The sequence below is a fragment of the Vigna unguiculata genome, chromosome 3 (assembly GCF_004118075.2).
Source record: "Vigna unguiculata cultivar IT97K-499-35 chromosome 3, ASM411807v1, whole genome shotgun sequence".
In the NCBI taxonomy this organism is placed as follows: domain Eukaryota; kingdom Viridiplantae; phylum Streptophyta; class Magnoliopsida; order Fabales; family Fabaceae; genus Vigna; species Vigna unguiculata.
This window is the reverse complement of record NC_040281.1, coordinates 42,214,341-42,357,413: the sequence shown is the minus strand read 5'-3', so window position 1 is coordinate 42,357,413 and position 143,073 is coordinate 42,214,341. Positions and strand designations below refer to the sequence as shown.

At 31.1% G+C, this 143,073-nt stretch overlaps 15 protein-coding genes, 1 long non-coding RNA gene and 1 other non-coding gene across 18 annotated transcripts in view; 10 read left to right on the top strand and 7 right to left on the bottom strand.

Moving 5' to 3' along the window:
• LOC114176432 (oligopeptide transporter 7-like) overlaps positions 1–12,129 on the bottom strand; it is a 12,758-nt gene extending 629 nt beyond the window's left edge. The window contains exons 1-6 of the mRNA XM_028061475.1: positions 12,030–12,129; positions 11,325–11,910; positions 1,301–1,870; positions 955–1,213; positions 545–727; positions 1–236 (exon numbers count right to left, since the gene is read on the bottom strand). The exon at positions 1–236 is cut by the window's left edge and continues 629 nt beyond it. Of these exons, the coding sequence (XP_027917276.1) occupies positions 1–236; positions 545–727; positions 955–1,213; positions 1,301–1,870; positions 11,325–11,910; positions 12,030–12,063 (1,868 nt within the window). The 5' untranslated portion in view covers positions 12,064–12,129. The remainder of the gene's footprint in view (positions 237–544; positions 728–954; positions 1,214–1,300; positions 1,871–11,324; positions 11,911–12,029) is intronic.
• An 8,703-nt stretch (positions 12,130–20,832) lies between these two features.
• Positions 20,833–24,787, bottom strand: LOC114178117. The gene is made up of 9 exons (XM_028063834.1): positions 24,587–24,787; positions 24,354–24,498; positions 24,122–24,212; positions 23,421–23,618; positions 23,065–23,294; positions 22,843–22,974; positions 21,979–22,046; positions 21,814–21,875; positions 20,833–21,279 (listed from the first exon to the last, which is right to left on the bottom strand). The coding sequence occupies exons 1-9, from the start codon at positions 24,703–24,705 to the stop codon at positions 21,146–21,148; spliced, it is 1,179 nt and encodes a 392-aa protein (XP_027919635.1). The 5' UTR covers positions 24,706–24,787; the 3' UTR covers positions 20,833–21,145.
• Positions 24,788–27,110: 2,323 nt separating this feature from the next.
• On the top strand, positions 27,111–29,093 carry LOC114178118 (thiosulfate sulfurtransferase 18). Its single transcript, XM_028063835.1, has 6 exons — positions 27,111–27,341; positions 27,535–27,615; positions 27,729–27,808; positions 27,913–27,983; positions 28,386–28,439; positions 28,706–29,093. Exons 1-6 carry the CDS (start codon positions 27,319–27,321, stop codon positions 28,859–28,861), a joined length of 465 nt encoding a protein of 154 aa, XP_027919636.1. The 5' UTR covers positions 27,111–27,318; the 3' UTR covers positions 28,862–29,093.
• Positions 29,094–40,428: 11,335 nt separating this feature from the next.
• On the top strand, positions 40,429–44,689 carry LOC114179315 (26S proteasome non-ATPase regulatory subunit 4 homolog). The gene is made up of 10 exons (XM_028065608.1): positions 40,429–40,650; positions 40,785–40,898; positions 41,090–41,195; positions 41,424–41,538; positions 41,630–41,839; positions 42,046–42,358; positions 43,222–43,345; positions 43,645–43,748; positions 43,940–44,008; positions 44,396–44,689. The coding sequence occupies exons 1-10, from the start codon at positions 40,639–40,641 to the stop codon at positions 44,444–44,446; spliced, it is 1,218 nt and encodes a 405-aa protein (XP_027921409.1). The 5' UTR covers positions 40,429–40,638; the 3' UTR covers positions 44,447–44,689.
• A 1,864-nt stretch (positions 44,690–46,553) lies between these two features.
• LOC114176349 (alpha-mannosidase-like) lies at positions 46,554–55,980 on the top strand. The gene is made up of 28 exons (XM_028061369.1): positions 46,554–46,892; positions 47,142–47,225; positions 47,327–47,415; positions 47,598–47,772; positions 49,205–49,417; positions 49,512–49,583; positions 49,755–49,868; positions 49,973–50,073; positions 50,164–50,257; positions 50,365–50,532; positions 50,637–50,726; positions 50,975–51,040; positions 51,117–51,173; positions 51,255–51,474; positions 52,154–52,287; positions 52,620–52,685; positions 52,774–52,833; positions 53,070–53,141; positions 53,663–53,710; positions 53,827–53,946; positions 54,036–54,101; positions 54,308–54,420; positions 54,503–54,593; positions 54,802–54,912; positions 54,995–55,090; positions 55,170–55,217; positions 55,365–55,433; positions 55,594–55,980. Exons 1-28 carry the CDS (start codon positions 46,680–46,682, stop codon positions 55,780–55,782), a joined length of 3,039 nt encoding a protein of 1,012 aa, XP_027917170.1. The 5' UTR covers positions 46,554–46,679; the 3' UTR covers positions 55,783–55,980.
• Positions 55,981–58,491: 2,511 nt separating this feature from the next.
• Positions 58,492–60,672, top strand: LOC114177484 (protein EARLY-RESPONSIVE TO DEHYDRATION 7, chloroplastic). Its single transcript, XM_028062853.1, has 4 exons — positions 58,492–59,642; positions 59,732–59,898; positions 59,971–60,055; positions 60,126–60,672. The coding sequence occupies exons 1-4, from the start codon at positions 58,714–58,716 to the stop codon at positions 60,313–60,315; spliced, it is 1,371 nt and encodes a 456-aa protein (XP_027918654.1). The 5' UTR covers positions 58,492–58,713; the 3' UTR covers positions 60,316–60,672.
• A 9,110-nt stretch (positions 60,673–69,782) lies between these two features.
• LOC114179023 (histidine kinase 1-like) lies at positions 69,783–75,660 on the top strand. Its single transcript, XM_028065210.1, has 13 exons — positions 69,783–69,974; positions 70,141–70,374; positions 70,464–71,255; positions 71,437–71,684; positions 71,910–72,069; positions 72,221–72,347; positions 72,449–72,538; positions 72,915–73,109; positions 73,228–73,297; positions 73,522–73,564; positions 73,672–73,812; positions 73,888–75,030; positions 75,109–75,660. The coding sequence occupies exons 1-13, from the start codon at positions 69,783–69,785 to the stop codon at positions 75,322–75,324; spliced, it is 3,651 nt and encodes a 1,216-aa protein (XP_027921011.1). The 3' UTR covers positions 75,325–75,660.
• A 1,021-nt stretch (positions 75,661–76,681) lies between these two features.
• LOC114178850 (proteasome subunit alpha type-7) lies at positions 76,682–79,829 on the top strand. The gene is made up of 3 exons (XM_028064972.1): positions 76,682–76,979; positions 77,103–77,517; positions 79,380–79,829. The coding sequence occupies exons 1-3, from the start codon at positions 76,807–76,809 to the stop codon at positions 79,539–79,541; spliced, it is 750 nt and encodes a 249-aa protein (XP_027920773.1). The 5' UTR covers positions 76,682–76,806; the 3' UTR covers positions 79,542–79,829.
• A 5,608-nt stretch (positions 79,830–85,437) lies between these two features.
• On the bottom strand, positions 85,438–85,511 carry TRNAI-AAU. Its single transcript has one exon. It is a non-coding gene; the product is annotated as a tRNA-Ile (tRNA).
• Positions 85,512–85,524: 13 nt separating this feature from the next.
• On the top strand, positions 85,525–87,650 carry LOC114176753. Its single transcript, XM_028061894.1, has 3 exons — positions 85,525–85,670; positions 86,939–87,052; positions 87,244–87,650. The coding sequence occupies exons 1-3, from the start codon at positions 85,644–85,646 to the stop codon at positions 87,373–87,375; spliced, it is 273 nt and encodes a 90-aa protein (XP_027917695.1). The 5' UTR covers positions 85,525–85,643; the 3' UTR covers positions 87,376–87,650.
• A 1,817-nt stretch (positions 87,651–89,467) lies between these two features.
• On the top strand, positions 89,468–91,822 carry LOC114176290 (protein POLLENLESS 3-LIKE 2). Its single transcript, XM_028061274.1, has 4 exons — positions 89,468–89,802; positions 89,917–90,129; positions 90,373–90,528; positions 90,631–91,822. Exons 1-4 carry the CDS (start codon positions 89,635–89,637, stop codon positions 91,582–91,584), a joined length of 1,491 nt encoding a protein of 496 aa, XP_027917075.1. The 5' UTR covers positions 89,468–89,634; the 3' UTR covers positions 91,585–91,822.
• Positions 91,823–98,717: 6,895 nt separating this feature from the next.
• Positions 98,718–103,704, bottom strand: LOC114179544 (cell cycle checkpoint protein RAD17). The gene is made up of 12 exons (XM_028065916.1): positions 103,283–103,704; positions 103,084–103,141; positions 102,338–102,423; positions 102,207–102,254; positions 101,704–101,760; positions 101,367–101,469; positions 100,806–101,116; positions 100,364–100,718; positions 100,105–100,230; positions 99,771–99,969; positions 99,639–99,696; positions 98,718–99,326 (listed from the first exon to the last, which is right to left on the bottom strand). The coding sequence occupies exons 1-12, from the start codon at positions 103,457–103,459 to the stop codon at positions 99,090–99,092; spliced, it is 1,815 nt and encodes a 604-aa protein (XP_027921717.1). The 5' UTR covers positions 103,460–103,704; the 3' UTR covers positions 98,718–99,089.
• Positions 103,705–107,267: 3,563 nt separating this feature from the next.
• On the bottom strand, positions 107,268–109,973 carry LOC114176239. Its single transcript, XR_003602981.1, has 2 exons — positions 108,837–109,973; positions 107,268–107,496 (listed from the first exon to the last, which is right to left on the bottom strand). It is a non-coding gene; the product is annotated as an uncharacterized LOC114176239 (long non-coding RNA).
• A 2,306-nt stretch (positions 109,974–112,279) lies between these two features.
• LOC114176238 (rac-like GTP-binding protein ARAC6) lies at positions 112,280–114,517 on the bottom strand. 2 transcript variants are annotated; one of them, XM_028061207.1, is made up of 9 exons: positions 114,426–114,517; positions 114,205–114,306; positions 114,001–114,123; positions 113,803–113,890; positions 113,620–113,729; positions 113,395–113,458; positions 112,867–112,931; positions 112,703–112,768; positions 112,280–112,610 (listed from the first exon to the last, which is right to left on the bottom strand). In XM_028061207.1, exons 3-9 carry the CDS (start codon positions 114,097–114,099, stop codon positions 112,509–112,511), a joined length of 594 nt encoding a protein of 197 aa, XP_027917008.1. In that variant the 5' UTR covers positions 114,100–114,123; positions 114,205–114,306; positions 114,426–114,517; the 3' UTR covers positions 112,280–112,508. The 2 variants fall into 2 exon arrangements, with proteins under 2 accessions (XP_027917008.1, XP_027917009.1); XM_028061208.1 differs by having other exon boundaries at positions 114,234–114,306.
• Positions 114,518–128,481: 13,964 nt separating this feature from the next.
• On the top strand, positions 128,482–130,077 carry LOC114175459 (GDSL esterase/lipase EXL3-like). The gene is made up of 5 exons (XM_028060217.1): positions 128,482–128,845; positions 128,926–129,056; positions 129,160–129,393; positions 129,514–129,769; positions 129,884–130,077. Exons 1-5 carry the CDS (start codon positions 128,482–128,484, stop codon positions 130,075–130,077), a joined length of 1,179 nt encoding a protein of 392 aa, XP_027916018.1.
• A 5,310-nt stretch (positions 130,078–135,387) lies between these two features.
• On the top strand, positions 135,388–137,177 carry LOC114179877 (GDSL esterase/lipase EXL3-like). The gene is made up of 5 exons (XM_028066363.1): positions 135,388–135,719; positions 135,856–135,986; positions 136,085–136,318; positions 136,450–136,705; positions 136,829–137,177. Exons 1-5 carry the CDS (start codon positions 135,446–135,448, stop codon positions 137,020–137,022), a joined length of 1,089 nt encoding a protein of 362 aa, XP_027922164.1. The 5' UTR covers positions 135,388–135,445; the 3' UTR covers positions 137,023–137,177.
• Positions 137,178–141,047: 3,870 nt separating this feature from the next.
• Positions 141,048–143,073, bottom strand: part of LOC114176485 (F-box protein At4g35930) — a 2,725-nt gene continuing 699 nt past the window's right edge. Inside the window, exons 3-5 of the mRNA XM_028061536.1 lie at positions 141,993–142,067; positions 141,781–141,890; positions 141,048–141,675 (exon numbers count right to left, since the gene is read on the bottom strand). Coding sequence (XP_027917337.1) covers positions 141,414–141,675; positions 141,781–141,890; positions 141,993–142,067 — 447 coding nt within the window. The 3' untranslated portion in view covers positions 141,048–141,413. The remainder of the gene's footprint in view (positions 141,676–141,780; positions 141,891–141,992; positions 142,068–143,073) is intronic.

Sequence of the window (143,073 nt, the reverse complement as noted above, 5' to 3'; positions counted from 1 at the left end):
ATTGCTCCAGCCAAGAAAAACCAGTTAATAGCCGAGTAGTGTCCAAGGTCTCCGAAAATTCTACGAGGCCCTATCAAACCCCATATCACAGATGCGTCATAGAACACATGATCACTGGGACAAGTCCAAGGACTTCCTGCTGGAAGCAATTCTCGTTCGCATATGTTTGGAACAGTGTTCATCAGCCACCATGCTGTTAGTAAATGCACCACTGCGGATATTAAGGTGCCCAGTACCTACAGAAGCAAGTAATTAAGGGGATTCTTATGATTCATAATTTGCTAATAAGTTAAATTTGAAGAAAACTTCATCTTGTAAACTGAATACTGAAACCGTTATGTATCCTTTCACTGTCAAAATTGTTATGATTATATCTATACGTTTTTTGAGTATTAGGACTTAAGAGGATCGAATAGAATCAAAGTTTGAAGTAAAACCGAAAATCATAGTCGCATTAAGAACAAAAACCATAATTAATCTTAAAAACAATAACTTCTGTTTGTTTTTTCTCTGTTTTTGATAAGGGAGGAGTAAGTGGGCAAACCTGTGCCAAGAACATTTCTCTAGGAGGGATCTTCATGTAATGGCCAAGCTTAAAATCTTGTAAGAAGAAAATCGCTTGCTTCATGCTCACATTACCATACACTTTAAACAACATGCTGGCAACAGGATATCCTGGGTAGACGTATCCAATTATGTACTCTGTTATTATATTCAAAGCTGGTGCCTTCACCACAAGGAAAATCAGTTTTTCTTAGCCCATGTGATTGATAACGAAGGAACAAAAATCAAACTATTTAATTCAGTCACACCAATACAACAGTTAAACTGACAGTATAATGTAAACCACTTGGCTAAACCTGAAGCAGAGAAAAAGTATACAATTGGGTGTGGCATCAATTTAATGTTGTACACAAATTTTACCATTACCAAGAATTTTATTAACTTGTGTACCTGATTTGTTGTGGCTCTAATTACTCCAATGGGAAGAGTAAATGACATGGCAACAACACAGGCTAACACCACACCCCACCATGGTAGTTGGAGTTCATTGTTGAAATATTCACATACAGATACAGTTGCCACAATGTTGAACAGAAGAATGCAAAGAAACCACCATTCAGGAACTTGTTTGTAGTTCTTTCTCATGATCTTCGTGTGTATGTCTATCTTATTCTCTTGGAATGCAGACTTACTCAGTCGCAACATTTCACTGCAGTGACAACAATTCAACTACAGCGACACATTAAAACTTTCAATGGAATAAACTAGAAATAGCTTGCTTGATTGATTATTATACCTCCCATGGAAGAGTGTGACATGAACGAGAGTTGCAGAAAGAGAAGCAAAACCAATGCCATAGGACATAGCAAACATGGTGCTGAGATAAAGAGGACCCTCACGCTCATAAGCCTCCATGTCAAGGTGAAAGTTGGAGTCTATTATAGCTGAGATGTTGTACTTTTGACCACTGGACATGAATAGGTCATCGGAAAATATGGGGAATCTTCTTGCGTTGTAAAGGTTTGTGGAATAAGCAAAGGGCACGATGACATATACGAAAATGGCAAAACCAGCAGCAACGTTAGCCGTAGCAAACCATGGACTGGCCAAAGGGCTACCAAGATATGAACATATACTTGACCAGTCAAAACCAACAGCACCAACTCCAAGACCATGCAAGCCTGAACCTAACTGGTGTGCTATCACGGACGAGGGAAACATCCAGCAAATCCACGAAATCGATGTTAACATAGGGAACAAGTAACCAGGAAAAACATAATACGCAAAACTGCAAAGAAATGCTGCGAGGAAAAACTGATTCCGAGTTAACCCTCCCTTTTTTCTCTCCTCTTTCTCATGCAGCGCCCTGAAATAAATTGAATGCATGCATGAGTTGTAATTGTTAGAATTAATTGACGAATTAATTCTATTAGTGACTCATTTGAAATATTATGATGGGCCCAATTGTGATTTAATAAAATATAAAGACTTATTGGTTATTATTATGGGAAGTGATAATAAAATAAAATAAAGATAAAGATAAAATAAAAACCAACTTGATGGACGTTGGTATAAAAAGGAATTGGGGTTCTGTCTCTGACCATAAGGTTCTTTTCACTGTAACCCATCAAGTACGTGTGAGAAGAGAAAGAAAGGCAAAGAGATAGATTGGGAAACGGTGGTTGAAGAGCACACAAGATTATAAATTGAAGAACGCATATTCACAGGATCTCTCATGAATCAAGGTTACTGCTCTATTATGATTTATCGTGTGAGAATTATAAATCTTAAAGATCCTTAATTAAGTTTTACATGTGGTATCAGAACTTGATTGTAGGATTTATGATTCTCCTATTATGTGATGTTTCTCTTTATGATGTTTTCTCCTAATTTAATTTTATGAATGATGATATTGCTATTAAAATATTGTATCCACTGCTGCCATTTATCAGTATGCGTGCTTTACTGTGTGTGCTTTACTGTAATGGTTTTTATCTTTTTTTGGCATTGAATAAAAGAAAAAAAAAACCCTGTTACGTATGAAAGTGGCTGTTACTGAAAGTGTTATCTTTCATTGATTGAAATGCTGTGTGAACGTGTACGAGTTGGTTTTTTTTTTTTATGTGGATTGCAAACCGCTGATTGCAAGCTTTCATGAGGTGTGCGGTTGTGAATTTAAAAGATATTTTCACTTTTACGTTTTGAGTTTTGAAATCCTATTAAGTTAATTGAATTTGAGAGCAATATTTTTATTGGTTTATGTTACCAATAAAATAAATATTAATTATTTTATTTATATAAATAATTAATAATTTTATTTTAATTTGCAATAATATTTATGTTTGTTATTGTTAAATTAAAATTAATGAGGATGTTATATAAAGTCTATAGCAATTAAATGTTTATTTATTTATTTGAAATTAAGTATGATAAATTTTGTTAGTCACCAAAGTGGCCAAAATTTTAAAGTTTATATGATTTCAAATTATTAATGTTTTTTATTTTAATTACCCATAGTATGGATGCTAAATTATGAATAATTAAATTTATGGGTTAATTAAAATTCATTAATTATAAGACATTTAAGGATCGCCCAAAGGTTGATTAATTGTTCTCATAATTAATGAACATGATTGTAGATAATTTTGTATGCGTCACTAGTTTTATTTATATACCCAAAGGTAGTAGGTGATTCTAGTTGATGCATATTTTAATTATCAATAATGTTATAATGTGATTAGCATCATTATGTTTATGTTTGTGTATTAGTGGATCTCCCAAAGGAGAACATTAGTATGCATAGAATGATTGTTTATATCTGAATCTGTTTTTACGTTTAGTTTTATGACTCAAAGCATTAATGTTAGGCATGTGTTAATTGTAGTCTCTATTCCGGTATCTTTTCACGCGCTTGCTTTGTCTGTTCCAGTCTTTAATGGGTTGAATTTCCCTGACTGGAGTGAGCAAGTCCAATTTCACTTAGGTGTGTTGGATCTTGATCTAGCTCTTCTAGTTGAAAAGCCGGCTGCTATCACGGATGCTAGTAGCAATGAAGAGAAAGCCCATTACAAAGCCTGGGTAAGATCAAACAGACTTAGCTTAATGTTTATGAGAATGAGCATAACAAGTAATATAAAGTCAGCTCTTCCCAAAACTGATGACGCAAAAGAATTTATGAAATTTGTGGAAGAGCGCTCCCAAAGAAAGAATGCAAAGATTAGTAAAGAATGAAATCCTTCCGGATTTAGATTTTACTGATCTGAATGTGTGTGTGGACTGTATTAAAGGCAAACAAACTAAACACACAAAGAAAGGAGCCACGAGAAGCACTCAGCTTCTTGACATCATACACACCGATATATGTGGTCCGTTTGATGTAAATTCTTTCAATAAAGAGAAGTACTTCATCACCTTTATTGATGATTTTTCGCGTTATGGACATGTCTATTTACTGCATGAGAAATCTCAGTCAGTAAATGCCTTGGAAGTTTATATAAATGAAGTGGAAAGGCAATTAGACAGAAAGGTGAAAATCGTAAGGTCTGATAGAGGTGGTGAGTATTATGGAAGATATGATGAAAGTGGACAACACCCTGGTCCGTTTGCTAAGTTCCTTGAGAAACGTGGTATTTGTGCTCAATACACAATACCAGGCACACCACAACAAAATGGTGTATCAGAAAGGCGTAATCGAACCTTAATGGATATGGTTAGGAGTATGTTAAGTAATTCATGTTTACCCGTATCATTGTGGATGTATGCTTTAAAGACTGTCATGTATTTGTTGAACAGGGTTCCTAGTAAAGCTGTTCAAAAGACTCCTTTTGAGTTATGGACGAATAGGAAACCCAGTTTGAGACACCTGCATGTTTGGGGTTGTCAGGCAGAAGTAAGAATATACAATCCGCAAGAAAAGAAACTGGATGAAAGAACAATCAGTGGATTTTTCATTGGTTATCCAGAAAAATCAAAGGGGTATATGTTTTACTGTCCTACCCATAGTATAAGAATCGTTGAAACTGGAAATGCTCGGTTCATTGAAAATGGCGAAACCAGTGGGAGTGAAGCTTCACGAAATGTGGAGATTAAGGAAGTTAGAGTACAAGTTCCTATAACTAGTACTTCTTTATCAAGAGTTGTTGTTCCACATGTTGTAGAAACTCACAACAATGAAGAAGAACAACAAATTAATGATCCCGAGGTTAACAATGAACCGATAATAGAACAACCACAAGAAATAGTATTAAGAAGATCTCACAGAGATAGAAAGTCTGCTATTTCGAATGATTATGTGGTTTATCTACAAGAGTCAGAAAATGACTTAAGTATTGATAATGATCCAATTTCTTTTTCAGAAGCCATTAATGGTGATAATTCTGATAAGTGGTTAGATGCCATGAAAGATGAGCTTAAATCAATGGCACATAATGACGTACGGGACCTTGTGGAATTGCCAGAAGGATGCAAGAGAGTTGGGTGTAAATGGGTCTTTAAGACTAAGCGTGACTCTCAAGGCAATATTGAACGTTACAAGGCCCGTCTTGTTGCCAAAGGTTTTACTCAGAAAGATGGCATTGACTATAAGGAAACATTTTCACCTGTTTCTAAGAAAGATTCTTTTAGAATTATCATGGCATTAGTAGCTCATTATGATCTTGAGTTGCATCAAATGGATGTTAAAACTGCTTTTCTGAATGGGGATTTAGAAGAGGATGTCTATATGGACCAACCGGTGGGGTTCGCTGAAGAAGGAAAGGAGCACATGGTGTGTAAACTTAAGAGATCGATATATGGACTTAAACAAGCTTCTCGACCATGGTATCTTAAGTTCAATGATACTATTGTGTCTTTTGGATTTAAGGAAAACACCGTTGATCGGTGTATATATCTGAAGGTCAGTGGGAGTAAGTTTATATTTCTGATTCTGTATGTTGATGATATCTTGCTTGCGACGAATGATCTTGGTCTATTAAGTGAGACTAAGAAGTTTCTCTCTAATAACTTTGAAATGAAAGATATGGGTGAGGCATACTATGTGATAGGAATAGAAATATTCCGTGACAGATCACAAGGATTGTTAGGTTTGTCTCAGAATGCATATATTAATAAAGTTTTAGAGAGATTCAGAATGGATAAATGTTCAGCATCTCCTGTTCCAATACAGAAAGGAGACAAGTTTAGTCTCATGCAATGTCCAAAGAATGATTTGGAACGGAAACAGATGGAAAATATCCCTTATGCATCTGTTGTTGGGAGTTTGATGTATGCTCAAACCTGTACGAGGCCAGATATTAGCTTTGCAGTTGGTATGCTTGGTAGATACCAAAGTAATCCAGGTCTGGAGCATTGGAAAGCTGCAAAGAAAGTTTTAAGATACCTACAAGGAACAAAGAATCACATGCTTACTTATAGAAAATCTGATCACCTTGAGGTGATAGGTTATACAGATTCAGACTTTGCCGGCTGCGTGGATACAAGAAAGTCTACATTTGGTTATGTGTATCTTTTAGCCGGAGGAGCGATTTCATGGAAAAGTGCGAAGCAGTCTGTCAGTGCTGCATCCACCATGGAAGCTGAATTTGTGGCATGCTTTGAGGCCACAGTTCAGGCTAATTGGTTGCGGAACTTTATTTCAGGACTTGGAGTAGTCGACAGTATTTCCAAGCCGCTGAAAATTTATTGTGATAATTCCGCAGCAGTCTTCTTTTCTAAAAACGACAAGTATTCTAAAGGTGCTAAACATATGGAGTTGAAATACTTTGCCGTTAAAGAAGAAGTTCAGAAACGTAAAGTGTCAATAGAACATATTAGCACAGATCTTATGATTGTTGACCCTTTAACAAAAGGGTTACCGCCCAAATTGTATGCTGGTCATGTAAAGAATATGGGCATTATGTCTACTAGTGAATGTTAAATGTTGAATGTTAATGTTTTTTAATGTTGATGTGACACTTTGAGCTCCCTAATGTATAAATTTCTGAAATCTGTGTTTTCTTCTTTATGTTTATGCATGCAAATTATGATGAAGAAAACAAATTATGTTATGTTATTGTTTTGTAAAATGACATTATGTTTGAACCCATTATGGACTTCTCGTTTTTAAGGTCATATTAAGGAGAAGGGGATGATATAGTAGTACATGGAAGGGATCATGTCGATCAAATGATGTGTGACCGCCATGACTCTTATTATTTCTGTATCTTTAATTATGAATAATGATGAAACCAATTTATGCAAGGTCTTTTATTGCGCATTATGTTTATGTATTAAATCACATATTGTTATGACATCATATGAGTCAAGTGGGAGAATGTTAGAATTAATTGACGAATTAATTCTATTAGTGACTCATTTGAAATATTATGATGGGCCCAATTGTGATTTAATAAAATATAAAGACTTATTGGTTATTATTATGGGAAGTGATAATAAAATAAAATAAAGATAAAGATAAAATAAAAACCAACTTGATGGACGTTGGTATAAAAAGGAATTGGGGTTCTGTCTCTGACCATAAGGTTCTTTTCACTGTAACCCATCAAGTACGTGTGAGAAGAGAAAGAAAGGCAAAGAGATAGATTGGGAAACGGTGGTTGAAGAGCACACAAGATTATAAATTGAAGAACGCATATTCACAGGATCTCTCATGAATCAAGGTTAGTGCTCTATTATGATTTATCGTGTGAGAATTATAAATCTTAAAGATCCTTAATTAAGTTTTACAGTAATATTATTACGCAACCTGGAATTCATATAGTCATGTTCATATAGTTGTTCTTCTTCATAATTAACTAAATCAAGATTACATCAAATGGTAGAAAGCTTAAGCTCAAGCAGCAGCTACAAGGACGTGCTAGGTGACTCGAAGTCTATATAAAAATGAGGTAGACTCATAGAAACTAGTTACTGCATGTTATCACTTAACATGCTGAAGCACAAGATAAAAACAAAACTTAAATTTACAAGAACTTCTCATTAGTAGCAACAAGGATTTTGGAAAACTTTTTAGGGGTGTGGCTGAATAAACAACTTAATTAAGTATTTTATTCAATAAAATTAGCATAAAAAAGTTTGTGATAATAATTTTGATTATAAAAAAACTACTTTAATGAATTTCGCTAAGAGGCATATGGAAATAAATAAGAATTTCACAAGTTTAAATAAGTTGTGTAAAAAGTTATTCTAAGTGCATAATTCAGTTAAGTAATATATTCAGTATTTTATAAATAAGATGATCATATATAATTGTTTATTTATTTTTAATATACCATGAAAAATAATTTTATATTTTAATTTTTTATCTATAAAATATCATTAAAAAATAATTGTATGTAGATTTTACTTTATATATAGTTATATATTTTTGTAATTTTATAAATAAAGAATAATGAACAAATATATTAATGTATGATAAATAAAATTAAGTTATATCAGTTTAAAGTGTATAAAAAAATAACAATCAATGTTATATATTATAATTTTAACATATTATATCATTAGTAATTCTTAAAAGTATAAAACATATTTATTATTTTTTAAGGTAAAATGTATTTATGATATCTTAGAAAATAAATTATCTTAAAATCTTCAAAATTATATATGAAAAATAAATTATAAGGATATAAGTAAATTATAGTTTTTTTTTTAAATATTGATTGAAAATTTGAGAGTATAATAGTCCAAGAAGAAAACCCTTGACAATGCCATCTTGGCTCAAGAGGCTAGCAAATTCAAAAGCAAAGGGGTTTTTGCTATCAAAGTGGATTTATAAAACAGTAGTTATGATATTTAATAACTTAATTAACGGAAGATTTTGTACATCTTTCTGGTAGGTTTGGAGAACATCCTGGGATTATGTTTTATATGTGATAATGTGAAGTGTGTTCTTCAAAATTGAAGAATAAGTGTTTAGTTCAAGCAATTTGATGGAGCTAATAAGAGTTATGGGGAGTACTTGGTACATACTCATGTTATCACAGCAATATTGGAGAATGGATCCATAAGGAATGACTTACTTTATTTTCCAGACTCATTTAGTGAATTCTTTTACAAGTTATATAACAATTTCATAATTTTTTTATTGTATTTGTGTTTACTAATTTTCATATTTATTAATATGTTTATTATTACTACTATTACAAATGCGAATTGTTTGTGTTGATTAAAGTATTCTTTTAATCCAGTAGTTTGATTTATTTTACTTTCCTGCATAAAAATAAAATAAATATAAGTATTTTAAAAAATTCAACTACCTGAAAAATTCTTTGATATATCTTAATTATTTAACATTTTTAACATTAAACTAATTATAACTCACGGTAATGACTGACAAATATTAAAAAACTGATAGAAGTTTAAAATTAAAAATATTTACAGGAACGATAAATAAATAAAGTTATATTAGCAAAGACTAAAATATATTTAAAATTATTTAAAATCATCTACAGTTAAATAATCGTACTTCGTTGTCTAAATTGATAGTTATAGATAGAAGGGTTAAATATGTTTTTGGTTCCTTCACTTTTAGTTAATTTTGGAATTAGTTAATTTCGAAATTTTAAATCAATTTAGTCATTCATTTATCGAAATACGTGGATTTAGTTCTTTTAATCAAATTTTGTTAGATTTATTACGCATTTCAGGATTGTATTTGAGTTGTTTATACTGTTTGACACATTTTTGCTTTAATATTAAGTCAAATACTATTATGAGATGCACTTGATATGTCAAATAAACTTAACAAAATTTTATTAAAAGGACTAAATCCATGTATTTCGAGAGATGAAGGACTAAATTGGTCCAAAGTTTCAAGATTGACTAATTCAAAAATTCACTTAAAGTTTTGAGATCAAAAACATATTTGAGAATTTGATAAATACATGTATTATAAATTTAAGCATAATATAATTTAGGTTTAATTAGTCGGATATACCTACTTTAGTTCAGATATATTATTTCGGTACCCGCTTTTAAAAAGTGTCAATCGAGTCCCAACTTTTGAAAAAGTATCTCAATTAGATCCCTTCTAGAAAAAAAAAATATTAACGTTGTTAACTTTATTCATGAATTTTACCACTCGATTTTAATATAAACATCAATACATAATAATGATGTTAATGATTTTTTTTCTAAAAGGGACATAATTGATATATTTTTTCAAACTTTAAGACTAAATTGACACGCATGTACCAAATTGACACATCCAAATAAAAGTAGGTATCATCCTACTAATTAAATTTATAATTTATAACACAATTTTTTTGTGTATACAAACTATCTTAAAAATCAAAACACATCCTAAAGAAAAAAAAATGAATAAAGATGATAATCTATGGGATGGATATAAACAAATAAATAAATACTAGTAGGTAAATGGAGAAAGTAGCTGTGGCGAAGAAGTGTCTTCTTTACCGTTGATCTTTTTAATTTTGATCTAATGGCCAATTCTTTTTCTTTTATTCTTCTTGTTTGTTCTTGTTTTTTTCTTTTTTTTAAGAGTTCATAATGGCGGTGCCTTTTTCCATTTTTAGAAACTAAAATAAGTATTGGTTGTTCAATAACTAGATTAACGTATCAGTTATCCAAATAGAAAGGTGAAGTATTTTTCACACCATGTGTTTGTCCGTTTGGTTTAGGAGATTAGAGAAAAGAAGAAAAAGAAGAAAAAAAATCAGTGATTAGATCAAATTTAGTAATGATAAACTATGTTGTCCGAATAAATGTTTTCAAAAAGGATTGAAATTTTATAATTTTACTAAAATAACTGGATCGTTTAAAATTAAAAAGTTTTAAATTTCATCGTAAGAATCTGAAATTTTTTATATTTTCAAATTCATATTTTGTTCTTACTATTTTTCTTTCTGTGTTTCATTTTGTTTTTGAACCGACATTGTTATTTTTTTATGCATGATGTCACTCAAGGTTTTTTACTGATGTTAATTTAATAAGAATTACTTTGTGATCTAAGTTGTTAGGACTTTTTTTATTATTATTATTTCTTATATAATATTATCAATGTTTATTAGGGATGTGAATTAAATTTTCTTCAATTGATATTTATCCTGATTTTTTTTGTCAAAATTATTGTAACATTTTTTTATCATGGAAAAATTATCATTTTTATCAATAGTTTATCAAAAATATTTTATAATGTTAACTTTAAACTTTCAATCAATATTAATCAGAATTGTTTTTGCTATTAATATCAATGTAGAAGTTTTTAGGTGGACAATAATAAAAAAAGTTGACAGAAAATTTTAAACTATCAGAACCGTGAAAACTGTTTTACTTCAATGAAAAAAATTGTTAATAGATTGTTAAAAATAATTGTTAAAAACCTCTACAAACTTTACTTAAAATAGATTGTTAATATTAATTCCACTTCAGGCGATTTTGTACCACTTTCAGTATTGGCGCGTATCGCAGAGACTGTTCTTAATACAATTAGGTGGGTTCTTAGGATTTGTTATCAGACAAGGGCATCAGCCTTTATGAAAAGTCTTCCATTATTAGGAATGAATGAAGGTGAATTTAAAATACGTTGAATTTGATTTAAATCTATTTTTAATATAATATAAAAATTATGAATTAGATTCTATTTTAAGAAAAATTAAATATATATTGGTTTATTATTTCATTTAAGTCACGATCAGATCATTTATTAATTTATTAATGTTCACTTCTATTTTTGTGAAATATATAAAAAGTGATAAAGTTAAATTAAACTTAAAATATAATTCTTAGCAATGTTTTTGTTAATTCTATTAGATTATGCATTATGCAGTAACATTAAGTTGAAAATGAAGTAATGAGTACGGTACCTGAAGAGCGAGACCTGCACAAGGTTCTGAGGCCACCACATAGTAGCGGGCTCCACGAGGTAGCGTCGGAATATACCGGCCCAACCAAAGCCCAAAACCTGCGACGTTATAACCACCAGTAACGCCGCTAAAACCGTTAACTCCTTACGGTAGAACACTTTAACAGCGCTAACGAAATGAATGGCGTAGACGCTAGCGGCTCCCGAACTTGCGAAGATAGTGATAAGCACGTGCTCCTTCACGTTGAACTTCCCTGGGTTCAGTGTGAACTCCCACTTCGTCCCCTTCATGAACACGCGCTTTGTCACCGCCGCCGCCATCAGGTGTCCCGCCGGCACCACCGCTATCTGCGCCGAAATCGCCGTCACAGACAGTGGCTCTCTCCGGAACCCGAAAAACTGGTTTAGGAAGGAGAGAAGCACGCACGCCAGGGTTCCCAAAATCCATGTCCGGAAAGTGAAGGAAGGAAGCGACGGATCGTCGGTCACCGCAACCGTTAGCGCCACCTGCTCTACCGGAGAATTCTCGACGGCCGGCGAGTTCTCCGCCTCGGAGATGGCGTCATTGTTCTGATGAGGCCTTTTAACTGAAAAGTGAGTCAAAGAATATAAGAATTAGAAGGGAAAGCGATAACTAATCGGTTGTTTGGATCTCTTAATGAAGAAATAACGAAAAAGTACGTTTGAAGAATTAGAGAAAACGAACTTAGAGGGGCATTAATTTCAGGATCATTAGCCATGTTGCTGGAGTATGTTTCTCATTCGTTTAAGCTAAATCGCGCGCACGTCACATGATTCACATTTTCGTCTCCACTTTTTTTATAACAATAAAAAAAATTAAAATATAAATAAAAGGTAATTACTAAAATGAAAAAAATATTAAAATAAAATTTGGAAAGAATTTATGTAAGATTTCAACATTATATATCCTACCAAAAAATTAATAACGGTGAATTGCATGAACCACATATAAATTAAATTAATGTGGTTCAGCTGTCATTTGATGATGAGACTTGTCCTTTATCCCATATAAACCCTCGTATTTGGTCGTGTTTTTCGGCAACGTTCATTGATTGAATCAGAAGCTTTGTCTTTTTTCTAATACAATAGGGAAAATAAGAGCCAGAGAATCATGTGAAAAACATATTTTTCAAAACTGGTTATTTATTTCTTTTCCAAAATTTGACTAAACAAAGGTAGCGAGTAGAAGTAATAGTAGCAGTCTCACAACATTGGTTTACGATGACCTTTTATACCTAAGAGAGATTAGAAAAAGGTGACACAATTAAAATAAATAATATGTAATAAAAACTCAATTGTAAGAAAAATAGTATAAAATATTTTAAGAATAAGAGTATACAAAAAACTCACGTACGTATTAGTGTTTGTGTTGTCCTCTAAATAAATTTAGAGTTTTCTACTTTGAGAATCTGCAAATTATTAAATGCATTGTATATTGTGAACGAAAAGTCTAAACATAATTAAAGCAAAATACTAATAGTAATTATATGATATTGTTTGTAATCTTTTTATTATTATTATTTTAATATATATGATGTTTTAGAATTCTATTTTTTATACTATACCAAATTTCTACTTCCGTCATTTCTACGAAAATCATGTTTCACATTATTTTTTAAATTATTTATTCTCTCGTTTTTTCACTGAACGCATCATATAATTTTGGTCATTCAAACACGATATATAATTTGGGTCCTCAAACACACTATATAATGATTATCCTGATGAGAAAAACAATTTATCCCTCAAAAACAAATTACATATGTCAACTAAAAGAATTGCCTTCGTGTACACCCACAAGGAGTAGAGATGGTAAATAAACCCGTCCCCGTGAGTATTGTCCGAACCCGTCCCCGTTTTGACGGGGAATCTCCGCATTGACTGGGTATGGGTATGGGTATGGGGAATCCCCGACTTTTTCAGTTGGGTATGGGGATGGGTATGGGGATGTACATATACCCGCCATAATACCCGTCCCCGCCATATCTCCATTCTCGTTTAAATTATTAAAATATTCACAATTAATCAAGTAACCCATATATATATATATATATATATATATATATATATATATATATATATATATATATATATATATATATATATATATATATATATATATATATATATATATATATATATATATATATATATATATATATATATATATATATATATATATATATATTTCTATTTTTTTTTCTTTTAATTATTTCATTTGTCATAAACTCATTCTCATCTCCAATATATTTTTTATCTTATCATAACCTTTATGTAATTATGTTAAAATGATGTATGTTAATAAAAAAAATCATGTCTCACATTTGAATATTTATATTATTTTTTAATATTTTTATTTATTATAAATTTTCCTTTCACATGAGAATGTTTATACTCTCAATTTAAGGTAATATAAAAAAAATTCTTTACTTATTATTATTATTATTAATTTTTGTTTAATTTGAAGAACTCTTTTGTTTCATTAAAATAACTTTCGTTATTTTTCAACCATTAAGTATATATGTTGATATTTGAAAAGTTTTCTTAGTTCTCTAAGATATTTTTCGTCTTATCATACCTTAGTTAAACATTTAATTTCCTTTGTGTGATTTTTTTCGATAGTCTCTCAAATTATTTCTAAAACACACATTTGTTACTTTTTTAATATTTTTATTTATTATTTTTATTTTCATCATGTAGAATAATATTTCGATATATTCTATCTAATTATTTTTTATTTTATAACTCATTATTAATCATAATGTAATTTTTTCACTTTAAATTCTGTTTGAAGTGGTTAAAATTATATATATATATATATATATATATATATATATATAATGATATTTAGGAATAGTATATGATAATTCACTACAAGAAAAACATGAAATGGTGACTGATTTAGTCAGTAACCCATATCAGTCACTATTTTTCGTCATTGGTGGTAGTAGTTGATTTATTGTCTGAATCAATGACTAAATTAGTGACTGATTCAATGATCGAATCGGTACTTGATTTAGTGACCAATTTAATTACTAATTTATTTGTAATTTAATGACAAATTTTTTTGTCACTAATGATATTTCTATTTATTTTTAACCACTTCAAACATAATTTAATAATTAGTTCTCTAAGGTTTTTTTCATTTTATCATACCTTAATTATACATTTGATTTCCTTTGTGCGATTCCTTTCGATAGTCTCTCAAATTATTTCTAAAACACACATTTGTTAGTTTTTTAATATTTTTATTTATTGTTTATTTTCATCATGTAGAATAATATTTCGATATATTCTATCTAATTATTTGTTATTTTATAACTCACTATTAATCATACTGTAATTTTTTTCACTTTAATTGTATAAATAACTTTTATTTACTACAATATAAAAATTTAATGTAATTTCTATGAATATTTTTTTGTAACTATCCAATATATATTGAAGTTCAAAAGATACAAAATCTATGTCAAAATTTTATTATTATGTTTATTATTTGTTCTTTGTGTCATTTTGATCAAGTGATGTATTATAACTTTTATTAGTGTATAAAAAAGAGATTCATTGTAATTTAAAAAATTGAAGTAAACAAACATTTAAAATATATTTTAATTTGAATATTTGTTTTCCTTTTATTATTTGTTCTTTGTGTCATTTTGATCAAGTGATATATTATAACTTTTATTAGTGTATAAAAAAGAGATTCATTAGAATTTAAAAAATTGAAGTAAATAAACATTTAAAATATATTTTAATTTGAATATTTGTTTTCCTTTTATATTTTTTTGAAATATTTTTTAATTTTATCAACTAAGTTCATCAATGTTGTAGTTTGCAAATTTAATAAATGTTTTGGTTCACATGAAATTTTATTTGGTATTCTAATATAAAATGTAAACAATTATAATTTATTTTAAGGTATTTGGCATCGAAGAAAATCCTCCTAATATTGAATATTTCATAATATTATGTTTTTTCACCGTAATTTTTTTTCTTTTATAAAAATTAATATTGAAGTAGTTAGAACACGGGTACGGGTATGGGTACGAGATTATACCCGTTACCCGGTGGGGATGGGGATGGGAAAAAAGTTTGATACCCGTTGGGTTTGGGTTTAGGTATGGGGATGGGGATAAATTTTTTATGCGGGGATGGGTATGGGATAGCGAAACCCGTCCCCGCCCCGCCCGTTGCCATCCCTAACAAGGAGAATATCTCATTTACGAAGAGTAAGGTATTAAAAGAAATAATATAAAATCTATATGAATTTAAAACGCTCATAAAATCTTACCAGACATGATTACCATTTATAAAGACTATTTCTTAATAGATATTAAGACATAGGTAAAGTTTGAGAAGTCTAAGCCTAATTCAATTTAAGATGAGTTTTGAGTTATTTATTTATTATAATTTTATGATATATTTAATTATATAATTGAATATACAATGAAATTATATATATATATATATATATATATATATATATATATATATATATATATATAAAGAAAAATGAAGTGCAAACCTTAATATATTGAGTTGGTTTTAAAATTTGAATCAGCTTTAAATGATGTTAATATAATGGTAGAGTCATTAAGAGTTTGTTATAATTAATATTAGTTGGACCTATCCTAACATCCATTTTTATATCTTTATATACTTTTATGTTTGATGTTCTTATTATGAACATTCTATCCCATGTCTTTAATATTAGATATGTATTAAAAATTTTACATCAACCTGTGAAATTACTAAATTATAGTATATAAATTGACACAAACTTTTATTATTATACATATTCTGAAAAATTAAGTTATGATTGAATTTCATTGCCTTGACATATAACAAGTAGAAATGACAAATAAATTTATTTACGTGGGTATTGTCCAAATCCGTTTCCGATTTGATAGAAAATCTCTGTATTGACTGGATATGGAGAATCTCCGATTTTTTTTAATTGGGTATGAGGATGTACATATTCAACCATCCTCGTCCCCATACCTAGCCATAATACTTGTTTCCGTCATATCTATTAGAGCTGTCAAAATGGGTAACCCGGCCCGACCCGGCTCAACCTACCACGGATTGATGATTTAGTGAGTCAACCCAACTCAGCTCACTTTATAACGAGCCAAAAAAATTCGAATCCAGCCCGACCCACCACAGGTTGACGGGTTAAACGGGTTGCCTCACAGGTTCACTTAATTAAAAAAAATACAATTTTTTTATTTAATTTTCAGTCAAAACTAAATTATAATTCTAATTAAAATCTAAATGAACTTTAATAAAATTAAAATACAAACCAAAACAACAAAATACAAATTATTTATGTGTTGCCTAAAAACACAACCTAACATTACCCAAATGTAAAGCCCAACTTAATAAAAAATACTTGTGAGATCCTTTTATCTGCGTGTTGGTGAGCCAATCCGGCTCACCACGGGTTCAACCCGGATGAGTCAGGTCTAGATAAGTCGGGTCAGAAATCAACCCATATTGAAATTTGCAAAATAATTTCAACCTAACCCAACCCGAACCCGTGGTGAGCCAGGTTGACTCGCGAGATTCCAACCCATTTTGACAGCTCTAATATCCATGTTCTCTTTAAATTATTAAAATATTCACAATTAATGAATAACCATATATATTACTATAGACTTTCTATTTTTTTATTTCTTCTAATTTTGGTTTGTCATGAATTTCATTCCCATATCTCCAATATATTTTTCATCTTATCATAACCTTTATGCAATTATTTATGTTCAAATGATGTATGTCAATTAAATATTTTTTTATGTCTCAAATTTGAATATTTCTATTCTTTTGTTATATTCTTATTTATTATATATTTTCCTTTCACATGAGAATGTTTAACCCTATCGATTTAAATGTTTAATAGCATAAACCTTTCATTTACTAAGTAATATAAAAAATTTGTCTTCTTTACTCTATTATTATTAATTTTTGTTTCGTTTCAATAACTCATTGGTCGCTAAAATAATTTTTGTTATTTCTTAACCATTGACTATGTTTATATTTGAAAAGTTTTTGTACTTAGATATTTTTTATCTTATCATACCCTTAGTTATACATTTATTTTCCTTTGTGTGATTTCATTCAATAGTCTGTCAAATTATTTCTACAACACACATTTGATCTTTTTTTAATATTTTTATTTATTGTTTATTTTTATAATGTAGAATATTATTTTGATATATTTTATATAATTATATTTTATTTTCTAACTTATTATCCATCATACTGTACTTTTGTCACTATAATTGTATAAATAAATTTTATTTACTATGATAAAAAATTTAATGTAATTGTCATGATTTTTTTTATCACCATCCAATATATATTAAAGTTCAAAAGATACAAAATTTATGTTAAAATTTTATTATTATTAGTTTAATATTTCTTTTTTGCATGATTTTGGTCAAATGATGTATTATAACTTTTATTAGTGTATAAAGAAGAGATTCATCATAACTTAGAAAATTGAAGTAAAAAAATATTTAAAATATATTTTAATTTGAATATTTAATTTCCTTTTATATTTTTTCAAAAATATTTTTAAAATTTTATCAACTAGGTTCCATTAATGTTTGCAAATTAATAAATATTTTGGTTCTCATGAAGTTTTATTTGGTATTTTAATTTCAAATGTATACAATAATAATTTCTTTTTAAATATTTGATATAAAATTTTTCTCTTAATATTGAATATTTGATGATATTATATTTTTTACCTAAATTTTTTTATTAGTTTATAAAAATTAATTAATTAATATTAAAACATTAAAAAAATAGGTACGAGTATGAGAATATATCTGTTATCGATGGAAATGGAGATGAAATTAAAGTTGGGTATGTGATAATGAAATTTGTTCCCATCCCCGTTCCATCCCTAACAGCAAGTCCTCAAGAAGTGTTACTCTTCATGTCTTATAAATTTTAAAGATTATAATTAGATAATAAAAAACATTTGATAATGTGTGAGACAAAATTAGCTTACTGATTATTAATCTTGGACACCTTTTATTATGGTCCATGTGTTAGGTTCAAACTAGTACTCAGACTTTCTTTTTTGGCATTCACTTTTTAATTTTATTGACGTGAATAGACTATCAATTTTTTTTAAACTAGTTTCTTTTACTGTTTAAATACTCTCTTTTTTTGCGATAAACTAAATTCCCATCATATTTTTTCTTTTGAGGTTTTTTGTTGTTGGAATTCTGTTTTTTTTTTTCGGGTAGCAATAACCTAAATAGTTTATTTAGGCTAAAATATCATAAAATTGATCATAATTAGTTACAAATCATAAGAAGTTTTAGAAAAGAATTTGAATTCTCTCACATTTGAAAAACTAATTGTGTATCTTTAATTATAAAAATATTTTAGAAATCACTCTCTAATTAATATATTCTCATTATAAAAACATCTAATTAAGTTTTCATTCACAAAAAGTCACTCAGTGTTAAATCACAATTGTAAGTATATCTTTCACTATATAACCTTTCTCTTGATTACATATAGAGATGTAAAAATGAATTTCAATCTGTGAGCCAATCCGATTCACCATGGGTTTGAACTGAGTTGGGTTGAGAAAAAGTTAGTTTTTTTTAAAAGTGGGTTGAACTCAACCTGACTCACTTAATCCATGGGTTAAACGGGTTCGAGCTGAGTTGAGAGTGAGTTGACCCACTTAACCCATTAATATTTTTTTACATTTTTTAAATTTTTTTAATAATTATTTACTACCCCTAATTATATAGGTTCACAATCTCATATTTTTAAATGCTATAATATTTCTCAATAATATTTGAATAGTTTGAATGTTTAATTAATTTGATTGTCAAATTATATACGTTGATACTTTAATCTTCAACTATAATCTTTATAGTAAATTACTCAAACAAGTGTCTTATAAACAAAATTTTCTAAATTAACATGACAAAAATGTGTATTTTTTTATTTATATTTTGTTGAATAACATGACAGAAATGTGTAATATTAGTCATGTTTTCTTGGACGATATGAACACTTTCTTGGAAATAATTCATCATAGATTGGTGGTGAGTATGATGAAGACATTGGTTCTTAATTTTACTTTGATTGTTATCTTATGGGTTGCTTAAAAAATTATTTAAATATTTGAATACTTAGAAATAAATACATAAATATTTTTTTATATGGGTTAGTGAGCTAACCCACTTAACTCACCAACCCTTAGCTCACCAGCCCGTGATGAGTTAAGTCAGGTTGCAAAATTTTTGACTCACCATAAAATTAGTCGGGTTGGATTCACTCATTTTTAACTCGACTCATGGTGAGCCAACTCGTGTGAGCCGAGTTAGCTCACTTTCACATGTCTTACAATATTACTCACTTAGTTGATTAGTCATTTACATTAAACCCAATAAGAAAATAAGTACTCATGTGATTTAAAAGTGTCGATCAAGCCAAACAAATCATATGATTTTTCACGAAACTATGGTACCTTAAATCCAAAACAATATTAGGCACATATTGTCTTAATGATACCAAGCTTCAACATGGTCATGTCTTAGCTCTAATTTTAGTGTTAATTAATTACCGACACAATGATCATACTAACATCAATCTTCAGTAGTTTCACATTTAGTATACGCTTACAAACGTATCATAATGAACATTACATAATCGTTTCTCACTGGGTTACAAGTTGTTACAACTGATAATAATATCACAACAATACTATTGTAGTCGCAATTATGATCATGAATAGCAATTTAAAACCATGTAAGGAAACTTTAATCAGTATTGATCAAAGATGCAACCTCTTAATCAAAAAGGATTTGATTGAACTTTAATCATAAATACTTCTACTTTGAACCTCACCAATAGAGAGAAACCGCAGCGGAAGATAACTGTGAGTGGAAGAGGCGAAACTTTCAAAGAAAATGCCAAGGGGAAAAACGGGTATTTCAAACTTTTTGTGGGGGTGGAGTTAGCACTTATGGAAGTGCAAGATGCAAAAGCCCAATAAGAAGCTCATAAGAGATTAATCTCTGAACTCTTAAGTTTCTAGGAGAAATAATCAAACCTAAATATATTAAAATTAATTTTGATAAAACTCTAATCTAATAATAGTAAAACCTTGAGGACACAATGTGAGTTGTGTTACAGTTGAACCCGTATAAATTTGATACAATTTTTTTACCATTCTATTTTCCTTAATTATTTAAATTGAATTTACTTCTACTTGCACTTACTCTAATATTGTTTAGACCAATTCAATTTTTTGAAAATCTATTAGGAAAAATTTGTTTTGTAGAAAAATAAAATAAAATAAAATTCAGTTCATCCCTCTCTTCAATTTTATTGACCATTTGGATAAAAAATAGTTTAGTATGCTACGTCTCAATACTCCTTAACAAGCCTTTTAGATAGATAATGCAAGATATTGCACCCTTACATGACAAATTTTCCACTGAAAAATGTGATAAAAGAAACAAATAATTTCCATCAGTTCTCCATTATAAATGAAATGAACAAGAAAGGAAATAGGCTAAGTGTAAGTACTTTCTATTGTTAATATTACAACTCAACTACTCAAACCTCCCTAGCTGTTTAAAGAAATTATCTAACATGTCTAAAATGGAAACAAATTGACTTTGGTAACATATCTTTTGCATGTCAAACGCTATGGTTACTGATTCATATTTCCATTTGGAGAACTATTTGTAAGGATACCTTTAACAAGAAAAAAATTCATCAATCCTTGCATTTAAAATGAATATTTTCTAACTTAGAATGTCAAATGACTAATTTTGTGAACTTCGCTATAAAGAGGCCACTGGTTCGTGATGTCAAAGGGTCAAATCGCCATGTTTTTGGTATGCATCCACCTTTGCAAGGCCAATTTCTGGCAGCATCTATCTCTGTCAGCTCTGTAGATTGAAATAAGAATGCAAAAACATAGAGGAACACATAACTCAACTGCCAAAACATGAAGCAATACCGTGAATACAAAAAATATTTCTGATATCCAGAAGCATCCTAACTTAAACAGTACTAACTAGTACCTATCCTGCATAAACTTTTGCAAGTTAACCGTGTCCACCGAAATAAGAAATATATCGCAAAAGATCAAGCAGACCAGTTGATAATTTTGTAAAACTATGACAACATTCGAGCAGAAAATTTTCCCACCACAAAAGTAGCAGGTTGGGTGAAAGAGGATTTAAAGGCTTCAGGATAGAGGCAATATGTGCACGCATCTAAGAATGGGGAATGTCTACAAGAGAAGCACACAACATTTGACAAGAAACAAGCATAGTACAAAAGCTAACCATATTACTGAAATGGATGTGATTAGATGAAAATGGATACCACGAAATAATAAACATGGACCAGTGGAAGTACTCGATGATACATACATAATTTTCACCAACTGGAAATAATTTGAAGGGTGAAGATCATACCAGCAGTTCTATTTTCCTTCAAGAATTGTTCCACCACATCTTCATTCTGAGCAACAGTCAAGCTAATCGACAAGGTATTTTGTCAGTAAAATTAGCAAATGATATGGCACCTGTGTGCTGATTGTATTAAAAAGAGCCGAAGAAATTACAAAGTAATCAGGTTACCTGCAAGTGCTGTAGACAAGGGAACCTCCTGCTTTTAGCAGTCTGAAACCATTGGTGAGAAGATTAAGCTGCGGCCAAACACAAAAGGTATGTTCGTTAAACTAAGGTGAAATCTAAGACTAACGGCATTCATGTTTGAATTATGCCAAACATGGCAATAGAAACAATCTACAATATCTTCTTCACATACTTTTGGGTTAAATATGGCAAACAAATTTAAATTAGTGTCAATGCAACTGAAATAATACCAGTTTGCAATCACATTACTGAAAATGAGACATGTCCTATTTACAAGTTCCAACTTAAATAAAATCCGTATACTCTTGTTATAATATGCTTTGATGGATTGATGCTCATACAGTCGTTGACATACAATGTTTATGGAGTAACATAATAAGATCATAATTGGTAGGCCTTCTTAATGAAGGCTTTCTTCTTATTTTATTAGTTTTGCATAAGTAAACATTCCTTGTTATCTCTGATTCACTACTATATTCTATAAGGTCTAAAGGTAGCATTGCAGACTTAGCTAGTTTAATCATCTTAATCACCCGAACTCTTCCTCAACAATTTAGTTATGTACCCACAGAGATTTTCACAAATGTTTTAGGCATTACGTAGAGCATACTCTAAAGAGTGCCTCAGTTTATGATTGGCGTGCCAATACCCCTTAGGCTTTCTATCAAAAAGGGAAAACATTCAAAGCTAATGCCTGACACTAACACAGTAAATAATCCTGCACTGGTTTAATGATGGGAGTGTGTTAGAATATGTGTGAGAGAGAAAGTTTAATGATGATTGTTCCAGTAACTATTCTATGGTAGAGAATATGTAGTAATGGCTCAAGAGAATAAAGCCATTTGCCTGAAGAGCATGTAAGTCGTCAGTCCTCTCAGCATCTAACACACGGCGTTGAAGAGTTCTCCAACCCCAATGTTCAAACTTTTGAATATGTTTAATTGAACCATCATGAGTGCACTCTGCATCCACAAGGACCTGCATCAAATCCCAACAGATAATAAAATATTCAGGGTTGCTGAAAGCAAAGAATTATGCAAGATAAATTCAAAATGAAGTATAAGTTACCTTGTCATAGCCATGGTTTGCAAGCTCATCGTCAGATAAAGTCTTAAATAATTCTCCTTTAGTAAGACCAACAACCCCAGAACGATGTCCATAATAAATGAGTTCAGGAGGCTGAGAGCTAGACATCAATTGTGGAGAACCAGTTTTGGCAGCTCTTTTCCTTTCTTTCCATGGTCTTCTAGATGTCCACTCCTTGAACACATCCACTCTTTCTTCCGATCCAGACTCACCTGTTTGATACTTGATAGAAAGAAAACATTTCAAAAACAAGCAACACTGAATAATAAATATAATATAAAATTTAATTTATTGCGTTCCAGGATGAACCATCTCTATAACAACTAAACTTCAATTACATGATTCACAGTCAGAACGGGATCTGGTAGGAATAACTGAAAATGATGTTCCATCAGCAACAAAAAGCCGGCATTGATCCCCAAGCATGTACTTTTGCAGCATCGTCCTACATGCGGCCAAACGATGCCTTGCAGCATCTACTCCTGTCGCAGAGCCCGAATCACCAAGAAGGTCCAATATCATACAAAGTTTAGCACCTGAAAATAAAATTGTTACAAATACAATTATGATCAATATTGAATCGTTTCTCTAGGAAACTGATCAATTACATTCAATGTTGCTCTTTCAACTAAAAACAGAATCCTGCTAAGAAACAAGCACGTAAAAGCATCATTGAAACATAGCCATTCATCCATTTTCTTCCCGAAATAAAGCAATCTTAATCTCAAAATCATTCAGTTTTGCAACAGTACGAAGAAGAGAATACTCCCTCTAGTCTCATATAGAAAAAGGAAAAATAAACTCATGCTAATTAAGAAAGATAGTTAGCATCCTTCAATTGTATCAATCTCATTTAAAAACAAAACTTTTTAGCCGCATCACACTTCCTTGGAACTTCACATCAAAAACACAACAAGAGAGTCATTGACACAACAAAACCTCCATTGAATGAAGGGTATTTTGAGATTGGTAAAAACAGTTAACATTTGCTTATATTTGAGACTTATAAACACAAGCAAGTAAAGAAAGAAACATCTACCAGGAGCAGCACACAGGTCGAGGACATGATCTCCGGGTGACACTTCTAAAGCCATAACCGCAGCTCCAGAAGCAGCATCAATTCCATATATCTGATTCAGAGGAAATCCAACAACAGCCAAGTTTTAAACAAAAAGACATTCACAAACTTTGCTTCTCAAAAATTACATTTTGCATTAAAATTTACTTGACTGTTGTATGAAGAGCCAAAGCAAGATTCCTTGATCAGTTACCTTTCCTTCTCGGTATGCCCTAGAGCCAGCAATTTGAACGTGCGGTGGAAGAGAGAAAAAGCCCGGTAACCACTCTAGTTTTTCGAGGTTGCACTTAACCTCTGCTTCAACCTCTTCAATACATGCTTCACAACCAGGTTTTAACCTTCCAAGACAAAATATAAATAGGAAAAAAAGTGTGAAATTGAAAGGCAGAAATGAAGTAGGGGTAGAAAGGGTGGAATTGGAATTACCGAATGTATCTTGGGGTGGAATCGATTGCAGTGTAAAGGGAAGGATCAAGCCCATTGGCCTCCAGGAAGTGAAGGAAAGCCTCTGGCAGTGGCGCCATTGCAGCGTTTTCTCCTTCCATCCAAACCTCAATTCGGGTTCAACTACATATTTTGGTGGGTTGCGGTAACAACCAATATTAGGAAAATCAAATTAATGTTTCTTCTCTTAGGTTTTGTTTCCAATGTTGTTAACTCAGTTATAGTTATCATTGTTTGTGTTAAAAAAAAAGATATCATTCTTTTTTTTCACAAAAATATTCTTTTAATTTTGTTTTTGCTCTTCTTTATTTTAAATTTCAAAAACATCAATTTTAAAGTTCTAGACAAACATAGTTAATATTTTCTATTTTAAAATATTTAATTATATTATATTATAAATAACAATTAATTTAAATAGTTCATTTCCTTTTAATTGTCATTATAATAGTTTTAACTTATAAAAAATATTTGATATGATATAAAAATATTGGATATGATAAACTCCCTAAGGAATCTCTAATCTCCAAATGTTTAAATAATTTTAGTTTATAAAAAAATTTGCAAATTGGAAATTGTTTTGCACATTATCAAACACAATTTTAATGCTTTAATTTCTCAAACTCGGTAGGATATTTTTAATATTTTAAGAATGAGAATTAAGGATGAGAGAAAAAAATACAAATATTTAAATCTAACAAGATAAGGTTGGATAGGTAAGGGTTGAGTTTAGTTTAAACGAGAAGACAAGTTGAATTAGGTTACATTAAAATTAAGCTAGACTAAATTTTGATTATATGTTAAATTTAATTTTAAGTCAGATAAAGTTTGATTAAGATAAACTTAAATCAATCTAAGTCAAGTCATCTTAGGCTTAAGTCAAATTTAGTCAAATTAAATTAAAGTTAGATCAAAATAGGTTCAAATCAAGTTAAATCATACTAAGTGTCCAAATCAAATATAGAAGTGAGAATTTGTTGTTATTTGACACCTTTGTGTAGTTCCCTCTTGATTAATCTCCAATGCATCATATGTGTGCATGCCTGCGTGCAAATGTGCATCCTGATGTGTGTGATGTTATTTTACTTTTTTGATATTATTCATGCACTGTAAAAATTTTCGTAACTATACATGTATTTTTACCAAAGGAAATAATTCTCCTGTAAACCAAACTTATTGATGAATTTTACAAAAATATTTTAAAATTTAAATTATCGACATATATTTTCATTAATAATAAATCTATTGATAAATTATAATTTATATTATCAATAAATATTTGTATCGGTCATGTATTTCACAATCCATATAAAACTTTCATCAAAAATAAATTTGTAACACTCTTATGTTACTAATCTTAACTCATTATGAAATTTCTTATTTTATACTTGAATTTTTCACCATTTGTATTTTCTCATTACTTTTTTTCATAAGGGTTATAAGGTTATAATCATTAAGAGATTGTAATCGGCATATATATGACATAAGTTTTATACATATAAGACATTTGACATCACTTTAACCCAAAATTTTAAGACAATGGTGTTATGAGTTTTTATTCTTATATAATGTTTAACTTTGTCTATTCTATCAAATGTGAGACTTTTGACTCACACTTAAACTATTTATAATAATTTCCCCTAAAGGGTGAGTCCCTTGTTTTTACTTTCATAGTCATTGAAAGATTCTGGTCCGCATATATATAACATAAGTCTTACACATATAAAATCTTTGACACCACTTTAATCCTAAAACCTTAAGATAATAGTGTTATGGGTCTTTATTTTTATATAATGTTTAACTTTATTTATTTTATTTAATGTGAAACTTTTGACTCACACTTGAATTATTTTCGACGGGTATTTCACAATCGATATAAAACCTTCATCAAAAATAAATTTGTAACATTCTCATGTTACTAATTTAAACTCATTATGGAATTTCTCATTTTACACTTGAATTTTTCATCATTTGTATTTTGTATCATTCAAGTTCTTGATTTTCATTCGACTTATTTATTTTATTATTTTAAATTTAACGTTTTACAATAAATAATTTTACGTAAACATAATTTTCAAAATATACCAATACTCCATAAAAGAAAATTAAAACTAAATTATAAAATTCAAATTTAAAAATCAATAGCCGGAGAATCCGAGAAGGAACCAAATTCAAAGTTCAGAGTTCAGCATCGTGAATCTTAAATTGTGACTTGAAGAAGAAAATAAGTGTAGTTACTTAATTTTTTAAAAATATATTACATCCGAAAAAAAAAAATCACAATTTGTGGGAATTATTGTAAATTTTTTAATGCGTAAATATTTTTGAATTATGTTTAAATTCTATAAATAAAAGATTGAGTTAATTAGTTTATCTTGAAAGGAATGGGAAGCATGGTAAAATGGAATCCGACACACCCTGCTACTAATCTGACGCGTCACCCAATTCAATCACTTTTCTATTTTCTTTTTTATTTTATATATTCAATTCAATCTCTTTCACTAAAACCTATCCATCCACTAGTGTTGGAAACTTTACATTATCAAACACAATATCAGTTGTTGTATCATAAAACCATTGTCGGTCCAGATACACAACATAACCACCACAAATCACAAATCTTCTCCCTCCATTTTTTCACTTTTCTTCCTTACCCTATAAATATCACCTCTTTCAACAACCACACGCTACCAATTCAACAACACCCACTTCCCCTCATGGGTTCTATTGGAATCAAAAGGTTTGTTTCAGAATCACCACTCTCTTCAACATTTCCCTTCGTTTTTACTTTCCTAATACATAGTTTCAGAGTCACTGAATGACTTTATCATTATTATTAATGATTTTTAATTATTATCAACAAATTGTGTGTGGTTGTCTTTCTTCCCTTCTGGATTACAATATCTGTCCTTTTTTGTTTTGGCCTTCTGAAGCTCGGGATCCGAGGTTGTCACCATTGATGTTCATGCAACCAAGGGTTTGATCCAGACCGGTCATGTTTATCTCGATGTCAGGTAATAAAAAGCTCTGTTTTTTTCTTTTCTTTTTATTTGTTGGTTGAAAATCAATTACTGAAATTAATTTCTGGGTTTATGCATAAATCGTGTTTATTTTTTGTAATTAATAGGACGGTGGAAGAGTTTCAGAAAGGGCATGTGGATGCTGAGAAGATCATTAACATTCCGTACATGTTTAATACACCAGAAGGTAAAACATTTGTTACTTTTGGGGATATGAATGTTCTTTGTTTAGTGGTAATTGAAAATGAATTCTATAATTAGAATGCGAAATCTTGTGATTTTGGAGAACAGGTAGGGTGAAGAACCAGGAGTTTCTGAAGGAGGTTTTATCAGCGTGCAAGAAAGAAGATCGCATCATCGTGGTAACTTTCTTCTTCGATGCTTAATAAAAAATTGAGTTTAATTATTATCCTTTTCATGCTTAAACTTGTTTTATATCTACGTTTACTACCATATTTAAATTTGATTAGTCAAAGATTTTGAAATTAGTTTCATTCATTTATCACTTTTAATCAATCTCTGATACATACTTTTTTAAGTAAACTATATTTTTAATTTATTAATAACTAGTTTTAATAAACAAGAAATTAAAAATACAGTTCATGATTATTTTTTTTGAATGACTATTTAATAACATGAAAAATTACTAGTATATGTTAACGGCACGATATATACTATCAGTAAAATAATTAGTTAAACGCATTCATAATGCAAAATTACGTTAACATTTTTTTTTGTGGGTATAAAATGAATTTGGATTACAGGGTTGTCAAAGTGGAGTGCGATCTGTGTATGCAACTAGTGATCTTCTGACAGAAGTAAGTATTAGTAAACTTCACAAGTTTCTGATCCATGTTATTTTTCATTCGTTTGCTTTATGTTCCATGTTTTTGTTCTAAGTTGTCGAGTTTTAATTGTTAGGAAAATGATTTTTTAATAATTAAATTTTGATTATTTTTTTTATAATATGATGTAACATTTTTTAAATAGTTTTTATTTTCTTATAATTATCAAAATTATTTGTTAGAATATTATTGTTTTTTATCATAATACTAACTTTTATTAATTTAACGTGATTTTACAGGGTTTTAAGGATGTGACCAACATGGGAGGAGGATATCTTGATTGGGTTAAAAATCAATTTCCAGTGAAAACACCTTCGGATTTGGTTAAAGATGAAGTTCCAAAGAAAGTACCTTTGGATTTGGTTAAAAACGAATTGCCATTAAAAACACCATAATTAAACTAAATTAAAAAAAAAAAAGAGGCCTTTCATGAGTTACACGAACATTGATCATTCTGAATGGTTCGCAATACAAGGATATGTATTATTAGTATTACCTTATCTTTGTTAATCACTACTTTAAGCTTGTTCAGTAAGAAGACAAATAAGGAAACCAATGTATTGTATCCATGAAGTGATAACATTGATCAAAATATTGTTTATTTACTTCTTTCATTTTATCTGATTATTCTTTTATTATATAAAGTTGCAAGCAAAAGTACTTAGGTACGATACCCACGTTTCTAGCTAGAGCATTTAGAATTTATTCAATTTACTCATAGTTTGAGCTATATTTTATACGTTCTAGTTAGTTATTCTGTTATTCTTCTAAAATTTGTATCTATTTCAAGTATATTTTTATGATTTTCTCTTAACATTCTTAAAATTGTTCCATAAATTATATTTGTCATGGGATAATCGAGTTAAAGAAAGTCAAAGAAAGTTATAATTCTAATTATTAAAATCAATACCAAATATATTATGTCAATGATATTATTTTAAAATTCTTGATATTTTGTTGATATTGTGTAATCATTATTATCAATTATTTTCTATATTATTTATTAGTATTCAATGATGACTTTATTAAAGAGATTATGATTATGTTGTAACACAACACCTGCAATACGAATGTACAAAAATGCACGGCAATATTCCTTAGGCATGAGCAAAATATCCTAACTCGTCCGAAACCATTCTACTCGAATAGAAAAACATGTGTGCGGGTCGGTTTGTATGGATCGGGTTAAATCGAATAAAATTTTTCGGGTCCAGATGGATTTACATGGTCGGGTTCAATATTTAATTCTTAAAACCATGGATACCCGCCCCGCCCCATATATTTAATATAAAATGAAAACTTTCATTTCAAACCCTAATTTTCTACCGCTTCACTTCTCTTCCTCATTTTCTGCCGCTTCACTTCTCTTCCTCAGACAAAAATCATTCACTGTCATGATACTTCCATCTCCAAATCAGTGATCTTCCTCTGGCTTCCCTCGCCTCCACGCAGTTTATCTCTTCCCTCTCTCTAAGCATCAAATATCTTCTTCATCCATTCGATCAAAACCCTTATGTTTGGGGAAGACGACGTTCAGATTTGTCCCAAACCACAACGCGATTTCACTGGAGCAGATCTACAATGCGAGCCATTGCGAGTCATTGCGAGCCACCACGAGTCATAAAAATGGTTGTTGGTTGTTGTTTTGAAGGAAGATGTAAATTTGATATCAAAGGACGGAACAACTCGTACCTCTGTTTCTTTGTTGTCTGTTTTGTTGTAGGTTTATTCTGGGAGTCTCAAGTTTCATTGTTGTTCTTTTTTTTTTGGAGCTTCAAGCTTCAGATTTGTTTTTTTTGGTAGTTTTCATTTTTGTTCTAGTTGTTCTTTGAAATTTGTAACGTGTTTCTGTCAAACTTTTGTTGTAGATTTAGTCATAATTTTTTTTTATTAATTTGATTTAACCCCATCAACCCACCCGAATGAATCCGTCTAAATAAATCCATATTCGTATTAAACTGATGTATTAACCGGTCAGAATGGATATTTAAATTTAAAATATCGGTTACGTCGGATGGGGCAGGTTGGATCTGAATCTGATCCAACCCGACCCCTGCTCACCCCTAATATTCCTTTCCTCCATTTTATCTTTCTTGGTTTCAAAGCTCTTAAGCTTGAAGGCTCTCGATCCAATGATGTCTTCTGCAGTCAACACAAATCATAAAAATGACCTACCCACAACTGTTTCTGTATAGTTGAACATAAATAACTATCTCCTATGGAAGTCACTAGACTAGTTCTTCCATTGATAAGAGGTTACAAACTTAATGGCTACATACTATGAATACAAGAATGTCCAAAACCGTTTGTCACTAGTGACAAGTGACAAAACTCAAAAAACCAATTCTGACTATGAAAAGTGGATTGCACAAGATCAAGCTCTCCTAGCGTGGCTAAGAAATTTAATGGCCATTGATATTGCAACATAGTTGTTGCATTGTGAAACCTCCAAGGAACTTTGGGATGAAACTCAAAGCCTAGCAGGTGCACACACAAAATAAACCACAATCTACCTTAAGTTAAAACTTCACAACACTCGCAAAGGAGAAATGAAGATGGATCAATATCTTATCAAAATGAAGAACTTTGCTGATAAATTAATGTTCGCAGGATCACCAATCTCCAACTCATATTTGATTATTCAAATGCTGAATGGACTGGATGTTGATTACAATCCGGTGGTGGTCAAATTAACTGATCAAATCAACCTTAGTTGGGTTGATCTACAAACCCAATTATTGGCTTTTGAAAGCAGAATAGAACAGTTGAACAATTTCAATAATCTTTCAATGAATACTTCAGCAAACCTTGCAACCAAAACTGATTTTAGAAGCAACAAACCAGGGACACAAGGTAATTGGAGGGGCTCTAACTTTAGAGGAGGTAAAGGAAGAGGTAGATCTAAACCAATATGTCAAGTATGTAACAAGATCGAACACATAGCAGTGAATTGCTTTTATCGTTATGATAAGTCATACACAAGTTCAAATCATAATGCTGAAAATAACAAGAGAGAAAATCATAGTGCTTTCATAGCCTCCCTCTACCACAATCATGGTTATGAATCATACTTTGGTACTTTGATAGTGGAGCTCGCAATCATGTGACCCATCAAAATGAAAAACTTCAAGATCTCAATGAAAACAATGGTACGACTTCTTCACTCTTAATTGGAAATGGTGAAATATTTAAAATATTGGCCTCGGGCACAACCAAATTGAATAACCTCAACTTGCATAATGTTTTATATGTTACAAAAATAACAAAAAATTTGTTGAGTGTATCTATGCTAACTATCGACAATAATGCCCTTGTTGAATTTTATGCAAACTACTGTTATATGAAGGACAAATTGGCAGGGAAAATATTACTAAGAGGGAAACTTAGAGATGGATTATACCAACTTTCAAGTGTCAACTCCCAAGTCAATAAAGATTCATGTGTCTACATATTGCTAAAGGAGAATTGGCATAAAAAGCTTGGACACCCCAACAATAAAGTCTTAGAAAAGGTGCTGAAGAATTGCAATGTCAAGACATCATCACGTGATCAATTTTCATTTTGTGAAGTTTGTCAATTTGGAAAACTTCACTTGTTACCATTTAAATCCTCTTCCTTTCATGCTAAGGAACCTTTAAAATTGATTCAAAATTATGTATGGGGACCTGCCCCAATTTTATCTCCTTCTAATTTTAAGTATTATGTTCTTTTCATTGATGATTACAACATGTTTACTCAGATTTTTTCTTTTAAAAAAAACAGAAACAATACAAACAATACATGCTTTCACTCAACTCAAAAGTCTGGTTGAAAACTAATTTAAAAAGAAGATAAAAGCTCTTCAATGTGACGTGGAGGTGAGTTTAAACTTGTCCAAATAATTGCCATTGAATTGGGAATTCAATTTAGAATGTCTTGCCCGTATACCTCTCAACAAAATGGTAGAGCTGAAAGGAAACATAGACATGTGACTGAACTAGGACTCACTTTTGGCACATGCTAAAATGCCTTTACATTACTGGTAGGAAGTTTTCTCTACCTTAGTTAATCTCATCAACATATTGCCTTCATTAGTTAACCCAAATGAAAGTCCTTTTTCATTGTTATTTGGAAAGAAACCTGATTATGATGCTCTAAAGTCGTTTGGTTGTGTCTGTTATCCTTGCCTCAAACCATACAATCAACACAAACTTCAATTCCACACTACAATGTGTATTCTTGGGATACAACAAATCTCACAAGGGTTATAAGTGCCTAAACTCTCATGGCACAATTTTCATCTCAAGACATGTGGTCTTTAATGAGAATCACTTTCTTCCTTTCCATGATGACTTTCGTGACACAAAAAATTCATTAAAAACACTGACAGGAACAATCCCTATTGTTCTTCCTTCTTATACTGCAAGTACCACTACAAGCCCACATAGTTGAATAAACTCACTGGGAGGTGAATCATCAAGAAGGTGACTTAGTTTTCAATGAAGAGCAACAAACTCTCGGTGACTTAGCTATCAATGATGATCAACCAACGCTCAATGACTTTATTCATGCAGGTGAGGGAACCTCACATGTAAATAAAACACTAGAAGAAAAAAACCAACAAACTCAGCAAGACAACACACACTGGATGCAAACCAGAAGCAAGATAGGGATCTACAAGCCAAGACTTCCCTATATAGGGTTGTCAGAAACAAACACAGAAGACAAGAAACCAGAAAATGTTAATGAAGCTCTACTCAGTCCAAAATGGAAAGCAACCATGGATGCATAATTTAGAGCTCTAACAATTAATCATACTTGGACTTTGGTACCATTTCAGGGGCAGAATAACATCATAGACTCCAATTGGGTCTTTAAAACTAAATACAAGGCAGATGACTCAATTGAACGAAGGAAAGCAAGATTGATTGCCAAAGATTTTCAACAAACTGCGGGTCTCGATTATGATGAAACCTTCAATCCAGTAGTCAAATCCAACACAATAAGAATTATTCTATCCATTGCAATACATTTAAATTGGGAGGTTAGGCAATTAGACATAAGTAATGCATTCTTGAATGGCAGTCTCAAAGAAAATGTGTTCATGCATCAACCTGAAGGATATACAAATTCAACCAAGCCTGGCCACAAATGCAAATTAAACAAGGCAATTTACAAACTGAAGCAAGCCCCAAGGGATTGGTATGACAAGTTGAAAGATACTTTATTGAGATAGGGCTTTCAAAACACCAAGAGTGATTCATCACTGTTTGTTCTCAGAGGAAATGATCATATCATACTCCTTCTCATATATGTTGATGACATAATAATTACAAGGAGCAACAATAAGTATTTAGATACTTTCATTATTCAATTAAACATTTCTTTCTCTCTCAAAGACCTTGGCCTTCTACACCACTTATTGGGAATTAAAGTACATAGAGATGTTAGTGGAATGTACCTTAAACAAACAAAGTACATTAGAGATTTACTGAAGAAGTTTAATATGAAAAAAGCTTCATCTTGTCCTACACCAATGGTAACAAGGAAACAATTCACTGCTAAAGGATAACTTATTGATAACCCTACACTATACAGATAGACTATAGGTGCATTACAATATTTGACCAATACTCAACTAGACATAACATTTTCTGTCAACAAACTCAACCAATATATGAGTTCCCTAACCATGGATCACTAGCAAGGAATAAAGAAAATATTGACACAACAAATTTTTGTCTTCATATCAAATCCTCAACCGATCTTGATATAGCTGTATTCTCTGATGCATATTGGGCCACTAACATAGATGATAGGACATCCATAGTAGGACAATGTGTTTTCCTTGGAGAGACATTAATCTCATGGGCCTAAAGAAAATAAAAAGTGGTGTTACGAACAAGTACTGAGTCAGAGTACAGAGTTTTAGATGACCTAGCAGTAGAAGTAACTTGGATCATATCACTTTTAGATGAGTTGAAATTTCCTATGCCTAGAAAATCAATTTTGTGGTGTGATAACTTGAGTGCTAAGGCACTAACATCCAATCCAGTGATGCATGCTCGGTCTAAACATATTGAGATAGATGTTCACTACATTCATGATCAAATGCTTCAAAATCAAGTCACAATAACCTATGTGTCCACAACATATCAAGTTGCAGATTGTTTAACCAAATCTCTCATACACGTAAGGTTCAACATTTTGAGAGATAAATTTGGAATGACTGAGTCACCTTAGTTGTCTAAGAGAGAGTTAGAGAAAATTGTGATTTTAATTATTATAATCAATACCAGATATATTATATATATTATGTCAATAATATTATTCCAATATCCCTGATATTTTCGTGTATCAGTTCTCATGTGTGTAGTCATCATTATCAATTATTTCCTTTATTATTTATTGTATTGAATGATGACTTTATTAAAGAGACCATGATTGTTACATTTTTTTTTCTTTATCATTCTCGGTGTTGAATAGAATAAAAATTACAAATATTATTTTTTATTTATCTATTAACAATTCCGAATTTTAATCTTCATTATTTTTTTTTTGAAATGAAAGTTTAATTACACTTTCCCTTTAATATGAAATGTTTATAATTTTAATTCTCTAAATTCATGTGTGTAATTTTTATTCTTCAATTTTTTTTCGAACCTACTTACAATTTTTACAAATTAAATTGATTTTATTTTTGTATTCAAAATTTATCAACCGAAAGATCAAATGTTACCTAATATGAAATTAACCTACAAGTATCTAAGATAAATAAACTCACATAAATTAATCTTATTTAAATTCATCCAAAAAAAGAAATGTCCAACTTTTTAAATCGGGAATAATAATGAAGATTAGTATGTACATGTTAATTTAAAGGTTTAATGTTTTGGATCCTAATAAATTTATAAATTTTTGTAGTCTATCAGATTTCTCAAAATTTTAACAATTGAGTTCTTATTTTTAATTTATTTTATTGGTAGTTATCTTGTCCTGTCACTATACTTATATATCGTTACATAATACATAGTCGTAAACTATCACAATACAAAAATATCTCAAGAATTATATTTATCTAAAATTATTCTTAAAGCTAATAAAAATATAAATTTATATATAAAATTAAAAAATTATGAAATCATAAAATTACAAATTTATAAAATTTTATATTTCATAATTTTATAAATTTATTAATTTTTTTAATTTTTTAATTTTTAATTTTATAAATTTATAATTTTTATTAACTTTAAAAATAAATTTAGATAAATACAACAGTAAAATACATTATATTGTTATTTAGTTAAATGATTGAAAGTTTTTTATACACAAGATCCACAAAAGAGATCAGTGTAAAACATACTTGTACCTATGTGGGGGAAGAGATATTATAAATTATATATTTCAAACTTTTAGATAAAATAAAATTTAGAAGGAAGACATGGAAAACATATAATAAACACACTTAATACAATTTCGAATACGAAAACTAGTAGAAGGACAAGACCACATGAAAAGCAATTAAAGACTAAAGAAATAAAGTTATGTGAAAATTGTCTTCTTGATGGGACAGTGGTTCTACTACTAATTAGATTCTTTTCACTTATCATATATGACATATTTTCTTGTATCCTCCTAGTTAGAGTGAACATAGACACAACAATTAATTAATTGACATTTCAGTAGTTATTTGATATTCTATCTTAAAATTTATACAATCATGTTTAGGGATGTCAACGGAGCGAGTAAGGTATGGGTAGTAGTTCCTCCGTATCTTACCTGCTTGATAAATATTCGTCCCGTATTCATACTCATATTCGTCGAGTATCCATTATGCGGGTACTTGTCTATTTTTTTCATATTCGCGGGTATCCACATGTATCCGCAGATATTTACAAAAATATTTTAAAAAATAAATATTTAATCATAATTAGTGTTTGGATCAACAAGTCTCCTTTTCTCGATTGATTATTGAAAAACAAACAAATAAAAAATCACTGACAATTTATATTGTAATTTATTTTTGAATAAAATATTAAATAAATTACTAACTTCATCAATGTCCATCTCTTGCAACATTGTCTAAAATTTCATATTGTCCAATTTTAATCTAGAAGAGCCTGAAAACATAACAAGTTCATTAAAAATTTATAACAATCACTTAATTAAAATATCTAAATACAAGTATTAATTTCATTTCCTTCCATGTTGGTCCATAACCAGTATTGGAGACACATCAATGCCTCCACAATATCTAGAAGTAATTTATGTAAGGCCCATTAATTTTTGGTTCCCTTTTCTGCCCTAAAGTGAAGGGCTGTCCTACAGCAGTTAGGCCTAGAGGTTGGCCCATAGGTTAAATGCCAAATTCGTGTTGCCCTAATCCCCATTATTTGTCTCATTTTCAAAAACAGACCTAGAGCTGTGCCGTCATACTCCGCTGCCGTAAGGAGCTCTACTAGGGTTATGTTTTCTCGATCGAACAACGCTCAACTCCGTTTCCGTGTTCTGCGTAAGTCTCCTTCCAACCCTGCTCGTGGTTATGCTACTATTTCGCTGGATAACCATTTTCCCATGTCTCTCATCTTTTTCCAGCACCTTGAGTCGCTCTTGGTTTTGTTGTTCACCAGTGCTTAAGATCGAGGTCTCGTGCTAGTCTTTTCCAGGTAAGGGAAGCTAGGACTCTCGGTTGCTGGTGTTTTCCGCAATTTTGTTGATTATTTCATGTCTGTATTGGTTGGTGGTCGTTATGCCCGATTAGGATTAATTTAAGCATGTTTTGGTTTGTGGTTTTGGCTGCTGTACGCGAAAACAGTGGCAGGTGCTGGTTTTCTCGCTCAAACGAGCTAATCTCGCCTAGGCGAGATTATCAGAGGCTCGCCCAGGTTTTTGTCTCTCGAACTGTCGCCTAGGCGACTTGCGTTCTTTTTGAGCGAGGAGTGCTCTCGCCTAGGCGAGAAGGGGCTCGCCTGAGCGAGACCCCGCAAAGCCTCCTGTTCCTTCGTCGCACCCTCGCCTAGGCGAGCTGGGATTCGCCTGAGCGAGAGGATCCCTCTCGCCTGAGCGAGCCCTGTTAGCTTGGGCGAGGCAGCGGGCAGGTTTTGATGTGGTTGTTAAATGGTTCATTGGTGTGTGGCTTGCTTATCTGACCCAAATGCTTTACTGGAAGGGTTGTGTGATGATGGCATGATTAATGTGTACATTTGAAATGGAAATGGCATGTGGTTGATGGAATATGAATGAGAAAACGTGAGTTGCATGATTTGTTGATTATACATGATATGTATGTTTGAGAAATTATTGATTGTGGGTGAAACATGTTTAAAGTATGGGTAGGGCATAATTCCATGACTCTTGTAGTGAGAGATCTTGGTGGCGCCTCACCAGTTGGACGTAATTCCATGGACCCTTAAGGGGAGTCCCTGGTGGTGCCTCGACGAAAAGGACGTAATTCCACGGGGGGTCGTGGTGGTGCCTCAAGGCCATGGCGTAATTCCACGGAGGCCACGTGGTGGTGCTTCCTGTAAGGATATAATTCCGTGAAGGCCTCGCGGTGACGCCTCATTTGTTGGGCATAATTCCACTGTCACGTGGTGGTGCCTCAGATATGGATCCGGATAGTCAAGTCTTATAGTTTTGAAAGGGGGTTTGATATATCATGTGTGGGTTCCCGTCATTTATGCCCGATTCTATGATTGAATGATAATTATTATAATGTATGAATCTTGTGCACTAGCTTACCTTTTTGCTTGTTTGTATGGTTGTGTGTGTGGTCTTCCCCCTATGCAATGATCATCAATTCTATTGATGTGAGCAAATGTGAGAAACCGAGGCAGTGGTAATAGCGATGGAGACGCTACAGCGTGATGGTCATGGACGGGTATGGGCTCACTATGGAGCCCTCAGCTGAAGAAGCTATTGTCTAGATTTACTTTTCTGTACAAGAACCAGTCTTGTTGTGTTTCATGTTATTTTGGGTTTAGGCAATGTTGTGCCACCTTCTTTTGTTATGGATACGTTGGGGTCCTGGGTACGCCATACTCCGTCTTTCCGCACTCTCTGAATATTTAATATATGTGGCGTTTATTTAAATTGATTTTTATATATTTAATTGAGACGTTACAATTTACTCTGTTGTGGGATAAGAATCCGATCACCATTATTGAATGAAGACTCAATGTTTTTTACTAATATATATATATATATATATATATATAAGGGTATTTTTCTGAATTAAAGTTTAGCAGCTACGTGTATCCACGGGTACGGATACTATGATACCCGTACTCGCCCCGTTAATATGCGGGTATCAAAAATATCCATACCCGCGGGTAGCAGATATCTATTTTTAATATCCATTTCCTACCCGTTGCGGGTTTTATCTGCAGATACCTGCGGATACGGATTTTTTTGACATCCCTAATCATGTTGTCTTCTTTTTATATTTGACATTAAAAAAAATCCATTTTAACATTATATTTGTAATAATTTTATATTTTTTTTCTGTGATATTTTATTTTTATAAAAAAAAATTTAATATTTCGGACAATATAAAAACTAGTGAGAATATTTCCATCACCAAAAAAATTAATAATAAAATAAAAATATTATACTTGACAATGGTAAAGATGAAAATAAGTATAAATTTTTATTTAAAGAACAATAAATAATATATTCTAATCCTACCTCCACACTTTTTTCATCTCTTTTCTCGTTTTAAATAACTTTTAAATTTCATAACCTTTTTACTAATTTTCTTATAGTTTCAAGGTATTTTAAGATTTCAATTTATAATAAATAATTTATTAATTAAATTATTAGATTGATTATTTTTTATGAGTTTAAAATTTAATTAGTAGATAACATTAATTTAAATATAATATATAATCATATATGATTGTTAATTTTTTAATTTTATATTAAAGAAATATATTTATGAGATATAAGTGAGTGTAATATATAGATTTCATAAAATTAAATTGAACTTATAAAATAATGTCATTATTTATAATGAGCATGTAGAATATGTAATTATATTTTATTACAGTAATTTATTCTTTTATCTCTTTTTAAAACTATTTTAATTCACATGGTTTATTGATTTCTAACAAGTTACATAAAAAAATAAATAATTATGAATAATAATAAATATGAAAATAGTATTACTTTAAGATATACTTTCTCATTCATGAAAACCATTTTGATAATTTTTAATTGTAATTTTTGATTTAAGAATTATTAATCATATTTATTTGCAGTAATTATATAATATTGATCAATTATAAATCATATTTTTGTCATAAACATAAAAGTAAATAATATCCCGTCACATATAGATAATAATCTTTCTTCCATTACATTTTATGTTTTCTTATGTAAATTTAGTTGGCAATGTTAATGTATAATAATCTTAGTGTCATTTTTTAAAGTAATTACAGTTACACTTTTCTAGTTTGTCTGATACTTTCTTCCAATTAAACTTTTTTTAATTCGCATATTTAATTTTATAGTTTGTGTCTTGTATTTATATATATATATATATATATATATATATATATATATACTTATAATTTAATAAATTAATTTAACAAATCTCAATAACTACTTTTCAATTTATAACTAATAATATGTCAACAAAATTTTCAACTAAGATAGTCAAACGTAATAGATGTGAAAAACTTTTCGTTTATAGAAATATCAAAGAAACTAAATCTCCACATTTCATGTAATTTGTTACCATGTATTTTCTCTATTTTTATATTTATAAATACGTCAACTTTCGTTGATATATTTTTATTCCTCATAAAACATTTACTCATCATATAAATTAATAACATATAATTACAAATAATTAATGTTATTATATTTTTATTAATAATAAAAGGTAGAGTTTGTTATTTTAAACATCATGGGTGAATTCTTCACTAAAAGTTTACATATTTATGAAATTGGATTTAATTAATTTTTCCTTGAAAGAGCTTGAGCTAGTACAGTTTTTCACCTTCATTTCCCCGTTACGTGGCAATCGAATTTTGCTTGGAAAGAATCGAGGGTTATATTATTACGGTCACATACCAAGAGCAACAACCTCTTCTGCAAGTAAACTTGAGTTCCTTTCTTTTTCGTACGATACATTACTCCCTCTCTCATTTTTTCTGCACAAATTCCATTTTTAGCTTCTGAATCTCCAACGATGGTGCTTGAGGTAAATCCCTTTCCCCCTTCGTATGAATTTCAATGTTGTCATTACTATCCGTTTAATCTTATCAATTAGGGTTTCTTCATTCGATCGTGTTTTTATTACTAATTGCAATTCCTTTTCTGTGTTCGAAATAATAGGCCACCATGATCTGTATTGACAATTCGGAATGGATGCGTAATGGAGATTACGCTCCTTCTCGATTTCAAGCCCAAGCGGACGCCGTCAATCTTATTTGCGGTGCCAAAACCCAGGTGTGAAGTCAAACCCGTTTGTCGTTGTTTAAGACTGCTACTATCTGTGACTGCTAATCTCAGTAGAAAAATAAAATGGGTCAAATATTGTCGTGTTTCAGAATAGGACTTTAAGAATTATTTTCAGGTTTTGGAAATTGCGGTAGGGTTCAATTTGTGCTGATATTTTTTTTTTTCTTTTGCTAATTTAGTCTAATCCAGAAAATACGGTGGGAGTTCTCACAATGGCAGGGAAGGGCGTTCGTGTCTTGGTCACCCCTACCAGTGATTTGGGCAAGATCTTAGCTTGCATGCATGGTCAGTGTTTGTTTTTTGAAGTATTTGGATTAAGTGACATTTGAATTTGGCATGTTATAGGATGGTGTGTGTAATTTCTGTGATATAGAGGTGCCTGTTATTTCAACTGATGTGTATGGAACCTATTTCGGAAAATATCGAACGCAATGCTCTGACATGTTATTATGATTTAATTATTCTGTTGACGTAAGAGTTTATGTTTTCCTTGTTTTTCGTGTCCTGCTTTAGGACTAGAAATAGGTGGTGAGATGAACCTAGCTGCGGGCATTCAGGTGGCACAATTGGCTCTTAAGCATAGGCAGAACAAGAAGCAGCAGCAAAGGATTATTGTCTTTGCTGGAAGGTGTGATTAATTGTTTCTTCTGTGTTATTTTAAGTCGTTTTGTCTGTTGCTGACTATATTCTCTCTAATTATATAATTGAATGCTTTTTAGTCCCGTTAAACATGAGAAGAAAATGTTGGAGATGATTGGTAGAAAATTGAAAAAGAACAGTGTAGCACTTGACATTGTCAATTTTGGCGAAGAAGATGAAGGAAAGAATGAGAAGTTAGAAGCACTTCTCTCCGCTGTTAACAATAATGATACCAGTCACATCGTCCATGTTCCATCTGGTCCGAATGCTCTTTCTGATGTACTAATAAGGTTGGTTGGGTTTATTTCTTTATTTCCTTTTTTCCCAGCTTTCCCATTTGAACTGAATTCCCACTTGAGTAATCGAGAAGTTATTGATTTAAGTACCCGTACTACTTCTTTTCAATTCTACCCATTTTCTTCTGGTTCTGATAGAATAGTTTGTATTGTGGACTCTTGGGCATTTTCTTTGTTTCAACATTGGACTCTTGTGGCAGTACTCCTATTTTTACTGGTGATGGGGAAGGTGGAAGTGGTTTTGCAGCAGCTGCCGCAGCTGCTGCAGCAGGCGGTGTATCTGGATTTGAGTTTGGTGTTGATCCGAACTTGGACCCTGAACTAGCTCTCGCTTTAAGAGTTTCAATGGAAGAAGAGAGAGCTAGACAGGAAGCAGCTGCCAAAAAAGCTGCAGAGGATGCTTCCAAACAGGAGAAAGGTGATGAGCAGAAGGCTAGTCCACAGGATACAACTATGACCGAGGGTGCTAGTGCAGGAGCTTCTGAAGCCAATAATAAGAAAACGGATTTGACGGTTGGTGCAATTTGTTGTTTTAGCCATGTTTCTTACTTGTTTTGTCATTTGCTTATTTGAATTATAAAATTAATTATGTAATTCATTTAAGTAGTTTGTAGGACTATCTGCTATAATTGTTTTGTCCAATAGTGTTTATTTTTCATTACCAGTATGTACATGGTTTGACTCTTTTAAAGGCTGTTATTCGAGCTAAAGTATCCTTAGTTCTACAGGATAGTTTTCCTTTTTGTTAGGTGGTGTAATTGAAACTTAAAAAAAGAAAATTGAGTCCGGGAGCTAGTTGCTAACTGAGAGTCTAAAGCATACCTTTGCCGTTGTTCAGTGCTAGTGACTTAAGTGTGACTGTGTCTGGGTTCTAGATGATCACTCAAGTGAATTTAATCAGAGAAAATGTACTCCATAGCATCATCATTGCTCAATTGATAATCGTAGCATCTTGTTTTGGCATCTTATAATGTATTATAATTATGTCCACTTTTACCATCTTTAGTATTATATTGTTTTCCCTTTACCATGTTTTCCACTGAGTATCTAGAAACATAATCTTTGTAAGCATTTTTTTTTAAACTAAAGCAGCTCTTTTGGATTCTATCATTACATTCTAACTGTTATGATGAGTACTGTCAGTTTGGGTAACTTGTGTCTAGCAACATGTTGCTTTTCTAGTTGCATTTCAACTTGATTAGCAACAAATCTGTTTAGCGAGCTGGTGTGAGTATGTTCTTGTCCTCTACCCCAAATAATTTGCTTCTGCTTGCTTTGTTTTGGATCAGTTCTCTTGTTTTGTTTTCATTCTTCCCACAAATGAGTGTCCTATAACAGTATGTGATATGCATGAGCTGATGTTCAATTGAAAACAGGACGATGAGAATGCTCTACTACAGCAGGCTCTTGCAATGTCAATGGACGATCCTGCAATTAGCCATGATGTGAGAGATACAGATATGTCTGAGGCAGCTGCTGATGATCCTGAGCTGGCTCTAGGTGAGTTTTACGCTTAATCGTTCTGTATTTAAACATGGGCGGGTATTTTCTCATTATGTTGATTGATGATTGATTTGATTCTGGAACTGAGAAAAAACGTTTCAGGGTCTGGCTATTTTTTCTCCGTCTGTTTTTTGAGGTGTCAATGATTTGACTTGTTTAATCATGTGTAATCATATTCTCTCTTTTTTCTTAATGACAACTCGTTCTGGTTATGGAGTACCTTTGCATCTGATAGAATTTACAGGAAAGCTTTAGTAGTTGTCCTGATCACATCGAGTTCTTGTCTTCTATTGTAGCTCTCCAATTGTCAGTAGAAGATAGCTCAAAGGACTCGGCAAGCCAGTCTGACGTCAGTAAATTATTAGCAGATCAGTCCTTTGTATCTTCTATCCTTGCATCGGTATGTCTATAGATCCTGAAAATTTCCATCTTGTTCTTTTAATGCTTGTTTGATTTGGCGTCAATCAAAACTGGACTTGCAATCATTGAAGCTAAAGTAAAAAGCCTCCATATCTTTTTAACTGATACGATTCAAAAATATCAGAAACTGACATACCATAAATGTATTAATAAAATGATTTGCTTCTGCAGCTTCCCGGGGTTGACCCAAATGACCCATCGGTCAAAGATTTACTGGCTTCTATGCAAAATCAGTCTGAGGTAGGTTTTCTTCTATGAAGAATAATCTGTATTCTCCTTTGTCCTTTATGGTGGGAAAATTTATTCATGTTCGACGGGCAAATTTGGTCATTATAACTTTGATCAATATTTGTTTGCTCGAAATTGTATGTTTTTCCCTGCAACCATTTAGATGAAGAGAAGGGTGAACGTGGTTAAAAAATGCCGATTTAAATACAACAGTTTCCAATAAATGGCAAAATTTATACGTGCAGGTGGAAATATAATATTTAGTTGACAAAATATAATTTTATACGAGTGATATATGAACACCTTTATGCTCAGTACTACAAATAACTAATTAAAATTCCAGACAGTTTTGGTACATTCCTGTATTAATAACAATTTATTGATTGTGCTGTCTATCAGCCTCAGCAGAAAAACGAAGACAAGCCACCAAATGAAGAGGAGAAAAAGTAATACTGATCGAGTCTCTTCGCTGTTTTATTTCTGTTCCTCTGGTGGCTTATAATAGCATGTTGGAAAGTGATTTTACTTGGGTGTTATTACCCTGCTGATTGAAACGGATGTATCTCGATTTAATACGGATGATTGAGTAGAGCATATCAGAAGAAAAAAAAATATTGTCAATGAGGGTATGAATCGATCACATGGTTTTATTAAGGAATACTTCATCATTTTAAAACATTGCAGAATCTAGTACATGGTTTCCTTTCCTTTTCCTTATCTGCATGTATTTATTTTAGTTCGAAAGTTTATGCCTAATGCTGAAACGTGGCATTTCCTAGTTCAACGCATAACCCATCCATATGAAAAAATTATTATAAAATTTACTTCTCTGTCAATGTTGTCCAATCATCGACAGCTGAACGGATTGGGCAGGTGAATTTGTATGTTAAGTGACTTGAATACCAAGCAAAAAGGATTGTATAAATTTGATCGATTTCCATTTGTATACGCTGCTCAGTTCTGCACTAGTTTTAGTTATACATTAAATAATTACTCAGCGGCTTGTGTTTAGTCATTATCTGTAATTCTTATGTGAATTTGGTTCACTGGGTTTTACGATTGACAAGGAATGTATTCGAGCAACCAATCTCTGGAGTTGGGCCCAGTGGTGTGAAGTTGTGTAAACTGAAAAAGGGTAAAACAACCATGAGAAGGAATTAGTCATCTAAATATGTATTCTTGATTGAATGGGTTTCATAAGTAAACAATCTTTCATTATTAATTTAACAAAATGTAAATGATGAAATGAAAAAAAAAAACACTCTTGAAATCACTTTAACTTGGACAGGAAATTTTACAGTTTTTCAGGAAATTTAAATATGTTCCTTTAAATTACTTCCATTTTAAGTTGTTTAATCTTTTAAATGTTCAGACAATATTAAATTTTAATTGTCTTGTTTGAATGAAGTATTCTAAATTGAAATTACTATCAAGTAATAAATTTACTACTTTAACTTTACATTAATCAAAATTAACTATTGCAAACTGCAACTGAAAAATAGTCCCGAAAAATCATGATAAACATCAATTGAGTACTGGATTATATTGATAGATAAATAATTTTAATAATGTGAAAGAAAAACTAATTTATATCAATATGGAGTAAAAAACTTTGATTTACCCCAACTAAAATTAGTCTCTTTAGCCGTGTCTAAAAAAAGAAGAAAAGCTTAGTTGACACTCATTGAAAGATAATCATGTCAATGTTGAGAAAACTTTGATTATTGTTAATTAGGAAATAACTTAACTTGTCTTCTAATAGATAATTGTAAAAAATAAAATAATCTTAAATGACATCAATTGAAAATAATATATGATGATGTTAATACAAAAATTGGGTTTAGAATATGGTTGAAGTTGGCAAAAAAATCTAACTTATTATTTTAGCTTAAAAATAACATTGATTTGTATGACACAGACTAACTTTAGTGATAACTATATGTAAAAAAGCTTTGCAATATAAAATTTTATGTCAATGATGAAGCCTTGACCTTAACAGACAATGATCTGCATTGAGCCAAAAATAATAAAGCATAATTCAAAATTTATTAGTTTTAGGTTAAATTAAAATGATCTAATTGTAATTATTCTTATAAATTAATTCAAAATTTCTGTCCTAATAAAGAATTTTATCATAATATTTTAGTTTTTTTAAACACAACTTAACCTTCTAAATACTTCTCATCTAAATCCAAGATAGACGTAATTTTACCTCTTTTATCTCGAGTACATCAGCTACTAGTTTGTAATTGACAATAAACTGAGTAAAGTTTTGAAGTGCACCCAGTAAAGCACGTGGGTTAGACCAATTGAATATTGTTTTGCTGAACCCAGATCATATCTAAAGAAACAATGTCTGCAACCGTGAAGGAAACACCCAAAATTATAATCTGTAGGAACCGATGTGAAGCCCGTGACAAAGTTAGAGTCGTGCTACACAGTGAAGATAAAATAAAAGTCTAGAAAGTTGTGAAATTCAAATTTTCAAATACGTCTGATAGATAAGTTAAGGAGATAGAAATTAATTAATGACCTAAATTCCATTTCATAGTTTCCAGGGCCGGCATTCTTAGTCATGGACCAATCATTACTTTATTTGTTGGGTCCATTGAGCTTTCTTATATCCTTTCTCTTTAGTATCACTTCAATGCCATAATCCTCACCAAAGTTTTGGACTCTGAAAATGGGAACCACTTTAGCTGCAAAAACTCTCTCTGCTTTTCTATGGCTTTTCTTCTATGCCACACTCGTTTCTTCCAAATACATCAGGTACAATACCGGCGCTACTATTGTGCCAGGAAAATTGAACGTTCACCTGGTTCCACACTCCCATGATGATGTTGGTTGGCTCAAAACCGTTGATCAGTACTATGTTGGATCAAACAACAGTATCCAGGTTAGAATCATAACATTCATTCGTGTTCGTTTTTAGCTATGGGAAATGTGAGTCTAAGTCTCATAGAGTAAGAAGTAAGTATGAGAAATTTAAGTGGAGTACAGAAAAATCATAAATTCATTATTTTAAAATTTTGAGTCAAGAGTGTGTCAATTGTACGATCGTTGGACTCATGTTTGGTTTCCGGTGATCCTATATCTATATATAATTCTCCACTTTTTGGACTTCACAGTATGTTTGATGAAACAGGGGGCATGTGTTGAGAATGTGCTGGATTCGGTGGTTGTGTCTCTTCAGAAAGACCCAAATAGAAAGTTTGTGTTTGTCGAAATGGTAAAACGAAAAATGTATCATAATATTCCATTTGTTGTCAATTGGACATAACATAATACTAGGTTTGGTTTGATCTGGTAAATGGTGATAAATGTTATTAGGCCTTTTTCCATCGATGGTGGGTGGAACAAAGTCCAGAAACACAAGAAGAAGTGAGAAAGCTTGTGGATGCGGGGCAGTTAGAAATCATGTTCGTGCCACATTTATCTGCTTTATTTTTATCGCATTCGTCTTTCTAAAAACTGGAGCTTTTTTGTTTTTTTTTTTTGTGGGGACCAGCGCACGTGTGTTTTTTAGTGTGAGTGAGAGATAAAGATTAGGGAATCTTGTTGCATGCTGCAGATGTGTGTTTTGACGTGTTTTTGTCGGCAGAAACGGTGGTTGGTGCATGCACGATGAAGCTGCAACGCATTACATAGACATGATTGATCAAACCACTTTGGGCCATCGATTTATCAAGGATGAGTTTAACAAGACTCCCACCGTTGGATGGCAGATTGATCCATTTGGACACTCTGCTGTGCAGGCTTACCTCCTTGGAGCTGAGGTACCAACATTTCCAATTCATTCATTTTTCGTTTTTCTTGTTTTCATTCTACGAGGCTGGCCGAAGAAACAAACACAAGACAATGGTGGTTCTTAATAGTTTCACAATCTCCATCGAAGTATATAAATAAATATAAATATCATTTTAAAAGTTTATTTTATAAAATTAAATTAAACTTAAAGTCCTTTCAACAATCATCGTAAAATTAACTTTAGTAAATGTTTTTTTCTTGAGTTTTGAAACTTTACTTTAACTTATTTAAATTTAAAATTACTATATTTAATTAAGTTTTAAATATCTTATAAATTTAAATAACTTTAATAATTTTTTATAAAATAAATTTTGTTTTCATATAAATATTTTGTGATAGTTAATGGAATGACATCACAGGTGCTTTTTTGCTTTTTTTCATTTCTAACATAGTGAACAACTCCTTCTTGAGTAACTCTTTTCTTCTTTAATCTCATGCGATCTATTAATCAAGTCACCCTTTTCCTTTAAAAAAGCAAGTTTAACGACTGAATTGGAAAAAAATTAGAAGGGAAGACATAAAATAATAGACAAATTAGAGATAAAAAGATAAAAATAATAATTATGTATTCTTTTTACGATAAAATCAAATAATAAAATACTTAGATGAAAAGAAAAATATTTTAAACATTGCATAAAATGATTCTTTTAATAACAAAAAACATTAAATTTATAAATTGGTTTAAATTTAAATAAGCCTCTTGTTTTTATTATTATTGAATGCGCACTGCATTATTTTTATTTACTGTTATTATTAGAAGGGTGTATATTAAGTTGGCATTTGGTTGGCTGCTTTATATTGAGAAAATAAAACCAAAAGCCAGGCTACATCTAAACCATTTTAGTTTTTGAATAATAATTATGTCATGATAGTTTTCTTTTACAAAATTTTAATTGATTATTATTGTAGAAAGATATCAACAATATTGAATTTTACTTTTACCTTTTGATGATTTTATCGAACAAAATTAGTTTTTTAATGAATTATACTATTAAAAATTTAAAATATTTGATGATTTTATTTAGTTATTGTAAACTATGGATGCTAAATATTGATTTTACATGGATAAAATTTATTGTAACTAAATATATTTGAATATATAAATTATATTTTAAATTTATAATAAATAATTACAATTTCCTTAAAAAGTTATTTCAATTATTTAAAAAAGAATTTAGAAAGAAGTAAAAAGTACAATGAAAATAAAATGTATAAGTTAGTTGTTGTAATATATTGGAACTTCTTATCATCTTGTTCATGTTCTTCTCCCATGATTTATAATGTGTATGGATACTTTGAGTTTTATCTAAAATGAACTGTGCTTCCACATGAATTGCATAATTGTGACTACTAATAAATGAAAAAAAAAATTAATCAATTTTACTTTGCCATTGCATGCAGCTTGGGTTTGATTCTGTACATTTTGCAAGAATTGATTATCAAGACAGGGCTAAGCGCAAAGCTGATAAGTCTCTTGAAGTTGTTTGGCGTGCCTCCAAAACATTTGGTTCTTCTGCTCAGATTTTTGCCAATGCTTTCCCTGTTCATTATAGTGCTCCAAATGGTTTCAACTTTGAAGTCAATAATGTTGATGTTAATGTTGTTCCAGTGCAGGTTCCAACACTAAACAAGCTAAAATGCTGATGCTATTTTGCACTTTTTGATATGCATATGCCTTATATATTTAACTTCATTTTTACACATGCAGGATGATCCTCTTCTTTTTGACTACAACGTTGAACAACGTGTCCAAGACTTTATTGAAGCTGCTATTACCCAAGTAATCTCATTCCATCCCAGAATTTTGTCACTAGAGTGGCAATTTCCCTATAGTGATTAATGAGTGTATCATTGTAGTGGGAATGAGGAAGTCACAAATTTTGAATATGACTCTTGAAACTGAGAGGTTCTCATTTCATATAACAATTAGCTTTGCTTGTGGTTAATTTAGGCAAATGTGACGAGGACAAACCATATAATGTGGACAATGGGTGATGATTTCCAGTACCAATATGCAGAGACTTGGTTCAAGCAAATGGATAAATTAATTCACTATGTTAATAAGGTGATGAATCATAATACATCGCAGCTATTGATTTTTATACATGTACTGTTTGATCATATTACGCTGAGAGAAAATGCATGCTTCCCTGTGTTTTAAATCTTCAGGATGGTAGAGTAAACGCTTTGTATTCCACTCCATCTATTTACACCAATGCCAAAAATGCTGCTAATCAAACTTGGCCTCTGAAAACTGATGATTACTTCCCGTAAGGATATACATGCTATTGTTTTGTTTGCAAACTAGCTTATTATCTCAACCACTGTTGCACATTCCTGATTATTTCTTATGTATATAGGTATGCTGATAGTGCTAATGCTTATTGGACTGGCTATTTCACCAGTCGCCCAGCCTTAAAGCGATATGTTAGATTGGCAAGTGGATACTATTTGGTATAATACTTCTTTGTACTAAACAAAATAAAATTGGATGGATTTTTTTCTTGTTTGCTCCCAAGTGTTCTAGTTAAATACAAGACATTGCTACAATTTTGATGCAGGCTACGCGTCAACTTGAATTTTTTGCTGGAAAGCAATCAGCTAAATACAGTACTTTTGGTCTTGGAGATGCTCTAGGAATTGCACAACACCATGATGCTGTCAGTGGCACTGCCAAACAGCATACAACCAATGACTATGCCAAACGACTGGCTATTGGAGTCTCTGAGGTCAGGATTAGATATTGTCTAAATTTTAAATTTGACCATATATTTTGTGTCCTGGATTCGTTTATATCGTTAAAGTTTCTAAAGAAAACAATGTTTTGTTATAGGCTGAAGCAGTTGTTAGTTCTTCCTTGGCTTGTATTACTAGTAAGAAATCAAATGGTCAATGTTCAGCACCTGCATCGGCTTTTGCCCAGGTAAAGTTTCAATTTCAAAGAAAAAACAATGTTTCTCTATGCTTGATATTTGTTACTCTTTTCCAAATGTCTTGCCAAAAAAAATGTCCAAGACATTTCTGTCAATGGTCCAGGCTTTCAGCTAAAGATAGATATATCTACAAGACTTGTTTACCATGATATGTTTATTTTGTATACGTAGATTATGTAGTTTGCCATATTCTTGATTCTTTAATTTTTTTTTTCATTACTGTTTGATCTGTTGGCAGTGTCAATTGTTAAATATCAGTTACTGCCCTCCTACAGAAGATAACATTCCAGACGCCAAGAGTTTGGTAACATTTTCTTAAGCTTTGATAATGAGTTCTGGTTAAATTCTGTCTATCATATGTTAATAATAATTATTTCCAGGTAGCTGTGGTGTATAATCCACTTGGATGGAAACGTACTGATATTGTCAAAATACCAGTGAGTACATGTCATTTACTTGCAAAATCATAATACATATGGATTCCTATTTTACTCTAAAGGTGGCATTATTTGCATCAGGTTAATGATGCTAATCTTGTTGTCCAAGACTCACTGGGCAATAATATCGAAGTACAATATGTAGATGTGGATGATGTTACAACAAATTTAAGAAATTTCTATGTAAAGGCTTATTTGGGGGTGTCACCAAAACAAGCCCCAAAGTACTGGCTTCTGTTTCAGGCGTCAGTACCTCCACTTGGATGGAGCACGTACTTCATTTCTAAAGCAACGGGAACAGGTACACTTCCACTTTTCTCCCATTTTCTAAGTGCACTAACCATTTATTTTTCCTTTTTGACACACTATTTTACCATCTGAGTCGTGGCTCAGTGGTAAAGGTTGCCTTGTGCCTCCGTATAAGGTTTGCCTTGTGACCACACCATTTATCACTCAAGGTACCACTAATTGTTGTGCTTTGGATCACCCATTAACACCATATGGACCTGATATGTTCAAATGCATTTGGTGAAACATAAGTCATGCATGTTTGACAACCTCTGGAAAGGCATTGCATTAGTTAGGAAAGAGGGAACGTTAAAGGGCAATTTTTCTTTCTTTGTGTTGGACTAATTGTCTGTTGGGCCTAATTTTAGTGTAAAAATATATGAGGTTCTGTTGAGAAGTCTATGTCTATATCCAAGATCCATTTGGATAAGTGCATCACAAGCTCCATTCAAAAACTCCAGTTTTTAGTTTAATTGTCGTGCTGAAAAGTATTTATGATATATTAACCAATTAAAACTCGTTTTTAGTTTAACTTTTGAGATAATTATCATAAAAGCTGACAACACTACCTACATGGATATTAGTTATTAGATGCTAGCATAACAAACCTTTACGCTGCTAGCTAGTGCATTCTAATTAAATTTATTAGTTTTTAGTACTAAGCATGCTTTTTTGTTGTTTCAATTTAAAAGGGTCCAGAACAAAAAACCTATCTAACCTCGGCAGTCAGAGAGGTGACACCATTGTCATTGGGCCCGGAGATTTAAAGATGTCCTTTTCCTCAACCTCTGGACAACTCAAAAGGATGTATAATTCTAGAACTGGAGTACGTATTTTGCAAAATTCATACAGCGCAGTAGTTCCCACTCATTGAACTTCAAATTGTCATATTCCATGATCATTTATTTATTTATTTTGACACATAATCACCATTTATTCAACAGAAGTTCCTGCTCATGACCATTTATTGTTATGCTATATTTTTTGTATTCTTGACAATATATTCTATTGAATTCATATGAATAAAAGTAATGTGTAGCAATAGTATGTTCAAGGCATATTTTCTCACTTATATTTTAGTTTTATTGATTTCATATTCTGACATATTTCTAAGGGTGTGATGGAGAGAGTATTTCACTATCTTAAAATTTTTCCCAGGTTGATATACCTATTCAGCAAAGCTATCTCTATTATGGATCTAGTGAGGGTGATAGTGATCCTCAGGTGTGTGATTTATTTGCACATATAACTCATTCCAATAACAAATTAAATTAGTACGATGTATGCGTCAATGATGTGATTTCTTCCACAGGCGTCTGGTGCATATATATTCCGGCCTAATGGATCCCCTCCAACTATCATTTCAAGATCAGTAAGTTCTTTCCATGAATCTAGTAACATCTGAGATTAGTTTTATATAAAATAGAATTATTTATATGAACTCTAAATGGACAACGAGATATTCACAAAAAGTTCTAACAAAGTATCATGGTTTTCTATTTTCTAGTAGTCTTACAACATGCCTTTCAATTTCTTTCTAAGATTCTTATATATCTAATACTACATCTATAGTCTCTATATTTGCTTTTTGATTTATTTGATGTGCAGGTGCCCACCAAGGTAATCCGCGGACCACTAGTTGATGAAGTTCATCAGAAATTCAGCTCTTGGATTTATCAGGTCAGTACCTCAGCAGAATTATTAAGTCAGGGATGCAAAAAGTATTTTGCATTCAGAGTCCTTTAAAGATTATGCTTTTTGTTTAACTTATATCGTCTAGTCCCATATATTCTATGTTGTAATAAATTTATGAATTTCAAGATACAACAGTGAAGGCTGAGTATTAGTGTTTCTTGGCTTCGTTTTTATTGAGGCAATTAAGTGATACACAATCTAGATCTTTAAGGGAGTGAATGCATTCAGGCAGGGACCTTATCACATTATCTTGATTGATGACATTTATAACTAATTTTAGACTGTAATTTTGAGTTATTCAATAATCAATGACTACAAATTGGTAGAAGGAAAAGAAAAAGCGTTATAGTGGAAAAGTTGCAGCTCATTTCTTTACTTTCAGATCATTAAGTTATAGATTTTGACAGATGTCCAATTGACTGTAAATGATACTTGAATTGAATATTTGAATGCCTCTGCTTTGTCTTGAATAACCTTTTCCTTCTATTTGTTTGTTTACTTTTTAGGTTACTAGGCTTTACAAAGACAAAGACCATGCTGAAGTCGAATTCACTGTAAGTTGGATTGTCTGGTCTTATGAAGCTTATGTTAATTGGCCTAACATGGATTCCGTAGGCTGGAGTTGAGAAATAGCAAATAATAAGGTTCTGACCTGAGTTTATTTATGAAGATTGGTCCAATTCCTACTGATGATGGAGTTGGAAAAGAGGTGGTCACACGAATGACAGCAAATATGGCCACAAACAAGGAGTTTTATACTGATTCCAACGGCAGAGATTTTCTCAAACGAGTAATTTTATACATTTTTTTCTTTCTTTATAATGAAATACTCTAGATCTAGGGAAAAATTGCAATATGACCCTTAAAACTGTCATGCAGGTTCGAGATCATAGGGATGATTGGCCCCTTCAAGTAACTCAACCAGTTGCAGGAAACTATTACCCAGTAAAATTCTTTAACACTTAATTTCATTAGGATTTCAGGTTTTAATTGTAGATAATGTCAGGGAATGTAAGACTGGAAAATTAAATAGAAGAACTTGAGAGAGAGGGAGTGGCATATGTTAGTTCTATTGCTCCAAAGTTGATAGGTTTCTACAATGTTGATAAAATTTATATAAAACCATTCTATTTGTTTTTTTCTCTGTCCAGCTTAATCTTGGAATTTATACCAAGGATAAGAAATCTGAGTTCTCAGTCTTAGTTGATCGTGCCACTGGTGGGGCTAGCATCAAAGATGGTGAGGTGGAATTGATGCTTCACAGGTATTAAATCTGTCTTTTAGTCTAAATCAGTAGTATTTTACTGCAAACAAAATATATATTCACATAATTTTTACCACTCAAGGCGTATTCTTCACGATGATGGTCGAGGAGTTGGGGAAGCACTCGATGAACAAGTTTGCGTGAACAATAACAAAACATGTGAAGGACTAACAGTATGGCAATCTCATTAATTGATTTATATTTCTTAGCATCCTCTTTATTAATGGATTGAGTGGCAAATTCAGTTTTCTTTTGTGAAAGACGTGAATTGAAACACTCTCTTTCACCAACTTGGTAGAAAAGCTAGAAAGTTGAAATTGACTATGTTTTCCTTTCTTCTATCTATATAAAGTATATCTCTTTCTTTTCCTGTCATATCAGGTCAGAGGAAATTATTATATCAGCATAGACAAACTTGGAGCTGGTGCACGCTGGCGCCGTACAACTGGTCAAGAAATCTATTCGCCATTCTTATTGGCTTTTACACATGAGGTATGATATGACAGTTGCATGCACTTATGAATTTATGATCATCAACATATTAATGATATCTTATGGGGTGTTTACTGATCAGAACTCGGAAAGTTGGAAGTCCTCACATTGGACCAAAGGAACAATCATGGACCCAAATTACAGCTTGCCCCCGAATGTTGCTCTGATAACTCTTGAGGTAGAACAAATGCTGAGGATATCTGTAACTGTAACACTTTTGACTATCTCTCTCTCTTCTAACCAAATTTCTTTTGCAGGAGTTGGATGGTGGAGTTGTGCTTCTCCGTTTGGCACATCTCTATGAGGTTAGTCTATACAAGATATTTATCACATATAACTTCAGATGAACCGAGCCAAATTGATAAATACATGTTTTAGTGTAATTCAGTTTGGTTATGTAATACTGTAATATCTCTCAGTTTTAACTAATATCATGTTTTCGCTGTGATTAGGCAAGTGAAGATGCTGAGTATTCAACTCTAACCAAAGTAGAACTGAAGAAGCTGTTTGCCAAGAAAACGGTACATAGATATTCTTTCACCCTTAAGAAAAAGGGTTTTCCTATTTTTCTTGTCTTTTTGATGCACATAGTTTTTTAGATTAGCATATAATTTGGATTGCTTTTGTGCTATAAAACTTTGTCTTTCTAGTTGTAACGGGTGATGGTGTTTTATTATGCAGATAAAGGAGTTGAAAGAGGTAAGTTTATCAGCTAACCAAGAGAAGTCAGAAATAAAGAGAATGACATGGAAGGTTGAAGGAGACAATGGAGAAGAACCTCAAGGACTTAAGGGTGGCCCTGTCAGAAATCCTAATTTCGTTGTTGAGCTTGGCCCCATGGAAATACGAACTTTCCTATTGAAACTTTAAAATACCTCAAGTCATCATTGATGATTTTATTTGAAGAAATAAACATTGAAATAGTTCTGTCAGTGAAGTAAACATGTTTGATGTTTTTATCTTTTATCTTCAATTTCTAATTGCAAAAGGTTAACCAAATCCCATATTTTATCTCCTTTTTCGTAAAGTATCTGTAACATATCAAATATTTGGATAGTAAATTTTGAAATGAAAAGTGTGTTTATCTCGAAATTATATATAAATTTTACATTCAGGAGTTGGTACCTTATTATCTTTATTATCCATGAAAGTTAATCTTACTTTCTCAAGTTTTTGTACGGTGTGAAATGAGTCATATTATCAAGTAATTGATGCATTAATATACTGTATAGACAGTAGTGAGTCAGGAGCACTTCAATATTATTATTATTATTCTAATTTTACGTCTAAGGACTAAAAAATATTTAATCATAAATATTATTATATAAATAAGAAAATTAATCTTAAGATAAATTGATGAAGTACAGTCGCAGACTTCCTTATCATGGCGAGTTGTTTGTTAGGATTTGTTTAACATATTTTAGAGAAGTCAATTTTGGGTTGGCTATTATTCTAGCTCTCTTATTAAATGTCTTTCAATGTTTTCTTTTTTACGATTTTGATATTTCTTATTCTATACACTTTATTTGACATGGAGAGCCTACCAAGGTAATGGACCCCTACTTGATGAAGTTCATTAGAAATTTTGGGGATTGGATTTGCCAGGTTGTTAGAACATTAGTAAAATATTTTTATATATTTTATGTATTATTTTTCTCTTGTGCAAGTCAAACATATTTTATCTTGTGATAAAACACATCATCAATTCAAATAAACACATTCTCATGCAATCATACTCCACCATAAAGAGTATCACTTGGAATCAAGTTGTCCCAATAATTTGTACTTGAAATCAAATTATCTCAAGAATTTTCACTTGGAATCAAACCATCCCAAGAATTTTCACTTGGAATCAAACTATTTCAAGAATTTTCACTTGGAATCAAACCATCCTAAGAATTTCCATTTGAAATTAAACCATTCAAAGAATTTTTACTTGGAATTAAATCATCCCAAGAATTTCCACTTCAAATTAAGTCATCCCAAGAATTTTCATGCAACCTGCATCAATGCTAATGCTAACCAATGTCTGTGTATAATTACCACCTTGCATAAATATTAGCCAATGTTCGCGCATAAACACCACACATCCTTCATCAAAATCATGCCACAACCCATGATGCAAAACCACCAAACGTTGCGAAAAAAGGCCACAGATCAAGCGTTCACACTATGCAGCCACCGTGTCGTCTGACTCCCTCGCCGGAGACGCAACACCTGTCAGCGTAGCACCTTCTTGACTCTTGTCAAAACAAATTTGTAAACCGCAAAGCACTTCCTTCACGCACATGCCGCAAAACATGACTCACATAGATCAAATCTCCATCCTAGATCACTCACTGGGCCATGCAAGCACCAATTGTGACATCCTTCACAAATCCAAGAGCATCTCGCCACACGCAAACTCTACTACAAATCCAACATGACTCACAGTTCTTGCACCTCCAAGAACCCAGCTGCAGATTCACCACGTCAACACAACACTGACAATGATCCTTCCATCAAAATTCTCATAGCAACTTCAGCAACCAAGGATGATTCTCCAACAACAAAAAATTAATCTTTTCTGATATGGAAGATCAAACTATGCTGCAACCACAGAACATACTAAGAAAAATCCTATCAAACCATAACTCTGATACCACTATTGGGAAAACCACATCATCAATTAAGAACATTGCCGTTTTTATCCCAAGAATCACTCTATTAATAGAGAAATAAGATTAATCTAGAGAACACAAGAATCAAGAATATAACGTTGAAACTCCAGATACGGAGAAATACCACAATCACATAGAATAATCATTATGTACAAATTTGTACAACACACAGTAAACACTCTCAACTCTTTGACCCCAAGTACACCACACCCTTCAGAGCAAAAAGTTAGCTACACTCTGTTACAATAGAATAAGAAAAGTCAAACACTAGCTCAAAATGTATTTAACTTGGGGCAAAGAACATCATGGACTTAGAGCCGATTATATAATCACTAATACTCACCCTCTTGGTTATCCTAAACGATATGAGATTTTTTAAGATATGTTATTTTCATCTGTCCAACATAAACGAATACGTACATTTCTTTGGATTATGCTGATAAATGTCATTGATTTAATATAGAAAATTTTGGTCATTGTCCGGGAAGAAATAACTGCAGTGGAAAAAGTTGAAACTTATAAGCAAAACACATTTAAGTTCATTTTAAGTTATAAACTATAATATTTGCAAAAGTTGTTGTATTCATAGTCTGAATAAATACATTAATGCCTTTGCTCGGTCATGGAAAAACCTATCTTGCTATTTATTTAGGTTTCTTTCTAGGCTTTACACAATACAAAGACCTTGCTGAAATTGAATCGAATGTAAGTTGCATTGTGAGGTTTCAGGAAAACAAATATGTATTAGAAATTTAAGTGTAAAAATTAAACTAAAAAGGGTGTAAAATATTAATAATCAATCGTTCAGTCATTTGAAATATTAATGAAGAAATTTCGAAATTTTTAGTTATAATATATTTAATTCTGAACAAATTTTTAGTTATAATTTTTATTAAAAAAATATGATCAATTACTTACTAAAGAAAAATAACAGTGACTTAGCGGAGTCAGAAAAACAAAACAAAACAAGTTCCTCAGCGACATCTGACGCGGGAAATTTCCGCTGCAGTTAACAAATCATTTCGCTGAGCGCCACGTGTCGTTTCACCGCTGTCAGTTTGTTTTCCGTTTCTGATCCAAATCCACACAACGGTAACGACCTTGGAAGTTGGAAGTTGGAAGTTTGAAACTCCGTTCATCAATGGCATCTGAAAACCCTAACCAGAAAAACTCCCTCTATCCGCAGGTAATAGTCGATGTAAAGCCCGAACCATGTTCTTCCAACCCTTCCTCCAATCTCTACCCCAAAATCGACAAGGTCGAAAACCTCCTCCCGAACGACTTCAGCCCCTCCGCCCCGCCGCTCGCCGCCGAGGAGGTTCTGATCAAGGTCCCCGGCGCCATCCTCCACCTCATCGACAAGGAATGCAGCGTGGAGCTGGCCTGCGGCGACCTCAAAATCATCTGCCTCCGCCAGGGACCGAATGCAGTCGGCTATTATGCAAATGTGGGCGATATACAGTGGCCGATGGCAAAAGACGAGGCGGCGGTAAAGGTGGACGACTCGCACTACTTCTTCTCCCTCCACATGCCGGCGGAATCGAAATCAGATTCCTCCAGTGATGAGGAGGAAAAAAGAGGAATATTTCGCCTCCGCCGGAGCCGGACGAAGAAACTCAAGGACTCCGTTCCCAGCGTGATGAGCTACGGCTTAACGATAGCGTTGAGGGGGCAGGAGGATTTGCTGAAGGAGTTGGATAAGGTGCTTCAGGAATGCAGTGCTTTCTCGGTGCAGAAGGTGTCGGAGGAGGCGAAGAAGGAGGGGGAGGCGTTGGATGCGTCGGTGGCGAGGGAGGTATCGCCGGCGGATCTGCAGACGGAGGAGAAGAGGGAGATGATGGAGGAGAAGTGTGCGGCGTATTGGACCACGCTGGCTCCTAATGTAGAGGATTACAGTGGAACTGCTGCGAGACTTATTGCGGCTGGTTCTGGACAACTGGTGAAGGGGATTTTGTGGTGTGGGGATGTGACGGTGGAACGGTTGCGGTGGGGGAATGAGATCATGAAGACAAGGATGGCTCCGGGTACACAGGAAGAGATTAATCCCGAAACCATGAAGCGGATCCAAAGGTCACCACTGTGTTCTTAATCAATCTTTCAATGGGTGTGCTACTCTGTTTGAACATGAACATTGAAATAAATAACTGATTTTTATATAGGGTTAAGAGAATGACCGAAATGACAGAGAGTGTAGCAAATGGGGTCCTCACTGGGGTTGTGAAGGTCTCTGGATATTTCACTAGTTCACTGGCAAATTCAAAAGCTGGAAAGAAAATTTTCAGCCTTCTACCTGGCGAAGTCGTGCTTGCATCATTGGATGGATTCAGTATGTCACTTATCCTAAACGAGAGTATCCATCTTCTTTGCAAAGCATTTGATAGATTTGTTTTGTGAATAGGCAAAGTGTGCGATGCTGTTGAAGTAGCAGGAAAAAGTGTGATGACAACGTCAAACACTGTTACAACGGAGCTTGTGAGTCACAGGTAAAGTGTGTGTGATAATAAAAAATAGGTATTGAAGAAAGTATGAGTATGAATTTGATGATTGTTGCAGATATGGAGATGAAGCTGCAAAGGCAACAAGTGAAGGATTGGGTGCTGCTGGTCATGCTGTGGGAACTGCTTGGGCTGCATTTAAGCTTCGACAGGCTTTGAATCCTAAGAGTGTTATAAAACCTACCGCACTCAGCAGATCTGCGGCTCAAGCTGCTGCCGCTGAACTTAACAGTAAAATGGCCAAGTGATTTCTCCCGTTAGTTCTTCAATTAAGCTTTGCCCAGGGCTCATTCATAACAACTATCGATTACCACTGAATTTTATTTTATTTTAGTTTTCTCCTAATCTTCTTTTGAATTTTTAATTCTGATTTATAGGCTTGTGATACCGGATTTATGAGTTCTATCTGTTCACTTATCCTTCCTAGTACTCTTATTATGTGACTAATGTCTTTTTTCGATGAACGATGAACTGCTGTCATACTTTCGTCTACCATCAACCAGTGAAAGTGTAAATTACTAGAATTGGATTAGCAGTTTGCAACATGTCATAATAATGCAAACTTTATTGTCTTCATTGTATTTAGAAAAGCAGCATGTCATAAACACAGACTTTATTATCTTCATTGTACTTAAAGCAAGAGAAAGTGATAAATTTTATGGGATATTTCTTTTTCTTGTTGATTGATAGAGTGGTATCAGAATTTCAGACTTTGTTCACAGCCCAAGTTGCAGAATAAGATAAGATTTATTTTTGTGCTTAAAATTGCAACAAGCAGTTCCCTCCACTTCAGGAGTAAGAAGAAAAAAATTGCAATAAATTTTGACATTTTGATTCTATTCCAGTCTATTTCCTTTTCCTTCCACTAAATTTATACTCATAGGGTAAATGAAGATATCGAATACTTACTTTAAGAAGAATACAATGATGTAAAACGTTTGTGAACATGTAGAAAAAGGCGAAAAAATAAATGTTCTATTATGAGTTACTTGAAGATTGGGAGCTTTACCGAGTCAGCAATCGCGTTAAGTGTTTTCACTTTATAATTAGATAGTGATGTCTTTAATTATCGAAGTAGTCAAAAGGGAATAAAAGAAGGCATGCATACCATTTGGTCCAAATTCCAATCAATACAAGTTTTTCTTGATTTGGTGCTCAAGGTAAGCGTGTAGAATAAGATGAGTGATTCATTGAACACACTAGTAGTTTTGTTAGATAATGTAAATTTTAGGGCTTTAATTATAACTGTTTTATAAAGTGTATATTATTTTCGGTGTGTACCCGGTAAATTAGTGTGACTTACTAGTTTTGATAAAATATAAAAATTGACAAAACTGATGATGTGTTCACTTAAACGGATTTATTATTAGGAGGAATTAGAGAAGCATTAGTGTGACTTACTAGTTTTGATAAAATATAAAAATTGACAAAACTGATGATGTGTTCACTTGAACGGATTTATTATTAGGAGGAATTAGATAAGCATGATTTGAGGATGAGTTACATGTTTCTTTCTAAGCATTTGAGAGAGAGGGAAAAGAAGGAATAGGAAGATTTCCTAATTTTTGTATCTCTCATTGTTACATATGATTTGAGAAAAATTATCATTATGTCATCGATTCATTTTTTCTTTTCACATGTTAATTTACTAATAATGTTGTATAATTATGATAATAATATGACTTTTAAAATTGTCTTAAAACAATAATAAATATCCAAAATTTCTAAATTGTATTCTTATTATTATTATTATTATTTTATTAAAATATAATTTTTAATTTATTCATTTAAATATTTTTATAAAATAAATATAACATTTAAATATAATTTTAGATTATTTTCGGTATATCAAAGACAATTTGATAATCTTGTTTTTCTTTTAATTAAATTTAATTTTTAATCTATTACATCAATCAAATCATTCATAAATTTTACTCTTAAGTTTAGTCGCTTTCACTTCCAAATCCTTAAAATAAAAAACACAAGCCTCACTTTCTAAACCAGTCAAATTTATTTTCTCCTTCTCTTTCAAATCAATCCTAACAAGTGAACATATCTAAAGTAATTTTAGTCTGCGCCTGAAGATAGAAAAAATAAAATATTCTTTTGTATGTTTTGAACTGAGAATGCAAAGCTTTACATTGAAATTATTGAAAAAATTGACCCCAGAAACTAATTTTACCTTTTAATAATACTTAAAAATATAATTAACAAAAAATATGAATATAGTAAGGGTAAATACTTTGTCAATGACCCCTTTTTGGTTCAATTATCTCATTATGAAGCTTAATTAATTAATATTAAGATAAGTAGGGGGTTACGTGAGTGGTGTATATCATTTAGTTGATGATGACACTTCCTAATTTTTCTTTTGGGTGCAAAAGGGACCAGATGTGCCCATTATTGGACTATCACCTCTTCTCATTAATATGTAACATCCAAAACAAAACTTGTAAGTTTATAAATTTAAATTTATTTCTTTCAAAGCAAAATAAATATTTTAAAAACTATAAATATAAATATTTAGACAACATAGCTACATATGTTTTTTTTATGTCTCTAATCTTATTTATAACATCATTTTGAATTCAACATATTTATAAAAATACATACAACTTATAATTAATTTTCTCACTGCAACCTACATTATTAACATGATCTACTTATATTGTTCAAACTATATTTGTTTCAATTTAATTATGTAAAGCACTATAAACTTGTCAAAGAATAACATAGCATCTTAAAACCAATTTCAAATATCTCATAAATCAAACTAACATCAATAACTCAATCCAAACTAACATATATTATCAAATCAAAAAAGAAATAATTAAACCGAATACATCATTGATCAATTATAATGCACAATTAATTTTCTTTATAGATAATCCTTTATAATAATACCTATTCAAGTTTCAATTTAACAATAATAATATCAAAATTAAATGCATAAGTGTTTTATTCTAAAATTTTATCTCACTAAGTTTCATCATTAGTAAATCTCTTGTATTAATTCTTATTCAAGAAATTGCTCTAAAAATTTAGGAAAACTGTAATTTGCTACACAATTTACAAATTAAATGTATCACACGATCTAAAGTCAGTGAAATTTTATTTATTTGACTCAAATTTCACTTGCAAACGCATGAATTGCACCCAACAATAAAAATAAGAAAAAAAACATATATAAAAAAAACTTATTCAACCAAAATTTAATAAGATCATATATTGTTCTATAATATATTATCTAACAATTTGTGTGTTAAGATAAAAACAAAAAACAAAACAACTTGATAAAGAAAAATTAAAAGTTTAGTATTTTAAAAATAAATTATTTTAAGTAATACAAAATAAATTTATTTTACATTAACCTCTGTAACTTTTAAATATATTTATTATTCGTTTAACCTAAACTATAAAATGTTCTTTACATAAAGATGTTTCACTTACATGAATCCAAATTTCACCAATATTTTTCTTACACATTTTGATCGAAATATATATTTTATTAGTAGATAAGTGTGTTCGACATCGTTAGAACTTGGATTCTATGCTAATTTTTTTTGTTAAAATTTCGACATTTTAAAATATATTAAAAAAATATTTAAAATATCAATACAGTATATTTTTAATACAACACAAAAATAATCAATTCAGAATCTGGAATTGCACTCATGCTTTTAAAGTATGTCAAACTAAATTTCTGTCTGGTTATCGACTCTTGAGATTGTATCGAATCAAATGTTTAATATTTAGGACTTGCTCACCTACTTGGAAGAAAACCATGTTTCCTTAGTTATATATATTTTATAACCTTCATCATACTGTGTCATATATTAGTCCTGCTTATAATAATTAGTGCTGAAAATCTAACCAGCTTTTTTTTTTTTTTATAAAACTTATTGATTACTTTTATTTATATAAAAATAATGTTAATTTTAATGTGGTCGCATCATCGTAGGAATTCGAACTCATCATCCTAAATGAGTTAAAACAATAGTTGACAATTGATTTTGAATAAACTAAATTACAATTTTGGTCAACTTTAATTTTTTGATTTGAAGTTTGAATTCACATTTTTTTTAAAAAAAAATGAGGATTTTTATTTAATTTTTAATTTTAAGTATATTTATTTTTATAAATTAATTATTTTTTTATGGTATATTAAATTAATATATAGGGTTTAATTAAATCATGATAAAATATATTTTAAGATTGTAAAAATTTAAACTTTTTAAAACATGAGAAACAAGATAAAAAAAATAGAAAATAATATCATAGATAAAATTTATAATTTAACCTTAAAAAGTAAACATTTAAGGTGAATGTATAATTTTAAATAGAGGATAAGCATGCCTTAACTATCTTGATCAAAAGTCAAAACCATTGTCCAACTCTTATGGATATGATGAACTGTTTTTGCAATTATAAACCCTCTTGTGTCATATGACAGCCCCACAACCATATAATAAATTAAAAAAATAGAAATATTATTGGGGTTAAATTGAACTACTACCACTACTATAATTAGCTGAATTAATTGCTTGAAAAAGAAAAAATTAGCAACCTGTACATAATTGTCATCTTTGATAGTATTAACAGTTTTCTCATAGTCAGAGATTATTAAATTTCTAGAAATGAGGAGCTTTAATGACCATTAGTTATTTTCCATCACACTTGTTAGATTAAAATAAATATATTTTAATGTTATTAGATTTTTTTTTTCAAAAATTTGTTTTATTTTTTAAGAAACCTTAAAAATTTTAAAATGTTTATTTTGTATAAAAAATATTATTTAAAAATTTCAAAATATATTTTTATCTTTATAAAATATATAATATGAATTTATAATATAATTAATCAATAGAAATAATTATTCTAGTGATCAATATAAAATTAATTAATTATACTTTAATCAATGTAGTTTTCCATAAGACACTCCTTAGTATTTTTTCTAGATAAAATTCAAATTTTATCATTCTATTCTAAATAGTGGTCAGAGTGAGATATTAAACTGATCAGGATGAAATTATACAAAATCTAAAAATGAAAAAGCTTACACAGCTATTTTATACATAAAAGATGTATCAAATATTTAAAATAATTGTATAATTATTTTTATATTCATTGCAATCGCAAAACAATTTTACTGTGATAATGAGAAATAATCTCCATCACTATTATTGACACCCCTCCTATGGCCTATAAATATAAAAACTTACTCTAACAACCAATTATTCTAAGACTCTAAAAATAAAGTCCATATAAAATGTACAATGCTTTACTATTCGATAATAACATAATAATGTAAATAAGTTTTATAATATTGTCAAATAACCATATAATTGTTTATTATTTAAAAAATTTCTAATACGTTCTCTCAAGATAAAAGATTGAATATTTTTTTACGTGAAATTTGATATTTATAAGTACTTTATCATGAATAATTATAATATTGGATGATACAATAATTTAATAATTTAAATAAATTTATATTTAAGAGAAAAATAAATTTTAAGTTTAACCCAATCTCATAAAATTAATTAAAAAAATTATGTTTAGATATCACCTTATCTTTTATCAATGTGAAATTTCTAACCTCTCTCACACTAAACATTTACATTTCGAATATAAGACTAAATATTAATAAGTGATGCAATAAGACTTTGATATCATGTGTCTAATAGACCTAACAAACAATAAATATTCCGATAACCAACAATAAAATAGGTTGACCAAATAGCAAATTTTATTAAGATAAACTTTAATTCACAATTATAATACAATATTAAAAGTTAGATTTTTGAAAATTGATCTCTAAGATAAGATTAACATATCTTAAAAATTACTTATAAATATAATATAATGTAATTTGACATATTTTTTCTAATCGACGTAAAATTATTAACAAAAGGTGAAAAATATTATTCGTTATTTCACTGCTGGTGAACAAAATAAAATTGAATTCCCTGTAACCCTCATACCTAAAATTTGCACCTCACACTGGACCTTAGGAATGTAATTCCTTCATGCCCCCAAACAATTGGTATCTGCATTCAAAAGAAGGAATAGAAGTTCAAAATTTGATTTGAATGTGACACCTTTGTCCACACCCTTAGTGATCAAAGATTTTGCATATCTTTCATTTGCTTGCTGCCTTACTCCCAATATGTTTGTGTATCAATAATAGTAAATTATAAACTGTTACAGCACCATAATTTGCAGCCATGGAATTTCAGTGGTCGACACAGTCAACTTGGAAAAATGCCTTCACTATGTCTACATGTCATTGTCCTAACTTCCAACTATTCTATCAAGTGCCCACAACTTAATTTGTCTCTTTTGTAAAATACAGAAGAAGGACCCAACTTGAGAACCACATTATCACAATCAGGGTACTGTTTCAGGGAACAAAGAATTGCAAGTAGAAGAGCTTTGAGCATGTAAAAAATTAAAATGTGCACACAACTTGTTTGTAGTATAATCCCAATGGTATTTGTGTATGATCTTCATGATTTGGTTCTTGATATCTTCTCCTTTTGACTATGCAATGGAAATGGAATACTATGGAGGGTGTCATCAAGCAGTTCAGTTTTCTCCCACTATACACCATTATAGAGCTTAACCCTCATCTTAGTTAGTGCTTCAATTCATATTATATTGTACGAACACTGCAAAAAGGGTTTCTATGGAATAGTGAGTTGGAGCACAAAGGGTTTGTGTTCTAGAGGACTCAATTTCTGGTTTCTGTTCCCTCATTGTATCACCTAAAAATTCTTCTTGTGGTTATCTCATGTCATTTTTATATTTTGTGATGAGAATTACATCATGTTTTGGTTACCAGCTACCACCGATTAGCACAAAAAAAAAAAAACATAATACACATGTTTGCTTTTCTTGCTTGACATTATCCTTTGCGATGAGGGTGTTTATCAGATTTTAGGAATTACACCTGACGTATTTTGAAGCTACATTTCAGGTCATTCAAAGTTCTTTTAATAATAATAAAAATATAATTTAAAGAAAATAATATTTGTCATATCAAGGTTTAAGAATTTGTCAACTAATGATCACTTAACATACATGTCGAAAAGAATAACAATATGAAAATTTTATTGAAATCAAAACTGATAAAGTTTTATCTATAAAGTTATAGAAACCATGAAGTTATTTAAGCATAGAAGAAGACAAGTGTGTTTTCCTATATGACCAGATTAAATGTGAAGAAAATTCATAATATTTAAATAGCATTACAAATATTTGGAAGCTACATCTATGTATCTATATGGATTTCTCTCGTTTGGTGTCCATATTTTTGTTCAATTTTATTTGTAAGTGATTTTTAAAATTTTTTTTATTTAACTATTTTTTAATTTAATTATTTTTAAATTAAATAAATAAAAATCATCCATAAAATAAATAAAAATTATCAACATTTGAATTGAAAAAGTCATATTAACTTTAATATTATGGTATTAAAGTTACGACAGTCTGATTCTTGAGTGATAACACTTGAATATAAGATGTATGCCAACTAAAAAAAAACAGAGAGTATTACATACACAATAATTGTGAGGCATATTGACATTAAACTCTCAATAACTTTTTCCTAACATTTTGTTGAAGATATAGTAGTATCAAGAAAATGAAAACTTTTGTGCTTTGGCTATTATGTGGTTTTGCTCCTTTCCTTTTATTTTTTTACCATAATTTATGCTTTGAATAGGCAACACATTAGGCTAGTAGAATTGTAGTTGTTGTTCTGATTTTTGTGTTTTATTTGTGCACCCAAAAGCTTCTATTGTAAAACCACTCACACATACACATCCAAAAGCATGTGTTAAAAGACCAACCAACCATAAGTCACTTCTTCTTGCAGACCAAATTTAAATTGAATGAATAAAATAAACATTCATTTAAGATATATTGTGCTACTTACTTTATGATGCAAAAAATAATTTGGTATGAATGTTTTTTCTCCGTTCAAGTTTGTATAAAAAATGTATTCTCAGTTTTCCCAACAACAGTAAAAGTGGAGCAGAAGAATAATGTAGGATTAGAAATAGAAAAGAAAAAATAATTGGGATTCGTTGACCCTTACATTAGTTCCCGGCGAAAGGTTCATGATTGAAGAGAAAAGAGAGGGTGGGCACCACTGCACCCGATTCATGGTATCCAAACCCAGACACGACACGAGTATGTTCCTCGGCCATGGTTCTTCCCTTTGTTCCCCAGTAATGTAATGTAATGGCCACATTTATGGTTCAAATTATGCCAACAGTCCAATTGGGCCAAGCCTTAGGAAGTGGCAAATGTGGCATAAATATGGATAAGGAAAGCATAAGGAATAAACAAATCACATCCTCTCTTTCACTTTTACTCACACTACCACGACATGGAAGTACAATTAGCATAATTCAAAGGACCAATCATCTTTCAACAACACATAATTCATACTTTTCATTTCTTTTTCTTATTACATTTTATTATGCATATTTTGTTCCAATAATATAATTTTAGTCCTTCTAATTAAAGTATCTTATTTTATTTTATATATAGTAGATAAAATTGTTAGATTAAGAACTGAACTTTAAACCTAATTTAATCTTATAAAAATGATATGTAAGGTGAGATTTATTATAAACTCGTTTTATCTCTAGTCGATATGTGATCTCTAACACACGTTATTCGATATATATATATATATATATATATATATATATATATATATATATATATATATATATATATATATATATATCTCAAATAGTGAGACTATACATTAATGAATGGTAATGACCGAATAAGTTCAATAAAGAATAAATCTTCTTGTATGATAAGTTTAACAAACAATAAATCTTGTGATAAGGGTAGTACAATAGGTTCAATAAACAACAAATCTATCTAAGATAGACTTTGAATGACTTTAATATCATATTAAGAAATAGACTACAACTCTAACTCAACTCAACAAAATTGACTCGTAAAATAAAATTTGCATCTATTTATATAATATAACTTATATTATTTTTGTTCAATGTGAGATTTTCAACTATATAAATTAGCAATTAGCCTTTGAAACCATTTGTGACATGGATGAAGACTAAAACTTCCACTAAAATGGTATGCCACTTACAAAGTTAATGAATAAAAATTTGTTTTTTGAATAGTTATTTTAGAAGTTTTATTGGACATGATTTGTTCATTACATAATTATGTAAATTTTTGTACACTACTGATAATACATAAAAATTAAACTTTAATTTATTATGGAAACTAACTAGTTGTTTGTCCGATTTGAGGAAACTAAGGGAAAGAAAAATAAGTAAAAGGTTTCGATCCAAATTTTTTTGAATAGCTTAAGCCAACCTCACAAGTAAATTAAATTTTGTATCTCCTTTATAATAGATAGTATTAAAGAAGTGTTAAAAGGGTGACAAGACTTCCACCTAGGAGGGTCTAGGAAGGATAGATGTACGCAATCTTAGCCTAGATAGGTTGAGGACTTAAATAAATTGCGAAGTGTTATCCAATCAAAGTTCGTGAAAAAGCTATTCCCTTCTCAACCAAGCACACACCACAGTTTAATTGAAGTGCTACTTTATATGCTCATAGTTGCTTCAAGTAACATAACAGTGATTTCATGTGACCCAACACAAACAAACACCAAAGCTCTTCTGAAACTTCTGTATGGTCACCTGGTTCAAGGTAACCAATGGCTGCCAAGTGCAGACACGTTTTTGATAGATTACAGAGTTTGAGTTTTTGCACTTACTGGAAAAAAAACACCACGCCAACAGGCAGACGAATTTTCCACAGGGATGTGGAAAAGGAAGAATTCCAGTACGCCAGCACTCAATGTCTCTCATCCTACTACAGTGTCTTTGTGGTTCGTTTAGCAATCATGGTAAGTTACTTTTTCTCTTTATGAATACGATTTTGGTCTCTGATTGAGTGTTGTAGCTGCAGTTACAACATGGTTGATGTGCAGATTAAAAGATTTGACCCTTTGTGTTACTATGCTTGATCTCAGAATTTGTTGGACTAAGCTATTATTATCTTGCTTTGTGCAGGCCATGCTAGCCATCTTGATTGGTCTTCTCACTTTCCTCACATGGCATTTCACAAAGATTTATACAACAAAATCTCTTAACAGTTTGGCTTACGACCTGCGTTATGAACTTCTGCAACGCCCCATCTTGAGGATGTGGAACATTCTGAATTCTACTTCTGAAATTACTACTGCTCAGGTTAGGCTGTCGCAGTATGTGATCAGAAGCCACACCACTCAAGCAGACCAAGTTGAGGTTGAGTTACCTGTTCATTTTTTTTTTTCCATTGTTTATACTTCTGCTATGCTGTTCTTATGTTTGATTCTATTTTCAATTCTTGCCAGATGTATGACGCGATGAGAGCTGTGACTTGGGCACTGTTTGCCAGTAAAAAAGCTCTGAATTCGATAACTGTCAAATACAAGAATGGATTTGTCCAAGCATTCCACAGAGACCTGAAGGAAAACAACACCTTTTACATATATTCTGATCTTACAAATTACTCCATGGCTGGCCACAATGAGATCAATTCGCTTTCATCGAACGAAGCTTGGAATGACAAAGACATTCACGGAAACAAGTCTGCAATTTGGTATCGGGAACCGCTTGATCCTGTCAGCGGAGAGAAGATTGGAAAAGTGATGCCAATTGCACCAGAAGACTCGATCAATATAGCAGGAATCTCCCAAGTACCCGATGGTGTAGCTTCATGGCATGTTGCTGTTAGCAAGTTTACAGATTCACCATTGCTTTCTGCGGCATTGCCAGTTTGGGACTCTTCAAATAAAAGCATTGTTGCAGTTGTGGGTGTCACAACTGCACTTTATAGCGTGGGGCAGCTCATGAAAGAGCTGGTTGAGTTGCACAGTGGTCACATGTATTTGACCTCCCAAGAGGGTTACTTACTTGCAACTTCCACAAATGCACCTCTACTGTCAAATTCTACAAAGCCTCCCAAGCTTATGATGGCTGTTGACTGTGAAAATGAAGTCATAAGAGAGGGAGCTCGGTGGCTACAGAAAACCTATGGCAACAATTTCCCTCAAAGTCATGAACTTCATGTGGAGAATGTCAAGCTAGGTCCCCAGCAATATTACATCGACTCATTCTTCCTTAACCTCAAGAGACTTCCTCTGGTACATTTAAAGAAGCTGCACGTGTTCTTTTTATCTGATCTTATGTGTAACATTTGTTGTGAGATCTTACAATGATCCATTGATGATCAAGTACTGCAATTTCTGCTAAATATAGATTCAACGAAATTTTTCTGCTGCTATTTACTTTAGTACTGTTTTGACTGACTTGAAATTTGTGCAGGTGGGTGTAATCATCATACCTAGAAAGCATATCATGGGGCAGGCAGATGAAAGAGCCTTCAAAACATTGGTTATTCTGATATCTGCATCATTGTGTATTATTGTCATTGGATGTGTTTGCATTTTGATACTGACAAATGGAGTATCAAAGGAAATGAAACTAAGAGCAGAACTGATCAGCCACCTGGAAGCAAGAAGGAAGGCAGAGGCATCAAGCAACTATAAAAGTCAATTTCTTGCAAATATGAGGTTGGTTTTTCCGAGAACACGTATATAAGTAAACAAGACAGTATAAATACCCTGTACACAAGCTACTCTAAACAAAAACATGTTCATTTCCATGAAAGAGAATTAGTAACATGCCTGTGACCCAGATTACTAGTGTGTGCCATTTGGTTCACATGTATGACAAAATCCTTCCTTTTTGTGTGTTCACAAATGTGCTTAAATAGCTTTTTCTTGGGTGCATTACAGTCATGAATTGAGGACACCAATGGCAGCAGTAATCGGGTTACTCGACATTCTTATATCCGATGACCGTCTCACAAATGAGCAATGTGCAACAGTTACTCAAATAAGAAAATGTTCAACTGCCCTGCTTCGTCTACTTAATAACATCTTGGACCTAAGCAAGGTATGAGCTGCTAATAACAACCCTTTTGTTCAAGAACGTTTATTCCACACTAACATCAATTACTGAAATGGATTCTAATGCAAAATTCTCTTACCATTGCTGCAAAGCTGCAATCTTTCAAGAAAGACTTCTAATATTTTATAGAAAATAGGTGGAATCTGGAAAATTGGTCCTAGAAGATGCAGAATTTGATTTGGGGCGTGAACTTGAAGGGCTTGTAGATATGTTTTCTGTGCAGTGCATTAACCACAATGTAGAGACTGTTCTAGACTTGTCTGGTATGTGTCTTGTTTCTCTGATTAAGAGTTTAATTTTACTGAAAAGCATGAGATAAGAAATCATCACAAGAAGTGTCTGATGCATGGTTAATTTGCTGCAGATGATATGCCAAAGCTAGTTGGAGGTGATTCTGCTAGGGTAGTTCAAATTTTTGCGAATTTGATCAACAACTCGATTAAGTTTACTCTATGTAAGTCAAACTTTTTTCTTGTATAAAGTTTCAAAACAGTAGTGGTTGTAGAAAAGAAAACTTGTGTTCATATCATCATTGTAAGATTGAATTATGCAAGGAAAAGAAATTGTTTTATTGATTACGATCACATCTAGTACATTCCTACCACATCTGTTTGTAACGTTCGAACTGTCTAAAACAAGAAAATAAAAAATATGCCAATCAACATGGAGACATTCAAAATATTTTTATCCTAATAATCAGCTATTTGCAACCATCACTCATTAACATGTTTCTAAGAATTTCAGAGATTTAACAAATGGTTCAATTACTATGTATCAACGAAGTACTGAAACTCATAAGACTAATATTAACTCTTTCAAATGAATTACAGCCGGTCACATTATTCTGAGAGGATGGTGTGAAAACCCAAATGCTTGCAGTGATGATACAAATTTTCCACTAGAGCAGAAGAAATCACGGTGTTCACGGAAGAACAGAGCAAAACAACATGAAAACCATGCACAGAGGACTTCCAACAGAGATAACAAAATAGTACTTTGGTTTGAAGTTGATGACACAGGCTGTGGTATGTTTCAAAAACTTGACTGGAAAAACAGTGGTGAAAACCATCGCTTTTGTGTGGCAAAAGAAATATGTTTGACATGTATATGGCTATCTTATATTCACATGCATCCCCTTCATAGGTATTGATCCAAGTAAATGGGAATCCGTGTTTGAAAGCTTTGAGCAAGCTGATCCATCAACTACTAGACTGTAAGTGACTTGAAATTTTAACAAAGACAACATATAAATGTGCTAAAACTTACATTTTAGCTATCATATTAGCATGGCCTCATTATCTCAGTCATATGAGATTGCTATTGAACTCTCAAATTAATTTGAACACATATACAGCAATAATTGATGACTTGAACCCAACCACTTTTAAATGTTATGCACTGAAAATTCAATAGTTCTGAAACCTTTACTCGTTTCAGGCATGGAGGCACGGGTCTTGGTCTTTGCATTGTCAGAACCTTGGTGAGTAAGACCTTAATATGTAAACCTCCACTCGAGCCAAGAAGAACTTTATTTTTAGGGAAAGTTGCGTACATTTTCATTTTATCTCTATTAATCTGTGGTGGTAGGTTAACAAGATGGGTGGAGAAATCAAGGTTGTGAAAAAGGATGGCCCAGGAACACTGATGCGATTATACTTGCGTCTGAGTGCACCCCTGGATGCCACAGAACAACATTGTCAAGTAGATTTTGCTAACAAAGGCTTAGTGGTGAGTAGAATCAACTTGGCTTTGAGTGACTACAAAGATAATAAGCAGGACATGAAATAAAATGTGTCAGTGCAGGTACTTCTTGCACTACATGGCAGTATGGGTAGATCTGTTACATCTAAGTGGTTACAGAAAAATGGGGTAGTGTCTATGGAGGCATCAGAATGGAATGGATTAACACAAATTCTTAGGGTACTCTTTCATGCTAGAAGTTCAGCTCATAATAATGGTTTCGATGCAAATTATTCGGTGCATGAAAATTTAAAGTCGAAACTGCTGAGCATACAGGAAATGAGGAACCCAGTTTTTGTGATTGCTGTTGACATTGAACTACTTGACTTGAGCACAGATATATGGAAGGAACAACTCAATTTCCTTCACAGATACTTTGGGAGAGCGAAATTCGTGTGGATACTAAATCATGACTCCTCCAATACCATAAAGATGGAGCTTTGCAGGAAAGGACATACACTGACAGTGAACAAACCCCTCTACAAAACAAAAATGCTTCATATTTTGGAAACCATTACAAAGGAAAGAAGTGATGAGCTACAAAAGAAAAACATGACTACTCCAAGAGCTACAGTGAAAGAGGGTTATTTGCATGAGAGTCTTGAGATTGATTACACTCAATGTGATGTTGCAAGCTCAGATGGTTCTGACATTTCTGAAACGGGAGGTTCTAATCCTGTTCGTGAAAGTGGGGATAAACAAAGAGAGAAGGAAGTGAGATCTGAATCATCATCACAACACAAGATAAATAACTTAGCTGGATTAGCAAATGGATATAAGGAAGATAATAATCCTTGGAAGGAAGAGTTGTGTGAGAGCAGCCTCAACTCTAACAATGTCACACCAAAATCATCCTCCACTAAACAACCACTAGGCACTGAAGGTGAAGATTCTGAATATGGAGAAACAAGAAGTGGCAGTAGCTCGAGCAGAACGGTGAGTGGAAAAAAATCTCTTGAAGGGCTGAGGATATTGCTTGCAGAAGATACACCAGTGATTCAAAGGGTTGCAACCATAATGCTTGAGAAAATGGGAGCCATTGTTGTAGCTGTAGGTGATGGACAACAAGCAGTGGATGCTCTGAATGGCATGCCTGGTGTTGAAGATTGTAGAAGGGAGTCTATCATGAAAGAAAGAAACACAAGATCATCTCAAACTGAGATTCTCAGTAGCCCACCATATGACTTGATCCTAATGGATTGTCAGGTAAAATTTGTTGCAATTTCATAATCTATTTCAACTTTTCATGTTCCAATTCCTTCTCTTGTGTGTAAAATATAACAGATGCCAAAGATGGATGGGTATGAGGCAACAAAAGCAATCAGGAAATCAGAAGTGGGAACTGGTTTGCACATTCCAATTGTTGCTCTTACAGCTCATGCAATGTCATGTGATGAAGCCAAGTGCTTGGAGGTTGGCATGGATGCTTATTTAACAAAGCCAATTGACTTCAAACTGATGGAGTCCACCATTCTTTCACTCACAAGAAGAACATTCTGACTTTTGTTTGATGCTGTAACGAAGCTAATAAAGGCTTGTCTTAAACATCGAGAATCATGGCATAACATAAGAATTCCAGAAACGTAATCCAATTTTCCTGAATTAACTAATTTGTACAGCAAAGGACTGAGACTTGTTACTCTTTCTTTCTTTAACCATACAGAGAAGGCCAAATTCTATGACAATGTGACAGCATTTTGTACAAGAAAGAACATTTTGTCTGTATATTACCTTATCTGTTTACCTATTTCTTTTATATATGAAAGCTCAACTATGAGCTTTGAAGTATGCAATCAACATAAAATTTGGTTAATCATCAATTTTTCATTGGTTTCACATTTTAGTTAAATTCTGATTTTCTCCTTATTTAGCCGCGTGTGCTCTTAGATTTGTCATCTCTACCATTTTGCCACCTGTTGGGACCAGCTATTGGCTGATAATGTACAAGATTTTAACAGAGATTTAAGCAGTCATTATATGTACCACATTCTATTTCTACACACAATAATTTTCTTAGATTTAGTCTTCGAGAACTTATTGTCATTTTCATTTGTCTAACTTAGATGGAATAATCATATTTTCATTTGTCTTTTAAAGATGTTGAAAATAGTTAGACAACCTTTCATATTGGAAGTGTCAAATTTTGAAAAAACTGCTACTAAAAGAATAGTTGATTTGTTTTTTGGAGAACAAAAAGATATTTTGGTTACATAAAAATAGCTAATGAATATATCTTACACTTTGTCAAGAGTTAGCATAACTTGGTTGATTGGTGAAGAAGATTAGGACACAATTTTCATGGTTGAGATAAACTATAAAAAGTTGTGTTTCTCTTTGTCTTGTGACTCTTTAAGAAGCTTTCATATATATTTAGACTAAAAGTTTTATAAGTGCAAAAAAAATTATAAACACTATTTAACCATTCACCTTCTACTATTTTTCACTAATAAAGTGATATTTGAGTTCGTAACGAATTATATTTGAAGAATATAAATAGTGCAGATATGTTTCTAAACCTCTTGATAGTTTGAAACGAGAGGGGAAAAGATAATAAAAAAATATTGGATATCTTTGTTGTAGAAGGAGCATATAATGTATTTATCCTCATCTATTATTACACTTATTTTCTGTGGATTTTGATATTGTTTAGTAATAGCATTATTACGTTTTGTATGAATAGAATATGTTTACGTTGTGTGTGATAAAAAGTAGTGTGGTATGAAAAAGTTCATTAAAATATTGGATGGTGAGTTAGCAAAACCGTGGTGGGACTAGTAAAGTAGGTGATGTGGTTCCATGGCCAGGCCCAATGTCAGCCCAACACGTTACTACTCTACTTGTTGCCTAAGCAGCTGCACTTTGTTCGATTTCGTGTTCTTTACTCTCTTCACCAAAGCAAAAAGCTTGAATAGAGAGGCACGGAGAGAACTACAAATCCCAACCCAGAAGTAAAACTAAGTAGCAAACACAAAGCACGGCAAAATGGCGAGGTACGATCGAGCAATCACGGTGTTCTCCCCCGACGGCCACCTCTTCCAGGTCGAGTACGCCCTCGAAGCCGTCCGCAAAGGTAACGCCGCCGTCGGCGTCCGAGGTACCGACAACGTCGTCCTCGGCGTCGAGAAGAAATCCACTGCCAAACTCCAAGACTCCAGGTTCCCTTCCAATTCCCCTTTTCTTTCAGATCCCTTTCCCTTCGATTAGGGATCACCGAGACAACGACGTCGTTTCAAACTAGACTTGACTTACTTCCTAATTGACTCTGTGTCGTTTCGCAGGACGGTGAGGAAGATTGTGAATCTCGATGATCACATTGCGCTTGCCTGCGCGGGGCTGAAGGCCGACGCACGTGTGCTCATAAACCGGGCACGTGTGGAGTGTCAGAGTCACAGGCTCACCGTCGAGGATCCCGTTACTGTTGAGTATATCACCCGTTACATCGCGGGGCTTCAGCAGAAGTACACGCAGAGTGGTGGTGTGCGACCGTTTGGGCTTTCCACCCTCATTGTTGGGTTTGATCCCTACACTGGCGCCCCTTCACTGTACCAAACGGACCCTTCTGGCACGTTTTCCGCGTGGAAGGCGAACGCCACCGGCCGAAACTCGAATTCGATTCGGGAGTTTCTGGAGAAGAATTACAAGGAGACCTCTGGGCAGGAGACTGTCAAATTGGCTATTCGTGCATTGCTTGAAGTGAGTTTCATTTTGGCTTTTTGTTTGTTAATGAATACCTGCCTTCCTGATTTTGTTGTTTGTCTAGAAACTTTTGCCTTGCATTTTGCTTGTTCAGCCTTTGGAATGGTCTACCCTGATGTGTTCTCTTTGCTTCTACCTTTTTATTGGAATCATAACATACGAATTTTTAACCTTATGTTCAATTCCATTGTATTTTTTAAAATGTATCGAAACAGAACAAAATCAATATGCTATGCTCTATCTTGTTCAAACCTTTCTATCAAAAGCTATCTAGTTGTCTTGAGTTTGATATGCCTTCTAATGTATTGGGCAGTTGAGTTGAAGTAACATTTTCACTAGATTAGACTGGATGTTCACACATAGACTTTGTCTCTCTTTTTGATTCTTGATGTATACCCAGCTTCATTCTAAAAATCAATAGCTAATATAGTCATAGGAGTTGTTATGTAACGCATATATAGCACTATTCTTTTGGAATATTTATCGTTGAGTAAGATTAAAAGACGAATCTTATGCACTGATTGATGTTTTATAGTTGTAAACATAAACCATGTTTTAGCATGTGACTCATTCTTACCTAAACTTTGTTGATACATGTCTGTAAGCTATCTGGTACATTATTAATACTTTATGCAAATAAGTATATCATTCAACCTCAACTTGAACCATCAAATTCATTTTAATTCACTAAAATAACACTTTTGTGGAATTTCATGATAACTTCTCAGATATCTAATATAATAGTTTATATCTTTCAGATTCTTTTTGCATTGATCTATTACAATGACCTTCTGTAATTGTGTGTAGGAATGTAAGCCAAACCAATATATGAATATATGAAAAACAAGACGACTTTTTAATACATTTATGTGGTACTTGTTCCACTTAGTTGAAAAGCTTTTCGTTTGAAAATTTGAGTATAAAATAAAAGATGAGAGCTAGGGCAGACAGTTGGAAGGAATGAGGATATTATTGTACTTAAGATGCACTTTTTCTTCCGTCTTACGAATTGTTTTTGCATAGAGGCTAGCTAACTTCATCTTAACTGATAAGTAAAATTATTAGGACACTAGTATATGTCATTTAGATCAGTTCTAGATGTTCTAGGATAGTCTGCAACCTAAAGTGAAGCTTATGTTGCTGTATTTCACAATACTTGGCACTTAATTCTCTTATTGTTTTCCGCAGAATTACAATTTAGGTATTTCTAGTAAAATATTTATTGTTTGGGAACAATCAACCAAATAAATGGTTAAAAATGTTGTAAGATTGGTTAATGGTATAACCATATATTGCTTCAATGAGCACTTAACTAATTAATTTTACTTAAATTGAAAAAAAAATCTTGGAATTTCCATGTGTTTATTGTTTTTGTATTTTTTGTGCCCTAGGCCCAGAATTCTTGACTAGTCCTATTTTTGGTTAGTGTTTTGCATACTTGGGAAAGGGATTGGGGCAATATTTTCCCATTGAAGACTGACGTTTTCAGTGCTGCAGACTGGTTCTTTTTTATTAGAGTTTTTTTTATTATTGAAGTAAATGTACATCTATGCATGACTAGTTTGCATTCAAAGCCTTTATGTACGATGTGTGTCTTTTGCCACTTAAAATGCAAAATTTTGGGCTGCGTAACATAATGATTTCCACACAAATATTGTCAGAGCAAGTTGATAAATCTGAGAGTAGTAAATTGGCCTGTTCAATCGAACTCTGAAATAGATCGAGTAGTTCTGCCTATTCCAGTTGCATATTTACAGAGTATTAGTGTTATTACTATCTTTTAATAGTTTTTTATGCATTCGGAACATGGTTTTTTGCGCTTCACTTTGTGATTTTTATTTGACATGGTATGTGATTAGGTTGTTGAGAGTGGAGGGAAGAATATAGAAGTTGCTGTGATGACTAAGGAGAATGGTCTGCGTCAACTGGAGGAAGCTGAAATTGATGCCATCGTTGCTGAGATCGAAGCAGAGAAAGCAGCTGCTGAGGCTGCGAAGAAAGCCCCTCCGAAGGAGACATGATTTTCTATTTAGTTTGTTACGCAGTGTTCTTGCTAGGTTGTGGCTGTACTCGCTGGAGCTAAAATTGATGACATTGTGTCTGAGATTGAAACAGAGAAAACGGTTGTTGAGGCTGCAAATACCATTTCTAAGGAGAAGACAAGATTTATGTTACTTTTGTTTAACTCGTGAACTGTTCTTGCTAGATGTTGGCCTAACTTAAAATTGAATTCTTTGCTGTTTTTGGGTACTGCCATATGATATAGTATTGGTCAAATTAATTGCATGCTATTATTATTCAAGTTCAAATTGAGTCGGGTGATACACCATGATCCACAACATTTTCATTGGCAAGAACTCGTGCTTTATACTAGTCAATACGACAATATTCAGGCAATATATGTCCATTGTGTAAAAGAAAGAAAGTGTATTTCCATCTCCAAAAGAAATTTTAATGACGTGAAATGGAAATAGTTGTGTTATTAGAGTCTGGTTAAATCATGTGAATTGTTATATCTATATATATATATATATATATATATATATATTCTGTAGTATTGGAAGTAATGCGTTGAAAACATCTATCAACTGTACCTAGTTGTCACGTAGGTCATAGAACAAAATGCGGTAATTTTCTTGTGTGAGTGGGAGTGTATGTTTTTAATTGTTTGGTTTATTATGAAATTTAATCAAATTTTTAATATATTTTTTATTTTATCGTAATTTTATTATGCTCAAATGAGGTATGTTAATTAAAAAAAATTTATGTTCCATATTTGAATATTTATATTTTTTATATGTTTATTTAGTGTATATTTTTCTTTTTTCATATGAGAATGTTTAACTCTCTCAGTTTAAGTGGTTAATAGTATAAACATTTCATTTATTAAGTAATATAAAAAAATTATCTTTTACTCTATTAATTTTTGTTTTGTTTGAAAAAATCTTGTGTTAATAAAACTATTTTGTTAGTTCTCAACTATTATATTTAAAAAGTTTTCTTAGATTTTTAAAGTATTCCTAATCTTTTCATTATACATTTATTTTTCATTGTGCAATTTTATTTAATAGTCTCTTAAATTGTTTCTAAGACACACATTTGATAATTTTTTAATATTTTTATTTGTTGTTTATTTTCCTAACTCATTATCAGTTATATTGTAATTTTGTCAGTATAATTGTATAAATAAATTTTATTTACTATAATATAAAAATTTAATGTAATTGTCATATTTTTTTATCATATCCAACATATATATAAGTTCGAAAGATACAAGATCTATGTTAAAATTTTATTATTACTAGTTTAATATTTGTTTTTTGCATGATTTTAATCAAGTGATGTATTATAATTTGTATTAGTGCATAAAGAATAGATTCATTAGAATTTAAAAAATTGAAGTAAACAAATATTTAAAATATATTTTAATTTGAATATTTGTTTTCCTTTTATATTTTTTTTAAAATATTTTAAAATTTTATAACTAGATTCCATTAATGTTTGCAAATTTAATAAATGTTTTGGTTCTAATAAAATTTTATTTAGTATTCTAATTTGAAATGTATAAATTATATTTTTTTTATATAAATATTTGATATCATAGAAACAATCATCCTTTTAATATAGAAAATTTGATAATATTATGTTTCATTTACCGTAATTATTTATTTATTTTATAAAAATTAATTAATTAGTATTGAAACAAAAAAAAAAGGTATGAGTATGAGTATGAAAATATACACATTATCTGGTGGAGATGTGGATGTAACAAAAGTTTTAAACCCGTTGGATTTGGGTATGAAAATGAAGATGAATATTTTTTATGGAGATGGAGATTGGATAATGAAACACGTTCTCACCTCGCCCGTTGTCATCTATATGCACAACAGATTATTTCTCTCATTAGTTACATTTGTTGTAGGTAACATTTGCTCCTCGTTTATTTGAGAAATTAATGGACCGTAACATTTAAATAAAATTTTCTTCTGTAACAAAATTTAGGATATTCTCACATTATGTTTACGTGAGATTTCACTAATATTTCTAAAGTTACAAGAACATGACATTTAAATCCACTATAAACTTGCGTCAACAAACAAAGAACATGCTACTTCTCTATCAAACCTTTTTAAAGGTTAAGGCATTATACCACCATCATATACTTATTTAGTTTTATCCTCATCGTTGAAAACATCTTCATTATATACTAATCCATTCTAATAGAATGATTAAAGGCTTACCTTAGTAAAAAGAAAATTGTTCTGTGGAATACTCTAACATGTTATTAATTTCTACATCAAATTTAGAATATAAACTAAATTTATGCATGTACCATGATTTAATATTATTGTTCAACCACTCATAAGTAACAATATTTAATATTTTGTTGACTTAATACTTAATTTGGTCATCTAATTTTATTCAAATTTTCAAAAAGACCTATAACTTTTTATTTATTCAATTTAGTCCTTCAATCTTTTAAAAATGTTTAGTTTGGTCTTTTTCGTTAAATTTACATTAACACTGTGTCCGTACAGTGTCACATGTCATGCTACTATCACATGACAGTACTTGTTTTCGTTTTCAGATTAGTCTTCTTATTTATAATTTTGATTTAAGTTGGTCATTTCTTCTTTTCAAATAAAGCAATTTGGTTCCTCTCCAATTTGAGACTAAATTAGTAATTAAATTTAATTACAACTTATATATACATGTTAAATTTAAAATATATATCAAATCACTCCACCTAAATATTCAATTTTTTTTTACATTTTTACATCAAAAAACTCCTATTTAAACTTATAATATTTTAAAAATATTAAAATGTAAATTTAAAGTGACAGTTGTAATTTTTAAATGTTTAATGTGACAAATATTTTTAATGTGAAGTGTCACTTTATATTTACATTTTTAATATTTTTAAAATATTATAAGTTTAAATAGGAGTTTTTTTTATGTAAAAATGTAAAAAAAAATGAATATTTAGACTAACAAAAATTAGTAAATTGAATATTTTAAAAAAGTTGAAGGAATAAATTGAACAAATAAAAAATTAAAAATCTATTTTAAAAATTGAATAAAATTAGATGATCAAATTAGGTTTAAACATTTTATTTGCTATCTTCTCTTCAAACGGTTGTACATATGTAGCCCCTAAAACTCTCATAAATTTTATCTTCACGGAATATTTTTTTAAAATCGTAATAAAGATGACACAAACAAAATTTTTTTAATCTCTTCCAGCATCATTGTTGAAAGTATGGACTAATCCCTATCATTATAGTGAACAAACATCAATTTTAACGAAGTGGATTAAAAATAGTAAACTAGCATAAGCAAGTGGGTTCTTAAAAAATCAGCTTCAACTTTCTTTATTTTAAGTCTATATAACAACTATTGTTATTGGAAAATGTAAGAACTTTTTTATTCATTTTGTTGTTGCATTTTGGTTCTCAAAACTCTTGGATAACTATGATTGGACACGTAAGTCTTCAATTTTCTCCAACCTTAACCATTTGAACTTTTTGAGCATTTTCTCTTTAAACAACTTTATTAAAATCTTAGGTTCACACGTTCTTCATTATCTACATCAAAATCATAATGTAGCTTATCAATATTACAACTTTTTTTCTAGCTCAAGCATTAGAACTCTAAGATCCAATTAAACTTCTTTGTTTTCTATTTTCCTTTTCTTTTCCTCCTTTGGTTAATTTAGTTATGGTTGTTTGAGTTGTAATTTTTTTTTTTCGTTTAGGGACTATTTTTTCTCCAGTTGTCTTTGCAACAACAATTTAATTTCCCCAAAATAACCAACCATGTGCAAGTCCTTTTATTCAATGTCATCGAAATGGACATTGTGAACCAATTCCAACTTTTGATTAGCATCACCCTTAATAACATTTAGAAAATATATCTCAACTTCAATATTATCATGTTTTTATTTTATTTATTTTTATATCTTATTTTTATTTTATTTTTGGATTTTGTTTAATATTTTAAGTTTTATTAAATAAAAGTGAAAAAATAGATGTCTGAATTATATTTTACAAATAAAAGGAAATATCAGATATTTGAGAAGATTATTAACGAGATTAGTGAAATATTGGATAGTCAAAGATTATCGACCGTATCAAATATCCAAGAAATTGGTTACTCAAACTACATGTTAGAATAATTGAAAAATAATTTTAAAATATGTATTAAATATCCAAAAAGTTGGTTACTTAAATTACATATCAGAATAATTGAAGAATAATTCAAAGATATGAAATCTCCAAAGATGAAAAGATATATATCAAGAATTATCTCTTACCATTTATTCAAGTACTAACATCAAATCTAAAGGTCCAGCCAATTATGTTATGAAAGTCTATAAATTTATGATTTGACATAGGTCAAACAAACACTGGGAGAGAAAAAAAAAACTTGATATCTCTACACTTCAAAGATAGAAGTAGTATGAAGGATGGAGACATTCAATTTCAATAGCATGCCTATGAGTAGATAATTCCCTCATCCACGGTAATGCATTCTTAATCCTCTATGAATCTCATTAATTAGTATAATTATTTTCCATGACTCTTATGAATATTGTGTTCTATTCTTGCTTTAATTGCATGATAATTATTGATTATTCATTGCATATTTGTGGGTATCTAATCATTGGATATCATATTAGAACTTAGATTAGAATAGACAACTAATTGATTGTCTATTTAGACATAAAGTACATAATTGATCATTCATAATATCATAATTTTGATCATTAATGTGAACTCTTAATAAAGAAAAAAGAATATTATTTGATGTTTTTACTTTAAATTAGATCATGAAACTCAATCTCAATGAAACTAAATCCCAAAGAAAAAATAATATTATTTGATATTTTTCTTCATCAAAGTCTTTGTTTTCATTGTATAAGTTCCTTTTAACCTTTACAATGTAATTATGAATTTATTTTATTATCTCAACCTAGATATTTTGTTATTCTCACATTGTTAGTAACTAATCAATTAATTTCAACTATATTTTATTATCCAAACATTTGTACCATTAACAAATATAGTGAGGCTATCAAATTGTTCATTTATCTCTTTCTACCACAATTTAACCTTGTAAATATCTTCGTATTTCAAATTTTTATGAATTCAATAACTTCAAAATATCTCCATGGGCTAATGTCTATGTATGACATGAATTTCACCTCTTATAATAGAATGATGAATAATTTATCCAATATCTAAGAGAGTAGATTTTAAATCTGAATTACATTCCTATATAATAAAACTCTCTCTCATATTATATAACCCAAAACCTAAGGACTGAATAAATATAAAAAAAATGAAAACCTTAATTCACTCAATTCCACCATCATCAAGAACTAAAAAAAAAACAAAAAATATGGATAAAAAAGGTAAAACAAAATTGAATACCCTTATCTATCCCAGCCCATCAACTTTAATGAAAATGAGAAACAACAGTGAACAATCAATAAAATAAAGATCTTTTAGTACACAAGTGTGTTGTTATCTTTTCTTCATCATTTTAACGATTTCACATAATTGCCTCCTTTGTGTATATTGAGTTCAAAATTCTACATTTTTCCATTTAAATTTTTAATAGAGTGATGTATATAAAAGTTTGAATGTAAGCTATATTTAAGATTTTGCAAAATTATATTCCTTTTATACTGTCTTTTTTTAATTGTTTAAAAATGATCATACCAATATTTTTTGATATATCATACTTTAACAAGGAAGTTACTTGAATTTATTAACATTGAAAATAATTAGAGTTTCTGTATTTACTGTACTCATAATGTGACTGCTCACTCGTTTTTACCCATAATACTAAATATCAAAAACATTGGCCCATATAGTAAAAAAATAAAAAGAACATTTAAACAAAACAATTTAGTGGCCTATGCAGGTCTCGAACCTGCGACCTTCGCGTTATTAGCACGACGTTCTAACCAACTGAGCTAATAGGCCAGTTATTGTTATTATTTTGCCATTTACATATCTATAGATAGATCTACGCAGAACAACGCTTTGTCCCCTCAGTGCCTTCAATCAAACTCGCGAGAAGGGAGGATCGGGCACTTCGTCAGATTGACATACACCATGAAAGAAACGAAAGAAGATAACGAGGTAATTTCCTTTCTCCAATAAAGTTACCTTTTATTTTTTTTTTCTGCTCTAAATCGTTTTTGTCACCACGCTCCCAAATAATTTTCTCCCATCTTCCAAACCCTTTGATAAAAATCTGTAAAGTTTCACCTTTCGATGTTAAAAGGAGCTTGTTGGTGTCATCAAGTTTGTTTTTTTTATTATTGTTGTTTTCATTTGTTTATTGTTCTTGTATCCTCGTACTGTTTAACGCACGGGTTACATCTCTGTTTAATGTTGAAATCTGCTTGGAAAGTCTCTACTTGGGCCAGATTCTATTGATTTATGTGAAAAAGTTGTAGCTTTCATCCCTTTGCTCACAGATAAATCATCACTATGTGAGGATTTTGCTATTTTGCTTTGAAAATTTAAGTTGATGCATTTTAGTAACAAGGTACAAAATCCTGTTATCTTTACCTGGGTAAAATTCCATCGACTAGAAGATCCAAAAACAACTTAGGATTTTCAAACGTGTGTCGGGGGGAGATTCAATGTAAAACAGCATCATGTGTATGATAGGGTTTTGCTTGAATTATGTGATATTTAAGGTTAGGATTCAATTCAGGTTATTATAGACTCATATTTAAGGTTATGGATTCAATTCAGGTTATTATAGACTCAAATTTGAAGGCAGATCAACTTGTGGTATTATTTTCAAAAGGTTTTGCACTTTTAGGAATTAGTGGTGCTCCCTGTTGAAAGACAAATTGAGGTCATTTTTGTTTGGTTGTTCTGATTAAGATTTGCATTGCTTTCTCATTTCATATTTGATGATTCTATTCATGTGAAGAAATCCATACACCTTGTCTGTAACTACACCCAATGGTCACTTAGAGACTTATCAAAAGTTCAGTGACTGTTACTGATTGGAATTTTGTGTTTGACGGATGGGTTCTTCTATTGTCTTAACTGACTTCCTCAACATGCGCATAGGCAGGACAATACACTTATCTAGCCATCAATGATATGTGATACATGGTTCTTTGTTCATTGTGTATTTATAGTTGTCATACACAATGAATCAGAGACACAGTGAGGATAGTGGTTTGATTTCACATCTTTCATACAATATCTTGTTTTAACATTGGTTTCTTAAATTCAATTTTGTCTGCAGTTGAGTGATTTAGACAAAACATCATTTTTGTTTCCTTCCGATGGAACTTAGATTTGTCCCTAAATGTAGATAGGATTATGTATATACTCATGTTCTCCAAATCATTTATTTGAAAAAAAAGTGAACTTTATTTCAGACAGAAGATAATAAGCAAGCTTCTGCTGATGTGCTGTTTCATTATTCAAGATTTGCTCTGGCATGTATTGGATGCAAGATTCGACCATTCAATTTAAGACTTCATCTGATGAAGGTAGAAGAACATATTTATGTTATTTTCTCATTTACATGTTTTGTCATAACATATTTATGTTATTTTCTCAGTTATATTACATGTTTTGTCATACGGCAGCATGTAGATGCATCCTTTTGTTATTTGCCTTATTTTTGTTTGATCCATACTTTTTATATAACCTTTTATGGGCATCACACAACATTTTTCAGGAGATATCGGGTATGCCTTCTTCTCTAAATAGGGAATCACCACAGAATGCAGCATCTCCTGATCCAATGGGTGAGTCATCAAGCACAGGAACAGCAAGACTTGACAGAGGAGACAGTTTCCGTGCACTATGACCATGTTTTTGTTTGGGTTGTGTGGCATCTGGTGTCTAGATTAAATCACTCTCTTCTCCCATCCCATATATTATGATTATGATGCTATACTCATCTATGCAATGGCTATAGATTATCAAGTTCACTCATTTCAACTTCATGTTTGCTGTAGTATGGTTTAAATTTAGTTACTTTAGTCAGTAATTGTCGTTTTAAGTGATTCTACTTTATTGTAGTTTGTATCTTTGCACCAAAATATCTATCAATAAGTAGATGCATGTCTTCACTCCATGTAAGCTTATCTTGTTGAATTTATTCTTTCATATATATATATATATATATATATATATATATATATATATATATATCTTTCTGCAAGATATAAACCTTATTTTTGGGAGGATTAGACCAGTCTTAATTGAGCATTGAAGATGAAATATGACTTTAGTGATATTTTGGGAGAAAGAGCATCATTGAATTTTATAAGTTTGAATTCAGACTGTGATTAATATGAAGAATGAGACTGTTAAGATATGCTTTTGATTTTTTTTAAAATTTATGGAAGTATCTTTTAGTTTTTTCAATTTTTTTCCAAGTTTTATGCCTTTTTGAATTTTGAAATATGTATTTAATAATCAAGCATTTTAGATAGTCATTATGTAGGAGAAGACAAAAATGGTTTAGATGATTTTGCACTGGATTGCTAGAGTATAACATGATAAATCATTTTTTTTAATATGCATCTGTGAACGATATGATAAACAATATTTATACCTATTTTAGTTTAAAAATGGATAAGTTTATTTATTCTTTTAACATAATGGTACTTATCTTTAATCAAGTTTATAAATAAATATTTTTCTTTTTTATATTTCTAACAAGTGATATCCATTTTCTATATTTTGAATAAAGAGATTTTTTATTTATTTATTTAAAAATAGCATATTAATAAAATCACAAACAAAAATTAAATTTTATAATATAGAAATTAAAAGGTTATCAATGAAAAAAATGAATGGTTTAATTATTATGTATTAACAATATAAAAAGTATCCTTTTTATAAATCACTTTCTAATAAAATATGAAAAGGTAGATTTTTTTGAAATAATTTTTGATATAGAATAAATAAATAAATAGTTATAAAATATTTCTATTAAACCTTTTAGCTTATTAGTATATTTATGGGCTTTAATGCAAATATAAATAAAATAAATATATATATAAGTCTTTCTTTAGTAGGAAGTTAATGAGTATTTTTAAACTAGAGAAAAAAGAAGTATATTTTTATGAATGATTGTGATTGTATCTATTAATTAAGTAGTTCAAGTTTTAATTCTTTAATAATGAAATAACCCCATTAAAGAAAAATATATCATAAAAAAAATCTACAAAATTTTAAAGTTCCATTTATTTATTTATTACAAATTCTACGTGTATATTAAAATTATAAAACTTATTTAAAAGAAAAAATGAATAAAACTTTTTATTAGCCCAGCTAATTTAATTTGTATACCTGAATTATATGTGTGTTTTTAATTAAATATTTATGTTATATTATTGTCAATATTAATTATATATATATATATATATATATATATATATATATATATATATATATATATATATATATAAAATTGTACTATTTCGCGCAGAGTTTAGTTTGTATTACATGTTGGGATAGAAATACAGACAACTAAGTAGTTTTTAGTTACACATAGACATAACAATGTGATGTCTTTTTCTATTTTTGCCTTATTAATGTTGCCCTGAGCTATGATTTGTTTCGTTATTATTCTTAACCTTGAATACTAGAAAATTTTAAAATTGATTTTTTAAATTATAAAAGGCCTAAAAAATTAGGGTCAAAATTACATAAACTAAAACTAAAAAGTATATCTGATCCTATCTTATACATAGTATCAGGGGATATTATTTCTTTTCTTACATCTGGTAGTAAGAAATAGTTTAAAAGAGAGAGAGAATAAAGTTGAATTTAATAAATGGGATGTATAAATAGAAAAACCCCAATTTCACCCTAAGTAACGGCTACTTCTCCCAATCTCTCAACGGCTACTTTTTTTTCAGAAATTTAAAACGGTCACATTCTTCCCCACAGCACATCCTTCCCTTATTTCTTTCAATCTTCTTCTTCAATCTTCTTCGCTTTCACCGTAGCTTCTCTTTACTCTTTCAAAGCACTGTCCGATTTGTTCTTCTCTTGCAGAAGAAACATCGGATCCACAAAGTTTCAAACTTCTATTATCATTTCTCACATCACAATGCAAGACATGTGGAATGTTCCTCCGGGTTTCAGACCCTCCAAATCTGCACCTTCTTCTCCTGCGAAGCCTCTCGGAGCAGTTCTCAGAACGCGCTCTGAGTCCTTCCATATCACTCATAAGGTCCCAGTTGGCGACACTCCTTATGTCAGAGCAAAAAATGTTCAGGTAACTTTTTTTGTTGTTGCAATGTACATGGTCCGTCCATTCCCTTCTGGGTTTTCTTTTTTGTTTTGTTCAAGTGTTGAAAAGCTTTTTTTTTTTTTCTTTTGTGGGTTTCAGTTGGTGGATAAGGATCCGGAGAAAGCAATTCCGCTGTTTTGGGCAGCCATTAATGCGGGAGATAGAGTGGACAGTGCTTTGAAAGATATGGCTATTGTCATGAAGCAGCAAAATCGGGCTGGAGAAGCCATTGAAGCCATTAAATCTCTTCGAAGTAGATGTTCCGATCAAGCCCAAGAATCTCTTGATAACATCCTCTTGGATCTTTACAAGGTAAGTCACCCTAACCGACCAAGTTTTATGTTCTTTTGTTGTAAAAGCTTTTAATTGGATTGTCATGTGTATAATATATTTGACTGGTTGGTTAAGTTGCTGTCATTTTCATCAAATTTGTGTTTAGTAATCCAGCTTGTCTATAGAAACTATTATGAATAGAAATACTTATGCATCACTTAGAAACTAATACTTATATGACTATCAATACTGAACAACAAAATTTTCACTTTGTCTTAACAGAGATGTGGAAGACTTGATGACCAAATAGCCCTCTTGAAGCACAAGTTGTACTTAATTCAACAAGGGTTGGCATTCAATGGTAAGCGCACAAAGACAGCAAGATCTCAAGGGAAGAAGTTTCAAGTTTCTGTGGAACAAGAAGCCACGAGATTGCTGGTAAGAATAGTTTTCACTTGTGTCTTTTCGGTGATGGACTTATGGAAAGAATAGAATAGAATTTGTACTTTATGGAACTGAATTGGACTTGTTTCAATGTAGGGAAACTTGGGATGGGCACTGATGCAGCAGAACAACTACATTGAAGCAGAAGAGGCTTATCGCCGGGCGCTATCTATTGCTCCTGACAACAATAAGATGTGCAATCTGGGCATTTGTTTGATGAAGCAAGGAAGAATTGGTGAGGCAAAAGAGACACTGTACCGTGTAAAGCCTGCAGTTATGGATGGCCCTAGAGGCTCAGATTCTCACTTGAAAGCCTATGAAAGGGCACAGCAGATGCTGAAAGACCTTGAATCTGAGATGATGAATAAGGGAGTTGATAGGATTGAACAAAGCAGGCTCTTTGAGGCCTTTTTAGGTTCTTCATCAATATGGCAACCCCAGCCTTGCAAGGACCACCACACAACCTTGCCAGCAGCAACAAATTCAGCCAGAATTCAAGATGATTTTGCTGATGAGAACATCAACTCCAACATAATCACCAAAAATCACACAGCACTGCCACCCCCTAAAGCTACCACTACTAGTTCTACCAACAAACAAAGTGTTACCATGTTGGGGAACTCACTGAATGTTGCAGCTCCACCCTTCTATGCATCAAAATCCATGCTGAGAGAACCATTTGAGAACCAATTCTCTGAGACCCTTAAGAGAACAAGGTCTGGAAAAGCTGCAGGATCCATGAGAATAGTTAGTGATGTGAAGGACAGCAGCAGCAGCAACAGCAGCAACAAGTTGCAAGTGGAATTAGAGGTGTCAGTGCCAGAGAACAAAACAAGAAGGCTGTCATCAGAGGATGGTGAGAAGAACAAGTTAACAGATCTGTTACCTGATGATGATGACTTTGAAGAGGCCATTCTTGCTGCAATTTTGGGACCCTCCAATGATAATAAAGCTACTACTGAGACAAGCAGAATTTTGCAGAGGAATAACAATGACAAGAGGCTTAAGGTTTTTAAGGATATCACGCTATCTCTGAGTCCTAGAGCCTGAAGTGAAAAAATTTTTAGTCTAATGAATAATGAATCAACATAGTGTTTTTAGGTTGGAGATGATCTTGCTCTCCACTTGTTGTTTAACTTCATCATCCATCTTTCTGTAGAGGGATAGGAATAGCTTCATGACTTTCGGCATGGAATCATTTCTTACTATCTGTTTATTTGTTTAATTGCCTTGTAAACAAGGCACATCATTGACTTAATAAATTTATATCACTTTTCCATTCGTAAAAGGTTATTTCTGTTTTTTTTTTTCTGCCTTCAATGATCCACTTGTGATTTTGCAACATGGGATCCATATATTCTAGGTGCTATATAATTTTACTAGACTTTAAAATGTATTGAAAAGCGTTAAGTAATATAAGTAATAGGAAAACGATTATTTGACAAACAAAATTTGACAAACTTTTTAACAAAGCTGAGCTGGCTGTCACATTTAAGTAGTTCTAATTTTTTATTTTATTTTAATAAAATTTTTCACGCTAGGAAAGGAAGAAATACTTTGCCCAATTGCCTTTCCTTAATTTTGCTTTTTAACTTTCACGCTCCACTCTCTCTCTCTCGCGCGCGCTTCTTCCAAATTTTCTAAGTTCTTTCTATGCTTCTCTTCCATACTCGTTCCTATAAAGTTGTTTTATGTTTCTCTCGCATTGGTTCTCGATAGAGTTTGATGTGTTGTTTTATGGATTGTGCTTTTGATTTCTGTTTGGAAGATATTATTGATAACTTTTCCTTTTTCTTCGTACTCTTTTTTTTTAGGTTTTTCTACGAAGTACTGTTTTTGGACCTGTCTTTGGTCCTCTATGTATACTTTGTTAAACTCCTTAAAAAGACAAAAACAAACCAGTTAAATGAGAATCCCCTTGTTAGTCATCCAAATATGGTAGCTCAAGTCCTGGGGTGTGGGTTTCCTTGTGATATGCAATTAAAATGATGTGAAAAAAAAAACTCCAAAATATTTCCAATAAATATGTACTAAACACATTGTAATTAAGTGGCAAACACAATTAGAATTTTTGCATAATAAATTAAACAGATTCCAGATTCATATTGACAATATATTTTACATTGTATTTGAGGTGGGTGACAAGTCCATGTGGAATCTAACAAAGGTTGTGAGGTGTGGGTTTCCCCTATGATGTGAAATTAACATCATGTGCAAGAAAAACTCTAAAATATTTCCAATAACTATGTACCAAAAATGTATAATTAAGTGGCAAACACAATTATAGTTTTTGCAAGACAAGTTAAACATATTCATATTGAAAATATAATTCACACTGAATTTGAAGTGGGTGACAAGTCCATGTGGAATTCAACAAAGTTGTCGGGTGTGGGTTTCCCCATGATGTGAAACTAAAATCATGTACAAAAAAATTCCAAAATATTTCCAACAACTATGTACCAAACACATTGTAATTAAGGGACAAACACAATTAGAGTTTTTGCACAACAAGTTAAACAGATTTATATTGACAATATATTTCACAATGTATTTGAGGTGAGAGACAAGTCCATGTGGAATCCAATAAAGGTTGTGGGTTTTCCCATGATTTAAATTAAAATCACGTGCAAAAAAAAAAACACCAAAATATTTCCAATGATTATGTATCAAAAATGTTATAATTAAGTGGCAAACACAGTTATAGTTTTTGCACAACAAGTTAAACATATTGATATTGAAAATATAGTTAACACTCTATGTTTGATACCTAATACTTGGGAAAATAGTTAATATATATGTTTTAAATTAATTTTTTCCCAATTGCATGAGTCCAAGCCTACACATTTTCTAAATATCATTCAAGTTTGACCTTGTAAAAGTTGTTCATAAGGTATCCAAGGTAGTTAACCACTTATTTATTATAATTATGAAAAAAACAGTATTACATTTGCCAGATAATTACTCTATGTTTGGTACCTAATACTTTGGAAAATATATTTGGAACTTTGTTTTTGGAACACATTTGATTGTTTCTTTTTTAATTAGTTCATGTCAACTTAAAAAAACTACCACATAATTATTTGTCATTATTCATCTTGATTTGGTTAACCCTATGTGCTAAAACTTGTATTGTGTTTGCCACTTAATGACAAAGTGTATGGTACTTAAAAAGAGAAAATATTTTCTAGTGTTTTTTCCACATCATTTCTATTTCACAACATGGAAAAAAACACAAACCCACTAAATTTTTATAAACCCCCAAGGACATGTGGTCCAAGTCAAATACACTTTGAAATAAAATGTTCATCTTGATATGGTTAACCTTGTGTGTAAACATTTGTATTGCGTTTGCCATTTAATGATAATGTGTATGTTACTTAAAAATTGGAAATATTTTCTAGTGTTTTTTCCACATGATTTGTATTTCACAACGTGGGGAAACACAAAAACCCACTAAATTTTTATAAACCTCCATGTACATGTGACCCAGGTCAATTACACTTTGAAATAAATTTTTCATCTTGATTTGATTAACCTTATGCGCCAAAACTTGTGTTGCGTTTGCCACTTAATGTCAATGTGTATGTTACTTAAATATTCGAAATATTTTCAAGTGTTTTTTCTACATCATTTGTATTTCTCATAATGGGGAATCCACAACCCATTAAATTTATATAAACCCACATGGACATGTGACTCAGCTAAAGTACAGTTTGAAATAAATTGTGCATCTTCATTTGGGTAATCTTGTGTGCAAAAACTTGTACTGCATTTGCCGATTAATGACAAAGTGTATGGTACTTAAAAATTAGAAATATTTTCAAGTGTTTTCCACATCATTTGTATTTCACAGCATGAGAAAACACACAACCCACTGATTGTTTTATAAACCCCTATGGACATATGACCCAGGTCAAATACACTAAAATAATGTGTATAAGGAAACGCACATCATAATTCTCCATCATATGCAAAGGACTCAACTCCCTTTTATGCACAAACAAAAGAAGCATCATAAATAGAACCTTTAGATTGGTTATATATATGGATTAGACAATTTAAGACTAATTTGGAACTTGACAATTTAAGATTAAATAACTTAAATTAAGAAAAAAACTATGTATCATCACAACACTTCAAACCTACGTATAATTCTACTCCTCTAAGGATTAAATAAATATATTAAGGGCTTTAGTTAATAACTCTAAATTCAATAACTACATATAATTAGACAAATTTAAGGAAATCCATGAATATTTAAACTACACATAGTCCACGAGATAAGGATTACACTTACTTAGAATCTTAAGTACATTATTCTTTTAAGAATTATGATTTCATTTATTAGATGCCAAACATTATTTATGGTACAGTAAAATGTACTCACATTGTTTTGATCAACTTATTATATCATTTCCTCAAACATATGTACATTCTTAATATGAAATTCTTCATAAGCCTTTTCAAGCTCATCTTGAGTGATATAGTCGCTTCCACTTCTATCAAAAAATGAAAAAGTTGCACCTAAATGATCTTCTCTGTAAACCTTTTTTAAATGCAATGTTGCAACAATCAATTCTCTATAGTCAATTGTAAAATGTTATCAACATCAACCTGCAATGAAAAACACAATTGGGAGATGAATTATAAGAATATGGTACTAAAAATGTGTGACATCATGTATGTGCAAAGGCGACAAATTTTTATTCAAATAATTCAACTAAAAAGTAAAAAACACCTCCAATATTTGCTATCAGAGCTGGTGTAGAAGAAATAATATCAAATAATCAAATTACAAAGTTCAGGATTTGGAGGATATCATTTTCACAATAAAATATAAAATATTGATATTTCTTGAACTTGTAAGCACAAACAATTAAGCATGTTTAAATAAATGGTCAAAGATGAGAAGAGACTAGTACTCTTGGGTTTCTTGGATCCTCAAGCCATGAAGGAAACATTTCCCATGTAACTATAGGTATGGCTGTGAATAAAGCAACAAGAATTACAAAAGCAAAATCTCAAAAGGATCACCAAATCGAAGGGGTTGAAGATTACCAAAATAAAGACTAGAGGACTTTCAATTATAACAACAACAAAAAAGACATAGGAACCTAATCCAATTTTTCAACACTTAAGGAATCAGCAAATCATGCAAAAAAAAAAATTTGTAACCTAACGCCATCCAAGCCTATTGTCTCATAATTATTATTGTCTCAACATCACCATCTACGAAAAAGAATGATTACTTTCCCTAAATTAGAAATCAAAACCCAAATACCAAAAAAAAATCCCTAAAACTACAAAATAAAATAAATTCAATAATACAAAGCACGTGAAAATGGGGGGACGAAAACAGGGATGCAAACACAGAGGCTTCGAATAAAATTCTAAACCCAGAAAAAAGAATAACAGGATCTCAAAAAAAAAAAAAACAAAATACAAGAAGAAGGAAAACTAACCTACGATGTCGTCGAACTCCAACACTGGAACAACGAAAGCAATGCAAATGAAGGCGGAAACAGTGAGGACGAAAGCCATGTACAAATAAGAACACACCAAACCCTTAATATGGAAGTAACCTTCTGAGAGAAGGATTGAGACAAACGTCTGCCGCGAAGGATTATGGAGGAGAAGCAGCGAGACACCGAAGAGAGCTTGAAGGAGGGAATGGTGACACAAAAGAACAGCTATAGAAGCTTTGAAAACGAAAGTTAGGGAAGAAAGTTTGACAGTATTTATCCCTTCTCAAAGCCAGAACGAAAAATTATCTACAAATAAAAATAAATAAAACAATGACATATAAAAGCCAGCTCAACTTTGTCAAAACTTTGTCAAATTTTGTTTGTCAAAGAATCGTTTTCCTAAGTAATAACACCTTGTCTCTTGTCCACAAATTAGTTAAAATTAAAAATAAAATTTCTAAAAATGTTACGAGAAAATATTATTTGGTAAAATTTAAAAAAAATTAAGACATCTTAATTCTTTTTTAAATTTATATAATATCTCTACCATATACATGAATAAAAACTATATGAATAAAAGAAAATTGCAATCACTCATTCATCTATCTTTTATACACACAACAAGAAACACTCACATAAAGATAAAATAGAAAAATAAATTACCTCCTTCAGAAAAAAAAAAAGTAGCATAAGAACAAATATGTTACGAGAAAAAAATATGAATTTCTTTTAATACATTAGCCTCACTACAAAAGAAAGAAATAAAATACAAAAAACAGGAGGAGGCTAGGCCAACTCATGCAAGAAAAGACATAACCTCTAATCAACTAATAAAAGAGGTATTACTAGAAATCACAAAAGAAAACTTAAAAAAAAACAAAAAACAAAAAACATTCTTAGCTACGTGCTTGAAGTGTTACTCTTGCTTCTATTACTGGAAAAAAGAGATCGTAAGAGGTATTATTCTCTCTTTTTTAGCTTCTATCATAAGATGTACCTTATCAGTAAATATTTCCTTACAACCATCTTTCACTTTTGTTTTGCTTCAGTGTCATCATTGCATTTTGTATGTGAATTATAAGCATTGGCCACATTCTTGTCATAAGTTAAATTCCACAAGTTAGTTACTTTTCTAATTCTTTTATGGAGATGAGTTGCCACTATTGATGATTGATGAGGGTGATTCAATATCCAAAACAATTTTAAACATGCTTCATGCATGAAGTTGGAATGCCAAGATCTACGTCTACATATTTAATATCACATCAATAATATATAGCATACTTTTGTACCATAGTTTCCTTAAGTCCTTTTCAAGTTTCAAATTTGTTTCCAAAAGATAATTTTTAAAGGCTTTTTTTGTAATTTCCTTGATAAATTGTGACCATTCTTCTACTTTATTTTATTTTATTTTTTCAAAATAATTTTAATTGTCGTGTTGTGATAATGACGAATTTGATAAAAAAAAATCGTATGAAACGAACATGTAGAGAGAGTTGAAAGCTCATTCCTCACAATAATTAATTATTTTTTAATATTGAATCATCCTATATATAGATGTGTCAATTTCATTCGTGATTTATGGGTTAGCCAAACTCCCTCCTAAATAAGTTCTCTTTTTTTAATATCCCACCAAATGAGAGGTCCAGCAATGCTTCAATATGCTCTTCAAGTGAGAGTCAAGACCAAAGTGAGAATTGTCTCAAACAACACGTTAAACAACTCCTAAATACAAGAAATTTAGTTTGGATCAAAGGTCTAATCAAATCAATTCAGACTAAAGATTCATTTGGGTCAATAGGATCAAGTTGTAGGTCAAGATAAGTTGGCCCAAGCCAAATGTTGGGATAAGTCAGTTCAGACTAAAGATCAGGATAACTCAATTTGGATCGAAGGTTAAGATAAATCTATCAAGGTCAAAAGTCAAGTTCAGTAAGCCCCGAAAGTTCGTGCCAAGTTGACATGCATGAAAGTCGTGATAAGTCAACGCAAGCTTAAGATTGTGATGAGTAGTCAGCTGGATTGAAAGTTAAATCAAGTCAACTTAAGCCGAAGGTTGAAAACCAAGACTGAATCCGTCATAATCAAAGATCGAAATAAATCAATCCATAAAGATCGTGATAAGTCAAATCGAACCAAAGGTCGATACCAGTCAAATCAAAGGTCAAGACTAATTAGCCCAGACCAAAATAATTTAAATTATTAAGGTTTCTTTCATTTTATCAACTTATTACATATTAGGAAATATTTTCCAACTACCTCGTTAGATGAGCAAAACCTCAGTTAGAGAAATTTCCAACTTGATCATTGAGCTAGCAAAGTCAACTCCTTGACATATTCTAAAATAGTTCCACCTTAATGGTCCCATCCAAAACAGCTCCTTGGCATGTTTGAAGATATTAACAAATTGTTCGATGAGCTACCAAAATAGCTCCTTGACATGTCTGTATAATATTGCCGAATTGATCAACGTTTAAATTGATTAGTAAAACCTTGATGTTACTTCAAATCACCACTTGATAATTGTATTCAAAACACACAACCTTTTAGCATCACTATGAACATTGGACGTCCCAACATTAGCACTTCCGCATTCAACTATCTATCATTTGCAAACTTCTCTCCTCTTATTACGCAGCAATCTAACAAAAACAAAAACAAAAACAAAAATTAACACCTTTTAACGAATAAAAACACAAACTAATTATGTTCCATGTGCTTGGAATTTGCCCCCCTTGAATTGTTTGTAATATATAAGTAAGCATCTTTTCCAATAACTTCCATTCCATGTTCCTGCTTCATAAGTAGCTTACTAATTCTGTATTGCGAGCGTTAACACAAAAACTACAAACTAACAAAAGTAGATATTTACAACGGCTCTTTCTCACTAAAAAATTGTTTTCAGAAACCCATCATCCCCCATCAAGGCTTGAGAGTACCAATTCGGACTTGTGATCATGCATCAGAACTCAAACCTGTTTCCTTTGTAAAGCTTTAGCCTCAATCAATAGTAGAGATGATAGGCTTGAGAAGGTGCTAACACTATGCATTAAAGTAAGATTGCAACCACGTATATTACACGTCGCATCCCTACCAATCTTCTATGTCATCATCGGAAAGGCCCATAGATTGTTCATCTAAATCCATTTTATCGAAATCAAAGTCTTCCATTTCCAAGTTCGGTGATGATTTCTGACTCGGTCCATCATATCCACATGCTCTATTTCCGAGCAATTTAAGCATGGGCATGTACTCAGTGGCCATAATTGACATATGATAAGAACTAAACCGTTTACAGGCAGGGATTCTGAGCCTATCCACCTCATTCTGCAATGTAAGACCATGAACAGAAATCAAATTTCAACAGTGGCGAGAAACAAAAATCTAGAAGATGAAACATTTGAATCTTGTAGTGAGAAAAAAAAAATCAAATAATTAGACGTAGTAAATGGCATAAAAATAACGTTTATAAAAAAATACTTTCCATTGATGCTCTCCGGAGTCCTTTTTCCTTTCCCAAGGTAACTACTATATAAATGTAATAATAAATTTCAAATCCAAATTACTTACATCAAATAGATAGTTGAAAAAATGCGGGATAAGAACATATAACATATAGAGGAGCCATAATGCGTTTACCTTGTAAAATGATACTTTCTCAACTTGCCAGAGCCTTGGTCGTCGAACAGCATGCCACCTGTACAAGTGAACAGGTTTAGATACAGAAACATAAAGTTTTGTCACGGAACATTGAATGTAAACAAGTATAACCTGGAGGATAGTGGATTAGAATTTCCAAATAGAACCCCACGAACAGCTATCGATGCAGCAGCTGACTGTAAAACACCCTCTGCCTCGTTATAACTACATACCATTCCCCGGAGTTTTGCAAGAAGAATGTCAGCATCACCTAGATATGAAGACACAGTCCATGCGTCATGTATCGCCTCATCATCCAAAAAATCCAGAACTGCAAGAAATTAGCCTGAATTAGAAAGCTACTGGATTGGGTTTAGAACATTAAAGAAAGATGCCATCTTCATTTTAGAAATATGTTTTCAATTTTTATGAAGAATGTCAACACTAGCATATGGGAAGGAAGTACCATTTTCATGCAGAAAATCAGCAACTGAACCAGGTTGCACATGGGCTTGGCAAAGAATCTTCTCAGGGACATCCATTTTTAATGGTAATCTTGAAAGTCTTTCTCGAATAAGAAATCCATCTTGATCTACCAAACAAGAAAATCAACAAGTTAAAAGATGTAGCATAGATATCAAATATTTAACTTAGCCTAGTTATGTTTCTGCTTCCTCAAGTACAAGAGAGAAAATACGGAATCCAAATTTTGCTGAATCACACACCATATTCTATTCCAACTCCAGTCTCCCTTTTATTATGCAAAAATTTCCCCAAAGCATGAAATAGAGATAATGCTTCGTCTCTGCCAAAGTGCAACGAGTATCCAGAATCTGATGTATCAGGTTTATTACTTTCCTCTTTCAACGAAACATGAGAGGAAGTAGAAGAGGCCAAAGAGTGCACTAGATTTGGTTTCAGGCAGAAAAACTGTAAAGAAGTGATTGCATGTCTGATGTCACCTCCACTTGTTTTTGCTATTAGATCAACATACTCAGCAGTCACATCACACCGCTCCATTTGGCATATTCTTAAAAGAACCTTCTTCATAGAATTCACTGTAATTGGATTGAAAGCAACCTGAAAGTTTCCCAAACTAAGTCTAACACATATATTCTCTTATAACATGGCAATAAAAACCAGAAGATAATTCTTCAAGGATGTAACCTTACAAGCCCCAGAACTCTCTAGTGATAGCTTCAGTTCTTCCAGGCAACGAGCATTATAATCTACTGAGTCAGCATTTCCACAGTCAGTTAACAATATTGCTGTGGGTATCTGAGTTGATTTTACCAAAAGTTGCAAGCAATTTTTAAGTCTTCCAAAAGCAGATTTGCCATTAGTCATGGGAAGATCGTCTATTAAAAGTATGATGGAAGGCTTTGAATCCCCAGTATAAGAAGTTAGCAATAATCCATATTTTCGTACTCTCTCAACGAAACTTTCAAATTCATCTAGCTTGGATGTGTATTGAGTCCCTGCATTGAATCAGAAAATTAGAAAAAAAAGGTCACAATCAGTAAGTCACAAATTTCAATCATTAGAATCCCACCAACCCGAAGCAGCAGTATTCTACATTGGAATGTAAACACAATGCACATTGTAATTTAACAATACACCCTCAAGGGCACTAATCATTTCACTGAAAAAATAGATGTTTAACAGAGAGGCTATTTAAAATCATGATTTACTCGTACTAGCTCATCAAAACATAGTTGCTGAACCTACCTGTGCCAGAATTATAAAGATGCTCCTGCCATATTACAGGTGTAGGTGTGTTCCACCCATAAACTATTGCTCCCAGATGAGATGCAATTACATGAATAGCAGCCTACATAGTAAAAAGAAGTGCTTAAATATCTAAGTGGTATTTCTATCAAAGTACATCAAAATAAGGCTATCCATATCAATGTAAAGTGAAGTGTTATTTAGTAATAGTTAAAAGAGAAGATTTTGACACCAAGTCGTAGAAGCCTGAAGCTCCAAAAATTAACATTTCCAAATTGTCCTGAGTGGCTGAGCCAGTATGCGAAAGAGGCTAAATGAGGATGGTAGAGCTACATACAGATTTTCCAACTCCAGCCTGACCACTGATGAGGAGAACATTATTATTGTAAACACCCTGAAAATTCTCCATAAAGAAAACAAAGAAAAAGGAACTCACAATATGAATAGAATAAAATCAAAAAAATGCATATATAAAGTTCAGAGAAGACAATATATAGTAACTTAGTATATAACCCAGTACACGAGAAGAAAGTTCCATAGAAATGTAAAATTTGGAATTAAACACGTATGAGGAAGAATTTAGAAGACTCACAACAACCAACAACCAACAAGCAAAAGATGATGACGTTCTCTTTTTTATACCAGGTCAAACTTTCAAACATTCTAAAAACATTGACAATTCAGCATTAATTTATCATTACCACATTCTAAAAAGTTGTTTTGCACATTTACAAGAATAACAATCTCTATGGAGCTATATATTCTAGTGCGTGAAAAACAAGATAACAGTCATAAGTCAATCAAACTACTATAATCTCACAGCTCTACTCCTAGATTTACCTTCGAAGATTTCAACCTCTCTTCAAACCATGTCTTAACATCTTCAACCTGCAAATGCCACAAAAATGGAGAAAATGGGATGATATTCATATCACTACCAGAATCAAGAGCTTAGGTATCAGATTCTTGACCTTTTTCTTGTGAACAGCAAGCTCTTCTAATGAATTGGGCTTGTATTTATCAACCCATAACTCCTCTGCAGAGCTCCTTTGAGTACCTGTTGTATCCACGTAGCATTTGCAACATATTAGATCAGAAAATAAAAAAAAAAATCCAGAAGGCACAACAATTGGGACGAAAGGTACAAATCCAAGATTTCAATTTTGTTCTGTGTATGTGAAGTTGATAACCCGAGCAATCTGTTTAATAAAGCTTGCATCTTAACGAAGTCAAGGTATTAGTATCAATACTGAAATCGAACCACTGTGGTACTACAAATTGCATCCTTCAAAACGAGGAGCACATTTAGAGAATAAGGTGAAGTTTTAACTGTCAGTTAGAAAATGAACTGGTTGATGCTGTTATAAAATGCAAATATCTGTGTAAACAAACTAAAGAGTTGTTCAACTATTGCTTTTCAATCCAAGGATCATAAATGCACTTTATTCTCTAAAGTGCAACCTCCTCACTTTAAAGGAACTGTGCATATTGAACAGTAATCTCATCAGATTAGCTTATCTGAAGTGAGCAAGTGTAGAATTAGTAATCTCAGCAGTTGACGAGAACAAGAACAGTTACTAAGTAAACTGACCTTACTTTCTAAATTGAACGGCTCACATTAGAGGAGCCGAATCCATTTGCATCATGTTGAAGCAAACAAATAACAAATGTACAATACAAAGACTGAATACAAGTTATAAACACAGCAATAGCATACCAGCGGATACCTTTGACCCAGTAAACACCTCATTGAAGTCATCTCCAAATAAGTCTATCTGCCAAAAAGAATCATCAAATAAAACACATTAAAAAATGCAAACTCGCTCAAGCTTCACATTGATTAGTAAAATTTAAGTAACAGAATGTAAATAATAAACACATGAAGTGAAAAAAAAAAAAAAAAAAAAAACTGATACCTCGTGCAGTTTGGAGAGGTGAGAGCGAGAATGTGAAGCACGTGCCTTCTTCCTTCCCCGAGAGGATGCTGAGGTGGACCTCGACTTCGTCTTTTTATAGTTGCTACTCGAACTCAACTTAGAAGTAGCGTCTTCATCTTCCGATGACAGAATAACGACGCAGTTTCTCTTTGACATCAGAAAACCCTATTTTCCCTTTCCTATTCTACGGATTTGTAGCAACAAGGGATAAATTACGAACTCAGTTCCTAATGAGATTCGTGAAACGATACCCACGGAAACCAGAAGTGGCCCTGAATTGAAATCAAAAACATGATAATGGAGGATTTTATTTTGGAGCGCAAAATACGAAAGTGGAAGGGAGGAACTACGCGCGTCTTCTCTTTTCTTTTTTATGAGTCTTTGGCTTCTAGAGGAAGGGAAGGAACAAAAACCAATAGGAAAAGATTTTAAAATTTAAATTTACCATTAAGTATCTTTTTAAGTTCAGAAAAATGAACTAGTTTTGATTTTGGTTTTCATAAAAAATATATTTTTGTAAAATTTGAAATTATTATTTTAGTTATTGTAAAATGTCTAAATTTTTCAGTTCTTGTAAAAAATAATCTTATCTTCCTAAGTTTTTAAATTAATAATTTTTAATATTTATTTTTGGAGAGAGTAGTAAAACTATATTTGCACATGTTTGTTTTTTTTATTATAGATAATTATTTTAATTTTAAAATAATTAAATTTAAATAAATAATAATTTAAAGAGTAAAATAATAAAGTAATTATTTTAATTAAAAACATAATTAAATTTAAATAAACGGTGATTCAAAAATTAAAAATGTTAAAAATTTGTATACATTAAAAAAAAATTATTTATTGATGTTATAGATAAAGAACATTTATTTGATATAATTTTAGATATGCTTGCATTATTTTACAAATTTTATTATCGATTACGTGGAAAGAATATTTAACATAAGTTATAAAAAAACAATTTTATAAGTTTAAAGGGAAAAAAGATAACTTTCAATGGAGAATAAATATGTTCTTAGTTAAACAATTATAAAGGTTACATACATAATATAAATCAAATTATTTTTTATTTATTTGAAATATTTATTTTTTAAAAAATATACAATATTTTTTCTCTTTAAATTTTTAAAATCATTTCTTAGTTTTGTTGTTTAATAATTTTTTCAATGGTAAAATATCAGTTTGATGTTAGCATTAAGAGCATTAGGTGTGATAATGTCAAAATATTATTAATGATTGACTAATTAATGACTTGATGTTTAGCATTGTTAATTTAGAGACTAACTCACAATCCAATTACTTAATTATTTTTTATATCTAAAAGTAATTGTTATTTAGAGATTTTTTTATCAACTAACACACCTTTTAATTATATTATTTTTAATATTTGTAGTATAGACTTTAACACGGGATTATTATACCAGTTTTATTACGGTGGAGTTATGATTAAAATGGTGTAGCAGTTTTGGTTGGTTAAAGTCCATGATCAGGATGAAGAGGTCTTGGGTTGTGTGTTTTTATTTTAGAACGCAAAATACAAAAGTGGAAGGAAGGAACTACGCGCGTTTTCTCTTCTCTTTTTCTCTTCTCTCAGCATGTGGCTTCCAGTCGAAGGGAAGGAACAAAAACCAATGGAAAAAAATTTTAAAATTTAAATTTACAATTAAGTATTAAGAATCTTTTTCTTAAGTTCAGAAATGAACTAGTTTTGATTTTGATTTTCATAAAAATATATTTTTGTAAATTTGAAATTATGATTTTATTTGTTGTACAATGTCTAATTTTTTCAGTTCTTGTAAAAAATAATCTTACCTTCCTAAATTTTTGAATTATTAATTTTTAATATTTATTTTTGGAGAGACTAGTAAAAATATATTTGTATATTGGTTTATTTTTTTATTATAGATAATTCTTTTAATTTTAAAATAAAAAATTTTAATAAAAAATTATTTAAAGAGTAAAATAATAAAGTAATTATTTTAATTAAAAGCAAAATTAAATTTAAGATAACTATTTGAAGACAAAATAACTAAAATAAAGATTTTTAAAGATATAGATCATTTATTTATAAATTGTAAGATAAAAATATTAAAAATAACATTATAGAGGTCTCCCACGAATTAGATTTCTAAAGTTGGCACACACACTTGAGCATGGGATCTCGAACTTTATCAATCGTCACACGCGTATTTTAGAGCAGAAGGGGAGCACAAAAGATAATTTGTGCTCCTTCAAGTTGTCGTCCTACGACCACTATACACGGGGATCTCCATAAACTAATAGCTACTTGTACAGTCAGTATGGTCTACAGCAGAGCATGAACCTCTTGTGCTCACACCACATCCTGTTGGAACTTCAATGGGTAACTCCATATTCTACTACTGCAGGAAATTAAGTTTTTTCTTTATGTGCTCTTTGCATTTGTTGTTGTTGTTGAAGTTGTTCCATAAAGCATTACTTCATAACTACCATGTGTTGGTTGATTCTTTTCTCCCTTTGGAGCTTCATCTTCCTTAAGGTCTTTTGGCTTAATGATTCGTTACTTCTTTGTGGAAGATCATAGTAATCTCGAAGACCAATTACACCTCCAATGCTACACACACGACCTGAGTGGTCTGGCTTTCCAATGGTCGTTGTGAGTATATTTTTCTGACCATGGCCAACAAACAAACGTTGAGTCTCTTGCTTAACTAACTCATCATGCACCACATAATCAAGTTTAATCATAAAGCACTTCATTTGAACTATGGTTTTGAGTTTAGGTTTTGTACTTACTATTTTTTTCAGATATCATTTGAGTTTATTGTGATGTCATGTGACCATTGGACTCCACATCTCGTACCTAGGAAGTACAAATACTAGGTTAGAGGACTTGAATCCTAAAGCCTTTGCTAGAGACTTTCTCAATCGTGTCTCTAATACTGCATAGCCACCTCACGAGAGTATATGTGTGGTGCATCATTAAGCTTTTGTCTTTTGTTTGAATACTATCTTTTTTTTTCTGTCACACATAACATAAATTAATAACTGTAAATAAAAAATGTATGACTTATGTGACTATAAAATAATTTAAGAAACAAACTTGTCAGTTCCAAGACTCTTTAGATGCATGAAAGTGCATCTACTCCTCCTTAATTATTTTGTACTTACTACAAAGAGTGTCATGTTGTCTATCTCCGAACACAAAGACATATGAGTTTCACTACAAAAAAATTGCATATTAGCTACGGAAAATTTCTTAGTTAATCCGTAGCTAATCCCTCGCTAACAACTTTTGCTACAGATTAACTAGCAAATTGCTAGGGAATGTTTCGTAGCTAAATCCAGGCAGCTAAATGAAGTGAGAAAGTTTTAAAATTTATAGCTAATTCGTAGCTAATTTGTCGCAACTTTTCTCTCGCTAATCCGTAGCTAATTTGTCGCAACTTTTCTCTCGCTAATCCATAGCTAACTTGTTGCAACTTTTCTCTTGCTAATCGGTAACTAATTTGTCGCAACTTTTCTCTCGCTAATTCATAGCTAATTTGTCGCAACTTTTCTCTCACTAATCTGTAGCTGATTTGTAGCAACTTGGCTCTCGCTAATTTGTTGCAATTTTACTCTTACTAATCCATAGCTAATTTGTCACACTTTTCTCTCGCTAATCTATAACTAATTTGTCGCAATTTTACTCTCACTAATTCATAGCTAATTGTCACAATTTTTCTCTCACTAATTCGTAACTAATTTTTTGTTAATTCATGCGAGATTTAAAAAAATGAGACTTACGTAAATGTTAATTAGAGAATGATATTTAGAATATACAATAATTCCTGCGCCACTATCCTGTTCTAAATATGCTTTTAACAAAGTTTAAGAAAAGACGTTATCTAACCGGAATGTTTGGATCATTGGAATAATAATCAATGCACTTCTTTCATTTACAAGGGGCAAATGGGGATTTTGGAACAATTCAAAGGTATTAAAATAATAAGAACATCGTTAATTATAACGTTTAAAGAAACTATTTTTCAATATTATAGCAGAATTTTTTATCTTTGTATAGAAAAAAAATTAGACAACAATAGACGAAGCAGAACGTATGGTAGATATTGTAGAAGTGGCTGAGGAAGTGGAGAAGGTTGCGAAAGGGGATGTGAAACATCTACCCAAAGGAAAACTTCATGTTGCTGAATTAGTTGAAAAAGCACCTAAAAATGTAAATATTAGAAAGAAGATCTGTTAGAAAAGGTTACTGAATTTGCATTAGCAAAAGAAAACATTTCAATATGTTAAGATTTAACACGCAAACTCTTTTTTCAATCAATACCCTTTTCTGGTTTCCTAGCCTCTATTACAAACTAACTTCCTATAATTTTTTTCGTGTTTATAGGAGCAGGTGAAATAATTCTTGAAGTATTACCTTAAAATGATAAAATTATAAAATCAGTAGATCATCAAAACGCGCAATTCCAACGAGCCAAACAATTTGTAAATACTAATTATGATAAGTATTTGAGAGAGTAGTCTAAAATTACATCAGACTTCTTAATACTGCACAAATTTTCCAATAAAAATATAATTGAAACTACTCCAGAAGGCGACGATAAATGTTATTCCTCAAATCTTTTAGAATCCAACTAGTCAAAATTCATTCACACAAGTGGATTCTCTCGTGTGATATTTTCCCTCTTGGCAGATAATAAATAGGTGGGATCTATCTCATAATCATCAGGAAAAAGATGGTACAAGATTTGAACACGATCTATAATGTAAATGAGGAGCCATAGCCAATATACTTCAGATGAATCCCCAACAAAGACAAAAGCTAAAAGATTATACTCACTTTGGTAGCCAATAAGTTGTCAAGGTTGAAACCAATTACTGGTTAACATCTTGATGAAAATGACTCATATTATAGCCTAGTATTCCAATAGAGATGTTCTTCATAATTCACTTGTAACACAAACTTCGATAAATTACTATCTCAAAGAAAACAATTTTATCATTTTTATAACTTCTACCCATACATACAAAAACCAAGAAATGCACGGTTCCAAGAGAATCTATAAAACCAAGGAAAATGATGAGAACAACTATAAAGGAGAAAGGGAAGATTTATAAGTAAAGAAAATTGGAAAGCAAGGTTTGTGTGCTTACTTTGCAGCCTTACATGGTATAATATATGTATTTTTGTTGTTGATGTTTATGTAAAGGCATAGAAGTTCCTTTTATGTAAATCTTAATCTTATCATTTTTCTTCCTCTTAAATTAAACATCAGAACTAATTTGTCCTATATTATTGGCTAAAAGACAAAATTAAATTCATTCAAAGCACTTTGCTAGCATAATCTCATTTCGAGTAACAAAAACCTTGATGCCTAAATGACACTTGCTAACAAACAACCAAATCTAATCTTCGATATACGATACCATATCTATTTAGTTATATTCCTTATCATTAGTTAACTGCTAGACAATAATTGAAGATAATAAAAAAATAAATAGGTCATTATTCCACTTAATAGAATAATTTTTGTATGATAAATACCTTTTCACCACAATCATTGCCGACAACTCTAATTTCTAGTCCAACACGGGCAGCTTCAAGTGCAAGAGGTATCTCTTCATGGTTCAAAAATTGAGTACCACTAGGATCATAACGAAAGAAACCAAAATCACGTAACTACAGATGTCTATATATTTAGTTGGTTGCATCAACGTGCACACAGAAAAATAGATTACAAATTAATTCTAGGACAAAACTATTTATTCAAATAATTGTAGACACAAGCATGCAAAATGAGATAATGAGCAAAAGATGCAGGGTAAAACATAAGTGAATCTACCTATAAACGACCTAATCATTAAATGAGCTAAGTTGCATTAATTTGAGTAGAGAAAGTGCGTTATACCTAGGTGCATCGCATTAACGATCTCCACCCCATTCCAACCATTCACAAATGTAATAAGAGATCCCCTCTGATTGCTAGATGAAGCAGAGTACTCTCCAAATAAATGAAAATAGCAATTAATTACTTACTCTACGAAACAAAAAACAAAAGCACACCAGATTCAATCATTCAAACCACTATTGAAGTCGTGCAAATTAGAATGGCGGATACAGTGGTGCCAATTTCGAGCGAATCAAGCTTAGGAACATCATATACGGAACTCGAGGACCTTCGTACTCAACAACGATGGGGCAGTTGAGGTGCTCCTGGCCTGGGAGTGGTGCTCCGGTGGGGAACATGCAGCAGTTGACGTGGTGCTCCCACTATTTGACCTCTTTCGTGAATTTCGACATCATATTAGGGTTTGTGAAGGGCGGTTGTTGGAGATGGAGAACGAAAATGAGATACCAAATTCTTCATGTAGTAATAATAGCAAAATTCTCCATGAAAATGGTTTAATAGCAAATTTGTTGTCATTGTTGACCGTGGAAGCTCGTCAGAATCGCACGGGAACATCGTCGGAATTGCTCCAGAACATCATCGGGATCGTGTGTAGTTGGGGCTGAATAAAATGAGAAAGGAGAATTGAGAGATGTAAACTGCCAAGAGATGTGATGGAGTGTGAGAATTTGGAACGGTTGAGATTCTTTTCCAGAATATGAATGAATGAAGATAGAATTAAAAACATGATGTAGTTATTAAAAAGGATGCTCGACGTTAAGTGATGAGATGAAGGTCATAAATGAAGGAGAGCGCAAGGGTAATTGCATGTAATGTGTAGGTACTCAAGTCATAAAAATATAAAATAAAATTTAAATCATTTACAGGTATTTTTAAAAAAGAATAACCTATATGTATTTATTTTGTAATAAATATTTTTTAAGAAAAATTACATATATTTTTAATATAATTAATTTGATAGAAAGAATTTGAATACAAAAGTTGTAGGCAATAATTACATTTCTAATAATTAATGTAATAAACTTAAAATAATAATTTTGCAAGTATTTCATGCAAAAAGAGTATTCACTATAAAATTTTTAAATATTTCATGTCAAATGAATTTTATACAAAAAATCAAATAAATTTTATGCTAAAAAATTTTAAAAGAAAAATATGCAAGAACTTTTTGTTAAAATATATTCATAAAAAAAGTACTTAGATTAATTTTTAAGTATTTGTTTTTTTTTATACTCATTTTAAGAATGTTAGTCTAATTGAAAGTAACAAAAAAGTTGTCCCAGTTTATCCAGTAAAATTAGTTTCATCTCACTATATTGTTCCTGCTGAAACACTATTAACTTATAATTCTTTTATTAAAATTAAAGTTTATATATCTAACTTTTTGTTTAATTGTAATTAATAATTAAGTTTATATTAAGATTTTTTATATAACTGTATATTTATTATAGTTTGATTGTTGTGAAACTTTTTTAATGTTTTTACGAGACAAATATGTTTTAATTTATTTATTTATGTTTATATTTATATTTTATACTTTAATATATACAATTATATTTAAAAATAATAATTTTAAATATTTAAATTAAAATTAATTTTAGAATATTTAAATTTTAAAAAATAGATATTTAAATTAAAAATTATTTTATATTTTAATTTAGTATAAATTTAATCGAGAGGAAATAGCTACAAATATATATTATAGTAAATTTGTAGTTAATTTGCTACGAACAAGCTATAATTTTATTTATTTGCAATTTTTTCGTAAATTAGTGAAGGATTAGTTACAATTATATGTTATGGTAAATCTGTAGCTATTTTACTACGAACCAGCTGCAATTTAATTCTTTCACTATTTCTTCACAAATTAGCGAGATATTAGTTACAAATATATTTTTTTTTAATTTTATAGCTATTTTGCTACGAACTAGCTACAATTTTGTTTTTTCACTATTTTCTCGCAAATTAGCGAGGGATTAGTTACAAATATTTTTCCTCGCAAATTTCTTTAGCAAAATAGAAAATTTCTTGTAGTGTTTTGTCTTGAAGTCCCTCCATCTGATGAGTATGTGAGATAACACCTTATTCTTAATTTGCTCAATGTTCAGAATGTCAACATTTTGTTCTTGAAAGCACCTATGACATCAGTTCCAAGTCAAGTCGACGCAAATTTTGACATTTTAATTACAAAATTACCACCAGTCATTTTTTACGTTTATTATTTATTGGACTGACATTGAATCGGTAACATTATGAGTCTATTTGCAATAGTGACATTAGTGAAGTGATACAAAATTTAAATAAGACTGCCAATGATACAAGGAAAAGAGAGAAATAGTTTATTCTTTATAAACATGTTATAAGATTTTTCATTTTTGGAAATTATACCTTTAAAAAAGCAAAGTGGTTAAATCAGGTCAAACTATTTTTTAACTAAAAGTTGGAAAATTAACAAATTGATCGTAAATTTTTTACTAAATGTAATTAAGGAGATTTTACGCCATAAATGTGTATATTATTCAATATTTATATATGATATGAGTGAAATTGTCTAAAACTTTTTTTTAGGACCGTTGCAATTTCAACAATGTTATGCTGAGTATAAGACTAATTTAGATTGAGTAATAAAAGGCTATATTAAACTTAAAAAGTCGGATAATGTAGTTATAATTGTGTACGTTAAAACATCACAATGTAAAGGATATCAAAATATTATATGACTATGTTTGAATTTATAAAATAAAGAGAAATTAAATTGAATAAAATACTATTATTATTTGGTTGAAAAATATAACAAAGTGTACATCCCATAGTTGTTGCAAACATAAAAGAAAATATTATCTACAACCCTTTGTGTAAATAGGTCAGATATTTTAAATTTTTATCTCTTTTTTCTATGGTAATGTCTTAATAAAGCCTCGTTGTTGATCCTTAAAATGTTGATTGAAAGAAAGGAGGATAAAAGTTTGAACGTTTATAGGACTAAGCAAAATGATAGAGAGTCGATAAACATATAGAAAGCAGTATATATGAAATTATAAAATAATTTAAATATATTCATGCAAATAAGGTGGTAAATTCCTAACTGGGAAGTTCCAGTAAATTAATACATAAAACATAAGTTATGAAAAAATGTGTGTAGCATGAAAAGCAAATTTGACAATTAGAATTCACAAGCACTTTATGCTCCAAGGAGACGTTGAGTATGTCAAATGAAGACCCAGAAGACTCCAACTTCTTCAATGGCAAAGGAATGAAGAAATGGAAGAAGAGGAGGGCAATATTAGGCAGAACAAAAATAGTGATAATCACAATATTGAACACGCTCTTTGTCCTTTATTCTTCTTTTTCTTTTGTTTTGGTGGCTGAAGGACAACTCTTATGGCTGCATCAAACACTGCTTTCACGTTCTGCGATAAACTCCAAAAAATGTTCAACTTTATCAATTAATTTAACCAATATTGTGTGCAATAACAGAAGCAAAATAACTCGACTACAAAACCTCTTGTGATTTTGAACTGCACTCAATGTAAGCAGGTGAGTTAATCAGCTTCTTAAGTTCTTCTCCCTTTAACAACACAACAAAATTTTAGACTAAAACCTAAAATTCGATACAAATGTAAGTGTAAAACAATTAAAGAACAAAAAATATATATATATTTGTACCTGAACTGTGGTAATGGGTACAGCACCGGGATGGTCTACGAAGAACTGTTTATCATCTCGAAGATCTGTCCCATTTCAAATTTCAAAAACTTAACCATGTTCAACCACAATTCCTAACCCAAATTGTTCAAAGTTTATGACTAAGAGTGAAAGTTACTTCTTTCTTATGTAATCTTAGATATTATCACAACGATGAACGTAGAACATAGAAAAAGATCGTTTGACACAACCCTTTCATATTCATATAAGAGTAAAATAATCACAAAAAGTAAAAAAAATATGAATGACAAGATCAAATAGACCTAAAAATAAAAAAAGAAAATTTTGAATGTCAAAACATTTCATAGAGATATATATTCATAACCATTTATACAACTTCATCAACGATGAACTTATAAAAAAAATATAAGCAATCACGTTATATAAATACATGATTCCATGATATAAATATTAATTCATATTATATAGATTAATATGCTAGAAGGAAACAATTAAATGCATAAACAAATTAGGTAGAGGTTAACTCACCAAGCTTTGTGCCAACCAGAATAATGGGAACACCAGGTGCATAATGTTTTAACTCTGGAATCCACTGGAAATGAAAATAATAATTTTAATCAATGGATTTTTTTATTTTTTTATTTTTTGCAGTTATCATGGAAAGATCACTTTCCAGTCTAAAGGTATAATAACATATGCATTATAATTAAGGTAGTGAAAAACAAACTAAAATAGAGTAAGAAGAATTAATACCTTCTTGGAAACATTTTCATAACTGGCCTTGCTTATGAGAGAGAAAGCCAAGATGAAAACATCGGCACCTCGATAACTCAATGGTCGTAATCTGTTGTAATCCTCTTGTCCTATTTCACAAAATAAAACAATAAAAATCTGAAAAAATTAATTAAACGAAAAAAAGAATCGGAACAATATTACCAGCAGTGTCCCACAGTCCCAGATTAACAGTGGCTCCATTCACAACCACATTTGCGCTGAAATTGTCAAAAACTGTTGGCACATAATCCTGTTACCAACGAAAGTCAAGAAATACAAAATTAAGAAATAAGATGTAAAATTAAAATGAAAATGTTATTGTAAAAAATAAGAAAAAAGAAGAAAAAAAAAAAAACTGACAGTGGGAAAGGTATTGCTGGTATAGGAGATTAACAAGCAAGTTTTGCCCACAGCTCCATCTCCAACAGTGACACACTTGATGAACCTAGTAGCGCTCATCTTCTTCAATTACCCTCTATTCACCTAAAAAACAAAACCCTCATATCATTCATCTGAGGATCTTGATCAATAACTCACCCACACCGCACACCACACACACACAACCTTCCAATTTCTTCTCCACCACCGCTTACCGCAACTTTCTGCTTCAATCATGCATCTCTTTGAGGAAAAATTCAAATCTACAAACTTCCGTCATGGCAAATTCTAAAACACATACACAAAAAAGAAAGAGTCCTGAAACAAAATCCGGAAGTGCAAGAAAAAGAAAGTAGAGAGAGGAATTTGGATGAAGTAGAAGAAGAAGAAAAATGAGAAACCCTAACCCTTTTGGAGGAGATAGAAATTATGCATGAGGAACGTGAGTCGTTGTTGTTGTTGTTGCGGAACGAGATCAAAGAAAGAGAAAGAGACGAGAATTTTTCTAATCCGATAAATTTTCCTGTTGAAGCGTTCATTATATGCCATTTTTATTACTATCATCGTTCGTTTCGGTTTTGTTTTTCATTTCAATTTTTCCAATTTTTTTTCTTTTAGTGTAATTTTCTTTTATGTGGCAAATTTTACACACCTCATTAATCGCATCGCAATGAAAGTCGGTTCCTCAGGAGAATGTTCAGACCGAGACTCCTTTTCTTTTAAGTATCTAAATGTTATTTTATTTTAACAAAAAGTAGAATATATATATATATATATATATATATATATATATATATATATATATATATATTATTTTATTTTAACAAAAAGTAGAAAATAAAGTTTATATTCAAGGGTAAACTAGAGAAATTTTGTTCTTAGTGAATATCACTTTAGTTTATCCTTCAAATACAAACTGTACCTAAATTTTCAGTTTCATTATATTTGGTAATGTAAAAGAACGGATGATAGAAAATAAAAATAAGACAATTATATGTTTGTCATTCTATTCATGGGACAATATATTTATATATCTATAAATTTTGTTGCTGATAAAATAAAATAAAATAAAACTTTTACCTCTTCCCCTTTTGTTTCCTTATCCCTGTTAGATTTATGTTCTAAACATCTTCAACCTTTTTTTCATAACGCATGCAAGTTAGTTTATATTATAATAAAAGTAGTTCAAAGATATCCGAACCACAAGTTAAAAAAAATTGATATAACTAAATTTGTCGTTTTAATTTATAAAAAATCAGAATCATATATATTTGGCCTTGTTATAAGAATGTCTTCAATTTATGCAATATTTTTTTCCCTAAAGTATGCGTAAACATAATTTATTTAAAATATCCAATATAAAAAAAATAACATATAAAAATATAGTGGGTGTGAGAGCACAATGGATTAACATTGGAGAAACAGTTGTTAAGAAGAATAAAGTATTGGTCAGTGTGTATTCAAGTTAATGATATTGGGTTTGTTTGCTTAATTTTTGTTAAGAAGTGTTATTTTTTACAAAATAATTACTTTTGAATTTTAACACGTTTTTTATAAACTTATTTTTAAAATAATAAAAGAAAATAAAAGTTAAAGTAAAATGTAATTGAAATACTCCTTCCTTTCTTAATTTTTTAAAATATGACAAAATCATAATGAAACTCTAGAGTTCAAATCCGATAATAACTAACCTTATTAAAGCTTATTATAATGGACATGAACTCGAAACTTTGATGTGAAAATAAAGAAATGATTTTAAAGATGAATCTCTATTCCCTTCACCCTATGCTTTAGAATGGAAAAGTAATTATAGAAATTAATCATCCTTACCCTTATATCCATTGAGAGTTATTTTGATATATTTAATAATCTAGCATCACTTAATCGAAGTAAATGACATTTTAATACACATTCCATCCTTAATTCTGATTCTTCATTTAAGAAAAAACCTTTATAGAGCTTTGAGTTTTAAAAGAACAATATCTTGTAAATTGACCTTAAATAAAAGAGAGTGTTTGTCTAAGTCCACATCAAAAAATTGAAGGAAAACCCATGGCATATATTTTTATTTTATCAATAATTTCTAGAAATTATTTAAATATAAATTTGTAAATAATTATAAATTTATATAAACGATAATTGTAACTATTCCTGGAAAATATGATTAAATGAAATCATAATTTTTTTATTAAAAATAATTTAAATTCAATTCAATTCAATTTTAAAATAATATTTTGAATTTCAACTTAGACTTCTATCGATTCAGCAATACGTATAAATCTCATTCTAAAAACATATTAAATTAATTAATTTTTAAAAATAAAACAATCATATTATCAATTTGTCTAATCAAAGTACAATATTTTATAAAATGATAGATGTTTACATAAACAATTAAAAACTTGCTTCAATTAAGCATTATATGTAAGAATATTGATAATTTATAAAAATTGATTTAAATGATGTATAAATTTAGGTATCACACACGAGATTGACTCCACTCTCAATTCAAAACTTCAAGACAATAAATTTATAAGTCTCATTCTTATAAGATGTTTAACTTTCTTATTACTACTCAATGTAGGAATTAGACTCCCACTTGTATTCTTAACAAATATTATATAAATATTAGAATATAATCATTTATAGAAAATAATAATTTTTAAACATTAATTAAAATAAAATAAAAATTTCGTATAACTATTTACGTTATTTGTAAAGTTTAAAGTTCAGTGGTAATGAAAACAAAAATCTTACCAAAAATCAATTCATTTACGAATGAGAAAAAGATTGAGGGTTGATTAAAATTCAGAATGTATATTTATAAAAGATACAAATGTGAAGGAGTTAAACACTCTTTATCCTTAATGAATAAAAAAAAAAAAAAAACACAATAGCTAAGGGTTTTTGTTTTAACCTAAACTAGGAGAGTTTAACATCAACCCATCCTTAATTTCCCTACAAAATACATTTATGAAGTGGGAGAGCTTGTAAAGCTATACAAATGTTTTTGTAATTTTGTTAACAATTTTATATTTTTGAAAACAGAGAAAAACTAATACATCATCTGTACTGAGGCTTGGAAAACTTGGGCTGGACTGTGTGCTATTGGGTTTGGGCCCTTAATTTTTGTTACAAAAAAAATGAATTTAATTTTATATATATACCATGCTCATTCTGCATCATTTTCTTCTAAATTCCAAAAAAGGGTGTTATGAGATGCAAGGAATGAATGTAGATCGAATTTTGTATGGTATATCAAGACAAAGCCAACATCTTTTCTTATGAACAATCGTTTCCTTATATATAAGGAATGTTTAGATGGAATTTTTTTTTTTATAAAATAATTTTCAAACGAGAGAAAAATATTTAGTGCTTGGGAACAATCAACCAAATAAATGGTTAACAATGTTGTGAGATTGGTTAATGGTTTAACAATATATTAATGGTAGTATCTTAACATCATTTGTTGTAGACCATATTTGCTCTTCATTTATTTGAGAAATTAATTGACCATAACATTTAAATAAAATTGTCTTCTGTAATAAAATTTTGGATATTCTACGTTATGTTTACGTGAGATTCCACTAATATTTCTAATTTCAAGAACATAACTTAATATTTAAGGATAAAATTACTAGAACAAAATAATGAATTTGATATATCTCTTGTATCTAGGAATTTGTTAAGAAGAAAATTATAATGAGATCCTAATTTTCAAAATAGACCATACTTTGAATGCGATATTTAGTACTGACAATTATTATAAAAAACTTAAAATGGGATCATCATGTTTCAATTAAAGTTATTCTAATAAGATTCATAAATCAAACTTAAGATTCTTGAGGATAGTTTTATAGTTAATAGATTAAAAACCAAAAAACATGAAAAAAAGAGAGTTAAAATCGTATTTCTTTAATTTTTTTTTTAAACTTACAAAATCCTCTTACTTGTGATTTTGGGCCAATATTAGGGAAAACCCAATTTGTCGATAAGGATCATGTTGAGTCTATTGTCAAGGAAACACAATTGGGCCCTAATAATGATCACTTAGGCTCGGTAAACATGAACCATGACACGACTCTTACGGGACCAACTAAACGTAACCATCCATCACAGAAATGCGACCTACAACCAAGATGTGAAAGCATGAGTTTTGATCATCAAATCAATAGGGCTGGAGCGTCTGATCAGGAAACAGGAAGCCAAGATTGCAGGAGAAACCCAAAGTTGAATCACATGACGTTAATCAAGGAATCAATTTTGGACCCAACAGACTTCCAGGAGAGGCGGCAATTCTGGGTTGGAGAATCAAGTACGAAACAACCAACAACCAACAACTGCAGAGTGAAGGAGAATGGTAAGGCTAGCAAACGGAAAATTCTCAGGTCAGTGGTCCAAACTATATGCAATTCATTGTCTGACGATAACATCTTAAATTGCAATAGACTGTTCTGGTCCACTAGATGCCCGTCGAACAATTCTGAATCAGTAACAATTTGGAGCCTAGCAAAACAAATAGGGGTCACTTTTTCAGGGGAAGAGGAACAAATTTTGAAGGAATTAGATCATAGGGAAAACAAGGATAGGAATAAGGGGAATAGTGTAATAGGGAAGAATATAGTTGATAATGAAAATCATTAGCATAAATATAAGTGGCTTAGGTGAGGGTCTCAAATGGAAATACCTAAAGGGGATACTAGTAAGTGAAGGAGTAGACATGTTATGTGTTCAGGAAACCAAGTTGCGAGATTTACAACCATCTAGTTGTTATAACTTGTCGGGGGATAACAATATAAACTGGGTGAGCATCTCGGCAGTGGGAAATTTGGGGGGAATTTTAACAATGTGGCATAAAGACAGATTCAAGTTCTCAAAGCATGTTATAGGGGATTCTTACATAGGAGTCATAGGAGAGTATTGTAATAATGCCAATAGAGACCTAACTCCAGTTGTTGTATTTAATGTGTATTCATCCTGCAATTTTAATGAAAAAGTCAAATTGTGGGAAGAATTAATTAACTTCAAGATGGGAGAAATATGTAGTCAATGGTGTATTTTAGGTGATTTCAACGCGGTAAGAAAACATAATGAAAGGAAGGGCATTAATCCGAGTGGAAACACAACTCGAAGAGAGATTCAAGGTTTTAATAATTTCATAGAGACAATGGAGTTGTTAGATGTGCTATTGATTGGAGGGAAATATACTTGGTACAAAGAAAATGGAATGGCTAAGAGTAGAATGGATAGGATTTTGGTCTCTACTGAATGGCTAGAGCATTGGCCAGATAGTAGACAATACATTATGGGAAGGCAAGTATCAGATCATTGCGCTTTAATGCTTAAACCGGTCACAATTGACTGGGGACCTAAGCCATTTAAAACACTCAACATTTGGAAATCTGATCCAACTTTTAAGAAGACGGTAAAACAATCTTGGGAAACCTATATTGGGAAAGGAAACCCGATGATAATTCTAAAGGAGAAGCTGAAAAAGTTGAAGTTTGACTTGAAAACATGGAACAAAGAGGTGTTTGGATTCATAGGTTTGAAGAAACAAAACCTTCTCCTACAACTTAATGCTCTAGACAAAGAAGATGATGAAAGCAATCTCGGGGATGCAGATAAGGCAAGACGCATGGAAGTCTTAAGTGAGTTGAAGCTGATATTGCATAAGGAAAGTGCACTATTAAATCAAAAGGCAAGACTCAAATGGATAGAACAAGGGGACACCAACTCAAAGTACTTCCACTCAAGAATAAGATGGAGGAGGATTACAAATGAACTAAAAGGGGTGAACGTGAATGGGACGTGGTGTGAGGACCCAACAAAGTTAAGGGAGGAAGTAAGGCGAGTCTTCCAAAAAAGGTTTTCCGCACCTAAATCGTTCAGTATTAACTTCCATAACATTGAGTTTCAAACAATATCGGAGGAAGACAACATGCTATTAATGAAGGAAATAAGTGATAACGAAATAGAGGAGACCATAAACCAATGTGGAGAAACGAAAAGTCCAGGTCCTGATGGCTTTAACTTTCTCTTCCTAAAGCACAACTGGGAGGTGCTGAAGAACGATGTTAACAATGCGGTAAGATGGTTCTGGAAAGAGGGGAAGATCCCAAAAGGGTGTAATGCTTCATTCATTGCAATAGTACCAAAAAAACAAACCCCTCTCGACCTAGATGACTATAGACCTATTTCTCTAGTCGGTTGTGTGTATAAGATAATATCTAAGATCCTAGCAAATAGGCTTAAAACTGTGTTGCCTAAGATTATAGATAACACTCAATCAGCATTCATAAAAGGAAGAGGCCTCTTGGATAGTATTTTGGTAGCTAATGAGATAGTGGAGGAATATAGGCAAAAAAAGAAAAGGCTGGCAATAGTAAAGGTTGACTATGAAAAAGCATACGATTCGGTCAATTGGGATTTTCTATATCATATGATGGACAGAATGGGCTTTTGTGATAGATGGATCAGTTGGGTTAAAGAATGCTTGGGCTCCTCTTCGGTGTCAGTTCTGGTGAACGGGAGTCCCACTAATGAGTTTACCCCTACAAGAGGTCTTAGACAGGGAGATCCTATGACACCTTTCCTTTTTCTTATTGTAGCAGAGGGCTTGGCAGGGTTAGTCAGACATGCTGTTAAGAAAGACTTGTATAGTGGGATTAAGGTCGGCTCTAATGAAACAAATGTGGGGCTACTATAATTTGCTGATGATACCCTCTTCCTGTGCGAAGCAAAAGCTCAAAATGCACGAACTTTAAAGGTTATATTAAGAAGTTTTGAACTGACGTCAGGTCTTAGGGTTAATTTCTCCAAAACTAAAGTCGGGGGCCTGGGCCTGGATGCATCTATGTTGAAAGTATTCTCAAACACCCTAAATTGCAAACATATGGATATTCCGTTTGTATACCTTGGAATGCCAATTGGAGGAAATCCAAGGTTAAAACAATTCTAGCAGCCCATGATTGAACTGGAAAGGGAAACTTATAAGTATGGCTGGCCGAGTATGTTTAATTAAATTTGTTCTATCTGCTCTGTCTTTATACTATCTATCCTTTTATAAAATGCCAAAATATGTGAGCAACAAACTCCTAAAAATGCAAAGAAACTTCCTCTGGGGTTGGAGTTCAGAAACTAAGAAAATAGCATGGGTCAAATGGGAGAATATATGTAGATCAAAGGAGGCAGGGGGACTTGGCATAAGGAACATTCAAAATTTTAATGATGCACTCTTAGCCAAATGGAAATGGAGATTAGGTACGGAGGATAATGGGTTATGGAAACAGGTCCTAGAGTCAAAGTATGGGTCATGGAGAAACCTTAATGATCCTATCGTATTAAAGTCTGCTTCAAGATGGTGGACAAACATCCATAAGGTTTGCGGGGGCACGTTGCAAGGTCTTTGGTTTGATAATAGCTTTGAGTGGGTGTTAGGTGATGGGAAAAAAGTGAAGTTCTGGGAAGACAAATGGGTAGGGGAAGAAACACTTAAAAGTAAGTTTCCAAGGTTGTACATGATATCAGACTGTAAAGATGGTGCTATTGGGGAGGTCGGTCACTGGGAGGACAATGTTTGGCATTGGGACTTATTGTGGAGGAGACCACGATTTGTATGGGAATCAACTATGGAGAAACAACTCCTCCTCGTTATTGACGGGCCACGATTACGAAAGGAGTATTTTGATACTTGGAAATGGAAAGAAGATGAGGATGGGATATACTCAGTAAAGATAGCTTATAAAACATTGCAGAAAACTGATGAAGAAGTACAGAACAATGAGTTCAAAATGTTGTGGAGCACAAGAGTAACTCCTAAGGCTCAAATACTAGGATGGAGAATATTCTTGGATAAATTACCGACTAAGGATAACTTACTTAAGAGGGGGTTCAACTACAACATAGTCTTTGTGATTTGTGTAATGCACATGAAGAGACTACAGACCATCTATTCTTCTCTTGTAGGGTGACCCAAATAGTTTGGAATATGTGTGACAGGTGGTTAGGGTTATGCACTGTGCACCACATTAAAGCCAGGATCAACTTTCAACACTTCCATCTTTTTGACTTTAATAGTAGACAAAATCTAGCTTGGCGAGGAATGTGGTTAGCTATTATAGGGGAAATTTGGAACCATAGGAACAATGTAATCTTTAAACAAAGGAAAGTTGACCCTATAGAAATCTTTAGTCAGGCTCAAATGACAACTTGGGTGTGGATGAAGCACAAAATCCCAGCTGCCTTGTTCTCCTATAGTGATTGGTGCTTATCCCCACATACATGTCTAAAATCTCTATGATACGGTAATGTTGTGTGTTTCAGTGTGATAGGTAAGCAAATGCAGGTTCCTCAAGTGAAGGGAAGAAAGTATCATAATGCAAGGCTTAACTATAGCGATGCTGCAGGATCCAGTTTGCAACACATCAGACATGACTGAGTTCTGTAGCTATGGAACTGCACAACAATAGTGCTAGAGGGGGCTGACTGCTGCTATATCAGAGGCAACAACTTCATATCTGCAATAGAGGGGGTCGTATGTCAATAGTTTCATAGATGTTACAGAGCCTTATGTGTAGTGTCATGGTGATATACTAAGGCTACATCTTTGTTCTTGGTAGGTTTTGGTTGATGACTCTTTTTTGCTAAGCTATGCATCAACACTTACAGGTTATGTTTTTTGTATAAGGGTTAGAGCACCCCTTAAATGCTCTACTTAATTAAATTTTATTCTTTGCTGATAAAAAAAAAACTCAAAGAAATTTGTTTAATTTTTTCTTATTATTTTTTCTTCTAGAAGCATTTATGAAGCGGTTTGTCCAAATATGTATAAATCATGGTAACCAATTTTCTTTTAATATTTCTTATTTTATAATTGTGTTGTATTATTCCTTGAGGTTAGGTATTTTTTAAATGAATTAGATTGGTAAATGAGAAAAACATTATTATTTTATGTTGGAACTCCAAAATCCATGAACATGAAGAAGGGAGAAGGAGGGAAGATTTGGATGAAGTAATAGATGGTTAAGGTGATGCAACAATGGATGTGTGTATTGTATTGATGAATTAGTTAGTGGTTGCTTTCACCAAATAAATAGAAACCACACGCAATCTAAGAACACACGAACCATTACAACTAAAAACCTACCTCTAGTTCTTATCTTTTTATTCTTTTTATGAGTAATATATATATAAACTTTCACTTGAACATCAAAATACGGAGAATATAAAAAAATAATAATAATCTCAATCAATCGATATGAGTCTTATAATCCAAATGGTGTAATAGTTTTGAGTATAATTTTTCTTGACATTTTTTTAAAACATATTCTATAAATCAAAAGTTGGTTGGAAATAATCAAAGTGTAAATTTAAATAAAAATGACAAAATTAAAAACTTTATAATATGAAAAAACAATTCATAAACTCTATACCTCAAAATTTTGGGTTGTGGTGTCATATATATATATATATATATATATATATATATATATATATATATATATATATATATATATATATATATATATATATATATATATATATAACCTTTCTAATATACTCTCTTCAGAAAAAGAAAAAAAAAGACATAAATGTTTATGCATGAACTATAATAATAAGTTAGAATGAAATAGCTTTCACAAATAACCCTTTTTCTAACAATATTAAGAAAGTTAATCCCAAGATGTCCTTTTATAGTAAGTGTAACCATTCAAAATGTATCTAAATATATAGTAATTAATCATTTATGCCACTTTTTTTCTCACAAATTTTTGGAATGATTTCATTTAATGTTTGGTTGTATATTTTGGTCTTAGGTTAGGGAACAAAAAAAAAAAAACTGTTTTCACCTTTTTCATAATATCGAACTCCGAGATTATTGGTGTGATAAAGAAATATCCAAAAAAATATACAAAAGATAATTTTACATAAAAAATGTAAAAAGAAAATTTTAAATCATTGATAATTTAGATTTGATTAGTTCTCACCAATTTTTATAAAATATAAATTTAATACACTATGTGCTTACTGAGTTGCTTGGGTACACATAAACCATTTACAGAATAACACTTTTTAATTATTTTTATGAAAAAAGAGAGTTTACAATCCGTTTCTCTTATATTTATATTTGTTTCATGTAAATTTATTTTCTGTGTAAACGATTTTTTACGTGAAAAGATTTAATCATTTAAAGAGACATTTTTTTTTTTCATTCATAATGAATAATTATACCATATCATTATAGATAAGAAGTCATATCTGATTGCTAACCTCAATAAAAGAATAAACAATATAACATTTCACACTATCTAACCAATGATTCTTTTTATTAAAGAAATCTCAGTTTCATTAAGTAATACAATTTCACTTCATTACATTTTTCATTAAAAGGAAAAATTCATGAAAGAATACAATCTTTCAGTCATTTTGAAAATCACTTATACCAGAGGATATTTTTCTTTGATTGATTAAAATTTATTGAAGATTATAAAAATTTGAATTTCACATCATATTGAATAAATAACTTTTTATAAAAATTGTAAAATATAAATTACACTGAATAATGTTTTAGATATGAATATAGATAAGTGGGTGAAAAAAGTTTGTTGAAATGGATGACATAGAAAAGAGAAAAAAAAGGGTGTAACGTAATGAATTAGGTGTATAGTTGAATGTTGTTGAAGGCTATAAGGCATGGCAACTGGCATGAAAGGTTTCGTGGGCATTGCCAACTTCTCACCATGTGCATTAATGTTCAATGACTTCTAAACCCTATAATTCCTATATATTCTAAATTTTACTCACGTTGCTATATATCGTTTTCAAATCACAATTTTTTTCATCATTTTGTGCTACATATTTTCTAACTCAATATTTTTCAACTTTTGAGTAAGAAATTCTCTAGAACAATTTCTTCGAGTTACAATGCACGTGGTTGAAAGAGACTTCAAAAACGTTACATATAATTAGATATAATATTGTGGGTAGGTAATTATAATTATTCTTTTCTTTCTGAGTTAGTTTTATAATATGCACATCTATTCACTAATATTTGACTACACTAATTCTTAACGTTATAAGATAAAATGTTTATTTTAGAAAATTGAGATATCCAAGAGATATTTGCACTTCGAACTTTCTTTACAGTCTTATTTTATTTTTATTCAACACTTTAAGTATATTTGTATTTTAGCGTGTGCATGGAGAGTGTGGGAGATTTCTGAAAAGTCATTTTGACACTTAAATCAGTGTGAGTGTAAATAAGGTCATAAATTTGTAATTAATGAATTTTGCAAATATTGAGATCACAACCTATGTATATTATTTTTACTGGATTCTTAGTAGTGTGAGACTTCAAGATGATAATGTATGTGTCCTAGGTTTTAGGTTTTAAGGATGAGATAATATTTATTTTGGCCCAATATATTCAATTTAGCTGATGATGTTATTAAGTTGGTAAACTTACATGGTTCCTCCTCATATATTCCGTCTAATATTGAATCTAAACATAAATAGATAAAAATAAAGAAAAACATACAAATGTCTTTTGAAATACTTATATTAAACATGTCTCGTAACACTTTCAAAGCAAGACTTTGATCTAATACCATATATCAAAAAAGAAAAAAAAAATCAAAGGATTAAGGTCAATTTAGTACATCAATAAAGAACGAAGGTTGATTTATTACAACCTTAGTCTAAGCATCTTACAAATATTCTAGTATTTATGAACTTCTCCTCAATTTCTCATTACATAATGTCTTACACCATATGATTTAGACTATAAGTGAAACAAGAGATCTACATTATATTGTATGTTCTTTTCTAAATACTTATAATTGTTGATTATTTAGACTATAATACCATTTGGATAGTCGTTCTCACACAAATAAATTGTGTAACCACCAACAACGAATTTTAAAAATATTCTTCTCTAATATGCATATGATTTTTTATGTACTAACATATGTCTACTATGTTAAAGTAAACTCAAGTCTAATAAAAAAACTTTTGTCCATCTTGAATCCAATGCAAAAATGTCTTACATTTCTACATTACAATGTTTCACAACGACTCATTGATTCATATCAATGATTGTTTGTTAATTGTTATTATAGGTAAATTTCATAAGTGGCAAAATTTTATTCTAGTTGCCCAAGTGACCTAAATTAGAAGTTCTCGAAAAATCTTTTAATATTGGATCGTTCTTTTTTATTATCTGTAAGTATATGGAATGTAGGTTGAGCTAAGTTGAGATCTAGTTTCCAAAATTCTTGAAATGTCTACTAGAATCTAGAAGTGAAACATAAATCTCTATTTAATATAATATTGGAATGTGCCTCATGCACTATGACAACTTTACTACTATAAATTTATGTCAACTTTTACATAGAAATCTTAACATTTATAGGTAAGAAATATACAATATTTTTCCGTTGATCCATTATTACCCATACTACATCAACTTCTCAAGGAACACGACAAATGGAAAAATCTTGTTGAATCAAGGACTTATCATTAGATCAAAAATTATAATTGATAATTAAAATGCAACCATTTTTAGTGACATTGACACTAAATTTGGTTAAAGTATTTATTATTGGACCAAAAGCTTTAGTTAATAGTTAAGACACGACTCTTTATATGTAATAGCTTAAGCGACATAGTTCGATTGTGACTTGATATGTCTAACCTACATCATAAGTTAATTAATGTCACCTATAAAAGATCCATTGATATATTATTGCACCTCCACACAAGAATGTCCAACTAATGCAACATCTTCTTAGGTCTTTAATGTTTAACTCTAGACTTTGACAAGTTAAACAAACGATTACATACTTAATCACATATTTCTTCATATCAACATGACTTCTTAAAATCTTGATAGAGATTAATTAAAAAGAATGTAAATTAAATATATCTTATCAATAATAAAGCCAATACCATCCGACCCTCAAAACTAAATAATATTTCACTAAATTAAGATTTACAAAATAAAATATTTAATATGAGAACCAAAAGAATTAGTGTCCACAATTTAGAGAAATAAAAGTCTATTAAAAAAGAAATTTGTTAAACTATTTATAAAATTCAAAAGAAAACTAAGTATGATTAAAATATGAAGAATAACATTACTTATAAAACTCTATTTTATAGGTTTGAAATTGAATCTCATAACACGTGACGTAGACCATTTTTTCTCCGTAACAAAACGAATGAATAGATAAAGGTTATACTTTATGATAGAAGATGATCACTCACATGGTTGATATGAGAAAAACAAATTGCAGCCGGAGAACAATATTCTTGGGATGACAGGTGCATTACTACCACAAAGCTCGAAATTAATCCATTCAAAACTTTTCTTTTTACATTAAGATTTCAAAAAAAAATAGTTATTTTAAATTATTTATCTTTAGATGTTTGTTTTTTTCACCTTTGTCACTAGAGTGTGAAAGAGAACCAATCACGGTAAAAAAAAAATTGTAATTAGGCTTGACCTTGAGTTAGTGAGTTAATTTATATAAGTATGTTTTGTTCTATTAATTTATTTTATATATTTATAAAATAAGTTTACTTCACTCGTTATTTTATAATAGTATAATCAAAGTATCTATCTATTTTATCAAATATTATTATAAAGACAGTAGTTAAGTTAACTTGGATAATTTACAAATAAATGATACATCTTAACTATTTAAATATTATTAAACAATATTTTAATATTTAAAAAATCAAATACATCATAATTATGAATAATAAAAGATTATAATAAAATACTTATAAAAATAATAATAAAACTAATAAAAAAACTGATAAAGAGTTGGTAGTAATGGATTATGTGTCAACCCGTCATTCATACACAAGTTAGGTGAATCTAATTTAATTTAACCCACATTTAAAAAAAAAATATCCAATCTAGTTCAAGTATGTGATGAACAGAATTAAAATCAAATTTGACATTACTATATGTCACATATTAGTAAGCAATCATTCACTACAAATTTGGCAAGGACATTTTAATTTTTAATAAAGTAATAATTTATATTTTCTAAGAACTAGTTTTAATTTTAAGAGTGAGTGTTTATTTATTAATAGGATAACATTATAAAATTTATTATTGTTTAGTTATTTCTATAATAAAATTGTCATGCTAATAATATGTTCGTAGGTTTTTGGTATGATAACCATGCCTTTGGTGCGAATATTTTCTAGGTGTGAAATTTTAAAATAAATTCACAAATATAGAGCAGAGAAATTCTGTATGTTAATACTTGTATTTCATTGAAGTAACAGTATGAAGCCTAAGGAGATACCTCAACACAGCAAACAAAAATAATGACAAATAAACATTAGTTTGCATATAAGAAATTACATTTTATCAATTAATAAAAATATATTACAATTTTGCAAACAGAAATATCATGCAATCATTCACTAAAATCTCTTCCTATGACAATGGCATCGTATGGAAGACACACCATCAAGTTTTTCTATAAGTTGCTTAAACCAAAACTTAGAATGTTCAAAAACAACATTGGAAACAATAGATACAGAAGCATGAGTCTTCTCTGTGGAAAGCTTCTTTCTCAATGGCTTCTAGTCATTCTCATGTTTCAACATGTTTCTGCACTGACCATACCAAACAATGAAACTGTGCCTGCAGTCATCGTCTTTGGGGACTCCATTGTAGATACAGGAAACAACAACTACATCTCCACTCTTGTCAAATGCAATTTCCCACCATATGGTAGAGATTTTGCAGAAGGAAATCATCCATCTGGGAGGTTCAGCAATGGCTTAGTCCCATCAGATATTATTGGTACAAACTTTCATGCTCTTTTAACAACAGTTATAGAGCACGAACTATTCAATTCCTTGACAACTTTGTTTCATTTTCAGCTGCAAAATTTGGAGTGAAGAAGTTCTTACCTCCTTATCTTGATCCAAGTTTGCAACTTCAAGATCTCCTCACTGGTGTAAGCTTTGCCTCAGGTGGGGCAGGATATGATCCTCTAACAGCTGAACTAGTGGTACATAACCATATATGCAACTTGTTCATGTTATGCTAAAGCTAATTAATTTACTTTGGCACATCTTAAAGCTAACTTCAGTGCATTCTTTCTCTGTCACAAGTCTGTGATGTCATTGTCAGATCAATTAGTGATGTTCAAGGAGTATATAAAGAAGATAAATGATGCAGTTGGAGGAAACAGAACCACACATATAGTGTCTAAGAGCGTATACATTATTTGCATAGGAAGTGATGACATTGCCAATACTTACACTCAATCACCATTCAGACGTGCTGAGTATGATATTCCTTCATACACTGATCTAATGGCCTCTGAAGCCTCAAAGTTCTTGGAGGTATGTTAGATATGTAAAAGATAAACAAAAACTGAGAATGGTAATATATAGAATACACAAATGCATCTACTATACAAAAACCTTTTAAAGTTTTTTGTTTTATTTATGTTTGTTATGCAGACACTTTATGGAATGGGAGCTAGAAGGATCGGAGTATTTGGTGTACCAGCTATAGGGTGTGTGCCCTCACAAAGAACAATGGGTGGAGGGTTAGATAGAGCATGTGTGGCATCTTCTAACGAAGCAGCAATGCTCTTCAATTCGAAGCTTTCTTCCCAAATGGATGCACTTGGAAAGAAGTTACCTGACACTAGACTTGTTTACCTTGATTCTTACCATGGATTGCTAAAAATGATTACAAATCCTGCTAAATATGGTAACACCATCAATCACATCTATTAGTTATCATTACAATGTAACATTATATTTGTGAAAGAACAGCATTTATGAAATCATGTGACTGGTCTTGTTTTTTATGGTTGTGGTGAAGGTTTCGAAGTGATAGTGAAAGGATGCTGCGGCACAGGGAATATAGAAGTGAGCATTTTGTGCAACCGCTACGTCATAAACACGTGCTCTAACTCTTCTGACTACATATTTTGGGACAGTTACCATCCAACAGAGAGGGCTTACTATGTTCTTAGTACTTTAACTCTTGATGAAAAAATTAACCAGTTCTTTTAAGGATCTGCTTTGTTGTCTATGGATTTAATTTGTCTGGTTTTATGCCTAATATGTTGTAAGAGATTGTAAGGAATGTTATGTTATACATTAGTGTGATCATGAGAGTGACTCCAAAGGTTGGTTGCCTTGTTATGAAAATACATTGAATTATATTACTTTAATCTATTTGTTCTTGTTTGATTGGTTACTGGTTTAACATTTTTATGCATGGTGTTCAAGATAGCAATACTTTTTTCTTTATTTTATGTCTTGAAAATATATTTAATATGGGTTTGGATTGATTTAAAAATATGTTAGGATTTTTGTTGGAGTAAATATGGAAGTTAAGGTAAGTGTTGGATATGAACTATGAAGATGCAGAGCTTGGGTCTCTTACTGACAAAAACATAGGCTTAAGGGGAATCGCAGATTGAGCATATTTCCTGGTCTGCTTAGATGCCGTTAATAGTTAGAAATACAGAAGAAAAGGAGTATCATTATCGTCTTATATTAATTATAAAATATCACACATACACACAAATTACACTAAGCTAAACAATATCAACTAACCCATCACACAAGTTGACACTTTAGACTCACTTATCCGAATCTAGACATTGATGTATGATTCTTAGTGGTTTTTACACTTGTGGTAGTCTTTACTACTTGTACAGTCATTGTCAATGGGTTTTACCCAACCACACAAGGTTAGTACCTTTAACCGTCATAAGAACCCTGTGGATGTTCTTAAAGACAGAACCTCTTGTCCCTCTCACCACATGACTAATTCTACCATACACGAGTCTTGAATGAGCATTAGAGTATCAGGATAAATCTCCATTACTAACTCCTTACATCAATAAACACACTACTAATTAAATCAAATAGGATTTCGCCCATGGAATCTCCTATATTCTCACACAAGCATTTGAAAACACATATTAAAAACCATACAACATATGTCTCTCTTGGAAAATAACTAATTCTTATAATTTTTATCCAATCCAACTTAACAACACATTATGCAAACAATTTGGGATTTTAGAAATAAAACTGCAGTTTGTGTAAATATCAAAAAATTTTGTATTTATATTCAAATTAAAGATGATTGAATCAAGAATAAAATGCAACAAGAACCAACTTAATTGAATAACCATAGAGAAAGTTATGCACCAAACAAGCAACAAAGGTCAATGTTGTCAACAACCAAAACTACAAGAACCTTGCAATAAAAACTGATCTCACTAAAGACCTCCGATTCAAGATCCGACCGGTCAAATTCAAGAACTATGTGTCTAGGATCAGCTGTTAACATTTCAGACCGATCCAACGGTTAACAAAGTAGGAAACTTTATTTTACGAAAAGTGTGTAGTGTAGGAAAATGGATAGCACCACACCATATCTTGCACTTTTATCTCTCAAACTCATTTCAAAATGGTTTATAGATGTTACCAAACTGAGCAATTGCAACAACCAATATCTTTCATTCCAATCGCATTCTAAACTACCTAAAATTCTCTAACCCATAGGTACTCAAACATGAAATTCATCCCCATTCAATGCAATCATCAATCAGACATACTCAGCAAATTCCAAAGAAAATAAGTACAATCCATTTCAAAGAAAAAGAAGGAGTACAAGCTTCCCTTACCTTGAGAGGTGCTAACCCAAGAACAAGCCCCAAAAGAAAAGCACCATGACACGATTACAGTTTACGGAGTTGGAAAATAGAACCAAAGGAGGCGAAAACTAAGATCCTAGCAGAGGTTAAAGTGGAACTAAAACTTCCAAACAGGAAAGAAAATAAAGGGAGCATGAGTTTAGAGTTCTACTTACGTAGATGATAACGTTCAGTAAGCTCAAGGGAGGATCTTGTTGTGCCCTAGCAGAGCTTCTCTTTCACACAAGGGAGAAAAGAGGTAGACTGTTTTTGAAAAGGAGACAGAAAATGAAAGTTAGTGGATGAAAAGGAGGATCTGAAGGCCCCTAATGGGGCTGACTATGGGCCCTTACTCAATAAGTGCCCAAATACTTAAAACAAAAGTGGGTTTTACAAAACACAAAATTGAATTGATTTTTTAAAAATAAATACATATAATCATTTTAACCTAATGTTTATTTGTTAATTTTTTTCTTATTAATATTAAATGGTGATCTTGACTAGAATATTTGACATATTTCACCCCAAATTCAAACTCCAACAAATTACATTATGAGTTTTTTACTTATTAACATTTTCCCTCAATATAAATTAAAATCTTCTTGTTTTATTTCAATTTAGTTCAAAACTTAAATTCTTTTAACAATCAAACACCAAAATATACCAAGATTTACAAATAATGACCAAAAAAACCAATCATATCCACGACCATTCAAATTGTATTCTTTTGGGTGGATTCACTATTCAAGAGGAATGGGAAGAAAGTATTAGAGGATGATTGCTTTGTTCTTTTTGGCTCAAATCTTTATAGTAAATTACTCGAGCAACCGTCTTATAAACAATTCTTTCTAAATTAGTATGAAAAAAATGTGAAGTTTTTTATTTATATTTTGTTGAATAGTATGACAAAAAATGTGTAATATTAGTCATGTTTTCTTGGACTATATGGACACTTTTTTGGAAACAATTCATCATATATTGGTGGTGAGCATGATAAAAATATTGGTTATTGATTTTACTGTGATTGTTATCTTATGGGTTGCTTAAAAAATTATTTAAATATTTGAATCCTTAAAATAAATAAATAATTTTTTTATGTGGATTGGTAAGCCAACCCACATAACCCACCAACTCGTGGTGGGTTGAGCCGGGTTGCAAAATTCCTGGCTCACCATAAAGTGAGTCGGGTTTGAGTCACTCATTTTCAACTTGACTCATGGTGAGCCAACCTATGTAAGCCGGGTTGACTCACTTTGACATGTCTATTTTTGGGGTGATGGAAAGGGATAGAGAGGGAAGATTAGCCAGATTCATAATAAATGTCATCCCTCTAGTCTCAGTAGAATTGGAGGGTGACAAATGCTAAATGACTAATTTATCCACTTCGTATTTATTTTTACTCACACTACTCTTATAAACTTTACTTATTTTTCACCTTCCATATTAAATTTATTTTTATACAAAATATATTGTTATATTTTCATTTTTTAAATATTCTTTTTATAATTTTAATTATTGAATAAAATTTATAAAAATAATTATAAATCATTTATATATAATTTTATATAACCTATAACAATAGGAATTTTTTGATAATCTAACTTTTTATCTATTAGTTTTTTTTTAATATATTACATCAATCAATATAGTCACAAACTTCACCTCCTAATTCACTTTAAAATCACCTCTGAATTTCTTAAAAGAAACAACATTAATTTCACCTTCTAATACTTTCAAACTCTTCCTCTCTTTCTTCCTCAAATCATTCCTAAAAAAACACACAAATAAACATAATCATAAACTCAGTTTTGTCATAAAAAAGTTTATGTGTATAGTTCTATCTCAACAACATAAATATAATATTTTAACATTAACTTTGAAAGTTTATGACAACATAAAAATTCAAGGATTTTGTATTTACCTTGATTTCCAATCAAAAACCTCATCAATACATAACAGCAAACTATATCTATCCAACATAGAGTTCTATTTCACGTACAATTTCAAGTTGTCAACATCTATTCGTTTCATCGAGATCCTAAACAAATCAATTACGAATTTAGGTTAATTTTCCTTGTCTTAAAATGTTGTGTTTTTGTGACTTTGATTCCACAGATAAAGATTTATAAGGTATAACTCTCTTAAAAAAACTTATTAAAAAAACGAATATATTATTAGAATTCTATACGAAGTGCATTTCATGTCAAGAGAGAAGAATAGAAACTTGATAAAAAAAAAAAAATTCAATCTCAGAATCTTATTTTACTCTCAATCACCTTCTATCTGACAATATTTATCTGAGAAATGATGTAAGGTTTATAAAAAAAGAGTTGAAGATAACTTATAAATAATTATGATAAAAGACTCCCAAAGAAATAAATTATTTATAAAAGAATATAATAAAATAACTAAATTTCTATTTTATATAGTTAAAATTAGGAGTGGCAAAACGGACGAGCCCGTAAAAAACGAGCCGGACCGGGCTGGTCCGTCCACTTTTTTTTTCTTTTTTTAAATTTTTTTAAAAACTTTTTTAATTTGTTTTTAATTTTTTAAATTTGTTTATATTTACATATAAATTATTATTAAAGAAATACTTAATCAAATAAAATATTTCTCAAATTTTTAATTGACTAGTTAATGTTTTTAATTAGATAAATTAAAATAATTATTAAATTTACATATTAAATTATTCGATTATAATTAATAATTGAAACTTAATTTGTAGGTGTTAATGATTTAAATTAAAATACTATTATATATTTACACATTTAAAAATTAATATAAAAAATTAATCTTTTTAATTACTTTTATTTTATTTTATTTTTTTAAAACGGATCAACGGGTCAGGACGGACTGACCCGTACTTTGGTCCGTCAAGTTGACAGGCTAGACGGGACTGACCAAAATATATTGACGGGTTGAAATCTTCAACCCAATCCATTTCTTTTAACAAGGACTAACATGCTAGCCCTACAGGCCAACCCGTTTTGCCCCTAGTTAAAACTTAATATCCATTCTTAAATGTCATCCCACTCATTTAACATATCTTCTAATAATTTTATCAAGTTAATAACTAATCTATTAAAAATATTTGATTTTTAATTTTAGTCAAATACACTTTTTTTCTTGAGAGGATTTCAAATTGAATCACTTTTATTTCATGCCAAACCTGAAGCGGGGAAGGGTGTCAGGTTAAAGAGAGCATCTAAGATTAATTTCTAGATAGAGATCAGAGTCTAACCAGTGCTTTGTACCAGTATTATGGTATATATAAATTATTATTAATATTATTATTATTTATTATCATTATACATTTGAATATCTAGTTATCTGTGTAATGTATATGTCTTTTTGTTGTGCTGTTTTATCTATTTGTTTTATTTTCCTATGTAAAAGCTGCAGTCCAACCAACCACCATGCATGCATGCGTATGCATAATTGCTGTTGCTTTCCTATCAAAGGGAAAAGGGAAAAATGACTAGTCATGCTTATTACCGGGCACTTTTAAGGAAGCACACTACATGTATGAACAAAGTTTCGTGAGAAACTTGAAGACTAAATCTCCTAATGGTTGAGTAACTCAGTTGCCTTGCTTAAATACCTAACACCAACAGGTAAATGCTATGGATTTCCTATTAACAAAATATGCCAAACATGAAAATCACCATCATAAATTCATTATATGGATCAAAATCCTAGAAGCACAACTGTGAGATTCTGGTCACATGATGATGAATCTTTTCACCCTTAAATCTCTCAATGTATGTCTTTTTGTTGTGCTGTTTTACATATCTGGTGTAACAGCCAAATCACAAACAAATTACAGCAAGTTTGCATTTCCTGCTGTCATAGCTTTTGGTGATTCAATCTTGGATACAGGGAACAACGATTATATTGAAACCATAATGAAGGCAGATTTCAGACCATATGGGAGGGATTTCTTAGGAGGAAAACCCACTGGAAGGTTTAGCAATGGCAGGATCCCGTCAGACTTTTTAGGTACTTCTAAACTAATGCTTATGAAAGTGGTTTTATCAAATAAAAGAAAAATGTTATTTGTTCACCAAATCATACCAGCTAAATGTAAACTAAGAAAGAAACACTGTTATGCTTGGAAATTGGCTTATAATTTCAGCTGAAAAGTTTGGAATAAAGGAGACTCTGCCACCCTATCTTGATCCAACTCTGGTGATTGAAGACCTCTTAACCGGGGTGTCTTTTGCCTCTGCCGGATCTGGATATGATCCTCTAACAACAGAACTAGCAGTAATCATCACTCTGCTCAGCCACCACAATCTATTTTCTAACTCTCAACATTCCAGTTCTGTTTTTTCTAACAGTTTTTTCTTTTTGTTATATATCAGGCAGTGTTGTCAGTAGAGGATCAACTGAATATGTTCAAAGAGTACATAGAAAAACTGAAGGCAGATGCAGGGAAAGAAAGGACAGCTTTCATTCTAGCAGAAAGCATATTTTTTATCAGTATGGGAAGCAATGACGTTTCAGTAACATATTTCATGTCACCATATCGGAGAAATGAGTGTAGTGTTGAAGAGTACACAAGTATGCTAGTCAAAATATCTTCGGATTTTGTTCAGGTGTGCTTTTGATGTGAATAATATTTGAATTCAAGGCTAGGAACATGTATATTGACAATAATAACAACAATAGCATGATGGTATTAGAAAAATTCACAATTTGATGGAAATGTCATGAAATTTAATGGAAGGAACTGTATAAATATGGAGCAAGAAAGATTGGAGTACTGAGCCTAGCTCCATTAGGATGTGTGCCACTGCAGAGAACATTAGGGGGAGGTGGAGAAAGGAACTGCGTAGAATCAATAAACCAAGCAGCCATGGTCTTCAACTCCAAGCTTTCTTCTTCAATAGAGGCTCTCAACAAAAGTCTTCCAAAAGCTAGGCTTGTCTACCTTGACAACTATAGTGAACTCAATGAAATTATCCAACACTACAACAAATTTGGTAAATTTCTTCATCTATGTTTAGCCTTGTACTCTTTATGTCATTCCAGAACAAATTAAACTGTTCTTATTGTGATGAGGAACCAATGAATTATGAGTCACCGAGTGAATGGTTATGGAACAGGATTTGAAGCGGGGGATACTGCATGCTGTGGCGTTGCAAATATTGAAGCAGGCATTCTCTGTAATTCCTTCTCCTTAAAAATATGTCAAAATGCTACAAAATATGTATTCTGGGACAGTATTCACCCCACAGAACGAACTTACAATATGCTTGTCACAAGTATCATAGGAAAAAATGTTGACAAGTTTGCTTGAAAATACTTTTCCTTTTGAGCTTAATATACTGATGCAGTTAATGGATAGTATATGTTGTAAAACGAAGCTCAACTATGAAAACATACTCTAGAGTTATCTTATGTTTTATACTGTAGTCGGAACAAAGTTACAAAACCATAGCTCAATTCAGCATGTAAAAGAACCAATATCATGAGGGCTATGGTGTGTCTTATGATTTTTTGAGATAAAAGTTCATCCTCATCTCATTCTTAACATATATGAAATCTTTGTCTCCACGCACCTTTAATCATGTGTATGCTTATGTCCATAAATGACCTTCTTACTCTTTCAAATATTAATATTTTTTTATAAAAATAAGAAACACAGCACAATAAACACGATATTATCATTAAGAATACATGTTCTAAGGATTAAAGTTTGGAAAAGTAGTAAAAACGTATATCCTAAAAACTATTTGAATTATTGAGATTGATATATGTTTTTAGTGAAATATCATTTGAATGAATTTGTATAAAAGAAAAAAAAATGTGTTATCGAGATTGTGATCACAAATAATGTACTTTAAGAATATAACTTAAATTTGTAAAATTAAATAACATAAATACAAGTTGAGAGAATGAAAGATTATATAGAAAACAAAAAGAAATAAGAATTTTTCAAATGAAACCAGATTAAGAACTCTAGAGATAAGAGAGATAAGTTTTCTAGATTATGGTTTTCTAAATTATGAGTTCAGAAACATTCCTAAGAAAAGATACTTACGAAAACAAAAATCAAGGCAACTATTTAGAAAATTTAGAAAATTGATGTGAAATACAAAATATAAGAATTAGAAGCGGATAAATCAGTTTTTTTTTTTTTAATATTAACATGAAGAACTTGTAACAATGGACACAAGAAAAAAAAAATCTTATGAATTAACGGTGGTCGGTTGATTTAATACGGTTATTTTATATGATATGATGATTAAACTATTTACTACAATTGATTAATTAAAAAAAAATTGAAGCAGATACGTAACTTATCAACTAATGTGGTTAGTACTAAATTAACAAAAGACTAAATTACAATACATTTTCACAAAATGAAAATTAAATTAGATTAAAAAAATTTAATAATTTAACTAAGATTTTTAAACAACCGAGGGTTTAAACTATATTTTTAATATTTAAAAAAATATAGGTTTAAAATAAAGATTTTTTTATTAAAATTCAAAATATATAAAATAAAATTAATTTCAAGATGAAATAATTCAATAAATAAATTTAAAATAAAATATTTTATCATGTAGAGTTGTAAATAAACTTAATTAATGATTCGGTCTTATTTAAAATAAACAATAAAAATTTGGAACTAAATTAAGTAAAAAAGTTTAATACAAGATACTGTGATATTGTACGTTACATTGTTATTATCCCACATTTTCATTGTAATATATGATTCATCGTCTTCAAAGATGACAATTTAAAAAAGAAGTATAAGAGAGTAAATCGATAAAATTAAAAATATTACGAGTTCACACTTAAAAATACAAATGGCGATATGAAGTTACGAACGATGTAATGAAAATAATCTAACTAAATTATTTTTTGAAAATTAGAAAATTTAAATGCACTCAATGAAAATAGTAACTACTACTAGTTGCAAAAACTATTGAGATTCATATTCCAACATATTCATATGCCAACTGATATTTACCCTCATTTTTGGAGGAGGTAGAGGTAAATACACACAAATTTTGACTGAATTCTATGTATTCATACAAGATATCCCATGGAAAAGGGAGAGAAACAACATTTCATAACAAAATTAGTTTTCAAGATTTGTGTTGAAAATAATGTTTTGGATATAATGTAGAACAATTTTTTTTTTCAACTCATTTCGTTTTTAGTTTGAATGGATTTAGATAGATCAATTCTCAAGCTTCTTATATGGGTGTTTCTTTTAGATTTCGATTTATATTTTCATTTTGACTGCTTTTTTAAATTTAATCATTTTTTATTAAAAAATTACCTATAAAATTAATAAAATTTATTTACAATATAATAAAAAAATATTTTTTGTCAATATTTGTTTTTTTTTATTTTACTATTCAAATAAAAATTTTATAAATTAAAATAATTGTTTTACCCATCTTACCCATCTATTTAAATTTTAGGTATTTTTTTAAACTTAACATTTTTTTAATTAAAAACTATTTAATATAAATTATAAAAATTATTTATATTTAATTTTATGATTATAAAAATAACAATAATAATTTTATTATTTTTATTATCAATCAAGAAAATTTCATATCATCCCAGTACTAATATTTGATAAGAATATATAATTTTAATTAATATGTGAAAAAAAAGAAACAAAATTTCAAAACAGGTAGTGTTTTCAAAATATTATTTGGTTGTAAATAATGTTTTGAAGATGAGTTGAAAAGAAAGAACCAAAACATTCTCCAAACCACCAACAAAAAATACAAAATTATTTATCCTAAAATAATCAATAAAAAATCGTTCTATCAAATCTTACCGGAAATAATCATCAAATTCTGTTAAAAACTAAATTGTCATTCAAATCTTATTTCGGTTAAAAACTAAATTGTCATTCAAATCTTATTAAAATTTTACCTAAAATAATTATCAAAATTTTCATTCAGTTAAAAACTAAATTGTTATGCAATTTAAATGTTAGTTTAGGTACTTTTAGTGTATTTTAAATTTGATTAACTAAATTAAGATTGCATTATCCTAAAAAAAATAAGGTATAATTACTGATTTGGTACTCAACTTTTTCATTAAGTTCAATTTGGTACAGACACGTGTCAAGCCTTGAAATTTTAATTTTAATTTTTTCAAAAAAAATATAATTTTTTTTTCACAGCTTACAATCATGACATGTGGCAGTGTAATAGTTGTTTTCAATTTAAATTTTTGGTTCAATTTAGTACCCAAATTTTTTTAAAATGATCTAATTTCGTCCTCTCCCATTTGAGACCAAATTAGTAAATAAACTTAATTATAACTTATATAAACATGTTAAAATAATTGTTTTGAATTTATACATCAAATCACTACACCTAAATATTCAAATTATTTTATTTTTTACAAGTGTAAAAAATTTCATGTATAAAAAATTACAAAGGTTAAAATGTAAAAAATAAAATAATTTAAGTATTTAGGTGAAATGATTTGATATATATATTAGAAAAAGTCATCGTAACATGTATATATAGATTGTAATTGAATTTATTTACTAATTTGGTCTCAAAGGGAAGAGGACGAATTTGAATCATTTAATTACACTACCACGTGTCATGATTGTAAGCTGCCACATGGCACGATGATAAATTGACACGTGACATTTTTTTAAATTTTTTGGAAAAAAACTTAATGTTTTTGAAAAAAAATAATTTTTTAAAAAAAATTAAAAAAAAATAAAAAATTTTATGGCTTGACACGTGTTCTATACGGACACGGTGTTAATAAGACACGGTGTTAACTACGGATAGGACACGATGTTAACTACGGATAAGACCAAATTAAATCTCTTTAGAAAATTGGAATACTAAATTGAACAAATCAAAAGTTTGGGTACCAAATTGAACTTAACAAAAAAGTTTGGATACCAAATCAGTAATTGTACCAAAAAATAATAATGATGAAAAAGACATTTAATCATTTAAGCTGAGTATAACAGAATCAATGGTATGCATTGGATATACTTAAACAAATCTTAACACTCACGAGTTAAAGAACGACAGCTGAAGCACTGCGGTGACACATCCCAATTAAAATCCTAAAATTAAATTAATTCTTAGTTTGAACGATTGTGTCTTTGTTATGACCAACATGTTAACCAGTACTTTTACGCAACCATGCAAACCTCACGTCAGCAAAATCAGTCATTTTGTAGCATTTCAACGTTCCACCCACCCGATTAGGTATTTACCTTCAGAAAAACTAATTTAATAAATTTCCATGAAAAGCATGATAACATACGCACTCTAGATCATAATATTGGGAGCTAAAAGCAGAAGCAACAAGCACTTTGACAAAACTACTTGTCAATAGATTCCAACAAATCCATTGCAATGAAGCAACGATGAAGGTAATAGGGCACTACCTTTGACACTACTACTAATATGAAAGATCCTTCAATTGTTTCAGCATACAAACCCTATACAAGTAATGACTATAATAATATTATTACTTACCACAACCATCGCCAACCCTCCGCATCTATTTAGACATATATGAAATATCCACACCACCTACACTGCCACAAGACAGACTACAAAATTGCATTTCAACTATTCTAAAATTCACTTGAGAGTAGAGACCGAAAGAGAATATACACAGCAGAGGACATGAGTATGAGGCGGTGAGCAAAATGAAATTGAAGACGCAGTTGCATCAGCGAAGTTTATTCTGAGCAACTGCCTGGCAAAGCTCATCTTCATAGAAGAGAACTCTATTGGATGCCAAAGATTTGTATAGGGGCCTTGGTATAACTGATGGCACCAAACAACGGGAAGGAAAAGCTGACTCTGGGAAAAGAACAGCTGCAACCTGCCGCATCTCAGAAACTTTTAAGCGAGAAGGAGGTCGAGGCCCATGTCGCGGTGCTTTAGGTGTGTGTGGACTTGGAACTCTCACTCCCTTCCCATCACCCTTGCTGCAAAAAATTAATAACAGAGTGATCAAAACTTGCTTATGAAACTGTATGATAAAAACATGCGTATAAAACAGCAGAGAATTATTTTTTGTCAGAAAAACCTACGACAAAAAAGGCCAATGCTCAGTAGGACGAGGAGTCATTGTGCTTAACATCTCTTGCCGAGAGCGATCTGGAGTAGTATAATTGAAGTAAAATTGTCTTGCAATCATAACCTAACAGCATTAGAAAAAGTTAGCAATTACACAAGAAGCCAAAGTACTTCAGCTAAATCATAAACAAGCATTTAAAGGCATAAATACAGAGTCACGACTTACAGCTTTCCTAATTCTCTGAGAAACATGGAAGACAGCTCTCAGTTGGTCGTGGTGAAGGAGACACAGTATTTTAACCTCGAATTTGTCAAGATAAGGGGTCAGCATAACAGAAATTGAAAGGAAAAAAAAAATAGTATGCAGTCTACCAATTAATTCTTCCTTATACATGCTTCAACATTCAACAAGTCAGAACAAATCACCCGAATCCACCACAGATACAAATACATAAAATACTGACAAGACCTCGAATTCAACATCAAAAACAACAGAAGTATGACTCAACAGAAATAGAAGAAAAGACAAAGTATGCAAACACTAAACATCCAAGGCTGGATAGAGAACTTCCACAATATCATCAAATCAAAATTCTTTGAGCCACGATCCCGAACAAGGTAGAATAGAACACAAGGACAGCCCAGTAAAATCATTAACAAGCCAAAGTAGAGAATCTGCAATCATGAACCAATAACATCGGTTTTCAAAAATATAGAATCTCAACCTTCAAATCCCCTAATCATTATTACAATTAACTTAATAAAAAAAAAGACAATGATTTCTCTTTTTTATCCTTCCCGTTTCCCGGAAAACAATCACGCACCATTTCTCTGGATACCCTTACAAGCAAACACATTAATTCCGTATGACAGCAGCAACAAAAATTCCTGAATTAGAGAAAATTAATTAACTCGCAACTCTCGATACAAATTCATAAAAACAGTGGCAAGGCATAACTAATAAAGAAACAACAAAATAACCCAAAACAAAAGTGCAAGAAACGCATGCAAAACATTAAAATCCCAAGGCAGAATGGGAAAGTTGAGACACAACTACAAAATAAACAAATAGGAACACAAGTATATTCTAACACGTCCTTCAAATTCAGGGAAACCCGAACATCAACAAGCAACACAACGCCAATCAAGGAAATCCACGATCATGGCCCATCAACATTGGTGTTTAACAAACGGAGAACCCCAACATTCAAATCCGGTAATAACTACTCTAATTAAATCCAAAGAAAACAAACAAAAAAGTTTTTTCTTCCCGGAAAACAAGCACGCGCCCATTTCCCTCAAATAAA

What these genes read in the sequence shown, in the direction of transcription:
- LOC114178117 (XM_028063834.1), bottom strand. Translation starts at nt 24,705, where the DNA reads ATGGAAGGAGAAAACGCTGCAATGGCGCCACTGCCAGAGGCTTTCCTT. An exon ending in TCCACCCCAAGATACATTCG is followed by an intron (nt 24,499 to 24,586) that starts GTAATTCCAATT and finishes TTGTCTTGGAAG; the next exon opens with GTTAAAACCTGGTTGTGAAG. An exon ending in CCGTTCTGACTGTGAATCAT is followed by an intron (nt 23,295 to 23,420) that starts GTAATTGAAGTT and finishes AGTATCAAACAG; the next exon opens with GTGAGTCTGGATCGGAAGAA.
- LOC114178118 (XM_028063835.1), top strand. Translation starts at nt 27,319, where the DNA reads ATGGGTTCTATTGGAATCAAAAG. An exon ending in CATGTTTAATACACCAGAAG is followed by an intron (nt 27,809 to 27,912) that starts GTAAAACATTTG and finishes TTTGGAGAACAG; the next exon opens with GTAGGGTGAAGAACCAGGAG. An exon ending in AAGAAGATCGCATCATCGTG is followed by an intron (nt 27,984 to 28,385) that starts GTAACTTTCTTC and finishes TTTGGATTACAG; the next exon opens with GGTTGTCAAAGTGGAGTGCG.
- LOC114179315 (XM_028065608.1), top strand. An exon ending in ATTATTGTCTTTGCTGGAAG is followed by an intron (nt 41,539 to 41,629) that starts GTGTGATTAATT and finishes AATGCTTTTTAG; the next exon opens with TCCCGTTAAACATGAGAAGA. An exon ending in TATCTTCTATCCTTGCATCG is followed by an intron (nt 43,749 to 43,939) that starts GTATGTCTATAG and finishes TTGCTTCTGCAG; the next exon opens with CTTCCCGGGGTTGACCCAAA.
- LOC114176349 (XM_028061369.1), top strand. Translation starts at nt 46,680, where the DNA reads ATGGGAACCACTTTAGCTGCAAAAACTCTCTCTGCTTTTCTATGGCTT. An exon ending in GATCAAACAACAGTATCCAG is followed by an intron (nt 46,893 to 47,141) that starts GTTAGAATCATA and finishes TTGATGAAACAG; the next exon opens with GGGGCATGTGTTGAGAATGT. An exon ending in TGGCAAGTGGATACTATTTG is followed by an intron (nt 50,258 to 50,364) that starts GTATAATACTTC and finishes ATTTTGATGCAG; the next exon opens with GCTACGCGTCAACTTGAATT.
- LOC114177484 (XM_028062853.1), top strand. Translation starts at nt 58,714, where the DNA reads ATGGCATCTGAAAACCCTAACCAGAAAAACTCCCTCTATCCGCAGGTA. An exon ending in ACCATGAAGCGGATCCAAAG is followed by an intron (nt 59,643 to 59,731) that starts GTCACCACTGTG and finishes ATTTTTATATAG; the next exon opens with GGTTAAGAGAATGACCGAAA. An exon ending in TGCATCATTGGATGGATTCA is followed by an intron (nt 59,899 to 59,970) that starts GTATGTCACTTA and finishes TTTTGTGAATAG; the next exon opens with GCAAAGTGTGCGATGCTGTT.
- LOC114179023 (XM_028065210.1), top strand. Translation starts at nt 69,783, where the DNA reads ATGGCTGCCAAGTGCAGACACGTTTTTGATAGATTACAGAGTTTGAGT. An exon ending in ACATCTTGGACCTAAGCAAG is followed by an intron (nt 72,070 to 72,220) that starts GTATGAGCTGCT and finishes TATAGAAAATAG; the next exon opens with GTGGAATCTGGAAAATTGGT. An exon ending in AGTTGATGACACAGGCTGTG is followed by an intron (nt 73,110 to 73,227) that starts GTATGTTTCAAA and finishes TCCCCTTCATAG; the next exon opens with GTATTGATCCAAGTAAATGG.
- LOC114178850 (XM_028064972.1), top strand. Translation starts at nt 76,807, where the DNA reads ATGGCGAGGTACGATCGAGCAATCACGGTGTTCTCCCCCGACGGCCAC. An exon ending in GCCAAACTCCAAGACTCCAG is followed by an intron (nt 76,980 to 77,102) that starts GTTCCCTTCCAA and finishes GTCGTTTCGCAG; the next exon opens with GACGGTGAGGAAGATTGTGA. An exon ending in CTATTCGTGCATTGCTTGAA is followed by an intron (nt 77,518 to 79,379) that starts GTGAGTTTCATT and finishes GTATGTGATTAG; the next exon opens with GTTGTTGAGAGTGGAGGGAA.
- LOC114176753 (XM_028061894.1), top strand. Translation starts at nt 85,644, where the DNA reads ATGAAAGAAACGAAAGAAGATAACGAG. An exon ending in AAACGAAAGAAGATAACGAG is followed by an intron (nt 85,671 to 86,938) that starts GTAATTTCCTTT and finishes ACTTTATTTCAG; the next exon opens with ACAGAAGATAATAAGCAAGC. An exon ending in TAAGACTTCATCTGATGAAG is followed by an intron (nt 87,053 to 87,243) that starts GTAGAAGAACAT and finishes AACATTTTTCAG; the next exon opens with GAGATATCGGGTATGCCTTC.
- LOC114176290 (XM_028061274.1), top strand. Translation starts at nt 89,635, where the DNA reads ATGCAAGACATGTGGAATGTTCCTCCGGGTTTCAGACCCTCCAAATCT. An exon ending in TCAGAGCAAAAAATGTTCAG is followed by an intron (nt 89,803 to 89,916) that starts GTAACTTTTTTT and finishes TGTGGGTTTCAG; the next exon opens with TTGGTGGATAAGGATCCGGA. An exon ending in TCCTCTTGGATCTTTACAAG is followed by an intron (nt 90,130 to 90,372) that starts GTAAGTCACCCT and finishes TTGTCTTAACAG; the next exon opens with AGATGTGGAAGACTTGATGA.
- LOC114179544 (XM_028065916.1), bottom strand. Translation starts at nt 103,459, where the DNA reads ATGTCAAAGAGAAACTGCGTCGTTATTCTGTCATCGGAAGATGAAGAC. An exon ending in TCTTTATAATTCTGGCACAG is followed by an intron (nt 101,117 to 101,366) that starts GTAGGTTCAGCA and finishes GATTCAATGCAG; the next exon opens with GGACTCAATACACATCCAAG. An exon ending in TCTAATCCACTATCCTCCAG is followed by an intron (nt 99,697 to 99,770) that starts GTTATACTTGTT and finishes TCACTTGTACAG; the next exon opens with GTGGCATGCTGTTCGACGAC.
- LOC114176238 (XM_028061207.1), bottom strand. Translation starts at nt 114,099, where the DNA reads ATGAGCGCTACTAGGTTCATCAAGTGTGTCACTGTTGGAGATGGAGCT. An exon ending in GGGACTGTGGGACACTGCTG is followed by an intron (nt 113,730 to 113,802) that starts GTAATATTGTTC and finishes TTTGTGAAATAG; the next exon opens with GACAAGAGGATTACAACAGA. An exon ending in ATGAAAATGTTTCCAAGAAG is followed by an intron (nt 113,459 to 113,619) that starts GTATTAATTCTT and finishes TTTCATTTCCAG; the next exon opens with TGGATTCCAGAGTTAAAACA.
- LOC114175459 (XM_028060217.1), top strand. Translation starts at nt 128,482, where the DNA reads ATGGCATCGTATGGAAGACACACCATCAAGTTTTTCTATAAGTTGCTT. An exon ending in CTCTAACAGCTGAACTAGTG is followed by an intron (nt 129,057 to 129,159) that starts GTACATAACCAT and finishes CTCTGTCACAAG; the next exon opens with TCTGTGATGTCATTGTCAGA. An exon ending in AAGCCTCAAAGTTCTTGGAG is followed by an intron (nt 129,394 to 129,513) that starts GTATGTTAGATA and finishes TTTGTTATGCAG; the next exon opens with ACACTTTATGGAATGGGAGC.
- LOC114179877 (XM_028066363.1), top strand. Translation starts at nt 135,446, where the DNA reads ATGATGATGAATCTTTTCACCCTTAAATCTCTCAATGTATGTCTTTTT. An exon ending in TATCTTCGGATTTTGTTCAG is followed by an intron (nt 136,319 to 136,449) that starts GTGTGCTTTTGA and finishes ATTTAATGGAAG; the next exon opens with GAACTGTATAAATATGGAGC. An exon ending in CCAACACTACAACAAATTTG is followed by an intron (nt 136,706 to 136,828) that starts GTAAATTTCTTC and finishes GTTATGGAACAG; the next exon opens with GATTTGAAGCGGGGGATACT.